The sequence below is a fragment of the Sebastes umbrosus genome, chromosome 18 (genome assembly GCF_015220745.1).
Source record: "Sebastes umbrosus isolate fSebUmb1 chromosome 18, fSebUmb1.pri, whole genome shotgun sequence".
In the NCBI taxonomy this organism is placed as follows: Eukaryota; Metazoa; Chordata; class Actinopteri; order Perciformes; family Sebastidae; genus Sebastes; species Sebastes umbrosus.
In genome coordinates this window covers 1,354,083-1,498,261 of record NC_051286.1, presented here as the reverse complement: position 1 = coordinate 1,498,261, position 144,179 = coordinate 1,354,083, and the positions used below count along the sequence as shown (strand labels likewise).

At 40.6% G+C, this 144,179-nt stretch overlaps 5 protein-coding genes and 1 long non-coding RNA gene across 7 annotated transcripts; 3 read left to right on the top strand and 3 right to left on the bottom strand.

Moving 5' to 3' along the window:
• Positions 1-25,977: 25,977 nt before the first annotated feature.
• On the bottom strand, positions 25,978-54,635 carry LOC119476683. Its single transcript, XR_005204080.1, has 3 exons — positions 54,279-54,635; positions 52,876-52,977; positions 25,978-26,367 (listed from the first exon to the last, which is right to left on the bottom strand). It is a non-coding gene; the product is annotated as an uncharacterized LOC119476683 (long non-coding RNA).
• Positions 54,636-56,680: 2,045 nt separating this feature from the next.
• On the bottom strand, positions 56,681-69,817 carry cd109 (CD109 molecule). Its single transcript, XM_037751461.1, has 14 exons — positions 69,758-69,817; positions 69,553-69,670; positions 68,696-68,813; positions 68,246-68,359; positions 65,778-65,996; positions 65,032-65,173; positions 62,745-62,921; positions 62,457-62,538; positions 61,199-61,427; positions 59,896-60,067; positions 59,464-59,654; positions 57,914-58,180; positions 57,026-57,088; positions 56,681-56,824 (listed from the first exon to the last, which is right to left on the bottom strand). The coding sequence occupies exons 1-14, from the start codon at positions 69,783-69,785 to the stop codon at positions 56,681-56,683; spliced, it is 2,064 nt and encodes a 687-aa protein (XP_037607389.1). The 5' UTR covers positions 69,786-69,817.
• Positions 69,818-73,022: 3,205 nt separating this feature from the next.
• On the top strand, positions 73,023-85,192 carry naa20 (N-alpha-acetyltransferase 20, NatB catalytic subunit). Its single transcript, XM_037750864.1, has 6 exons — positions 73,023-73,141; positions 73,739-73,763; positions 73,908-73,998; positions 82,904-83,039; positions 83,914-84,059; positions 84,832-85,192. Exons 1-6 carry the CDS (start codon positions 73,089-73,091, stop codon positions 84,915-84,917), a joined length of 537 nt encoding a protein of 178 aa, XP_037606792.1. The 5' UTR covers positions 73,023-73,088; the 3' UTR covers positions 84,918-85,192.
• crnkl1 (crooked neck pre-mRNA splicing factor 1) lies at positions 85,130-91,993 on the bottom strand. 2 transcript variants are annotated; one of them, XM_037750863.1, is made up of 15 exons: positions 91,760-91,993; positions 90,648-90,800; positions 90,267-90,358; positions 89,459-89,617; positions 89,176-89,342; positions 88,871-89,049; positions 88,528-88,698; positions 88,158-88,349; positions 87,968-88,027; positions 87,726-87,806; positions 86,721-86,960; positions 86,430-86,531; positions 86,086-86,334; positions 85,652-85,774; positions 85,130-85,618 (listed from the first exon to the last, which is right to left on the bottom strand). In XM_037750863.1, exons 1-15 carry the CDS (start codon positions 91,805-91,807, stop codon positions 85,250-85,252), a joined length of 2,385 nt encoding a protein of 794 aa, XP_037606791.1. In that variant the 5' UTR covers positions 91,808-91,993; the 3' UTR covers positions 85,130-85,249. The 2 variants fall into 2 exon arrangements, with proteins under 2 accessions (XP_037606791.1, XP_037606790.1); XM_037750862.1 differs by having other exon boundaries at positions 85,130-85,774.
• An 829-nt stretch (positions 91,994-92,822) lies between these two features.
• On the top strand, positions 92,823-132,856 carry cfap61 (cilia and flagella associated protein 61). Its single transcript, XM_037749877.1, has 25 exons — positions 92,823-93,169; positions 94,648-94,805; positions 95,502-95,652; positions 95,885-95,961; positions 96,204-96,271; positions 96,356-96,476; positions 97,494-97,626; positions 98,668-98,838; positions 98,995-99,083; positions 100,931-100,970; positions 101,909-102,045; positions 102,666-102,792; positions 104,406-104,483; positions 105,502-105,708; positions 107,400-107,528; positions 112,774-112,901; positions 117,681-117,773; positions 117,935-118,103; positions 118,480-118,648; positions 120,795-121,087; positions 122,815-123,142; positions 127,016-127,098; positions 127,249-127,460; positions 132,344-132,431; positions 132,580-132,856. The coding sequence occupies exons 2-25, from the start codon at positions 94,663-94,665 to the stop codon at positions 132,694-132,696; spliced, it is 3,351 nt and encodes a 1,116-aa protein (XP_037605805.1). The 5' UTR covers positions 92,823-93,169; positions 94,648-94,662; the 3' UTR covers positions 132,697-132,856.
• A 5,918-nt stretch (positions 132,857-138,774) lies between these two features.
• On the top strand, positions 138,775-141,531 carry insm1a (insulinoma-associated 1a). Its single transcript, XM_037750071.1, has one exon. The coding sequence runs from the start codon at positions 138,959-138,961 to the stop codon at positions 140,366-140,368; it is 1,410 nt and encodes a 469-aa protein (XP_037605999.1). The 5' UTR covers positions 138,775-138,958; the 3' UTR covers positions 140,369-141,531.
• The last annotated feature ends 2,648 nt before the right edge of the window (positions 141,532-144,179 follow it).

Below are 144,179 nucleotides of genomic sequence, written 5' to 3'. Positions count from 1 at the left end.
CACAAATCTGATTGCAATTTGTCTTTGGTTTTCCTGAACTACATGCATATCAGTTTGTTTATACACTCACCGGCCACTTTATTAGGCACACCTGTTCAATTGCTTGTTAACACAAATAGCTAATCAGCCAATCACATGGCAGCAACTCAATGCATTACGTCATCTAGACATGATGAAGACGACTTGCTGAAGTTCAAACCGAGCATCAGAATGGGGAAGAAAGGGGATTTAAGTGACTTTGAACGTGGCATGGTTGTTGGTGCCAGACGGGCTGGTCTGAGTATTAAACTGCTGATCTACTGGGATTTTCACGCACAACCATCTCTAGGGTTTACAGAGGATGGTCCCAACAAGAGAACAGATCCAGTGAGCGGCGTTGTGTGGACGGAAATGCCTTGTTGATGTCAGAGGTCAGAGGAGAATGGGCAGAGTGGTTGGAGATGATAGAAAGGCAACAGTAACTCAAATAACCACTCGTTACAACCAAGGTATGCAGAATACCATCTCTGAACGCACAACACGTCCAACCTTGAAGCAGATGGGCTACAGCAGCAGAAGACCACACAGTACTAGCACCGGCCACTTTATTAGGTACACTTTGTACCTAATAAAGTGGCCGGTGAGTGTATGTAACAAATCCCTGTTGACATGATCCCGACAGTATCCGTGTTTCTGATCATCTGTGTGCAGATGTTGTCTTGATTTCTCAACATTTCAACCAACAACGAATATTCAGAAACCTCGATGACGTCCTTCTCTGCATTTCTTTGATATCCGATAGTTATTCCATCCGTCCAAAAAGCGTGAAGTAAACATGTGAAAGGATAAAACATGTTTAAAGTGTTTAACAGCAGATCTATTGAGACACCAACTCACTGCTGGAAACAGTGTTCACTTGTTTGAACAGTATTTGATAAATGACGATATATTATTTTGTTTTTGGTAATTCTATGATGATATAATTGATGCTCCAGCAGAGAGTCCTCAACGGATGAAATTCTTTCATCAGCTGCTTCCTCTTCATTTCAAAGGAACTTCATCGATTTATTTGTTTTTCCCTTCAAATTAAGAACAGATTAAGAGTTCTTGATATTCAGTTTATAGCAAATAATTTGTTCTCGGTAGATTCATGTTGTAATTTAGCAACAGATGTCCAACACCATGTGGACATGTACTTTCACTCTGGGGGTTTTATTCCTGGTTTGGGTCCTTTAGTTCCAATGATGTATTAATACAAAGCATATACAATGATCCTGCAGCAGGTTCAACATCTGGAATAAAGCCTGAAACCAGCAGCCTAACTGTGTGTTAGAACTGCAGGTTAATGCTCAGGGTTCACAGATCACATGTTCATCTATCGATGTGTGGGTGTATTATTCATGTGTCCACATTTGGTCGTGTAATCTGAACAGTTTCACACTGACTTTGCAATAAATACTTTGTTTTCAGAGTAGATTAAAAGGTTAAAAATTTGTTCCAATCTTGCAAAGATACAAACGTCTGCATGTGTTAAATAAAAAGTAAGTAGATTTTTCCCTCAGTGTTATATTTAGACTTTTAAATGTCGTGGAATTTCACTTTTTTTGTTGTCAAAAGTAAAAAAGTGGAGGAAAACACAGACCCTAAACAGATGTTTATGATGTTTTAAAAACAAATAGAAGGTCATTTACGTATAATTACACGTATTAAAAGGAGCAATTTGTTGAGAGACGTTCTGAAATCGAGGTCATCCTGACTTTCTATTCAGGAATGTTCTGCAGAAGTTCAGTTTATCTATCTAATCTTTATCCTGAATCTAATCTAATAAAGTCAAATCCAAGTCACATCAGTCTTAAACAATCCCCAGAACCGGCTGAACATCTCTTCGGTGTAAGACCAGGAGAGGGACGGTGAGTTCATGAGTAATGGTGCTGACAGTGAAATAGTCAGTTGTGAGTGGTTAGAAATCTCCTTTAATCTGTGTTGTTGGGTTGTTTTATGTATTTTCCAGAAGACGACTTGCTGAGTCGGCATCCGATCTTTCCATGAACTCACATTCACATTCACGAACTCACAGGAACACGACGGAGCTGCACAGTTCAGCCAGAGCTGGAGGGGCAGCGTGCCCTGCTCAAAGGAGCTTGACCTTGTTAATCTCCGTGAACCTTAAAAGATTTGTTCATGATGTTTTAAACACAGAGTTTCATGTGAGTGTAGTTTTCCTTTCCGTTAAAACACACCATAAAAATCTCACCCTTTTTTTTTCATCCGAAAGACCTGGAAAAATACATTTCAGCCCAAAGAAGTCAAATTAAAAGCAATAATTATATTTATATTAGGGCTGTCAATCAATTTAAATAGTTAATCACGATTAATCACACATTTATTATCTGTTCAAAATGAACCTTAAAGGGAGATTAGTCAAGTATTTAATCCTTTTATCAACATGGAAGTGGACTAATATGCTGCTTTATGTAAATGTATGTATATATTTATTACTGGAAATCAATTAACAACACAAATCAATGACAGATATTGATCCAGAAACCCTCACAGGTACTGCATTTAGCATAAAACAATATGCTCAAATCATAACATGGCAAACTGCAGAACAACAACAGCTGTCAGTTAAATTAATGCTTGCCAAAAGGTTAATCTATCATAATATAATTTCCATTGTTTTTTTTTCCTCAGAATTGTTTGGTCCAACTGATGTCATGTGATATAATAAAAACTAATAAATAGTGTCTATATATATTTGTTTCTAAATAATAACCATGTGGTTTAAATATGTGCTTAATTTAGCTATAAAATAAGTCATAATCACAACCATCTGTTTACAGTTTTATATAACAATAACACATTTGGTTGAAAAATGTCCATCCAATAAAATCCATATTTGTCTAATTATCTAATAATTAATTAGTTTCGTATGAAACGTCAACAGAACCCAAAACAATAATCAACTCTTCCTGTCAACGTGCTGCAGAGAAACGCGGCTGAGTGAAGACGTGAACGTGGATCACCGACTCTACTGATGTGCCCTCGAGCAGAGCACATACACTATAGAGCACATACACATACTGTATAATAGTAGCTACGCTTCAGTTCATGGGTGTAACTGTACACATATGAAGCGGGGTGGTGCTGACAGAGAGCACACGCAGCCATCACACTCCAGACACCTGACCTTTGACCTCTGGTGCAGCGGTAACAAGGAGCTGTTGACCTCTGACCCCAGCCTGTCAATCATACCCGAGTCTGTGAGGATGATCCACAGACTCACCCGTCAGTATGAGAACGGAGAATAAATAAAGATCAAATGTTTCCTCACCAACAGAAAGATGACTCACCAACGCAGCTCGGCTTGTTAGAAACTACAGTAATATTTACTTTAACTTTAAAGGTGTTAATGTACGTTATTTTGCCACCAGATAATCACTACACTGTAAAAAGTAAAACATGTTTTTTACATTTTTTTTCAAGAAATTTTACATTTTTTGTCTGTTTTTCAAAATGACAGAAAATAAAATTAAAAATTACATGTTTCATTTGTGATTTATATGTAAATTGTCTTATTTTTTGTAATCACAATCGTAATTATCTGTATTTAAGCTTTTCTTGATCATTTTTAAAGATAATTATTCTGTTTTCTAGAGGTTTATGACTCTATTTTAAAAATTAATTTATATTAGAAGAAAAGGATTTCATGAAATTCTAAAAATATTTGTTGTAAAAATACAGATTTTTTTTGCAAAACCTCTGAGAGTTAATGTAAATTTGGGCTTTTGCAACGTAAAATGACATGTTTCATTTGTGATTTATATGTAAATGGTCTTAGATTTACGGTGTATTACTCTATTCTAACAATAAATATATTTTAAAAGTAAAATATTTCTTGTAAAATTACAGTAATAAAGGCTAATTATATAAAGATAATTACTGTTTTGGTTTTTTTTTACAGTTTATTTATGTTAATTAACGGACAGTATTTTTCTGTTTTTTAACAGACGTTTTCTGGTTTTTTTTTTTTTTTACAGTGTACCATTAAATTAGTTCTTTACAGTTTCACTCTTGCTTCCAGTAAAAACTACAAAGACAGACTGTTGCTGTAAGTCTTTAATGGACGTGTGTTTAGCTGGATTACTGTACACACACAAAAAAATACTTTATATTTATATAAAACATTTCTACAGATTGTGTTGTTCTGATATCTATTTTTGGCTTTTTCTCTAATATTGTTTTATTTATGAAATATTAGGTTTTTTTTATTGGAATGAAAACGTTGTGAGAAGTTCTGAGGGGAAATGTTTTTGTGTGTTTTTTTTTTTTTTTATCCCAATATGGAAAGTAGCTGCAGCTGTCAGATAAATGTAGTGAATAAAATGTGCAGTATTTTCCTCTGAAATGTAATAAAGTAGAGGTCGCATAAAATGGAAACAGTTGAGTAAATGTACTTATTACTTTCCACCACTGCTGACATGCATTAGTGGGACCATTCATGTGGAATCTGACTGTTTATATCACAACGTATTAACGTTTAATTATACAATATGATTAGAGTTACACAGAGGCTCAGTCACGGGGGGTCATCTGCTCTCTGTCTGTCGTAACTTAAACACTGAACAGTGAACAGAGTCAAAGGTTTTTAACAGCAGGACAGAAAAACCCAGACTCGGAGTGTTTTCCTGCTCCCGAACACTTTCAATAAAAACGAACTCTCCATGGAGACCGAAGCTCCAAAACAACCTCAGAAACACACAGAAACACACTACCTGTTCAGAAGCATGTGGTCTGACTCATGGTTCAGATTATTCCGTGTTTGACCACACTGTTACTGTTACTGTTACTGTTACTGGACGGGAGTTTCAGGTTAATGCTCAAATGTCAGTGTGGATAAATTCCTACTAAAAGCCAGGAAAAGATCCTCAGAACAGGAAAACATCTTAAAATGTGACTGATTTAATTTATGGTGCCTGTTCATGGTTCTGTGGATTTAAAAACATCCCCTCCACTAAAACAATAATACCAAAGTCTTACTTTGAGAGCTCATAAGAAGCAGCTAATTTGCATTTACTTCCCAAATTTATACTTTACTTAGATGTCAAAAAAAAATGTCCATAGAAAAAAATGTCAAAAAAAATGTCAAAAAAAGTAAAAAAAAAAGTCTGAAAGATGTTAAAAAAAAAAAAGTCCATAGAAAAAAAGTCTGAAAAAAAAGTCTGAAAAATGTCAAAAAAAATGTCGGAAGAAATAAAGTCGGAAAAAAGTCGGAAACAAAAATAACGTGTATATTTTCTTAACAACTTTCAGATGTGTGGGGACACAAAAACTGTGTGAAAATCAGTTTAAACTGATGTGTTTCTCTAAACACAATGAGCCTTAACTTTGACCAATACAACTTTAATGTAACTTTCACCATCACTGTCACTGTTTATTCTTTTATTATGATTTGTGGGTATTTTATGTCGTTATTGGTTAACCAAGTAGAGAAGTTCTAGCCCGTCTCTCAATAACTTGAGCCCATTTTGGTTCATACCGAAAATATGAATCTTTTCCAGGCTGCATAATTCGGGGTTCTTTAAACAAAACAAAAACAAAACAAAAGAAAAAAGAATAGAAAAGAAACAAAAATAAATTAAATTAAATTAAATAAAAAAGAAAAAGAAAAAGAAAAAGAAAAAGAAAAAGAAAAGAAAAGAAATTGAAAGAAACAAAAGAAAAGAAACAAAATTAAATTAAATTAAATTAAATAAAAAAGAAAAAGAAAATGAAAAAGAAAAGAAATGAAATTGAAAGAAACAAAAGAAAAGAAACAAAATTAAATTAAATTAAATTAAATAAAAAAGAAAAGAAAAGAAAAGAAAAGAAAAAGAAATGAGCATAGCTGCTGGTAGATTCTGTGTTATGAAGTGAAAACTGTCCTCGTGATTAAACTGTTATACAACAACACAATGACACATTTCACCAGTTCAGTCCAGGATGGATTCCTCACCATTAGACACCAGTTACTGAGATGAAATAAAGACACATGGAGAGAAACTATGAAATCTGACTCATTTCCAGACATTTAACTCGCTGCTGCATAGCTGAGTTTTTGTTGGCAGAAGTTTCAGTTTGTGGAGAATTCACTGGAAGATTTTTTCCAAATGGGATAAAATAAACAAATTGTCATCATACAGTAACTTCTCCTCACAAACAAACCAACATTTCTCCTCTGAAACCTGTCGTCGTCGTCGTCGTCATCGTCATCGTCGTCGTCGTCGTCGTCATCGTCGCTGGACGACTAAACCTCAGACTGTGACTTCTAAACTCTCTGATTTAATCAACATGTGACGCAGGTTGCTGCTGAGAGCAGGATCACACGTCGCTCATGATGAGTTTTCCCAGCTAAAGTGTGAAACGTTTGTTTTCATGTGTTTGAGATTAGATCATAGATCAGATAAGAGAGATCTGAGGGAAACACTGAAATTAAAAAATGAAGAAAAAGGAAATTGCAGCGACGTGTTTGTTGTGTTTTTTCCAACATGTGTGAAAGGAGGATGAAAGGAGGATGAAAGGAGGATAAAGATGCTTCAGTCATTGGTTTCATGTGTTCACTTAATGTGTTCATTAGTCTGTGTGCTGCCAGCCTGTCAGCATTAACAAACAGTTACCAGATGGCACAAAACAGTGTGGTCAACCTCTGAGCACTATGCTGTAGATACATGACCTGGTGAAATGGACTATTATATAAACAGAGATGTGAAGTGGAACAAGTTATTAAAGGTGTCCAGGATGTAAAAGTCTTGTTTATTTTCTCTGACTGAAAATGACTGGCAGCTCCTCAATATGTAGGATGAAACCTGCCAGATTCAAAAATAAATAATAAATAAATAAATAAATAAATAAATAAATAAATAAATAAATAAATAAATAAATAAATGTCATTCAATGTAACAAAATAATATAAAAAATAAATGTACCCATTAATTAATTGATATTTCTGTTTTAATTTGCTACTTTATTTATTTATCTTTGTATTAATTCCCTTATTTATTTACGCTTCTGTTTAATTTTCTCTTTTATTTATTTATTTATATTTTTTTTTTATTCATTTTTAAATGTATTTATAAATTACAGAAATAAATATGTTTTGAAGAAATTAATAAGGAGTGATATGCAAAGGGAAAATCATGCAGAAATAAACAAATAAATACAAAAATACATTTAAAAATAAATATAAAATAAATTAAAACTTAATGCAAAAAAACAGCCCTAAATATAACATATATTATTCTGCATAATGAGCACTTTTACTCTTGGAACTGCAAGTACATTTTGATGCTGAAACTTTTGTACTTTTACTTTTAGTATGATTTTGAATGCAGGACTTTTACTTGTGACTTTTACTTTTACTTGTTTACTTGGATTTTTGACCGTCCCAGTCTCTGTAAAACTTCTTCTCTGTAAAACTAAACAGTAGTTAGATTAAATGCTCCCTCTTCAAATGTTGCTTTACTAACATCTGCACAATCCAGTCGTGCTTCTGGTTACATGATACTCTAAAGTATTTCTACCTTCCAGAACAAGTGACTCAGCTTTTTCTGGGGGTTCATTCAAGGTTTCGTTTAATTTTCCCCCTTCTGAGGCTCCAGAAACCTCCAGACGGACTTTATCAGACACGGACTGTATCAGACACGGACTTTATCAGCTGCATCAGCAGAGAGGAGAGATAAGACCCTCAGACCGGCAGTCACCCGAAGCTTTGGCTCAAACTATTAAAGTCTAAATCATTCAGAGCCTGATCTGGGATCAGCGTCTCGACCGCGACGAGCAATAAAGATAAAGTTTAGTTTGACCTGTAGCTGAGCAGAGAACAGTCTGATGTTAACAAGTCTGGAGATATTCTATATTTGTCTTATTATCAACAAATCCCATAAAAAGACCAAAACCAGCAGTGAATGTGAAATCTCTTCTTCCATTAAAACACATCTTGGTCAGCGCTCCTCGGCATCTGAGACCGATTTAAAGTCTTAAAAAAATGTCCAAAAAAAGTTTGAAAATATTGGAAAAAAAAGTCGAAACAATGTCTGAAAAACGTAACAAATAAAATAAAAAAAGTCTGAAAAATGTCCGTAAAAAAAAAAAGTCTGAAAAATGTCTTAAAGAAATGTCTAACAAAAATGTTTGAAAAATGTTGGAAAAGAAAGTCTAAACAATGTCTGAAAAAGATTAAAAAAAAAAAAAAAAAAAAAAAAGTCTGAAAAATGTCTTAAAAAAATGTCCAAAATTTTTTTTGAAAAATGTTGGAAAATAAAGTCTAAACAATGTCTGAAAATGGTAAAAAAAAAAAAAAAAAATGTCCAAAAAAAAGTTTGAAAATATTGGAAAAATAAAGTCTAAACAATGTCTGAAAAATGTCCCAAGAAATGTCTGAAAAAAATGTTTGAAAAATGCTGGAAAAAAAGACTCTGAAAAATGCAAACATTTCCATGAGTCCCGTGACCAAAGACTGACGTGACAAAATAAGTCAACTTTACTTTTATGAGTAAGGGTTAAATCAGCAGCAACTGGACTTGGTTTAGATTCTTGAAGACGTTTCACTTCTCATCCAAGAAGCTTCTTCAGTGATTTAACCATTACTCATATACCGTGACCTGGATGACTGAGAACCTTCACAAACATACAACGTTACTTTTAGTTTCACACGGGACATGAACGGCGGTCTCCTGGTTGAAAGTCTTGTGTTTGTTTGACCCACCCTGAACGGACTATCACTCACGTCACCGCTCCGACTGTTGAGTAACGCTACAGGTGGGTTCACATTGGAGTTAGAAGAAAACCCGGTTCGTCAAATACTGTTGCCAAAGGGCGCCTCGGTGCGTCGGTCTCCGATGCCGAGGGGCGCTGACCAAATCTGAATGAGTTGAGAGTGAGAACAGGTTGTTTTTTAAAGATTTATGCCTTCAGTAGGAACCAATGGGCTTGGAGCTGAAAGCCACAGACAGGAAGTAAGAGTAAGTGGTTTTGGTCTTTTTAAAGGAATTTTTGAAAATAAGAAAAATATAGAATATTTCCAGCCTTATCCTTTAACACATCACATATCACTCCTCCGCAAGTCGTTGAAAACCAGAGTGAATAAAACCTAAAAATCAACCGAGGGGAGTACTGTATATGTTCTACCGCTCACAGCATGCGCTGGTTTTACTGTTCAGAGAAGGATCTTTACAAATTATACATTATTTTATGGGGTTTAAACTCACAAAGCCTGAAAACAAGTTGTAAAAGAAAATACAACTTTCTCATTGCAGAAAACATAAACAAGAACAAAACACCGGCTATAAACTGTCATCAAGCCCTCCATTCTCCAAGTGTTTGTTCATGCATCGTGTTGTTGAAGATGCAAAGCTGCAGAGATGTTACTGTACTTCTCTAAACCAACATACAGTCGGCATGAAATCTGGATTACATAAGAGTGAAGTGGTTCGCCACATATTAGCTCTGACCTTCAGGAACAAATAAGTCGAGTCAGTGAAACAGCAGCGCGGCGGTTTTATTTCCCTCAGTCTGAAAAGAAATCCTACTTTCAAAGGAAACTCTAATGAGGTTGTAAAAGCCGACATCTGGTATCGAATCGGCTCTATTGGTTTCTTTAAATCCGCAGAAACCTGGATCCCCCCCTGAGAGCAACGCTCAGCACAACATTAGTTTAACCTGACAGCGTTCAGCCTGTGAGTGTTTGCACGCTGACGGGACGTAATGGAAAACATTTTTTTAATCTACTTTCTCTCTTTTTTATCCTCGTGCCAACAGGCTTCGCTGTCTGTTTCCTGTCACGTTAGTTAGTCTGCTTTATGCATCTTATGACAGAAAAATGACAACAACAACGTGTGTTGACTGACGGCTGTGACCGAACACGAGACAAACCAGGTCACAGACATTATCTCGTTAAAGCATGGCAGCCATACTGAACCTCTGGGGAGGATGAAAAACACCACAGCTCTGCTGAGGTTCTGTACCGACGGGACACTGGATCAGAGCCGCTGATGCAGAATATGGAGGTTTTATATTCAAAGGGAACTGGATGGTAAAACATGCAGCTAACCTTAAAGACACGGAGATATAGCTGCTTCACTGTTAAAGCTTCCCAGTAGTTTGTAGTGTAAAGCTTTTAATGTGAAGCAGCAGCAGGAAGCGTTCAGCTCACATTAACAGGAGATTAAGCACTTCAGACTTCATTGTATAATAAATAAATATAAATAAATAATAAATAAATAAATAAATAAATAAATGTCATTCAATGTAACAAAATAATATAAAATATAAATGTACCCATTAATTAATTGATATTTCTGTTTTAATTTGCTAATTTATTTATTTATCTTTGTATTAATTCCCTTATTTACTTACGCTTCTGTTTAATTTTCCTTTTTATTTATTTATTTTTTATTCATTTTTAAATTCATTTATAAATTACAGAAATAAATACGTTTTGAAGAAATTAATAAAGAGTGAAATGCAAAGGGAAAACCGTGCAGAAATAAACAAATAGATACATAAATAAATGCACTAAATATAACATATATTAATCTGCATAATGAGCACTTTTACTTTTGGAACTGTACGTACATTTTGATGCTGTAACTTTTGTACTTTTGCTTTTAGTAAGATTTTGAATGCAGAACTTTTACCTTTAATAGAGTATTTATACTATATATGATATATTATATGTCACTGTTAAAGCTTTCCAGTAGTTTGTAGTGTAAAGCTTTTAATGTGAAGCAGCAGCAGGAAGCGTTCAGCTCACATTAACAGGAGATTAAGCACTTCAGACTTCATTGTATAATAACTAAATATCATCTTTACTGTGTGCTGTAGTTGTTAAAAAGGGGTTAATAAGTTGAGAACAGTAAATGAGGTAGCAAACAAACAAACAAACAAACAAACCAAAGTGTCTGTTTTGAGTTGAGCTGCTGGCATCAGAAGACAAAGCCGCTGGAGGCTGTTGAAAACAGAATATTTTCTTTTTATTAGACACAAACAATGAATTCAGTTTGTCAGATTCAAGATGTGTTAATCTCAACGTGGAAACAATCAGACTGAACACGATAACGATTGACAACAGATTGGAAAAAACACATGAAGGAAAAAGAGGCTTTAACATTCATACCAGTGCTCTTTGTTGACTGGTAAATATATATATATATATATATATATATATATAGTTATATAGATAACAGAGTTGATGCAACACTGACATGTGATAGAGTCAGATCCCATCACACAGGTGAGGAGCATCAGGTCATTATAGAACAACCAACCAATCACATCATCTTCTAAATCATCAACAACCAGGTGGAGACGAACATTTATTAACTCTGTTAACCAATCACATTATACTTTAAATCATCCTGCTTTAAACTGCCACTAATTCCTGCTCCAAACGCTCTTTAATAAGCTGTTTAAAGAACGTTAATGTTGTAAGACAGCTGTTCGCGTGTCACTTAAAAGGTGCTAAATGCGAGATAGGGAGCTTTTCTATTGCCTCCTTACGGCTCTCAACATACAGTAGCAATGGCGAGCCAGCCAAGAGCCCAGGAAGTGCGCCGGTCGTCGATCCCGACTTTTGTAGTGGCCAAACGGCAGTACTACAAAAATACTTTTTCCCATAGACTTACATTGGGAAAGAGACGTCTGTAACTCAGAGGATCATTTATATTTTGAGGTGAATCAGCTCCCCAGTACGAACACTCTAATAACCCTTATTTAAATCATTAGGTCCTAAAAGTTGTAAAACGCACTAACAGCTGAATCCAGAGTTATTTCCCTTCCTCCGTTCATGTGAATGAGACCCAGACCGAGGCTGGAGCGCCAAGCCGTGACGACGGCGTGACGTTGGGACCCTGTGACCGAGTCATGTGACGCTACTGCGCATGTTCCACGTGCCCCAAGATCCGGGTACTTTTCATGACGGAAGTCAAGCCATTTTGGCTTCATGCTCCACTGAGACACTTTCATAGGAATGACCGAGGCAACGCCTTCAACGCTGTATCCAGTTCTCTTAATACATCCATGGAGCCAGCGGATCACGGTGAAAATATTCTAAATATAGCGTACACTTAAACTGATATTGATTTATATATCGCTGTCTTCAAAGCCACCAGACTGCATTCACAAAAACAGTGATTTGACCTCACAGAACGCGGGAGTTTACATACAACCCCACTTTAAAAAATCCAAACTAACCCTTTCAGATATTTTCAAACTTAGCACAGCTAACGTTGACGCTAGTACTAGCCTTCAAATTATTCAGAACCTTATTGATTACCTTACTCTGTTAACCTACGTCACTGCTTTTTGCTGACGGCTGAGTGGACGTTTCCAATTTGAAAAACTGTGAAAAGAACGCAGACGGACCTAGAGCTTTAGAGCTGTATGAGGAGAAGCGTCTCTGCTCACCTCTCTGATGAGATCCTGAGAACGGAGATTCACCCGATCAGTAACAGAGAACATCTTCACGAGTTCACATCGGCAGCAGCTGATCGCCATCAGAACCAAATGAATTCAGCTGTGAGGACATCAATCGATAATGACTTCATGGGTAAAGATGTATGAACACGTAAACAATGCAAGGTGCATAACTCAGAATAAAGCACATTTCTTTTATTTGATCTCTTTTTGAAATTATATCAACCAAAACACATAAAACACAGTTAATGGTTCCCTCGTGTCTTTGTCGGAGGACTCGTCCTCCTGACTCTCGCCTTGTTTTCCATTACCTCTTCAGAACCACGAGGCAGTATACGGCAGCGGGCCGGTCCTACCAGCCGGATCTCTCTCTCCTCGGGCACGTCTGACCAAAGCCATGTGCACGATCAAAACCCTCAACAACAGGGTCCTGAAAAACCGGAGGGGTTTCTCTGAACAGTGAAGACTTTGTGGTGAATCAAAGAGGTTTCTGACCTCAACACAAACACAAACTGGCTGCAGCAGAAACATTTATCATTTCTCTTCTCTGTATTTTACTCTAAGGACTTCACTTATACTGCTACTTCTAATTAACTCATTTAACTCATAATTATGACTAAAACTATAGCTCCAAAACATAAAAATATCAACACATTCTCTTCACACTTGTTTAAGTAACTTGACATCACATGTATCGCACCAAAACGCCAACATTTAAAGTTTTATACTCAAATCTATGCAGGACTGAACCTGCCAAAATCAAAAGAAAATGTATATATGTAAATAAAAGACTCGATAAATAATTAAATATGTCATTAAATGTATCAAAAATAATATTAAAAATAAATGTAGCCATTTATTAATTGATAAAATGTGACATAAATTGATATTCCTGTTTTAATTTGCTTCTTTATTTTTTTTATCTTTGTATTAATTCCCTTATTTATTTACTCTTCTGTTTAATTTTCTCTTTTATTTATTCATGTTTTTATTTTGATACATTTTTACATTTATGTATTAATTTTGCATTTATTATTTATTTATTTTTACATTAATTTATTTATTTTTGCATTCATTTTCTTTTTAAATAAATAAGGGAATGAATACAAAGATAAATAAATAAAGAAGCAAATTAAAACAGAAAATTAAGGTCACATTTTATCAATTAATAAAAGGATACATTTATTTTTATTATTTTTGCTGCATTTAATGACATATTTATTTATTTATCGAGGCATTTATGTATTTATTTTTATTAATCTTTAAATTTAATTATTTTTGCATTTATTTTTCATTTATTTTTCCAAATAAATAAGGAAATTAATACAAAGATAAATAAATAAAGAAACAAATTGAAGCAGAAATATCAATTCATGTCACATTTTATCAATTAATGAAAGGATACATTTATTTTTAATATTATTTTTGCTGCATTTAATGACATATTTATTCATTTATTTAGGCATTTATGTATTTATTTTTATTAATCTTTAAATTTAATTATTTTTGCATTTATTTTTCATTTATTTTTCCAAATAAATAAGGAAATTAATACAAAGACAAATAAATAAAGAAACAAATTGAAGCAGAAATATCAATTTATGTCACATTTTATGAATTAATTAGTGGCTACATTTATTTTTAATATTATTTTTGCTACATTCCATGACAAATATTTATTAATCGAGTCATTTATTGATTTATTCTTTATTTTGGCAGGTTCCGTCTTCCATATAAATCAACCCCGAAGCTTTATGGTTGAAATCAATGTCTGTCCTTCATCATAGATTTATATCATGAAAGTAAAACAACATCATTGCAGTTAAAGTTATGCAACATTTTCAGACATCTGCTGATAAAACATCCACATGTTGAGAGCCCGTCGTCGTCTGTTGAGTCTGAACCGATCAATGTCGTCCAACACGTCTTATTTATCGTCTTCAAAGCAGATTTATTGTGTTTTGGAATAAAAGCAGTCGGCGAACACCTGCTGCTGAGCGTTAACAGACGATCATCAGACGGATCACGAGAGCTCTTCATCTTTTATCTCGTCTTTATGATTATTTGTTATTGACCCTGCAGGTGTTCCTCGGAGCCGATAACGTGATCTTCACACATCTGTGAGAGCAGCTCGACGTGCTGGCGAGCGCCATCGTTACTCCCTTCACCCTCATTTAGCCGTTTGTGTGCCCCATAACAGTATAAAGTGATGAAAGCTGACGTCCAAACAGCTCTTTCATGGTGATGCCCTCCGGGGAGCCGCTGCCTGGTGAACAGCTGCAGACGCCCAGAGAGGAGGGAGGACACGGAGGAGGCCGTCCAGCTCACACAAACATTTCTGCAACATCTTATGAGACACAGTAGAGCGTGGGAATGACCATCATATACTCCTATCATTATGTTCTAGAACAACTTGACACACAGTGCTGCGCTGCATCTCAAATTAACCTTCAGGTTCTCAGCTTTCAGATGATGTTCACCACTTCTATGTGACATCTACTGTTGACCTGCTATCTCCCCCTAAACACCCCCTGGACCCCCTAAAGAAGACTAAAACAGCTCTATTGTGGGTCTAAGAGGGTTAATGTAAAGTTCCTGGATGTGTTATGAATTCTTTCCATAAAGTATGAAAGGACATGATTTACACCGACACAGACTGTCTGCAGCAGCTTCCCTAATATTGAGTGACGTATCAGCTAATTAAAGGCCTTCATAAATCTCCATTATCTCTCTGCTGACGTGTTGTGTAACCTCCAGGAGAACATGTTGACAGCGGATGGTTAATAACGTTTAATAACGCCGGCATGCACCGGTGAAAACAGAACAGAATTAGTCACATTGTTACCTGCATAACTTCATATTATCTGTGTTTATTTCTGTTGAACTTCTCAACTCTCTGCACGTCACCATCCATCACCTGAGATTTCATCATTTATCCTTCCAACAAAAACACAACGTCTCCAAGCAGTTATTGAACCGAATACAAGATATTGTCTCGGCTCGATCCAGTCAGACTCATCAGGAAAGATAGTTATTAGAAGAGGACACAAGCCGCCGTGGAAACCCGACCCGATTGAGTGTTAAGTGAGCTGTCAGTCAAACAGACGGACCCGAACCAACACGGATTATAGATTCAAGCTCTTCAGACATTTTATCTGATCGATTGTCTGTCACGTGTCCACGCTGTCACTACGAGAGATTATCTCATCAGATCCCCGTCCTGACAGCCGCCACGCCGGCAGGAATGTTTCTTCTTCTGCTCCGGAGGCCACAAACCCTCTTAGAGATACAGAATAATACAAATACAGAACACGTACTGGTCCGTGTGTGGTCGTAAGAGATGAAATAAGGAATGCAGACAGAGCGCACACTTAAAACTTTGGATTTAGTTGCTCTCAGGTAAAGTCTGGAGCTCAGAAGACCTTGTTTCTAGAGCGATGATGACAGCAGAGTATCAGTAGTTTCAGTATTAACTAAGGCTGTCAATCAATTCAAATATTTTACCACAATTAATTGCATGATTGTCCATAGTTAATCGCAAATTAATTGCACATTTTGTATCTGTTCAAAATGTACCTTAAAGGGACTGTATGTACATTTTTACACGTATAAACATTCTTTAATCTTCATGCCAATGTGTGAACGTAAAAAATTAGACCTTCCGCAACTTTTGCTTTTAATGTGAAGAACGCGGGACGTTTTTTCCGGGAAAATCCAACAGATGTGACGTCATGTATGTTTGCGAGTGCCTTTATTTTCAGCTCCAGTTACAGGGCTAACAGCGTGCAACCATAGCTGACGTTCAGTTAGAAATAGAGTCCGCTGACGGCAACGAACGACCAGCCGCTGCCACAACCCAGACTCCAACATAAACTCCACAGGAGCACCAAAAAAAGTATTTTTCTGGTGAAGCCTGTCTTGCAAAACAGGAATGTGACCAACGTCGGGGAGAAAACTAGGATCAACATCGGCCTTTGATTCATGGAGGTCCTTGGTTTAGTTTTAGGTTTCAAAACGGACCCCGAGCTGGGAAACGTCCTATTACACAGGTGAGCTAACTTCACTGCCAAGCATGTGAAGTATATAATGATATTGTGCTTTTAGCTGTCAATCACGTTCAGTCTCGTGTGCGTCGCCTCACTGTTTTGACCAATGCTCGCTCTCGTCTACGTAGTGCGAGCACAAGCGTGAGCAACAGGAAGCTGACTGTCGTTGACTTAACAGCCACATGTGTCGCTGTTGATTCTTACATAGAATCCCTTTAAGGGGAGATTTGTCAAGTATTTAATACTCTTATCAACATGGACTACGATTGACTATGACTTGCCCCAAACTGCATGTGATTATCATAAAGTGGGCATGTCTGTAAAGGGGAGACTCGTGGGTACCCATAGAACCCATTTACATTCACATATCTGGAGATCAGAGGTCAAGGGACCCCTTTGAAGATGGACATGACAGGTTTTCCTCAGCAAAATTTAGCGCAAGTTTGGAGCGTTATTTAACCTCCTTAGCGACATGCTAGTCTGACATGGTTGGTACCGATGGATTCATCAGGTTCTCTAGTTTCATATGATACCAGTATCTGTAATGAACATATATTGACACGTCGTCCCCGTCCAACAGTAACGCTAGAGGGGAACCCCGTGTGTCTGTCTTAAGCAGCGGTATTTGACGGGTTGAGAGTGAGAAAGGGTTGTTGAGCAAGGTCAAGATCAGATTGGTGTTGTACTGGTGTTAATGTGAATATGGTTCCTTTTAAACTCAAACATTCCTTGAATAAAATAAATGACAAAATAAATGAGGAATGGCGTTAGATAATTCTCATGAAGGGATGCGTGACCGTCTGTGATTAATGAGATCTGGAGAGCAGGCCGGTTAGAAACAACAGAAACGAACACATCCCTAATTCAGAGAGCAGCTTCGTCTGTGCCCATCTGCCACTTTCCCTCTTTTGATGTCATTCTTTAAGAGGTTACCTCTCAAACAACGCCGAGCCGTGCCAACACTGAGCTGCACATGTACACAAATATGCAAATGTGCTCATTTGGTTTGACGTTGACATGAGAAAACTAGAACATGTGGCTGCCTGCTTTCTCTTTGAGGCTGAAGAGAAGAAGAAAAAGCTTCAAGATGGTCAAAGTTTCTCCCCTATCTCTGAAAAGACTTCACTTTAAAACAGTTGTGGTGAGCAATCAGCGAGCCTTTAATGGAACATGATGTACTGTACGCTCTCTGCAGGTGGAGGATGTTAACGAGGCTTCAGGTGTAATCGTTTCCTCGTCATGTCGGACTAAATGAAGAACGTCACACCAAACAGGTTAACGGGTTTAACGGTTACATCACGGCTCAGTAAACGTTTCCTGTAGTGTTGGTTTATCTGTGAGGAGCCTCTGACTGCATAATGACTGAATACATCTCAGTTTAGCTGCCATCTACCCAGCTAAGAAGGTTTTGTAGAAAAATAAAACACCTCAGAATATCACAATCAACCTCCCTGAGATGATTTTATGTTTTAAAAAAACGTACAAATGGCATCAACACTTAATGATGCCCTGTAGGAAAGGAGATGATGTGTATGCATGCAAATAATATTGAAAATGAAGTCCTGAAAACTCTTCTCTGTCAGGTGGAAGTAGCTCCAGTTACATGATGATCAACACAAGCCAGGTGCAAAACAAACATTACAAAAGTGAAGTCGAAATGTGAAATACCCAACGCAAATATTATATGTCTAGCTTTTATTGTGAAAGGTAAGAATAGAAGGAGTGATTCTGGGCTGCGGTCGTATCTAGACGGTAACCCCCAAAGTTCACAAGATGGTAAATGTTCGGATAGGTTGTCGAGCAGCGAGTCTCGCGAGAGCTTTCGCAGCTTGGGGATTACCTTCTAGACATGACCTTGGGCTGCCTTCGTCAAGGTTGAAAGGAGTAATAAAGTTTGCCGTCTTGGTTCAGACTACGGAGCCTCCGTGTTGTTCCTTCATAAATATAGACGCGACTCAACCTGTTCCTCACAACGTGATTGGTCGATGCCTTTATTCGCGGTGCCAAAGCTCAGAAAGAAATCGGCCTTGTTACGGAAAAAAAAAGACGCTTCTCGCAAAAACAGCTGTTTCAAGAGCTGTTGCAAATTAAAGGGATTGTTTTTAAGAATCAGAAATGTCTCGTTAACAGCGACACATCTGTGGCTGTGACGTCAACTAAAGTCAGCGTCCTGTTGCTGGCGCTTGTGCTCGCTCTACATAGACATGAAGGAGCATCGCTCAACACAGTGAGGAGACACACGTCAGCTAAAAGCACAATATCACTCTATATTTCAGCTGCTTGGCAGTAATGTTAGCTGACCAGACCAAGGTCTCTCCATGAATCACTGCTGATCCTAGTGTTGGCTTTTCCTGCCTCAGCCTCCCGACCGCGGCCGGAGGGAACGGGGGAGACGCCGGAGTTTTGGTCGGAGACGATAACGTTTCTCTCTGCGGAGCCCCGTCACTTCACAAGACACGGGAAACCTCTGTTGGTCTGGAGGAGCTGCAGCAGTTATTTCTGCACAAACGTCCACTGAACATTCACTAGATATTCTCAGAGCTAAACTAACTCTTCTGCAGTGTGGAGTGAGCAGCATGCACGTGAGAGGTGGAGCGAAAGAGCGAGAAGGAGCGCGGTGTGTGAGTGAAGGCAGGCAGAGGAGCAGAGGAGCAGAGACTCCGGTCCTGGAGACCAAAGCTACGGTCTCCCCCGCGTCCTCCGACCGCGGCCAACACTGTTTAACAGCTTCACTAGATACAACCAAGAGGTTTTGGTACATCACTGGAGTTTGTGTTGGAGTCTGAGTCTGAACAGCGAAGCCACACGGGAGCCTAATGGGGCACCGACCTGCAATGATTTATACGTGGAAAAAGTTACAAACAGTCCCTTTAACTGTCCCCGGTGTGTAAAGGCCATGACTCCCGAAAACTGAAGATATTTATCTCTTTGGAAGCAGATGTTGTGACTGTGTGACCTGTAGTAACCAAACTACAACAGTAAACAGAATATCTCAACAAACACATGTGAATGTGCTGACGTTGGATTAATGACCTGAATTATGGGTCCAGTTTTAAGCTTTAGTTTCCACATTCATTCTTTAGTGTGTCACGTTTCAAAACCAGACATGAATAAATTCTAGGTGGTTGTTTTTGTGGATTTTGTGACACTTGGCCTCTGCGTGTGTCGCAAACTTCCATCTATTCTCTCGGTACCTTTCTTCCTTCTAGTTTCTTCGTGTTGCCAGGTATACAATAATTATAATGCCTTTTGTTTGGATGTAAAATTAATAATTATAATAAACCCTAAACATACAATCATTTTATTAGAGTAAGTTAAGTGGATGATGACAGACAGATGATGCACGCACATTTCTGCTAGTCGTACTTTCCTTGCAGACCAGCAGCAGATGTTCTGAGTCCAGAGGTTGACTTTTACCTCCATGATGCTTCCAGCTGTGACTGTCACACAGTTTACTCTCTGTCATGTCTCTTTGCACTGAAATCCTGTTTGTATCACACGACAGTAAATAAACTGCCACAGAAACGTCCTCTTTTAACCGATCGTGTGCGATCCTCTACGTTCTGTGCCACATTGGATTTGCAGTAGACTTAATTTCATCCTCAACATCTTTCTCCACTTAGAGAAATCACTTCAAAGCTCTGCTCACATTAGGATGGAAACAGCTGGAAGTAAAGGTGGTAAATTAGGAATCAGCGTGAAGTAAACAGTGAGAGAGACCCCGGCGTGTCTTTAGCCTCAGCCGAGGAAAAACAACAAGAATGTCCTGATGAGAAATGGAGCGACAGCGTTGCTGCTCTTTGATCGTCGTGGCGGTAAAACTTATCCTTGAGGGCGTGGAAGACACATTAATCTAAATGTTGTGTTCATGTCATATTAGAGTCAATAATTACCAGTTTGAGACGTGTAAATATGTCAACTTACCTAAATAATAAATATAACTGTGAAACTGAAAGATCTCCAAACCAACATGGACGACTAACGTCGGCCAACGTGTGACGTTCAACGTACGTAAAACCCGACATTTAATGGTGTTATAATGTCGATGTACGCCATCTTTAATCCTCAACTCTGCAACTGACATGTTGCACAATGTATCTGTGTCTTTTCTAATTGTGTTTTGCATATTTGTAACTGTTTATTTTCACTTGTAATGTTTCTGTTTTTGTTACCTACCTGTAGGGACTATACGGATGTAAATTAGCATTTTACATGTTGACATCATGTATGTTATACTGATGTTCATTAGCGTGCTCTGTCCCCATCAAATAAACTAATAAATAAAATAGATAAATGAATGAATGAATAAATAAATAAACAAATAAATAAAAAAATTAAAAAATGAATAAATAAATAAATAAACAAATAAATAAAAAAATTAAAAAATGAATAAATAAATAAATAAACAAATAAATAAAATAGATAAATGAATAAATAAATAAATAAACAAAGAAATAAAATAGATAAATGAATAAATAAATAAATAAATAAATACATAAATAAATAAATAAATAGAATAGATAAATAAATAAATAAACAAATAAATAAATAAATATAAACATATTTCATTTCATTTCCAACCAGACAAACGGCTGCTTTGAAGGTGGGAAAATAATCTAAAAACTATTAGTAATCGGTGATTTAAATGATAGATGTTTGTCTGTATAACGGGCAGGGATGGAAGAAGTATTCAAATATTTTACTGAAGTAAAAGTAGTAATACCACAGTGTAGAAATACTCAAGTAAAAGTCCTGCATTCAAAAAGAAAAGTATTAGCATCAACATGTAAAAATAGTAAGTAGTCGTTATGCAGAATAATATATATATATTATATATTACTGGATTATAATTATTGATGCATTAATGTGTTCATCACTTTAATGTTCCAGCTGGTAAATGTGCAGCTACTTTTAATGACTGTATATAAAACAGTTTAACCTAAAATAATACATCATCATTTATGTGTTGATTTATATTTTTTCATTAAAGTTAAACTAAAGTTATCAAATATATGTAGTGGAGTAAAAAGAGAGATGTAGTCGAGTAGAAGTATAAAGTAGCATAAAATAGAAATACTCAAGTTTAGTACAAGTACCTCAAAATTGCACTTTAGTACAGTACTTGAGTAAATGTACTCAGTTACATCCACCACAGGTAACGAGCTTAATCACACAAAAACATGAGAATGCTGCAGAGAACAGCCGACTGACGGACTATTTATGGATAACAGAGGAGATTCCAGACGGTCGGTGACGTTCGTTTAATGACGTATAAATTCAAATATTTCTGGATAATCTAAAATAAATGAGATTTGAGCCTCTGTCTGAACCTTTAAGCTGCTGCTGCTGCAGGAAACGGACGAGCTGTCCAGGTGTGGAACACATGTTTCAACCTCAGACATCACACTGATGGTTTACCTGAGAGGTCACCTGACTCTGGATCTGGATCTGGGTCTGGATCTGGATCTGGATCTGGATCTTGGTCTGGATCTGGCCTCCTGCCACCAGGATCCAGTCAGCTGACTGTGTGTTCGTGTGTCTGAACGTCTGCCAACTAACCAATTGAATGTGGGCAGAGATTACCCGGAGGCAGGTAACGCTGTCGGGTTCCCGTTCAACTTGGCAGCAGATGAGTCGGACTGACTCTCGGTCCGACTCGTCTGCTGTTTAACCGCTCGGCACCTTTTACATCCTGGTACTTGTTGTGTCTGTTGAGCAGCGCAAGAGGTCCAGAGGCCAAATACTGTACATGTAGAAACACACACCGGGACAGAGAGAACATGTTTTTGTTTAAGATGACAACTTAATTATTGAATAATAGATGTTATCATAAATCTTTTAGTTTGGTAGATTAAGGCGTGTGTGTGAAGAGAGCCTGTTCTCATTCGATCTCACTCCCAGGGCATCAAATACCGAGGCTTTGTCGGCGTTCGGTACCGCCGCACAGGGCGTCCTTTCATCTCATCTCATCTCATCTTCAACCTCTTATCCGGGGCCAACAGCTCCAGCAGGGGACCCCAAACTTCCCTTTCCCGGGCCACATTAACAGCTCTGACTGTGGATCCTGAGGCGTCCACCTAGTCCTGGGTCAAACCCTCCTCCCCCCAACTACGCCTCGATATCCTGTACATGAATATCACCAACAGGACGAACAGGCGTCCTTTAGCGCCGGTATGAAGCACTTTCCATTAACTACAGTACAATGTCAACCCATCAGCAACAACATTAAACGCTCTGAGAAAGTGTCGTGGAGACCGCTGTTCATGTCCCGTGTGAAACCAGAAGTCAGCGTTGATTCATTTGTCACGTTTCTTCCGTACTTAAGTTACGCCACTTCCGGTGTTATTTTAACATAAACCACCATCTTTTCCTAAACCTAACTAAGTAGTTTTGTTGCATAAACAAAAGTTTATTTTGAAAAGACTGGAGCGTAAAATCGACACACGTCACATGATGCTGGACATTCGTAGGAAAGTGCAGGAAAAATGAGGAATGACTTTTCTGAAGATATCCTACAAACTGTTGTTTGAGGTTTCGTTGGTTTCGGGACGTTTCGGGACATTTCTGGGCGTCAGGTGCTAGATCGTAAAGACGCATTCACAGAAGCTACGAAAACGGCAGAAAAAGCGCCAAAAAAAAGCAAATATTTGAGTTTGCTTTCACCCCAAGTTTTGAAAACCTTTGTAATATTTAATTATTCTTAATTTTCTTAATTTGATTTCAGTCTTTTCATCTTTTTGTTTTCCAGGACGTCCATGAAGTGGTCTCAACGTCTACGATTTAAATTCTCATCAGACGTGAGGAGCTCCTCTGTTTCCTGTGTTTCAGTGTTTTTACGTCACATATTTGCTGTCAGGTTCCTTGACATCGTGACACTGAACAAACTAAACATCTAAAAACAATCCTCACTTCTGTAAACGGCTGCTTTTATTTTACCGCCGACGGCTATATCAACACCAATAAATCAAACCTGACGGGTCCAAACTTCTGACACACCCGGGATACATCTGAGATTTTTAGATTTTAGATGAGATAGTGTTTTGTTTTGCAGGATTGATCTCTCACAGTGAGATAAAACTCTTTCTGGTAAACCGAGGAGTCGACTGTTCTTACAGTGTAAAGTTAAAGAGATAACGGTTTGATTGATGAAGGAAACTTGTAACCCAATTTATTTTCTACTTCATGTCAAAAAAGGAGAGATAACATTACAAATTAAGTGATGAACTCTCCTGCCGATCATTAACCTTTAAAACCAATGTGTCCCTACAGATGAAGACAGAGATATTCAGTCTCGTCTGGGCAGAGAGCCACCGTACGGAGGCTTTTAGACTCAGAGATAAATGAGGTAGTCGTCAGGATAATTACCTTCATTAAGTTCTGACTCTATCTTCGTCTCCCTCTGGGGCCAAACTAAAAAACTCTATTAATCTGCTTGTGTTTTTTCCTGCCGTGATAATAAACGGTGACGTTAGACTCGCTTCTCTCCGTGCTTCTGTCTGAAGGGAGGAACCCACACCAGATAATTTATTAGCTGAGTGAACTCTTCCCCTCCGTCTGCTGTCAGGTGTTCCCTCACCAGACTGGTGGAATCTGCATTTTAATGTCTGCAGAGAAGTAGCTGGAACATCCAGAACATATTTATATCGGAGATTATTATGTCTTTATATAAACGTCTGGATTCTGTGTGTTTCAAAGCAGTTTTTTTTTTTACTCCAGTTTGGTGCAAAACATCCCAACATACATAACCGCTGTTAGTCTGTAAAAACATCATTTCAATCAACTACAGTATTTTGGGACAAACTTTGCATGAATGTCGTCTACCTGTTAATACCTCAAATTAAAGAAAAACAACTAAATAAAGAATATTATATCACATTATCACATCTGCACCTCTCATATGATTTACAAAGCAGCCACTCAATAAGCTCTGACCATATAGAGCATACTACTAACAGAGTACATAAATGTAAATAATCTAAATTAAGATTATAAATGCGACTTTTTGCCGGCAAACAACTTGAATGTTTTGTTATTAGGTCTGAAGTAGTCACATCCTACGACAGCGTATTCAGGCCACTGTAGTTAAAAATGTACCAGTTTTATCTCTTTTACATTTTTTTTGTAACAACAAGAAGTCTCAACAGGAAAAAAAATACTCTAGATGTTATATTTTGATCCATTGAATAATTGATTTGTGTTTCTGTGTTTCATTTGTTGCTTCTGAAGGACTCTTTGTTTCAAACCATGTTCCTCATGAATAATTCTGACTTGATCTGTCAGTTATTATTATAACAATTCACGCATGAAAAATAGCAAAAACAACATTTTGTAATTCAAATTTTTTGACAAAAGTCCCAAACTGAAGCTCATAAAATAGAAAACATCAGCAGGACGAGTTTCTTATTGTGAAGAAAAAGGAATGACACAGAAGAACAACATATAAAAGAGTGTTTTTATGTGAAAGTGCTCCTGCTGACTCTCAGTTAAATCATCTTTAAGGGACCTCCCTGTGGAGGTTTGGACCTTCAGCAGCACGAAGGAGCAATATTTTAACAAGTGGGTCCCTGTTTAGTTTGTTCTGTGCATCCATCACAGTCTGCTGATGGTTTCACACTGTTTCAAAAGAAAAGATAAAGTCAAGTCTCAACACATTTATTAAGATGCTCTCTCTCTCTCTCTCAGGGCGGTGGTATTTTTGTAGGTCAACCAGGAGGTGATCGTCGCCCTGGTTCCCTCCACTAACAGTCAATGAGATTGTTCCATTGGGTTTTGGATTAATGCAGAAAAATAATCTCTGTGGTAAACACACATTCATGATACTAACAGCAACTATCAGCAACTGATGTATAAAGAGAGAGAGAGAGTCCGCTTTGGGCAGGTGGACGGGTCAAACAAACACAGGACTTTCAACCAGGAGGCTGCTGTTCGTATCGCCACGTCAGTCGTTAAGTTAACGTCAATCACGACCGTTTCCTAACCATAACTAAGTGTTTGTGTTGCCTAAACGTCCTGTGAAAACGGAAGTTTATTTTGAAAGGACACTGGTGTGTCCAAAAGTAACACATGAGGGGTACCATCGTCAGTCTCCGATGTCGAGGGTCACTGACGAAGCGGCGGCATTTGATGGGTGAGGATGTGTTGGAAGAAGGATGAGAGCGTACCACCGGTGTTACACCGTATTCTGTGACCCGTCAGATTCTGGAGGCCGAGGCAGGAAAAGCCAACACTAGGATTAGCATTGATTCATGGAGAGACCTTCGTCTGGTCAGCTAACATTACTGCCAAGCAGCTGGAATATAGAGTGATATTGTGCTTTTAGCTGACGTGTGTCTCCTCACTGTGTTGAGAGATGCTCGTTCATGTCTATGTAGAGCGAGCACAAGCGCCAGCAACAGGACGCTGACTTTAGTTGACTACAGGTGTCGCTGTTAACAAGAAATTTCTGATTCTTACTAACAATCCCTTTAATATTTTCTGAAAGATAACGTAAACTCTCTGTGCTGTTTTTATTTTAACTTCTGCAGATTCTGCAGCACACTGGATTCAGTCTGATTCCACACATTCGATCAGGGATTCAAAAGGATTTGGAGCCCCATCCCTAATCGTACATCTATATATTGGCCGATCCATCACGGTTAGTATGAGCCCTGATCCATGATAGCAGCGCTGTAGATCAGGGTTCAGAAAAGGTACTTAACTGTAGAATAACAATGAGAAACACAGCTCAGATCTGAGGATCTAATATGATGCTTTTCTGGAGACAACACAGAGACCTGAAGAGAGTCCTGTTTGCTGGTGTTGGTTGGTTTAATACCCAGTGTTATTGGTGTAAATCCAGTCTTTATTGCAGCCCATTAGCTCTAACCCGACGTACTTCCTCTGCCACATAAAGCTGAGAAACAGGAAGAGACGATAAGAAGTTGTTGAGATAGTTTTGGATCGGAGTCAGAGGAGAGAACAAACAGCCTGCAGGAACACTTTGGATGATATAAAGCCGGGGATGTTAGAGAGCACCCTGGTGGTGGATTCACAGCGGAGGTCTCTCTGCACCAGACGCCCCGACCACAAAGCTGTGGTTATGAAGCCGACACCACAGGGTGCCGTCTCCCGGTGCCTTCTGGGTAACGACAGTCCTCCAATTCACCATGTGAGTAGAGCTTTATTCTGAAAGGACGTTGAACACAAAAGGACGGAGAGTGGCGATACTAAATGCACTATATGTGTTGAATCATTTTTCAGGTAATTTGGCCAGAAATTACCACCAGTAACATTTCCATGTGTCTCTTCTGGCTCAGACATAAATCAGTTTAATATCTGTCGTAACTTTAAGTGTAGCTGCACTTCCTGTTTTGCCTCCCAGACCTTTTCTAATCACTCATGAAGTCATAGAACAAAGGCAGATTAATGTGAAACCACAGAAGAAGACAGTTGTAAATATGTGTTTGCTGTTGATGCCACCACCAGTTTTAATGTGCTGCGGCTTCATCTTTACAAACTCCAGCTGTTTGGTTCAACGTTTTCAAACCCACAGATTCTACTGTATGTTTTAAATTCTAGTGGAGATCCAAAAGTTTCCAAAGTTACTGTCGATTTGCTAATTGATTTAATTGACTAACTGTTTCAGCTCTTTCTTTTTCTAATAAATAACACATAATATCCTACTGGAGACCTTTTAGTGACCCTCTGTACGCAATGTGGTTCTGAAAAGTTTGTTTCCTTCTTCATCATGGAGGACGACTGAACAAATACATCCAACAACTGTGAGTTGTTGCCGCGCTGAGCCCCACAGCAGCTCGCCAAAACCAACACTTAATGCACCTACTGACAAGTATTGTGTGTATCACAGCCAACAAACTAGAGACCTAGAGCATTCAGAGGATGGATGGATCAAACTAGAGACCTAGAGCATTCAGAGGATGGATGGATCAGACTAGAGACCTAGAGCATTCAGAGGATGGATGGATCAGACTAGAGACCTAGAGCATTCAGAGGATAGATGGATCAGACTAGAGACCTAGAGCATTCAGAGGATGGATGGATCAGACTAGAGACCTAGAGCATTCAGAGGATGGATAGATCAAACTAGAGACCTAGAGCATTCAGAGGATGGATGGATCAGACTAGAGACCTAGAGCATTCAGAGGATGGATGGATCAGACTAGAGACCTAGAGCATTCAGAGGATGGATGGATCAAACTAGAGACCTAGAGCATTCAGAGGATGGATGGATCAGACTAGAGACCTAGAGCATTCAGAGGATGGATGGATCAGACTAGAGACCTAGAGCATTCAGAGGATGGATGGATCAGACTAGAGACCTAGAGCATTCAGAGGATAGATGGATCAGACTAGAGACCTAGAGCATTCAGAGGATGGATGGATCAGACTAGAGACCTAGAGCATTCAGAGGATGGATAGATCAAACTAGAGACCTAGAGCATTCAGAGGATGGATAGATCAAACTAGAGACCTAGAGCATTCAGAGGATGGATGGATCAGACTAGAGACCTAGAGCATTCAGAGGATGGATGGATCAGACTAGAGACCTAGAGCATTCAGAGGATGGATAGATCAAACTAGAGACCTAGAGCATTCAGAGGATGGATGGATCAGACTAGAGACCTAGAGCATTCAGAGGATGGATGGATCAGACTAGAGACAGCATCTCAAATTAATCTTCAGGTTCTCAGCTTTCAGATGATGTACACCACTTCTATATGACATCTACTGTTGACCTGCTATCTCCCCCTAAAGACTCCCTAAAAGAGACTAGAACGGGTCTATTGTGGGTCTCAGAGGGTTAGGGGTTCATAAATATGTATAACTGTCTGTAGTTTCTTGTCTTTTATAAATATGTTTCTCATATATGAGACGGTAAATTGAACTGAAATGTTCCTGTAGAGTCTCATCACCTGTCAGTTACATAATGCTCGTGTTTGCTGTGTCTTGCTGTGATGGAAAGCTGCAGGTTCAGTTCCTGCAGCAGCTCGGTGACGTCGTGTCCGATCACGTGATGTGAACGTTTGGCAGCTTCGCTCTCGGAGCCACGAAACCGGTGACGCATTTTAAAACCTTCATCCTGACAACCAGGAGAAACATTTATCCTTTAAGGGAAACGGAGAGTTTTTTTTGGGGCGTCCCCGAACGGTTTGGTCACCGATCAACTATTTCTGCTGATGTAATAAGTCGCCCATCTGAGATACAGAGTTTAGATGAAGAGCTGCATGTTTTAATCCTCCTCCTCCTCCTCCTCCTCTCCTCTCCAGACAGGACTCACTGGCACTCCGTCGCTGTCGGGTTAAATGTTGTTCTCTCTGACTGATGACCTCTTTTCTGCAGATATTGTCTTTCCAGACGCGGTCGCCCGGAGGTGAGATGTGGTAGTGGAAAAACCTCCTCCTCCTCCTCCTCCTCCTCCTCACCTCATCTGTTCTGCTGCTGCCTGACGGAGCAGCGAGGAGGTAGAGAGGACCTGATGGAAAATGATATCACCGTGGACCACTACCCATCGGCCCCTCCTCCACCACCACCAGCGGCTCCTCTCTGCTCACAGCGAGGCCCAGTAGAGAGCTCTGCTGACCCCTAACGGCTGCTGGAGGAGTGAAAAGAGGAAATAACATTTAAAGTTCTTACCAATCCTTTTTGTTGTTTGACATATTGTCTCATTTCCTGAATAAAACAGTTAAGTATGCAGATTTCTTTTAAACAAACTGCACAAACAGTGTAACACTAGTCTGTATTGAGGAGCTTCTCTCTCTGTGAAAGCGAAAAAGAGATCAGTCATAAATCAGGAGAAATGTGGCCGAGAGGAAACCGTGAGAGGACGATGAAAAACAGGAGTCTCACAGGAAAATCGGGAGTGTTGGAAAGTATGCTTCTACCTGGACCAGAATCTTTATTTTATTAATATAATAATAAAAGGTGGATGGATTCACAGCAGGTTAGAGAGTTACACCAGGACTCAACAAACAAGCTAAGAAATGTTTTATAAAGGCCCAGCATGAAGGATCTGGTGGCATCTCGCAGTGAGGTGAGGAGAGGAGAGGAGATTACAACCAACTGAATCCTCTCCCGTGTGCCAAGCGTGTAGAACTATACGGTGGCCGACGTGAAAATATGAAAACGTGAATGTCTCCATCTAGAGCCAGTGTTTGGTTTGTCCGCTCTGGTTGATGGTTTTATTCGCGGCGCCAAAGCTCAGAAAAATCAAGCTTGTTCTCCATCCATCCATCCATCTTCAACCTCTTATCCGGGGCCAACAGCTCCATCAGGTGACCCAAGACTTCCCTTTCCCGGGCCACATTAACCAGCTCTGACTGGGGGATCCCGAGGCATTCCCAGGCCAGTGTGGAGATATAATCTCTCCACCTAGTCCTGGGTCTTCCCCGTGGTCTCCTCCCAGCTGGTCGTGCCTGGAACACCTCCCAAGGGAGGCGTCCAGGGGGCATCCGTACTAGATGCCCGAACCACCTCAACTGGCTCCTTTCGACGCAAAGGAGCAGCGGCTCTACTCCGAGTCCCTCACGGATGACTGAGCTTCTCACCCTATCTCTAAGGGAGACGCCAGCCACCCTCCTGAGGAAACACATTTCGGCCGCTTGTACCCGCGATCTCGTTCTTTCGGTCATGACCCAACCCTCATGACAGGAAAGAAGATTGTTCTGTAAAAAATTAAGGTGCTTTTTCGCTGCGTAAAGTTCGTGTTCGGTGTGAAAGTTTTCATGACAAAAACAACAGTTCGGAAAAATATATTGACGTGTGAATTAATCATCTTAGAGCGTTGTAGTTTGAAGCGTAGAGCCACTGACAAGCTGCCGTATTTGATGACTTGGAGTGAGAACGGGCTGCACTTTCACTACAATTAATATTTCATAATTTATTATTTATTAATTACATCAAACATGTTGTTGATGTCAGCGTTGAGGGACATATTTATTGAAGTTTGAACTGTAGAAACATGGCGACCCGCTCTCTACGTAGATATAAACGACTCATTCTAAGGTAACAAAAACACAATGATTCTTATTTTCAGGTGATTATACACTAAAGAAAACATACTTATTAATATAATATTCTATTTATGCCATAATATCCCCCGAAATGTTACTAAACTATGAGTCAAACTAAAAATTGTCAAAAGGCAAAATGTCCCTTTTGTTGATTTTGGTAATAAAAGAAGAGAACATCAGTCGTTGGAATGAGAAACCTCAGAAGTCACTTGTTTGTATATCAACGTCGTGGGAAAATGTTCACAAATCCAGCAAAACAAAAACCCCAAAAAGGAGCAGAGCTGTGCGTTACCTCCTCGCCTCCAGGTTTCCCTCCACCGGCTGCTCTCTGCTGCTCTGACGTCACCGGTTCAGTTAAAGGTTTCGTTTCCCAGCATTCCCTACATTCCTCAGGGTGTGTGTGTGTGTTCTCCTCCTCTTCCTCCTCCTCCTCCTCCTCCTCCTCCTCCTCCTCCGCCACGTTGCTGAATCAGACTCAGCTCAGTTCGGTTCCCATCAGCCTCCAGTGAAAACTCCCACAATCCTCCTTTCTTCTCTTCTACCAATCATCTTTTTGGGCTCTGACCTTTGACCTCTGCCCTACTGTAATATGAGGTTGATGATTTGTGTATTTCCCTCCATGAATCACCACCTTCAGTATCGGGGTCAGTGGGTTTGCGTGACCCCGTTGACCCCGTTGACCCCGAGAGAACAGCTACTGGAGGAGGCTGTGCTGAGCTCATCGGGTCCCCGCTGAGGGACTTACAGGGTTTTAATGTTTATTCTACATTTCTACCAGTTTTTTAAACTTCGTTTAAAAGATTTAGTGGCCGACTGGAAATGAAAAGATGAAGTCGGTACTCTGATACATGACTGAGACGACAAAACCATCCAGGTCTGCATCAAGACGTTAGATTCAGTGTGGCTGTTATTCAAAAAGAAGTTTATACAAATGTGCTTCTAGTACACTCAGTCAGTTTATGTACTTAAGAGATACATACAGTACTTATTAATGACAAAATTATACATAAGTATACTTATCTCATACTGTCAAGTATACACATAAAATCTAAGTATACTTGGGTTATACTTGTACTTAATCTTTTGATCGAGATAGATTTAAGAAAAGTATAATTAGGTATTTCTTGTCTTATCGTATCATTGGCTAAGTACTATCAGTTATAGGATAGAAAGTGCACTTTCATAAACTATAAAGTGGGCTACAAGCACAAGTATACCTGCAGTATAAAAACTATTAAACTAGTAGTATACTGAGACTTTAAAGTATACTTTCATAAACTAAAAAGTGGGCTACAAGTATTAAACTAGTAAAGTATCAGTATACCTATAGCATAGTCGCAGTACAAATTAAAACGTAGATGTAAACTAGTAGTGTCCTCAAAGTAGACTATTCTTATACTTAAAAGTACTTTTATAAACTAAAAAGTGGTCCAGTTTAGTTCAGAGAAGTATTGAATTAGTACACTTACAAGTATACTACTAGTACTTAATACATAAAGTATACTTGGGGGAATATACTTGGACTTTACTTAAGTATACTTTACTAAATAAACTTACTGCGTTTTTGAGTAGGTCGTCTTCTACCGACTGAACCAGTCAGGAGACGAGACGTTGGTGTCGTAGTTGTGACGTCTTAAGTTCAGTTCATGTTGTTGAGCTCTTCAGAAATATTTAACTTTAAAATGATTAAACAAACAGTGAGATTTATCGTCGTATCTTTCTGAGCATCACAACAACTGCTGCGGTTTTTCTCAATAAAAAAACATCTTTTATTATAGTGTTAATCTCTATGAGCTATGAATCAACTTTACTGGTTAGAAGACCACACATATTTCAACACGCAGCTCATAAATCCTCCACTTTATATAACGTGAACAGCTGGAGGGCAGAAATCCTTCAGTCTGAAGACTCAGCGACACAAACTCTCCTGAAAGACTTCAGACTTCAGACTTCAGCATGTGGACTTCCTCGTCTTTCACATCCTTGTTTCTACAATGCAAAAATGTCTTAACGCTGTCGTCGCAGTGTAGCCCGTTTTCACTCCCAAGCGCCGCTCTAACTAGCTTCGTTTGAGGCGTACCAAACTAGCCGCTAGGCAGGTATTATGCAAATGTGTTACTTGGTGACATCACCATGCTACAGAAGAAAAGGTGGGACTTCAATCAAGGTGTTTCAGTCAGTTCGGGAGCAGTGTTTCTGTGGGGGAGAGGAACTCCCTTTAGCCTGGACTTTGGGCTCTAGAACTTTGCAGACCTTTAACATGCACAACTGGAATGGCACTCGGAGAGCGTAGAGTGCCGCCAAGCTGCACGAGTACAATTGCCCCCCCCTCTCCGTGCAGCTTGCGCCATCATCCACGTGCATTTTTGTTTATGTTGAGATCAGCTGTACGTAGCGGAGCATCGTAAAACACTTCATTCAAACTGGACAGAAACAAAATAAAACTCACCTAAACCGTCGTCGTTACTCTTTCCAACAAACCAAGTGCGCTTTGGTCCAACTCAACTGGAATTTCACCGAGTTTAATGTGAAAAAATGCAGAATCTACAGGTATCCCCCCGCTCTCTCTCTGTCCCTCTCTCTGCAGGCAGAAGGAAAGAGGCAGGGTGACGTGTCATCAGTTACACTGCGCATGTCCTAAAGCCTGTTAATGCACAGGCTGAGCGGAGTTATTCAAATTCCTGAATCTGGATCATGATCCGGATCGCCACCAAAATCTAATGGATTGTTCATTGTGCCACACCCCACCCCTCCAAACAAATGAATTCAAATCCATCACGGACTTTTGGAGTAATCCTGCTAACAGACAAACAAACCAACGCCGGTGAAAACATAACCTCCTTCCTAGGCCTATAACGATATAACACACTAAAGGAAAGGGAAAAAGCATAAAGGCATAACAGGTCCTCTTTAAGTCTGTTGGAGCAGCTTGAATCTCTGAAGAATAAAAACACAACATGTAAATAAAACACAGGAAGAAGAAGAAGAAGAATCTGTGAGTCACGGCTGCGTATTTGACGGTAATTCAAGACTAAAGTACTTTAAGAAGACGGCAACACTTTACTTTACTGGGCTGTAATTTCCTCATAATTTCCTATTTAGAACGATGTAATAGAGGAACATAAAGAGAAACCTCTTCAGGTTGTTGTGTTGAGTTTATAAGGTGTTAGTTTCCTGCTTAATGATGGAAAAACTGATCATCAGTCTCCAAGTTCCCAAATGATTAAAACTAAGTTGCTCTTCACAGGAATCCTCCTCTACAGTTACAGCGACACATCGTTTCTCTCTAGGAAGAGTCGCTGACTTCATTTAGCAGCGTAGATTCAACAGCTGCGTCGATGTGAGAGATAATTAGTCTCAGACCGACCGATAAGACATTGAACACATCAGTCACTTCGTCTCGGCTCGGTTACGTCTCCCCGTTGTCATAAAGCAGAATAAACGCCTCCAGCTGCATTTTTTACCGTGGAGGTTGACATCGAAGCCCCGGAGTCACAAAATCCATAAAATCATAAAATCATGAGAAATATGTCGAAGCAGCGATTTGTTTTGTCCTCCCCAACGTCCTCGTGGCGTCTGTCCCAGACTCCAGCTGAAGTTCAACCAGACAAATCAAGACGGATGACTTCACTTGTTTGTGTTTTTTCTAGATTTAATCCCAGAGTGACATTAAAAGGTGAACATCCTGTTTAAAATATGACGTCAGCGTATGAGTCCAGAGCCTGAATGTGTTTGATTTACAGACGGGAGAGTCGTTACTGCAGCGTGGGACACTCTCGTTCAGAGCCGCGGATAAATCCAGCTGAACTTTAACCTGCTACCAGATATTTATGAGTCTTTTTCCTGAGCAGTAATCAGATAGTGGAGGAGGCCTCAGACCACCTGCAGGCTGAGAGAGGACTGTACAGTCCGTCTACGGCTGGACGCTGAGCGACGGCTTCCTGCTCAGATTAATCCGTATCACCGACAACGACAGCGACCGAATCAAACCTGTGAGCCAAGAAAGCAGATTTCTGCTTCTCCCCGTCACATATTTAATGCCGGTAATATTTATAAGGAGCACTAGAACATTACGTTACGTCCTGATAACAGTTTGAGGACAGTTTGTTTTACTTTTAACTACACGTTCAACCCGTTCTCACTCCCACCTCGCCAAATAATATGAAAAAATATGAAAGTGAAACGTAACGCACGAGACATGAACAGCCGTCTCCTGGATGAAAGCTTTGTGTTTGTTGGACCAATCCTCCCCGAGTGTCTCTTTCACTCTTTAATCTACGTCACCACCACGACACTTTCTCGGAGCGTTTACTGTTGTTGTTGGGTTTACGTTGGAGTTAATGGAACGCCCGGAACGTTTCATACCGCCACTAAAGGGGGCCTTGTGTGGCGGTATCGAGCGCCGACAGTAGGGCGACCAGGTGTCCCACTTCACGAGGGACTGCTCAGCATTTTTATCCCTTGTCCCACATATTGAGACGATGTACCACATTTTCATTGTCTCTAGTTTTCAGAAGTCAAACCGCTGCTAGATGTGTCTTTTATCCAACGGCTGTGAAGGAAATAGAGAATCATCCCGGCGCTGTGTTTGCTGTCAAACTGAGAACACATGGGTCAACGTGCACGTTGACGTTTCACCGTCTTTGCTACGCTACGCCCAACAAGGAAAATCGCGAGTCACCGTAAAGTCACATTCTCTGCAGATTTAGGCGGAATATGATGGAAACTAGCACAAAGGAAAGGAAGAGCAGCTACAACAAAGACTGTGAAACTATTTAGAAGTATTAATAAACCGGTGGAAGGACATTCTCAGAGTTGGAGGGAATACGACTTGAAGCGACACAGAAAGAGACGTGCAGATCTGTGGATGCATTCGGGCATTAAAGCACAGAGATGTTACAAGATAAGGGGCAGAATAGAAATGTTTATTATTTAAGTTAGATAGACATTAAATCTAAATTGTAGACTACCTCTCAGCCTTGGCAACGTGTCCCACATTGTCCCACACAAACATAGTCTTTGTCCCACATTTGGTTTGTGGGATCTGGTCACCCTAGCCGACGGTATTTGACGCCTTGGGAATGAGAACAGGCTGGTATATTATATATATACTGCATATATTATATTGCAAGTTGAGTTACACATTATGGTTCTCATTCGGTAAATGATTTAATCCCGATATAAGAACTATATTTCTTGATGTATTGATTATTTGAAACTCTCGTGCAGACGACAGCGGTCGGGTAAACTCTCCCCATGTGTGGATTCTTGATCAGGGTGGTGCTCTGAAATGTTTGGAAATCAACATTTTTCACGAGGTGTTTTGGGAAATGAGGATTTGCGGACACTCAGAGAATTCACCATATGATGCGTCACCAGTATAACTGTTGGTCATAAACGTATAATTCAATCATCATTCACACATTACCCGCGTCGCCCTGGCAGAGCCGGTTTAGCAACAACACGACAGTGAGAAATAAATCTAGTGATGAAACTCGACAGTCAGCGTCTGATCCCAGAGGACGAGAGTGTGTTTTAATGTCACGCAGCAAACTTTCTCTTTTGCTTAAGAATATAAAAACAACAGAAATGTATGATCACAGCAGAAATGTATTCCGGGAATTTGGCACTCAGGACAGCTGGTTTCTGGTTATGTTGGAAATGCAGAAAGAATGTACTGTAATTTAAAGACATTAAACTTCATGTGAAGTATGACTATAGTGGTTACTTACAAGCAGAGGAGTTCCCTGATTCCTGAACAGGTTTATCACGTTAAAGGATGAAGGATGTTGTAAATTTTAACAGCTGTATTAATCATTAATCCTTAAAGGAGTTGGAGAGAAGACCAGAGTTAACGTAGCTTGACTGTAATCCAACACCTCAGGCGTTAATAAAAGAGAGCTGGCATCAACCCGAAAGAAAAATGTTAGTTGTGTGTGAACACGTACGGTGATGATGATGATGATGATGATGATGATGATGATCACAGAGGAGTCTGACACGTTTCAACAGTTAATGAGATGTACAACATAACTTCAGAGTGATAACATGAATGTACCTGTGAGGAGAGTTAGAACACAAAAATGTGTCATAAAAATACTAGAAGAAATGTTAGAACAAGACGATCAGAATGAGAAAGGATATACAACTAAAAGAAATACTACAAGAACAGCCTGATCTCAGCTATTAGAGTATGAATAACACAACAGTTTCCTAAGTTATTTTGTGCATCATCGCTACGCATCTTTTCCTTTTCGTGTCATTTCACGCTGTGACAATAAGACGCTCCGAGTGAGGTCTCCGGAGGTCGGGTGACGTAGTATAAAGAGCCAGAAAGTCCACGTTAACATAACAAACTTCCTTATTTTAACCTTAAACCACAATCATTTCCTAAACCTAACCAAATAGTTTAGTTTGAATTCACAACGTTAACCACGTGTTTATAACAGCGACTGAGCGTCGGTATGTGACGAGTTGGGAATGAGGGCGTTAATGTCAGCTTAACATGCGCAGACATGACACACGAAATGTCCTTAAAAGTGGCGTGTTATTTATACGGCGAACCATGAAACTCTGTTTTTTACCATCCTATTCAGCCGTATGAATGCCACCATAATGCACAAGGCGTTTAGCGTGCAATAAGTACGTCTTTCTGGTTTTCCTCGTGTCATTTGTACGCCACGTATCCTGTACTGACTGCGCTGTAAACACATCTGCGTATAAATACTACGGTGAGAGTTAGGTCAGGTTAGTGACGTAGTGCATCAGACTTTTAATGAGGAGACTCGTGTTGGAGATCGTTGTTGACCGCTGTTTTATTTTGTAAGTTATGTTAGTGACGCCTGTCACGTGTTTTCTATAATTGTGTTACGTTGTTTTCTGTACGTATTTTACTTAGTTTGCTTATTTTAAGCCCAACCGTGACGTGTTCCCTTACCCTAACTACGTGGTTTTCTTGCCTGAACCTAACGACGCGTGGAATGTCCGTCTAATGTTGTAATAGTTATACGTCTTCCTGTGAGACCTGGTTGTAAATATAAAGATAGGATAACATACTATATATATTAGACAAGTGTGCAAATTTGTTGCAGTTTTATTTTTTAAATGCAATGAGGTAAAATGGGATTATACATATGTGAAAGGTTATATATGGTTCTGTATGGAGTATAGTTGAGACAGAAAACTGGTGTAAACAGCTGTTCCTACACGCCTCCTCCTGCTGATTCTGACTGATTATAGTGAACTCTCTGATATTAGTGTTGTTTGGTTTGAACTGAACAGGCGTTGTTCTGTTAGTTATGTTTCATTCTGCGTTTCAGTGGAGTAAACAGATTCCTGCCCTGACTGGTTAATACGACCGCGTTGATTATAAACTGTTGTTTTAATTTTTCTGTGAGTCTCCACAGAGCTCCACTGTGATCTAGATGTTGATCCATTGATCCTAATAACAGGGTCTGGAGGAGGAGGAGGAGGAGGAAGAAGAGGAGGATGAGGAGGAGGAGCTCCTAAAGCTTTGTCAATCAGCTCTCACACATTATTTCCGTGTCGACGCCCCGTAAAGATTTATGTGAAGAACTTTAGAGAACAATGACTCACATCTCTCACATCCGTTTATGAAATAAATGACCTCACATCGGTTCTGTGTTTACGGACCGTCGGTGTGCAATGAGTTTGATGTGAAGGGACGAAGATGATGATGATGATGATGATGATGATGATGATGATGTGTTTTACATGTGCAGCAGGTAGACTGTGTTCACTACATGACCACATTTAATCCCTTTAACAGGCGCACACGCATGAGGTCACCTGTGTTGCTTGGTTGGAAGAGGAGGATTATCTCATGAGTCTATCAACGTTCTGCAGGAATTTAAAAACCACATGACACACGTACACGTGTTTAACCCTTTAAACTCTCAGTCTGCAGAAGAAGCAGAAGAAGAAAACCACGGCGAGACATGCAGATTAAATGTGTGGGGTACGAGCGTGTGAAGACACAAAGAAGAAGAATTGAAGTAAATAAAATACAATAAATAGCACGAGTGTTACGTTATTAGTTTAACACAAACTATGATCTTTTTTCTAACCTTAACCAGGTAGTTTAGTTGCCTAACCCTAACCAATCGTTTCACAACGTTAACCACGTGTTATTGTGCATTTCTGTGAGTGTGATAGAGGCTGATATGATTTTTATCATAAAACGTGAACGTACAGTATAATACCACAACACTTTCTCCGGTGACTGGGTTGATGTCAGGCGAGTGTAATACAAAAACATTCATTTGCATTCCCTCCGCTGCCTCACTAAATGTGTTCCCACCTGCTCTGTTTCCAATTTGAGAGGAAACGCCGGAAATTAAAAAAGATTGAAAGGAAGATTTTACACTTGTCTGAAGTGGAAAAGTTGTTTTATCACTATAAACACAAACACAGAACTTTGTGTCTGGCGTGAAACCAAACGTGTTGTTGACTTTACATTTGTGACATTTTCTGTATTTCTGTTACGTTGCTCACGTACGTATTTTTCTTAGTTTACGTTCTTATTTTAAGCCCAACCATAACGTGTTTCCTCAGCCCGTTGGCACGAAAAGGCGTATGAATGCCACGATAATGAGCAAAGCGTTTAGCAATAAGTACGTCTTTCTTGATTTCCGTGTGTCATTCATACGACACGTGTCCTGTTTTGTTTTGTGACGTTAGGGACGTTTGTCACGTGACGATCGTCAAGCACCGTCTCACGGCGGTTCGTGGAATAGTCAGGATATTTAATATATTTGATTCGTGTACATAGACACGGATTTCCTTTTTTTTTGTGACGCGCAGCACGACTGTCCTACGCGATTTCTTACGAATGACGAGCAACACGTGACACACGTGTCAATTTCCGCTACAGTCTTTTCAAAATAAAACTACTTAGTTAGGTTAAGGAAAAGATCGACTTGGTTAGGTTTAGGCAACAAAATAACTTAGTTAGGTTTAGGAAAAGATGGTTTGGTTTAAAATAACACTGGAAGTGTCCTAACTTAAGTACCATTAGTCAAGCACCATTTGTCCCAAAGCTTGCTGCTGTATTTACACCCTCCATCTTAAAGAAGAGAGCTTCATTCAGCTGTGAATGTGACTACAGAACGGAGTTCACTCGGTGACGGAGTGGAAGTGGGGAGGGTCCGGTTTGATAATGTGACACTCTAGTCCTTATGAAAAATCTTTATACTTTACAGTTTTTGCTGTAAGTAGTAAGACAGTGTCCTCCCCGGGTCGTCCTCTGCAGCCTGCAGCTCCTCTCAGATGCTTGAAGTGAGCCATCAGATGTAAATTCCTCAGAGATCATAACTCTGATCTGACTCTCTGCTCCATGTGGCACCTTCAATAAGTGGGTCCAGTTTTCTGTCTTTGAGGATCTCTGATTAACTCGCCCCGAGTCAAAGTGAAACGAGCCAGCCAGACGTCACAAATCATCCTAAATAAATACAAGCTGAGTCTGACTGCTCGTCTCGCTCACATGTCTACACGTTGTACTGTAACCTCAGGACACATCTGATCTTCCTTCATGTTCGCAGTATGAACGTGTCTAAAAGTAAAAGTGGAAGTTGTTTTTTCGGAGTGACGGGATATTTTTATCCTGGTTTGCTGCATGTGCTGCCTGGACAAGCCCAGTCGCAGAGTTATTTAACCCAAACCGCGATCTTTTCCTAAACCTAACTAAGTAGTTTGTTACCTAAACCCAACCAAGTCGATCTTTTCCCAAACCTAACTAAGTAGTTTGTTACCTAAACCCAACCAAGTCGGTCTTTTCCCAAACCTAAGTAGTTTATTACCTAAACCCAACCAAGTTGATCTTTTCCCAAACCTAACTAAGTAGTTTGTTACCTAAACCCAACCAAGTTGATCTTTTCCCAAACCTAACTAAGTAGTTTGTTACCTAAACCCAACCAAGTCGATCTTTTCCTAAACCTTACTAAGTAGTTTTATTTTGAAAAGCCGGGAGCGGAAATTGACGTGTGTCACGTGTTGCTGGACATTTGTTAGGAAAACGCACTAAACGTACGTTGTTGAAGTCGTGCTGAGCGTCACGAAAAAAAGGGAAATTTGTGTCTTTGTACACGAATCAATACATTAAATTTATGCCTATTTCCTGTCCTGCTGTGAGACGGCGCTGCGTGGACGGGGGAAGAGGACATGAGTTTATCTTTATGGCCACAAATTACACGCACAAGATGAAAACACAAAGCTTTTTTCTGAATTCTCTCAGATCTCGTGTAGCTCCGACAGTAAATCTGCCTGATAAACGACTGAAAATTAATACGTGCTTTCCTTTGATGTCCATATGTGAGCTTTATTTGACCATGTGGGTTCAGCTAAGTCCTCCAGTGTGTCTCAGATCACTGCTGATGGACAAAAAACATGTTCAGTCAGAGAGGAAAATGATCCTTCCACACAACGTGCACGTGTTTTTTAAATTACAAAAGTAGAGTTTTTGTGGCTCCGGCGGTCGTGAAGCTCACTCAGCACATCCATGATCATTCTTCAGTTCGAGTAAAGAAAAGAAGAGAAAAGTGAGTTCTTTTAAAATAGAGAAGACGTGTTGAGCAGCTGGTTTGAGGTGATAATGAACAGACCTGGATGACGATGATGTTCTCTGAATATCAACATCACTACATTAGTTTCTCTCTCTTTTCACTGCCAGAGTAACTGTACTACATTTCCTCCTCCGCTGCTCTTCAGCTCAGTTTTACTGTTTCCATGTTCCTCTTATTGGTCAGTCAGTTGATCCAGACAGAAATATCTCAACAACTATTGGACAGATTGACGTGAGATTTCGTTCAGATATTCATGTTCCCCTCAGGATGATGCGCTTTACTTTGGTTTATGACCAAATATCTGCTAAACTAAATTATTGGTGCTAATCAACATGACAAACTTTTATTAACAAGCTAAGAACATGGCGAACATGGTAACCGTCAAACTGCTTGTTGAACCGCCGAATAGTTTTAGAAACCCTCTCCCTCCACTTTAACTTTCCGACGTCTGATTAGCCGTCAATTCCACATTCATGTCGACTTCACGCCGGGATGGTTCGGCTGTGTGGAGGTGAGAAAGGAGCCAGGCGTTTGAACTTCTCTCTCAGCTCTCTTTTCCTTGCTTCACAAAACTATCTTAACATTTCATGTGAACATCAACCGAGTGCAAGACTACGACTGTCTTTCAGGAGGGAAAATGTTCGCTGTTATGCCCAAATTCAAACTGTTATTGTCTCTCCCTCTTCTCTATGTCGACTGACTTTGAGTTTGGCCATTTAGAACAACAACAAACACTTTTGATTTCCAACGTGATCTTTTCTAGCATAATCTGAAGCTTAAGGTCCTGACACACCAAACCGACGGTCGGCCGTCGGACAGTTTGAGGCCGTCGGCTCTAGTCTTCCCGTGTCGGAGGTTTTTCATCCGATTCAGCATGTTGAATCGGAGGCGGAGCTCGTCAGTGAGAGAAATCACTCTGATTGGCTGTTCAGCTTAAACGAATCAGCGCATGAGAAGAGAAACGGAAGTGAGGAAAGCGGACGAGTAAAGTCAGGAGGAAAAAGTCAGAAGGCTCTTCTCATTTTTCATCTTCATCTCATCTGATCATTCCAACACGACATGAACATCTGGAATGAAGCTAAGTGGTGAGTGAGAGCAGCTCGTATATCCGCCGTCCTCGCTCTTCCCGTTTCTCTTTTTGAATGATGAATACAGACTACCGCCGCCTGCTGGTGTGGAGAGTTATTTCCTCTCACACAGGAGCAGAACGTTCGTACTAACCGGCCGTCGGCTGTCGTCTTTGTGGTGCGTTCAAGTGCAACTTATCAAACAAGACAAAGGAGATGTGAGGCGACGCAACAGTCGGCCTTCATCGCCGCTAGTTCTTTAATGTTGGGTTGGTGTTTCTAGGCCTTTAAAAGACAAAAAGACGAGGAAAAATCCCCAAACCAGCCTCCTGCTCCTCAGAGTGCTTCTTATTTTACTTTAAAGATAAATACTGCCGGTCTTGTACTTGTTGTGGAGTATTGCTGCTCTGCATGATGCTAATACTTTAAGAGTTTTGAGTTCTTCCTCCTCGTCCGTTTGGCCTTTTAAAAATCAACAACAGCTCAACATGTGTCTGCTTATTGATTCCATTTGTTCCTGTTACAGTTTTTAAAAGGTCACACAGACCCGCTGAAGGGTAATTGCTTGTTCGAACGAGGAGCTCGTTCCCACGATCACCGCCAGAGGTTCATCATTCACTATCCACATTTATTATATCACCTTTAACAGAGAGAGAAGTCAATAAATACGACTACGTTTCTGTTTCTGGCAGCGAGCAGCAGTCAGGAGGTCATGAAGGTCCAGTTACCTGGAAGAATAAAATTAAAACTGACATAACTAATCATTTAATGTGAAGTTTACATTTTGTTAAATTCCTCCTGATTGGCTGTTACTGTCTGACCGGCCTCTATGATCACATGACCTGTAATCTGTGCTGATGATTTACCTTTATTTCACATTTCTTTCCATCGTTATATGAAACAAACTGATCCCTCAACCCGGTCTCACAGAGAGCGTATAAATACCACGATAGTCATTTGTACGCCACGCAAATGTCCGCAGTTAGCTTCAGGCAAGAAAACCCCTTAGATAGGGTTAGGGAAAACTTCATGGTTGGGCTTAAAATAAGTACGTAAACTAAGTAAAACACGTATGGAAAAAACTACGGAAAATAAACATCTAGAATAAACAAACATCACTAACAAAACAAAACAGTCTGTTATTTCTTTATAACAGACCGTTGCTACGTATAACAGACCGTTGCTATGTATAACAGACCATTGCTACGTATAACAGACCATTGCTATGTATAACAGACCATTGCTTTGTATAACAGACCGTTGCTATGTATAACAGACCGTTGCTATGGGCGCAGCTCTGATGTCGGACTCTGGAGGATGTTTTTGTGTTAAATGATTGATTTCTTCAGTAAGTAGCCGTGTAATAACCGGGATAATGTACAGCTAGCGGGTCATTGTTGTGAAATAAACCCCGACAGGGCGATGCCAGACTACGTCACTAACTCTTACCGTAGTATTTCTACGCGTATGTGCAGTACAGGATACACGGCATACAAATGACTCGGAAATCCAGAAAGACGTACTTATTGCACGCTTAACGCCTTACGCATTATCGTGGCATTTAAATACGTCTTTTCGTGTGAGCGGGCTGGACCTCTCTGAGTTCAGACATTTTTCCGCCATGATGTGAAACAACCAAACATGACGTAGCTCTTCATGTCTGAGTGGTTATCACCATCTGGAGAACCAACGCAGCCGTTTTAAAGACTGATGGAAGCGTTTATCTTTTAGTGCTGGTTCTGGGAGACCAGAAGCTGATATTGGGTCACATATTTATTGGTTCTGGTTATTAATGTTCAGTTTGGGTCTGAATCCCCCGACAACAACTTTAATCTAGGTGTTCTTCTGGACGAGATGAGCTCGATTCATTAACGTGAAGGTAAACATGGCTGCCTGCTCCTCGTTACTCTAATTGGTGATTTAGTGAGTCTGCGGCGGCTGCCTACCCATAAACCCCGGCTGGTGTTCCGTCCTCAGGATGGGTTTGAAACTCTGCAGACAACGTTTGAAAAGGCCAAGAACGCAGTCATGCTCTAAAACAGCAGAATCATATCCAGTTAAGACGCAGCGACGTTTTCCAATCCTTGTAAACGGACTTTATTTCACCAGAGTAATAACAGTTTAGATTTTTAATTCTTTTGCAGGAAAAATAAACAAAAGTTAATTATCGCAGATCACCAAGTTTTAAAGATTCAAACAAAACTAAAAATGTCATAAATACTCTCGTATACCCCCCCCCCCCCACCCTCGTGTTGTTGTTGTTGTTGTTCAAATATCTGATCAACAAAACTGATCACTCCAACAGCAGAAACACAATCACAACGTTCCTCAGCATCACCTTCGAAATGCTCCATGAACATATGAAGACATGAAGATATGAACACATGAACACATGAAGATATGAAGACATGAAGATATGAAGACATGAAGACATGAACACATGAAGACATGGACATATGAAGACATGAACACATGAACACATGAAGATATGAAGACATGAAGACATGAAAACATGAAGACATGGACATATGAAGACATGAACACATGAACACATGAAGATATGAAGACATGAAGACATGAAAACATGAAGACATGGACATATGAAGACATGAACACATGAACACATGAAGATATGAAGACATGAAGATATGAAGACATGAAGACATGAAAACATGAAGACATGAAGATATGAAGACATGAAGACATGAAAACATGAAGACATGGACATATGAAGACATGAACACATGAACACATGAAGATATGAAGACATGAAGACATGAAAACATGAAGACATGGACATATGAAGACATGAACACATGAACACATGAAGATATGAAGACATGAAGATATGAAGACATGAAGACATGAAAACATGAAGACATGAAGATATGAAGACATGAAGACATGAATATATGAAGACATGAAAACATGAAGATATGAAGACATGAAGATATGAAGACATGAAGACATGAAAACATGAACACATGAACACATGAAGACATGAACACATGAAAACATGAAGATATGAACACATGAACACATGAAGACATGAAGACATGAACACATGAAGACATGAAGACATGAAGACATGAACACATGAACATATGAAGCCATGAAGACATAGACTATATAACCATAGATATGTCCTATCAGCCGTCTGCTGCCTGCGGGACATTCGGGACCATTCGGTGTTAAGTCTGAAGCTTTTCTTTTCTCCTTCACTGGACTGTAAAATTGTAAATTTGTAAACTGCGAACACGTGTGACTCATTAAATGTGTCTTAACAGTGAACATGTGTGTGAACTCCGTCCAGCAGAAAGTCTGAGTTGATTAAGATGCTGATATGATTTACTGTAACGCTGAGTCATGTTTTCTGTTTGACAGCCGGGTTCATATGACGAGTCATGTCTGACAAAATACAACTATAATAATTCATTCATATTCAGAGATGATATTCATGTTAACACTTTAGTCCTGTCTAATTGATCAGGATCGTTGTTCTGTTTGGACTGTATTGATTTATTTCTTACTAGAAACATAAACATAGAAATTAAGTTTGGAGTGCTTCTAATCTTCTCATCAGCGTCTCAGAGCTGTGCCAGTAGTCATAACCATGTTTCATTGTTCTGCATCTTAATCATCTCAATAAACTAAGTAAATGATGCTAAATAAATAGTTTGATGCAAGAGTACTTTACAGTTCTCAAAGTTTAATTCTACAAAAAATATGTTGTTTTTGTATGTTTTGTTTTTGTTTTATTTTCAATAAAGTCATAAATAGTATCAAAATAAAAGCACAACAAGACACATTGCTAACAATAAATGTGTTCATGTTTCTTTTTTTTAATTATCATAACATTTTTATTTTATTTTTTTAATTTTTTGTTTCATTATGTTATGATGATATGTATGTAGGTATGCAAGTATATATATATGTACAGTTTATGCGTATTAATTTATTTACTTTATTTTCATTTTATTTATTTATTTACTTTATTTTTATTTATTTATTTACTCTATTTATTCATTCTTAATTTACTGTGTTTTATTTGTTTATTTACTTTGTATTTATTTATTTACTTTATTTTCATTTAATTTATTTATTTACTTTATTTGTATTTATTTATTTACTCTATATTTATTCATTCATTCATTTAATTTGTTTTATTTGTTTATTTACTTTGTATTTATTTATTTTATTTTGATTTAATTTATTTACTTCATTTTTATTAATTTAGTCACTTTATTTATTATTTGATTTATGTATTTACATTTATTTATTTACTTTTTTATTGTATTTATTTATTTACTAGGAGGAAGAGGAGAAGGACTTATAGCCGGTCGCCTCTCTCTCTGACAGTCATCATTCATCTGGCCGACGCTAACAGGAACCCTCAGTCTGACCTCTGACCTCTGACCTCTGACCTCCACCCTTCTCTGAGTCTCTGAGTTCTGATAATTTCGTATAGACTCTCTTCTCGTCTCCTCTCTGGATTTTATGGCTCCGTTCATAAATCACCGCTCTGCTTTCTGACATCATTCTTCTCGTATGTACAGTAGACGGAGACCAGCCTCGGCCCTCAGACCGCTGCGACGCCAGCTTCCCCGCAGCTCAGCCAGCAACTTCTCCTCTAAACTGGTTCCATACTGGGAGAGGCTTTAATAAAGTTACAGGGAGGCTTTGTTCCAGAAACATATTAAAGTCAGATTTTACATTCAGCATGATATAAACTCATAAAATGTTTCTGCGTAAAATGTTTCCTTATTTACAGTCTGCAGTAACTTTATTAATATAATTACTACGCCTCCATCAAAGAGGTCAACATTCATCCTACATGTGTGTGAATGTCATGGGAACGCTTCTAAGCAAGTCAAATGGCCAACAGTGAGTCGATCCCCACAGACCTCCACGTTGTCCAACTTTACAGCAGAAATAAATGTTATAAATAATATAAATGTTTACAGCCTGATCTCTGGAGCTAATTCCTCCGTTCATGACAGCTGTACGGGAGGTGAATCTTTATATAAGTCATCCGTTTAAATTATAATAAGGCTTAAAGTTCAGCATCATTTAGGGCGTGGTCTCTTTGATTGACAGGTGGGTGCCGTATCAGGTCGCTAGCTGCTAGCTGTCTGCTCTGCTGCGTCAACCGGCCGCGTCAGCTTCACCCACAATCCACCTCTTTGTGGATTAACCATCAGTGTGTTCCAATCCACGTACTTCCAGAAGTACACTTCAATATAGTGTACTTTGTGCACTCTGTACTCACTTGAGTAGTGCGTAAATTTCAGCGGGGTAGGGTCGTCTCAAATCGAATACTCTGCGGCGCTCTTACCAGAAATGGCGATCGCAACATTTGACCGCGGCTCGCTACCCGCCAAAATATCTTCTGAAATAAATGAAAGCAGAGTGGAAATTAGGTTTCCAACGTCGTCGCCTACGATGTGTCCTCCTGTTGGCTGAAAATGCACCGGTATGTTTACGTATTGTTTTATTCTGTTATCTACGTATGTTTGAATAGTGGTCGTGGCTCCGCCCCTTCCGCTACGTAGCCAAGATGGCGACAGTTGAGTGTGGAAAGTGTCCAGCGTTCCACACTCAACGATCTGACCGTTAGAGTACAACATCCGGGTACTTTGAGTGCACTGCATTTTGCCGTACTTCACAGTGTGAACGCACTTATGCACTCAAAGTAGTAAGTGTAAGTACAGAAGTACGCGGATTGGAACACACTGTTGGAGTTAAGGCTGTGACGTCACTGCCAAGACGGCGACGGACAGAGCTACCAAGGATGTATAAAGAGAACTGGATCCAGCGTTGGAGGCGGGGCTTCGTTCATTCCTATGAATACAGTCTAATACAACAGTATCCATTTATATCAATAAGAGTAGGATCAATAACAGAAACACCTCTCTGTATAATACAACACAGTTCAACAGCAGCACAAACTACAACCACCAAAATGATCACTGATCACACCTCTATAAAGCATTATAACCTCCCTGAAGGGAGCACTTATTACAGGAATGCTGCACTCATTTTAGCTAGGTGTTCCTAATAAACTGGTAGCAGAGTATTTACTATATAAATACTATTATGTATATATTTTCCCACAATTGTAGGTATTTTCATGCTTTTTTCGTACGTCAAGTTTCTTTACCATTCACTAAAATGCACCAATATTTCAATAACTGAAACAAATCAAATGATATTACCTTATAATAGATTAAAAATACTAGACACATCATGAATGCATCAGTATCAGTTGACTTTCCTACTGTGATATTAGTGCTCTAACATAGTATCTGAGTACTTCTTCCAGCAGACTGGGGGGGGGGTTATAGTGGAAACAACGAGTGTTGGGTCTCCTTCATCATGAACCCCAGACTGTTATTATGAGTAAGATGCTTTACCGGCAGAGAGAGAGAGAGAGAGCAGACTTTCCATGACTCGTCGTGATGAGACGAGGACTTCCTGCCAGGTCCCAGCAGCAGCAGCGGCATCCAGACTGATGACATCGAGCTTGGTCTCGGGCCAACGCAGAGATCTTTCCGTGTGAGGTTTACTGCAGCTTTAGAGGATGTTATCACTTCATGATCTCCTCACACAACAACAGAAACTCTGTTGTTCTGAAGTGAAACGTGTTAATGTGACGGATTATAGCACAGATTGGAAAGATTGAGATCTAAGTAACTAAATACATTTATTGTAGCCTACAGTTTGTACAATTTGGAGGTATTTTTTTTACTTTGAGTATTTCAATTTTAACTTTATACGTTGACTTCACGACCTTTCAGAGAGAAATATTATACTTTTTACTACATTTATACGACAGCTGGAGTTACTTTACAGATTCAGATTTTACAAATAAAATGTGATGAAATTATAAAAGATGAATCTGATCAAATGATCCAGCTTAAGTAGTTAAAAATGAGTCGTTTATATCTACATAGGTCCTCTTCACGGAGTCCTCCATGTTTCTACAGTAGCCCAGAACGGACAAACCAAACTTAACTTTTCCTGTTTGGGTCGGAGTCGATAACGTTACTCGCTCCCGTCGCCGCTGCTCTCTCTCTCTCGCTTCACCACTCACGTCCCACGTAAACACACACTCTACTCTTACAACTACTGGCTCCAGAGAGGGACATTCGCGTTTTCGCAGTCAGCCACCATAGCTCTCCAACACACACCGGAGAGGCTTCAGTTGGTAGCAGTCTGCAACCTCACCTCTAGATACGATCTGATCCTAAACACTGGAGCTTTAAGCTTACGTAATGTTACGTTAGATAGTCTACTCAGGGTGGTTGTCATTTATTTACGCTAGTTACATTGCTTCGTGATCTTTTTTCTAACCTTAACCACGTAGTTTTGTTGCCTAAAACCTCTACTGCAAGCGTGATACGAGGCTGATATGAAACGTATTTATGAAACTCATTTTTGGTTCAGAAACGTCGACGTTCAACGTATCCTGTAGTAGCGGAAATGTACAATGCCAACATTTTTCCCGACAACCGGGTTGTTCCTACTACTGTGTGTTCCAGAGAAGTATTTATTTAAAGAAATATGTGGGTTTGATTTCACAAAAATCTGAATTATAACTTTAAAAGCCAACTCGTTGTCTTATTGGAAGTGTGTTTAGCTTTAATGTAGAAATTGTCTCCAGGAATTTCATTGGACCCAAATGTACACAGCAATATTCAGTCAATGTCAGAGCAATACCAACTAAAATTAATGTTTTTAAAACTAGATTTTGCAACCCGGTCTCACAGGAAGACGTACTGTATCCGCGTGTTATGAGCATTTTAGCCTTCTCACGTGTCATCTGTACACCATGCAAATAAACCACTGTAACGTCCGTAGTTAGGTTAGGACACGCATGTTCTTATTGCACACTAAACACCTTGCGCATTATCGTGGCATTCGTACGCCTTTTCGTGCAAACTAGCTGAGATTTTGACACACGGGATGTGAAAATTTCATACCAGTGACAAACCGAGCTAATATCTTTGTTCCTGTGCTCCTGCGGCTGCAGCCTGCAGACAAAAATCCTCCCCTGCAGCATCACTTTAAATGCAATCTAATCATTTACAGTAACTTCACTATATAAATCATCAGTGCCTCTCATGAACTGCGTTGAACCACTTCCCTGATTTTTACATCTTCTCCATCTTAAATCCTAAATCTCTTCTTCTTTGGAGGAGATCTGGACGAACACGTCACATCGACAGCGTCCACGTGTCACATTCATCGTACTCTTTGGTTAAACGTTCTCAGGAAACATTAAACTGGTTTTATATTTAAGGGGTCGTTCCAGAATCATAAATGTTTCATTCAGTCCGAATGAACCGTAGCGTGCTTTACATCACTGTGACATAAATAGTATAAAGGAATAAGAGTCTTTGCTGCGGTTCCAGTGATGTCATACGTTTAAAGGTCGGCCAAGTTCTCACTTTGACTCAAACATCTATTTTTATAATTCGTCCAGACTGAATCACACAGTTAATACACGCTGATAACTGTCTGTTTAGTTTAGTCAGTGGAGAGCTGCCAGAACACCCAATAAATCCTGACTCATCGCGTTTTATTATCACCACGACTCAAACACATCTCCAGCCAATCAGGTTGCTTTATATTCTGCATTACATCATGTAGAGACGACAGTCAGAACCTGAAGAGTCGGTACTCAAACCAGAACCTCAAACTATCCTCAGACACCTTCACTGGTTTGGTTTTGTCTCCTCAGACGTCAGACGAGTGGAGCTTCACTCAGTTTGACACAGTGACTGAAAGTCAGTTTAGTTCATAAAACGCTGCAGCTTTCTGTTCTGAATTTTATAGTCTTTATTTTTTGAAGAAGCATCTTTCAATAGCGGTTAGTTTTCAAGTTTTATGAACAAGTTATGTAGAAACTAGTGAACAAAACCTGCCACAAAGTCAACAGATCCTCATACAACGGTTCGTTCATCCTGAAACAGAAGTGCTATTTCTCAGTTGTATTCCAGATGTAATCTATCATCAAGTCACCTTGATAGCAATTTATTCTTACCACCTACAGTTACAGTAAACGTCCTGAGTCGTCACTGAGAAGTTCCCTTCAATCAGTTCTCCAACAGAGACCCTCCAGTGAGCATTAAATGACAGAAATAAGTGTTATACTCATCCAGCCATCCAGATCCTCCAAAATAAAAGCCTTACAGGTCTCACAGTAGACCAGTTCTTCATGAGCTCCACCGGAGACAGTCCGGCTGATCATCCTGAGTTTAACTGACAGGACACAAACTGGTTCTGTCTCCATGAAACCATCAGAAACTGGTACCAGTCAGGATGATTTATGACCTGAACTCTGTCCAATGAATGAAGTAGAACTGTGGTTTAGAGGCTGTGGTCCAGGGCCACCTCTAACTGAGACCAAAGATGAGGTCCTCCTCTAACTGGTCTCCACCTCTAACTGAGACCAAAGAAAACAAGCAATCACATCCTGAGGGTGGCGGTCAGATCCAGGTCCTGTTCAGACCACCGATCTGCTGGCCGTCCCTCAAAGATGACATCACAGCCGCCCTGCTGAGTGTCTGTCGGCGGCTGGAGTTAAAGACTGAGAATAAAGAGCCACTCGGGGCGGGGCGGCGGGGGGGATCTGAGGTTACTGATTTACCTCCAATCATAAAGCCAACACATACAAACACGTAACTGTCGGCCGGACTGATGCTCAATGTCAAAACTTACAAGTTAGTTTGGCTTTACAGAGCTTTAGTTTATTAGTTATTGCATGAGAAAGGACTCACGCTACACGTCCACCATGCAGGTCCGGCCGTTATGGTTTGTGTCCACAGGAGCCTTTTTTGGGACGCGAGGGGTCGCACTGTTTCCCAGCGTTGGACGCTTGATGGGCTGCCGCTAGGTACCTACAAACGCTTCCCCTCCGAGGACTGCTGCTCCTGGCTTTCAAACCGGAACCAACATGGTGGCTCATTTGGAAACTTTCTTCTCTTATATCACGAAAATAGTTCACCGAAATGTGTTTCCGAAGACATTTTATGCAAAAAATGAGCCATGCAGCTGAATCTGTCTTCATTTTAGATCGACAACAGTTAGTTTTTGGAGGCGGTGAGTCACGTTAGACGCCCCTGATTTGCATTAAGTAGCCTAGAATTTAACTTTATGCAAATGAGGAGCAGGCGACGTGGCGGTCCATCTCTTGAAACGCAACGCTGCACTAACAGAATGCATTGCACGGCTGCTTACATAGATAATAACTGGGAGAGCGTGGAAATGAGGGATCCTGTGGACACGTACCATCACATATCGCCGTGTCATTCGTGCACCATTTGCATGACGTTTTTGTTGTTGGAAATGCACGTATTAAAACATTTGTAGCTGGTTGTGATGCTCAAAAATCAGATTATCACCTTTTAATCTGCTGGAATATTTCTTGAGATGTAAATATAGATTACTAATATTTTAAAGTGTTATAATCCAACTTTCTTTCTCTCTACATGTCGAGCTGCATTACTCTGAGCAGAATAAGACGATGATCCCTCCTCGGTGTTTGACAGCGACAGAGTAAAATATACAATCAGCGTCCCGTCTGCCTGCTTGTGTGAAACCTCCACTGATTCCATATTTGCCTCATTAGTGAGCAGCATGCGGGCCAGGTCCATCTGCCTCCCATTAACGGTGGCAGCCAGAGAGGCTCGACGCTCTCAGACTCATGTGAACGCCTCTATAAAAAGTTTCCCGTTGTTACCTTGGTGTCATGGAAAGTTGTCGTTGGGAGACGTTCTTTCTTTTCCTGAACAGGACTGCCACCCTCTGGTAGAGCTGCAGACAGCAGAGAGATCTGGTAGAGCTGCAGACAGCAGAGAGATCTGAGTTTAATGAGAATTATCAGTCAGGTTTTAGAGAAAGATGATGAAGATGTTGTTAGTGATTAGACAGTGAAGTTATGGTGAAACACTACAGGTAAAAACATTTCATACACTTCCATAATACGTCTTCTTTCAGACTGGTGGAAAGAAAACAACCATAATACACTTTTATGTATGGAGGAAAATAAAAAAAATAAAAAAATAAATGAATAAATTAATTTTGAGTGACAGCCCTTACATTTAGATAATGAGGCAGAAATGCATAAAGAAATATATAAAGAAAAGAAGTCAGAAATAAATTAGTTAGGGGAAATAAATAAGAGGAGGAAATGCAAAGGGGAATCATGCAGAAATAAATAAATAAATGCATAAATACAAAAATACTGTAGAAATAAAATAAAAATAAATAAAAAATAAATACTTAAGTAAAAATGCAAAAATAAATAAACAAATTGATCATTTTATAAAAATAAATCAATTAAAAAATTAAAGGGAAAATTAAACAGAATAGTAAATAAAGAAGGGAATTTATACAAAAGAAGCAAATTAAAACAGAAATATCAATTTATTGACATAAATTGATATTTCTGTTTTAATTAATAAATTAATGAATAAATGTTGAGTGACAGCACCCTCATTTGCATAATGAGGCAGAAATGCATAAAGAAATATAGAGAAAAGAATACAGAAATAGTTTGGGGAAATAAATAAGGGGTGAAATGCAAAGGGGAATCATGCAGAAATAAATAAATACATTTAAAAAAAATAAAATATAGATGCACAAATAAATATATAAATAATGAATAAAAATAAATGCAATATATATATGTATATGTATATATTAATTCAATAATTAATCAAATTAAATATATAAATAATTAAAAGGGGAAATTAAATAAAAGAGTAAATAAGGGAATTATTACAAAGATAAATAAATAAAGAAGCAAATTAAAACAGAAATATTAATTTATGTCACATTTTATCAATTAATTAATGGCTACATTTATTTTGAATATTATTTTTGCTACATTTATTTATTTATCAAGTCATTTATTGATGTAATCTTTTTATTTTGGCAGGTTCCGCCCTCCATCTTTAGGGGTTTATTTTACTACTTTGTTTCTGTAGATTTCTCCTAAATTCACATAAAGTCAGCATTAGATAACGCCTCATTTGCATTTTTAAACATTTCAGAAAACTTGTAATACAAAAAATAATTGTCTTAATATCAGTAATTAACTGTGGGAGTTTCATGGTGATAACTATTAGTTATAATATTCACCTGTAGTGTGCTCCAGTTGAGTGAGGTCATCTCGGTAGAGTCACGTTTTCAGAAGCTTAACGTCTCATTTCAGATATTTAAAAATATACAACTAAACTAAACTACAACCAGTAGGAATCCATTTAAAGAATTACTGTTTCCACCTTATTGGCATTAAGACAGTGAGCCTCCTGAGAGCCGCTCACACTCACTCAGGTGTGTTCAGTTATTGTGATTAGATGCTCAGGTTGAAGGTGATCATCATCATCATCATCCTCATCATCATCATCATCATCGTCTCTAACAGGTGAACCAGAGAGGAAAACACTTGTGTAGGTAAATTAGAAGGTAACTCCTCTACTGAGAGAGTGGCTTTACAGACTCTCTACATGTTGTATTATATTAAAAAGTAAACAATTAAGTGGTATATTAAAGACCCCATATTGTAAAAAATGAGATTTTCATGTCTTTTATATTATAAAGCAGAATGTCTGTCCTGTCCTGTCTATAAAGTACTATATAAATACTGCTAAATGCAGTACCTGTGAGGGTTTCTGGACAATATCTGTCATTGTTTTGTGTTGTTAATTGATTTATAAATAATAAATATATACATACATTTGCATAAAGCAGCATATTTGTCCACTCCCATGTTGATAAGAGGATTAAATACTGGACTAATCTCCCTTTAAGGTTCATTTAATTTGTGATTAATCACAATTACATATTTTAATAGACTGACGGCCCTATTTTTTAAAGTAAACATTCTAAATGTGTCGCAGTTTATTTCCTGTTCATCAGCTGACAGGAAGTAAACATGGACCCGAGCTGTTGCCTAGCAACGCAGTTCCGTAGAAATGCACTAAAACGGAGCGTTTCAGACGGAGATACAGTAGATACAGATACAGGTATATTCAGACAGACAGGATGAGGAAAATATTGTTGTTTTTTCAACATTACAGCATGTAAACATGTTCTAGAAACATAAAATACAAGTATGAACCTGGAAATGAGCACGATATGGGACCTTTAATGTGGACTGAGGAAATAATATGAAATGAATGTGTTTCTTTGAAGGGGGTTGGACATGAATTGAGGAGAGATTGATGTGAATTTGAGCGTTTAATGAGTAAAACCTCCTGGTGTACGCCCTCAGTCCTTCCTATCATGCAATCATAAAGAAATAAAAGCTCTGATTGGGGACTAAAAGTCCTCAGAGGAGGATGTGAGTTTCTTTCTCAGATTTTTGTCCAATAGAAACAACCTCTCTGCTCCACAGTCGGCCGGCTGATTGAGCCCAGATGTGTGCAGCTGCACGTTCTGGTGACTCATCTCTCTCTCTTGAAATATGGTAGCGCCGGCGTTGTTTAATCGTGACATTCTCGTATTGTTTGATGTCCATGAGAATGAGTGTGTAGTGCATGTGTTGATGGAGATGTGGTGCAGCGCTGCCTGCTGACAGATGATGCTCCGTGTTTGGAGTCAGAGGAGGAAATATTTTGCCTCTGCGGTGGTGTTTATACTCTGACAGGATCTGATACACTCTCAGGGCTGAGTGATGAGCACGCCGCTCCAACGAGGTGGTGTTCATCCAAAACTATCCAAACTCTGTCTTACAGGGAAAGTGAGAGTTTCACACTTTAGTTTTTGCAGCTTGACATGAAGTACGAAGTACAAGTGTTTCTCCAAAGTGTGTTTCTGTGGATGGTGAAGTTGGCCTGTCGGTCGTCCAAATATCTCAACAAATATTGGACGGATTCACATGAAATGTTGTGCAGACGTTCGTGTTCCAGAGAAGATGACGTCTACTGACTGTGGTGACTTTTCCTCTAGCGCCACCAGCAGCACCACAATATATCCGTAACATCCAGCATGTTAGCATTAGAACATATCGCATATCGCGATGTTATGTTTTGTGATACCGTATCGATTCTCAGGGACTGTTTGTAACTTCTTACACGTATAAATCATTGCTGGTCGGTGTCTCATGGTCGCTCGCATGTGTCTACGCTGTTCAGACTCAGACTCCAACACAAACTCCAGTGAAGCACCAAAACCTCTTGGTTGTATCTAGTGAAGCTGTTAAACAGTGTTGGCCGCAGTCAAACTAAATAAATTATTAAATAATATTAATAAATAATTATAAAATAAATACACATTTTTAAAAATCTGATTATAAATTCAAAACATGTTAAGAGTAAATACATTATAAAACACAACTTATTTAAAGTGAATTCTTTCAAAAAGGTTTTCAAAAAAGTAATGTTTTGAATATTTCAGCTTTGCTTTTATTTAATCTTGTTCTCAGATTCACATGTGGTGTTTTTATTGTTTATCTTTTTGACTTTATTGTGTTTTATTGTCTGTAAACAGACGTGATGAAGGTTTGACAGATATCATACGGACATAATGCAGATGTTACGTTACCTGCTGCAGATGTACAGATGTGCTGAGTTCATTTCTGTGTCCATCAGCTCGACGTACAGATAAAACGCCTCGTGTTCGCCGGCGTGTCGCCTCGTCCTCGTCCTCGTCCCGTCATTCCTGATGTTGTAGAACACGTTCAGCTGTTCAGAAGAGGTGCATTTACAGGAAGGAAAAACAGAGTTTCAGCCACATGCTTATGAACTACAAGAGTTTCTGTGCGGCTCACACCACAAGTTGTCATGTTGACGAGAAGGAGCACAAACAGACCAGACGTACTGATTATAAGATTATTATATTATATTATTACTATATTAATAGTTTGAACCTTTCTGTCGCGGTACCTGAAACAGGGCGAATCCCCGACCTTCTGCAGTCACCTGCAGGTTCAGCTCATCTGGGTCGATCTGAAACAGAACAACAGATTACAGATTACTGGGTTCTACCTGCAGATCAGATTCTGCTCCTACATCGGCAGAGCTACGACGGAGTATCAGGGCCACGTCGAGGAAAAAAAAAATCGGAGATTTCGAGAATACAGTTATAATATTACGGGAAAAAAGTCGTAATATTCTGAGAATAAAGTCATAACTTTACGAGAAAAAAAAAGTAATTTCCTCCTCCACAAAAGAGTCAGATGTGGTTCTTTCTTCGGAATTTACTTGCACAATCTTTTCATGGTCCTGATACTGATGATAATGTGGTGCAGATGTGCCAAAAGATGAAGTATGGTACTAAAGTATAACTTCACAAGATTCCCATACGTTCCTCATTTTCACACTATTTCCCCTCTAAAATAACACTTCAAATTACTAATTTATAATTTTATGACTTTGTTCTCATAATATTACGACTTTTTTCCTCTTAAACTTCTGACTTTATTCTCGTAATATAACAACTTAATTCTTGAAATCTCAGATATATATTTTTCCCTCAACGTGGCCCTAATACTCCGACGTACACAGAGCTGTGGTGGAAAGTTTGACTGATTTTAATGACCTCATTATGTTTCTTTTAGTGCCAAAAAACAGCTGTTGATCAGGCTCGTAGAACAGCTGATTCCTCACAATGTTCTTTGATAAAGGTTTCATCTCGTTAACACATCTGCCTCCTCCACCTCTCTGTGACCTGAGCTCTCATTGGTTATCGACAGGTTTTTTTTTATCATCAACAGATGTTGAATCACATCTGCACATAATAATCTGATAAACGTGTGTGGTGTCTCAGTATACCTGCCGGCTCTGGTGGAGCAGGTAGTTGTCCTGGCGGATGTGGAAGGAGGCGACGGTGGTCGAGGCGAAGGTAGTCGAGGAGTCGGTGGTCGAGGAGTCGGTGGTCGAGGTGTCAGTGGTCATGGCGTCGGTGGTCATGGCGTCGCTGGTCGAGGCGACGGTGGTCATGGCGTCGCTGGTCGAGGCCTTCACTCTGACCTCGAGGTTAAAGTTGTGAGACGTGAGAGCTGCGAACACGGACAAGGCCTGCAGAGCCACGACGGTGTCCTGAGAGAGGAAACAAGACTCATACATCTGCTCCACAATATCCTGTTACAGTTCAGTCGCTGATGGACTTTTGCTTTGATAGTCACAGCTGACTTCCTGTTTACAGCTGTGTTGTTTTATCAGTGAGTTCATCTGTTTCTGGAGAAAAATTTTTGGCTGAAAAAGCCTGAGAAAATCTTTATTAAACGTACTGTATTTGAAGCCTCTGACACGGTATTTATTTCCTTGTAGCATCTGTCATGCATGTGTTTATGTGTGTGTGTGTGTCCATGCGTGCTGAGGGGTTAATGGTCTTTTTAGTCACCAAATGCTCAGACGGCCACAGTCTCCTTCTGATGTGACACAAACCACAGTTTTCCTCTTGGAGGGACACAGAAGGCGCTTCAGTCTGAGCTTTGAATCCTTTAAAGGGACTGTTTGTAACTTTTTAAGCGTATAAATGTACCTGGTCGGGATCACATGCACGCTCGCGTGTGGCTGGAGTCACTGCTCCTCTGCCTGCTTGCCTTCACTCACACACCGCGCGCGTTCTCGCTCCACCTCTAGACGTGCATGAGCGCTCACTTCACACTGCAGAAGAGTTAGTTTAGCGCTGAGAATATCTAGTGAATGTACAGTGGACGTTTGTGCAGAAACGTTATTGCCTCTGACCAAAACTCCGGTGTCTCCCTGTGGGCGCAGTCGGGAGACGATAACGTTTCTCTTCCTGCTTCAGCTCCGGCACGACCCACTTTTCCTGTTTCAGCCTCCGGGGCTAGTTTAGCTCTGAGAATATCTAGTGAATGTTCAGTGGACGTTTGTGCAGAAATAACTGCTGCAGCTCCTCCAGACCAACAGAGGTTTCCCGTGTCTTGTGAAGTGACGGGGCTCCGCAGAGAGAAACGTAATCGTCTCCGACCAAAACTCCGGCGTCTCCCCCGTTCCCTCCGGCCGCGGTCGGGAGGCTGAGGCGGGAAAAGCCAACACTAGGATCAGCATTGATTCATGGAGAGACCTTGGTCTGGTCAGCTAACATTACTGCCAAGCAGCTGAAATATAGAGTGATATTGTGCTTTTAGCTGACGTGTGTCTCCTCACTGTGTTGAGTGATGCTCCTTCATGTCTATGTAGAGCGAGCACAAGCGTGAGCAACAGGACGCTGACTTTCGTTGACTTAAGGGACACAGTTGTCGCTGTTAACAAGCATTTCTGAAAGTTACAAACAGTCCCTTTAAGGGAGGTAGTTTTTAGTTTTTAGATATCAGTCTTTCACTATTGCTGTTCTCTGAGGTGCAGCGTCTCACCTGAGTGCTCCCGAATCCCCCCAGGTGGTTCCGCTGTTGGCTGAGCCACTTCATGAGGATGAGCCCCTCGGTGACGTGACCTAGTCTTTGCTGAGTCAGCAGCACGTAGGACGCCATCTCAATGTCTGCAGAGCGAGGCTGCCACGACGACGACAGACCGCCGTCTGGGGACGACCACATCGGCACGCCATCTACTCACAGAGGACAGTCACAGGACACGCAGGTGTCATCAGTAATAAATAGCATTTATTTGACATATTTTTACAAAATCATACTTTTTACTTCACTACATTAATTTGATTGTTACGAGCAGATTCAGACTAATGATACAAGATATAAACATAAGAAATAAATTGTGAGGTAGTATTAAAGATTAGAATAATATTTATTATGTAGTGGAGTAGAGGTATGACATGTGAGTGGTCACCTCACCTGTCATCTCAGCTCGTCCAAGCAGCTCGCTGAGAGCCGGGTCAGCGTTGGAGCTGTCGGACAGAGCCAGAGCGTAGGCGAGCAGGCTGAGGCTGTAGTTACTGGAGACGCCCAGAGACAGACGGGTCTCCAGGTAGATCAGGGCTGCAGACACCTGGCTGCCATACTGAGCCTGACAGACAGAGAGACAGCGTGATGATGAAGCATGAAACATATCTCAGCATGAAAATGTTTTTTTAATTTAAATCCCATCTGAGGAGAAAAATAAATGAATATTCTTTATTCTTTATTCAGATCCCCATTCCTCTTCATACTCTTCCTGGGGTCCACACACAACAAAAGCACAATATATAACACATTTAAAAAAATCACAATAAAAACATGTTCAAGACAAATAAAATTAAAAAAAAATTAAAAGAAGAAAAACAAACAAACAAAAACTGCAGAAAATATTTTTTTTATTTAATTTAATTTCGTTTAACTTATTTATTTTATGTAAATTAATTTTCATTAATAATAATATTAATACAAAATTTGACAGTGCATCAAACTGTAATCCCTCGTGGTTGTTCAGGTCGGCCACCGCGGTTATTTTTAATATGATTTTTGGTATTTTTTTTAAAACTTACCTTGCTAGGTGCTTCAGTGATCATATTTGGCAACTTGCTCCACATTATGATAGCCCTATATATATATATATATAACAGATCTGCACATCGCATCCATTCTGGGTTTAAATAAAAACAATAAAATAATACATAAATATAAATAATAAAATAAAAAAAAGATCAATAAAACATTTTTTGGGATGGAAAAAAAAGAAATGAAGAAAAAAAAAACTTTTTTCTACTCAAATTTCACTTCGTCTTTTAATGGATGTTCTTCTAATCTTTGCTTTTTATTCCATGTGGATAACAAGTCACAAGTGCAGCCCCATCCTGAAGCACTTGCCAAACTTCAGATCTCAAAAATACACTTTAAGTTGCTACAATATACCACTAAAGTTTGATTGATGCGTAAATTCAGTCAGGAAGACTAGGGGTGCAATCTCATTCATTCTCATTTATTCTGACCAATCAGATCTTGCCATATCTCCCTAAACCAATCACATCGTTGCTGTCAAAAGTTTAAAACTGTTCTCCTCTATGCTGCTTTCAGTGTCAGTATCAGCACAAACTGATGCGACCCTCCACCACCCCATCACCTCCAGATTCATCCCATCAGAGTAATCCTGCTCCACTTCATTCATCGGATCTGCATCAATCTCTTCACTACCACCATCACCAGTGTCTAGACCTCTCACCTTGATGTCGCTGTCTTCCAGCAGGGCGATGACGATGTAGGCTGTGAGGGAGACGACGCCGTCCAGTCCTCCTTGGAGCTCGGTGTGGATGACCCGGCCGGGCTCCTCGGATCCCCCGTCGGCCCCCTGCTGGGCTGCTAACCAGGCCGCCGCTGTCTGCAGCACGTGGGCGTCCATGCTGATGAACGGCCGCGCCTGCAGGAAACACCTCAGCACGAACGCAGTGAGCCTGCAGAGACAAAGATTCTGTCATCAGTGTTCCTGCTGCATCTATGAACAACTTTATTACTACGGCTGGGACGATCCACCTACGTATCTCCTGATTCAATACTATAACCATACTCGTATTCCATATTAAGATCTATTGTGATTGTTGTTAACTTTTTTACCTCTAGACCATGAAGGGAAAAAGTTGAATCATACACTTCTAGGGACTTTTACTTTGGAAAATATCTAAATTGATCCAGTAAAAATGTTGATTATCAGCATGTATGTAGTCAGAGTTGTCCTGAAGTCGACCGGCACGTTACCGCCATACCATAACGCTTCCTGTCCGTGACAGAGTTAGCATGCAGCTTTAGCTCTGCTCTGCCTAGCTCTGCTTTTCCTGTCAATGTGTGAAACCCAAAGTGTTTCCATCCTTTACTGGATGTGTAGTGTTTACCACGCTGGATTTAACATGGGAGGGTGCAGGTCGTATCCACGATGACCCTCCAACGTTGACTACTTTGTTCTTTTTTGGCAGAAGAAAAGTCTGACAAAAAAATGTCCAGAAAATGTCTGAAAAAGGCTGAAGAAAGGCCGACATATATCAAAAAAAGATTCTGAAAAATTACCAAATAAATTCTGAAAAATGACCAAAGAATTTACAAAAGTAGGGCGAAAAAAGTCAGAAAATAAGTCTGACATATGTCTGAAAAAAATCCGATAAAATGTCTGAAAAATGTCCGAACATAAGTCAGAAAAAAAAGTCAGAAAAATGTAAAAAAAAAAACAACAACAACATAAAGGTCAATTGTCTGAAAAAAGGCTGAAGAAAGGCGGACATACATCTGAAAAAAATTCTGTTTCGGCTCGCTGCAGTTTGTTTTGGTTGACGGATACGGAACAGATATGACGTCACGTTACTCAGACTACCACAATAAAAGCGGTAACTTCCTTCTACCTCTGCAGTACTAAACACTAACGTAAACAAAAAAATCGTGATAAATACTGTAGGTGAATCATTTTTTCTTCCCCACCCCTATTTATTACACACCAGGTGCTTCCAGATGAGTCCTGGTCTCCGAAGGCACTGAAGGAGCCGTCTGCTCTCTGATAGGTCAGCTCTCGCTCATAACCTGGCGGGAAGGACACCAGAGATCATATCAGGTCATCTTCTGGCTTCTTCTGGACACAAATGTTTTTAACATGGAGGTCAAATCAAAACGACAAACCCCAAAAATATATCTCATAAAATCCTGATTATTCTACGCAGCAGAAGCAAAAACTGCTAAATAAAGCAAATCCCGCTGTTACAGTAATGATGTCATTGTTTTATATTTACCCGTCATCATGTGGTTCGTGGCTCTGTCCGTGGTCTCCTGGTCCGTCTGTCCCACGGCGCTCAGGTACTGCAGGACGTAGATGTTCGGGGCAAAGTTGATCATGTTCTGCTCCCCGCAGCCGTACGGCATCTGGATCAGAGAGTCCAGGCCGCTGATGGACGGCCCGAGGATGTCGCCTTCGTCACCGTGGAAACCACACAGATCAGACATGAGGATGAAAACTTACAAGTATACTTGCAGTAAAAACTATTAAACTAGTAGTTTACTGAGAATATATACTGTATATATAATATAAAAATGGGCTAGAAGTATATAACCAGTAAACTAACAGTATGCCTATAAGTTCACTTGTAGTATTGTTCATAGTATAGTTGCAGTACAAAATACAACTTGGATGTAAACGAGTTGTGTACTCAAAGTTCACTAATCTTACATTTATAGTTAAAAGTATACTTTTATAAACTAAAAAAGTGGGCCAATTTAGTCCCAAGAGGTATTGAAGTAGTACACTTACAAGTATACTACTAGTCCATTGATATTATTACATAAAGTATACTTGTGAATATACGTATACTTCTTTATGTGAGGGTAATATCACCTGCACACTCTGCAGCAGGAGGCCAGATTTAGCTCCGAGCTGACGTCACCGTGTTGTGTGAAGTTTCCACCGATCACACGGCGAACTACAACCAGCTGCTTCATCACAGGTTTCCTCCTCGCCGCGGCGCTGACACTTAACCTTTAACATCACTACAACAACGCCGACTATCTCTGTTGTAAATATGGTCTGTGTTCAACACCTGAGCGTTGAGGAAACTATGATCTCAGCATGCCGCAGCTTGTGTTTTCACGATGAACGTCTGCACCTCGTTACACGGAGGAGCGACACTTTAACTTCCTGCACGGCTCTCTGTTTGAACATCTGTGCTCCGCAAGACACCACTCTGCTTATTATAATCCGTGTTGTTTAGCACACACGTGTCCAATGTTTGAAAGTCCATGCTGGAGTGTGTGTGTGTGTGTGTGAGACAAACTACAGGATTATAAGGTCTGTATTCATTAAATCTAAAGCCTCTATTAACTGCAGCTGGTTTCACTTTATTTAAAGGTTCCATATCGTGCTCATTTTCAGGTTAAAAAAAACCCTTTCTGCCTGAATATACCTGTATTCACCCTCTGTCTGAAACGCTTCGTTTTAGGGCATTTCAACAGAATTGCGTAAATATATGTCTCATGCGCGCTCGTGTGTCTCCGCTGTTCAGACTCAGACTCCAACACAAACTCCAGTGAAGCACCAAAACCTCTTGGTTGTATCTAATGAAGCCCGTCTGTTAAACAGTGTTGGCCGCGGTCGGAGGACGCGGGGGAGACCGTAGCTTTGGTCTCCAGGATCGGAGTCCTCACACACCGCGCTCGTTCTCGCTCTTTCGCTCCACCTCTCACGTGCATGCTGCTCACTCCACACTGCAGAAGAGTTAGTTTAGCTCTGAGAATATCTAGTGAATGTTCAGTGGACGTTTGTGCAGAAATAACTGCTGCAGCTCCTCCAGACCAACAGAGGTTTCCCGTGTCTTGTGAAGTGACGGGGCTCCGCAGAGAGAAACGTTATCGTCTCCGACCAAAACTCCGGCGTCTCCCCTGTTCCCTCCGGCCGCGGTCGGGAGGCTGAAGCAGGAAAAGCCAACACTAGGATCAGCATTGATTCATGGAGAGACCTTGGTCTGGTCAGCTAACATTACGGCCAAGCAGCTGAAATATAGAGTGATATTGTGCTTTTAGCTGACGTGTGTCTCCTCACTGTGTTGAGCGATGCTCCTTCATGTCTATGTAGAGCGAGCACAAGCGCCAGCAACAGGACGCTGACTTTAGTTGACTTAACGGACACAGGTGTAGCTGTTAACAAGACATTTCTGATTCTTACAAACAGTCCCTTTAAAGGTAAAATCAAAAGTTTAACATAAAAAGCATGCAGTGTACCTATTATTTTGCTATTTTCACTCTCTTAAAGTCACCAGAATGCAAGAAACAAAGTCTCTGAAACCACCAAACACCCCGCTTTGGTTGTGATATCCTCCCTTTTTTTAAGGTCTCAGGGTTCGGTCATACTGTTCGAAACGTATTATTGATTATGTTTTGTGTTTACTTAACATACAGTAAATCTTTTCATTAGTTAGGAATCGACTCTGTTGTTGTTTTACAGGAATCAGACCTCGGGTGACGTGAGGCCTGAATCTGTTTGTTTCCCGTGCTGGTGGTGACTCGGGGTTATTCAGTGTGTTTACATACCGACGGCCGTCACCGAAGCTCTCTCGCTGCCCTCCACAACATCTGGCGGGAAGCTGAACATGACGTCTCTGACTATTCTCGGCTGCGACGGAGAAAGCTCCAACAGCAGCGAGGTGGAGTGAGACTGCTCAAGTCCTTCGGCCTGCAGAATCAACAAGCCGTGAAAAATGAACACACAAACAAACGTGGTGAGTAATATTTCTGGGAAACGGCTGAGCTGTGAAACCAGATCAAGATTTGTAGGGTTACAGTGGAGCAGCAGATGAGGGGAGGTCTCATTAGAGGAGCTGCAGCAGGTTGACAGACAGAATGAAGAAATACATAAATGACTCAAGACTTAAGAAATGTGAGGAAGGGAAAATCATGCATAAATAAATAAATAAATAAATATACACACATTTAAAAATAAATATAAAATAAATGAATAAAAAATAAATGCTAATGAATAAATTTAAAAATTGATCAAAATAAATACATAAATAAATAAAAGGTCAAATTAAACAGAAGAGTGAATAAATAAGAGAATTAACAAAGATAAATTAATTAATTAATTCAAATAAATTGTTGCTACATTTAATGACATATTTATTTATTTATTTATTGAGTCATTTATTTATTTATTTATTATTTTGGCAGGTTCCGTCCTCCAAATATTAGAGGTTATAACACCAAATGTACCTGGATGTAATCTGGAACTCCTCCATTACCACCACATTATTTGAACCCCCTGTTTCTGTGATTTTCACCTTGACGAGCACCGTCCTGAGGACCCGGTCAGACGCATCAATCGACAGGGCTGTCACAGAGATGGGTATCTCTCCGAGGACCAGCGGCTTGATGGGAACAAGGATGGACGCGCTGCTCTGCAATCCCACAGTCACCTCACGAACATTGGGCACGGAGAGCTCGTCATCATCCACGTACACAAACTCAAAAATCTCACTCTCTGCAACAATCACCACAACCTGAGAACAAAGAGCAGAAGAAGAACCCGCCCAGATCACATTAAACGGAGATCAGACGGTACGAAGGGCGTTGTTGTAACCAAATAACAAATTAAAACACAAATCACAGCTCTCTCTCTCTCGGGAGTCGTGAGCTCTTGTTTACGATGTGCTGAAGGATTCAAAGATTAAAGAGAACCTGGGTCATGTCCTCATCGTGTCCTCAGAGATGACAGCAGTCTTATTAAGATGTTAAAACCTCATTAGATTATAGCAACCTGACGCCTGAATCAACCCCCACTAACCCTGTGAACCACATTCACTCCACAAACTCGTAATCCAACACCTGCTCTGTTTTACTGTTGGTACACACTGAAATATACATCCCACTATCACACTCAACAGAATTAAAGGGACTATTTGTAACTTTCAGAAATGCTTGTTAACAGCAACACCTGTGGCCGTGAAATCAACTAAAGTCAGCGTCGGGCTCGTGCTTGCTCGCTCTAAATAGACATGAAGAAGCATCGCTCAACACAGTGAGGCGACACACGTCAGCTAAAACCACGATATCACTCTATATTTCAGCTGCTTGGCAGTAATGTTAGCTGACCAGACCAAGGTCTCTCCATGAACATGATTTAGATCTGATCCTAGTGTTGGCTTTTCCTGCCTAAGTGCAGGCTGATGCAGCGGGGCTCCGCAGCGAGTCTCCCTGCTCTCTCCGCCCGCAGCCGGAGAGAGCAGGGAGACACCGGCACCCGGTCGGTAACGAGACGATAACGTTTCTCTCTGCGGAGCCCCGTCACTTCACAAGACACGGGAAACCTCTGTTGGTCTGGAGGAGCTGCAGCAGTTATTTCTGCACAAACGTCCACTGAACATTCACTAGATATTCTCAGAGCTAAACTAACTCTTCTGCAGTGTGGAGTGAGCGAGCGTTCACGTCTAGAGGTGGAGCGAGAACGCGCGCTCTGTCTGAGTGAAGGCGAGCAGGCAGAGGAGGAGAGGCAGCGGCCACACGCGAACGCGCATATGCGAGCGTGCATGTGTCCCGACCCGGTACATTTATACGCTTAAAAAGTTACAAACAGTCCCTTTAAAGCAGATGTATCTTGTAGTCATCTGATTCCAGCATCACTTGAATGACCTATGACATGACTTTTTACACAATGTGCGTGGCGTTCAAGTGGTTAAGTCATGAAGATCACCGCTGCTAAGCAACGGCAATATTAACGTTACTAGAAGCCACAAAAGATAACAGTTTAGGTAACATTATGCAGTAAATGTAAAGGTATAATGACAGAGGAAAAGGATGAGGCCGTTAGGAATATCAACATTTTCCTCAGACATATTGTAAAATTACAAAGAAAAACAATATACTGTTAAAATTATAATATATTAACTTATTATGCACCAAAAAATTAACTTCCATAACTTCCGCCATTTCTGTCAACTTGAAGAAACACGCCACAAGTCGTGAACTCAGACTTGTGGCGTGTTTCATATGGGTCCAACACGGTAAACACGGTAAACACGACCCCATTTGAAGGCACCAATAGACGCCGCATTGACTCCTGGATTGTGCGTCAACGTGGGCGCCATCTCGGACCAGGCAAGACTGTAGTGAACGGGGGAGCTGCCGTTTTTCTGGATAAAAAGCACTATAACTTCTAAATTTCTCAACCGATTTCAATGAGTCGTTTTATATTCAAACATTTATGATCTACGAGGAGTAACGTTAAGTTATCGTTACGTTTTTTTGTTTTTTTTTCAAAGATTTTGGTGAAAAAACGTTAAATACGTTAATGTCACTAACGTGCCGGTTCATGGATCAGCTGTCTGTCCTTTGATATTCAATCAATTATTAGGTCATTATTAAAAACTAGTACAATCATATCACATTTTCCTAAAAGCATCTTTCACATTATCAACTGTTCAAGTCAACGTTACGTCTTTACAAAAAGATGTGATGCTTATTATATAGTGTTACTGAGAAGTTTTATGGGCATTTTGATGCTTCTTTCCAGCATGAGAACTTGTCACTACACAGTTGCAAAGTGGAAGTTGTTCCTGGAAGTAAAAGTCCTGTTAATTTTCTACATAGACGATGTTAGATGACTGACAGCTGGATGGACTTGAAACCCTCCTGAATGATTAGTACAGAAGATGAACATTAGAAAGTATCTGTTTTTTGATTGAGCAGCTGAGGCTCATGGGTATCAGAGTATTTAGATCCACCAAACCAAACTGATGGAAGACGGACTGACCTCCAGGTCTATAGAGTAGGAGTTGAACAGAACGACCTCCAGCAGCAGCTCCTCTCCTCGGATGATGTAGGCCGGCAGGTTAAGGGAGATGAAGAAAAACTGGGACACTCTGAGCTGCAGGGAGATCACGTGCAAACTTTACACTATTACCAATATAATTCCTCTGTCTATAAAAGTCAGCTCTACCAGAACACATACTATAAATACCCATATTATAACTGCTGCTACTCCAAATAATACTACACAACATTCAAAGGGTTAAAAGTTCTTTGAACTGAAACAGTAAAATAACAATACAGACTCTAAATAGACATCAGAAAATGATTGAAATGTCAAAGAAACAGGTTAAAAAGAAGAGACAAACATTTGGTCTCGGGATGTTTCTCCATGTGTTTTCAGGAGTATTATTTAGTCTTTATTTCTGGGTGGTTATTGACGTGATGTGAATACCTCTACAGGCTCCTCTACGATGCCCAGGCCCAGGTTCTCAGACATGACGAAGGCGGTGGCTGTCCAGGTTGTGATGCTGTCTGGTACAGTCAGAGTCATCTCTGCTGTGTCTGAATTACTGCGGGAAAAAAACCCAGATAAGAAACATGATTATTTTTAACCTTCCTGTTGTCCTCGGGTAAAATTTACCCGTTTTCAAACTTCATTCTATCATAAATATGGTTTTCTTTCATCTAACTGCCCCAAAATAACATGAATGAAAGTAATTCATTTTTTCTGGGGGGTTTTCTCAATCAAAAATGAGTTATAATTTCATGTAAATGAGGTTTATTGACCATAAATTACAAAGAAAAAAGTTTAAAACTTGTCGGAAGAAATAAATTCGGAAAAAAGTCTGAAAAAAAAGTCCATCGAAAAAAAGTCTGAAAAAAAGTCTGAAAGATGTCAAAAAAAATGTCCATAGAAAAAAAAGTCTGAAAAAAGACTTTTAAAAAAAGCCTTTAGAAAAAAAGTCTGAAAAATGTCAAAAAAAAAATGTCGGTAAAAAAAAAGTCTGAAAGATGTCAAAAAAAATGTCGGAAGAAATAAAGTCGAAAAAAAGTCTGAAAAATATCTGACAAAAAAGTCTGAAAAATGTCAAAAAAAAATGTCGGCAGAAATAAAGTCGAAAAAAAGTCTGAAAAAAAAGTCGAAAAAAAAGTCTGAAAGATGTCAAAAAAATTTCGGAAGAAAAAAAGTCTGAAAAAAATGTCCATATAAAAAAAGTCTGAAAAAAAGTCTGAAATATAGTCCAGAAACCCTCACCGGTACTGCATTTAGCATAAAACAATATGCTGAAATCATAACATGAACCTCACTTTGTGTTGATGTCCATCCATATCCAGGTCTCTGGAAAGTTCCTGCGCTCTCGTGGCTCCTGATGTTGCTCCACATGTGAACCGTCTTCCTGGGTCATGAAAAACATTTCCTCCCCTGCTGTTTAGAAGACGAGAAGTCAGTTACATTTGCATCGCATAGTCATAAAAAGTGACTGTGAAACGTTTGAGAATTTTTAAAACTTACGAAATTCAGGCTTCGGCGGCGGTCTCATCTCGTGTAAACTGGCGTCGGTCAACGCTACAAGATCACACGTCTGCACAAAGACATGGAGGACTTGAAAAATACACATTTCACTCCACATTTGTCTGGAAAGCTTATTAAAGCATATTAAAAGCTTCAGCAGCTTCAACAGCCGCCGACTACATTTAAATGTAAAGAGAATTACAAGTTATTCCAGTAAGGTCAAAGCTGAACATAAGGAACATAAGCCTCGTTTCCACCGCAGGAACTTTCCCTCGGAACTAAAAACATTTTGAGGAACTCATTGCGTTTCGACCGCAGGGACCAAAGGTCTAAATTAAGTTCCGGGGACATTTTACGAGGCCTTTTTAGCCCAAAGAAGGCGCTGTTTGTGGGGTAGTACTTTCTGAAAGTACAGGAACTTTCAGGGTGGAGTTTGCAGGGATGACAGTCGCTGATTGGTGAAACACACACACACAGCGCCGCTGCTTCAACTGTACGACTTCATTCTGCTGTCAGCTTCCCAACGCATTTAAAATAAAAGAGAAAAAGAGAGAGAGATCGCGAGCGGAAACGTTAGAAGAGAGAGACGTAGCGCGGCGGTGCTGTGATTGAGAGAAAGAAAAGTTATTTTCTAATTGTTTCATGGCGTTAATGTTCTAAAGCACCAAGCAGCATCTCTTAGTTTTATTTTATTCATCACATCCAACGTGCATCACGTACAAACGTGCAATACTGATTTAACAGTACAATAGTTTAGTGCTCTAATTCAGCTGTGCAATAATCTGGTTTACTCCGGCATTAACACAGCATTTATTAAACTAATATTCTTATTTATTTATACTATTCTTGTGTGGCGGTACTGAGTTCCCCAGACTTTAGTTGTTCAGTCAGAAGACTGAAAAACAGTTCCCATCCACATAATAATATAAAATAAAATGCCTTCTTAATAATAATAATGAACAAAAGCCTCTTCAATAATGAACAAATGCCTCTATATTAACAAACAATTAAGGAAACTGAAATATTGGTTTGTGTTTTTCCTTTTACCCTCCTTTAAAGTTTTCCCAAATAAAATACACTAAAAGAAATGGGTATAAAGGGTTTCATTGAAAATCAACAAATGAATAGAATACAAAAATACAGCCTGCAGGCGTTAGGCTATTGTAAGGCAAGCCAGCTGTTGCACAAATAGCACCTAATCGTCCCAGTGCAGGTAACCTAATTGGTTGGCACTTAACTTGTTTCCCCAACTAGGAGTCAACACTCTCAACAAACAAAACACAAAGATCACAGAATCCCAAAAGGGCCCAAAACAGACCAGAGTTTCTGGTAAAGCTGATAACACATGTTGCATTGAGTGAAGGAGAGATCAGAATGACACTGGGTGTGCAGTTTCCCTCCTCTTTTAAGCCCTACAGAAAGGGCGTCGTTACACCCTGATTGGCCAAGAGGGGAATGCACCAAGCTGCTCTCAACTATCATTTAAGAGCCAGTCCCCACACCCTGCCCAACAGGTGAACTGAATAACCCTCTAATCACTCAGCAACTCAACCAAAAAAAACACCAGGGAAAAGGGAAACAACAGCAAGCACCAGAGAATTGGCAGCTGCCACAAATATTTATATATAGGTAATTAAAGTACTACTACTACTACTACTAATAATAATAAAAATAATAATAATAATAATAATAATCCAAACAGAAACTCTCAAGAATTAAAAATAGATAAAACTACTACTACTACTACTACTACTTTTAATAATAATAATAATAATTATAATAATTATAATAATAATAATAATAATAATAATCCAAACAAAAACTCTCAAGAATTAAAAAATAAATAAATAAAACTACTACTACTATTAATAATATCAATAATAATAATAGTAATAATCCAAACAGAAACTCTCAAGAATAAAATAAATACAGCAAATAAAACTACTACTACTAATAATAATAATAATAACAATAATAATAATAATAATAATAATAATAATAATAATCCAAACAGCAACTGTCAAGAATAAAAAATAAATAAATAAAACTACTACTACTACTACTAATGATAACAATAATTCTGTTCACCTCCATTGTCTTGATGGCTCTCAAAACCTGGACAAATAAAAGCAAATATATCTGTGTGGGTACATAGTTAGTAAGAAAATATGTTTTTTGCAACTTTGGTAAACTTGTCCTTTATAATATCTGGCCTTACATGATCATATTCATGTTTTTTTATTGTTATGAATTGTGAATTAATCATTTAAAAATTGTTGGCGGGTCCAAAATGAATGTTTTGTTAATCTCTGTGGAAGATATGTGACGTTTGGTTTCTAATAAGGCTTGAGAGCTAACAGTAAAACAACGTCTCGGGGTCATCAGTGATCAAGTTGTCAGTTAGTGCTGAAAAAAATGTCTGTATTTGACGGTAAGTTTCTGACAACCACTTGTTTTTAAGAATGCCAGGCTGAATGTTATCAATGTAATCAATAACACCTTTAATAAATGGTTTTCAGCAGTTTCATAAAAGTTAGGTGCTGTTCATTATTTCAACAGCAGATGGTGGTAACTAACAGTAAATTATCAGTGAAGTCAAACTGGAATAAAAATGCAGAATATTTAATAACTAGGTGTTTCTTTATTTTTTCTTTATATTTATATTGCACTATCTCTATTTTTATCTGTTTTTATGTTTTTGATTTTTTTCCCACTCACAATGTTGTTTGGTTATGATTGCCCAGAAATCTTTATAGATATTTAAATCAATATCCTCCTCACAAACATTAACCATACACTTCCACGCAACACACACACACACGCACACACTTGTCTTTTTTTTATATTTTTACTGTATTGTTATTGTTGTTATTATATATATCTTGTCCTACTTGTTTGTTATCACTATTATGTAGTCATATTATTTCTTTATATTAATCTGGTCTCTAGGTGGAGGCTTCAGATAAGCCAGGTGGGTTTCTTGCCTCTCCCTGCACTTTATATTATTCATTTATTTTTTTGTTATGTTGTATAGTCTTAAATTGTGCAAAAAACAATTAACAAATGAACAAATAAACAAATAAGATAACTATTACTATACTATACTAACGTTTATTTAACTATTAATTTACCATTAATTAATGATAATTATTATAAAGTGTTACCAAACTGCTAACTGAGTGCTTTTGTGCCTAATATGTGTATTATTATTATTATATTCCAGTTGTAGTACCTCCAGGTCGCCAGGGGGCGCTGCTCTTCTTCTTCTTCTTTCCTTTTAAAGTCTCTCTTCTCCTCTGTGAGGTCAAAGGTCACAGAGCAGCCAGCCAGGATGACAACATTAAGACCTTTTACCTGCGATGATCTATTTAAATTCAACAATATGTGAGTGAAATATTGGTAATTTATTTGTTCTATTTATTAATAAGTTGTCTTGTGTTTTATGTGTCATCTGCACTTCCTGTTGTTGCTATGCAGCATGGCTAACCAGGCTGTACCAAACTCCATTCAAATAAATCCATATTGTAGTTGTCGCATTGCTACCAGCAATAACTATACTCTTTAATGCCCAACTAAAACACATTGTGAATTGTTATTATCTTCTGACCTGTTCGGCTTACATTTAATCAGTCAGATAACTGTCTTTTTATTAAAAAGTGGAATATGTTTGCCTGCTGACGCTAGCTATTTAGCTAACCTGGCTAGGACGTTAGTGAATAATGTCATATAAAAATCATGGGGTTTGGTTGGAACAGATATTCCCTATTTGGCATGAAATTCATAACATTTAGTCTTTTGCAACATTTAAATTAATAGATAAGATGTTAAATGAGAAATGTGAAATTATTCAATTGAGTTTGGTTTGTGTTTTCATAAAAAAATATTAGTAGTCTTGTAGAATAATTATTATTGACTTTATGCATAAAACAGATGAACAATTAATGATTTTATTAACTGATGTTTGTGTGTTTTATTCAACAGTAACCTGGACCCTCTGACAGAAACTGTATCCTTCATTTTAACATGAATATCTGTTGTAATATATGTTATAATCTGTCATTTCACACTTAGCTTTATTGTCATGTCATAAATTAAAACTTCCTTATATGTAACAGAAAGTGTGTATTTTTCTTTGACCTTTGACCTCCAGTATGGGATCCCTTTTTACCTCCAATACCTGGCTCACTGGCCAGAGTACTTCATCGTTGCTGAGGCTCCTGGTGGTGAACTGATGGGATACAGTAAGTTTTTAAACACATATCTTTATTATTTAGGATTCATTAGATTGTCCTTTACTTGATTATTTTATTTTTTAGCTATACTTTGTTTTATTTTTATTTTACAATAAAGAAATTGTGCTCCAGAGGAGGTTTCCATCACAGTGAAGCTGCTGCTTCAATAGATTTTATTTATTTATTTTATTTTAATTTAATTTAATTTAATTTAATTTAATTTAATTTGACACATTAATGTGAAAAGTCCTCAGGTGTGTTTACCTGTTGGTAGGAAGCTCAGATGTTGGTTGTGTATGACGCAATGTCTGCTGATTTTCCATTTATCAGGTCCTGGTATCATGCATGCTGCTCAAACTGTCTCTGTCTTACTGGACTCTTGAATTAACTGGAGCCATCGTTACTGTTATTAGTAATACCTGTTGTAAGGGATTTACAAATGGAACAGGTTTGGTTATTAGCTAATTTAATAAATAATATTCATAGAATTATTATTATTAATAAGAATTATTAATCAACATTAATAATGAACGGGGCACCACCCTGGAATCAGGGACCAATAACCAAACGTTAATCCAGTCTCATAAGGGGATATATTCCCTCCAAAGGCCAGTATTTTAACACTACTTTACACTTAGGAGGTGAATAGCGAAGGGTGAATCCGAGCACTAACTCTCATAACCAGCCGTTATTACAATATGAATGCACAATAAACACAGACAACTGCTATTTAAAATAAGACCATTTATTTACATACAGTGATCTTAATCAATAATAAACACTCTAACAACATTAATCTAAATCAATATTTTATCACAGCAGTAATTACTAATTAACAACACTTTTAATAAACAAATGGATATTCTACAATGCAGCTCTAAGCACTAAACTAGAATTAAACAAAACACAAAAGCAAAAGAAAATGTGTGTGCGGGAGAGAGAGAGATGTGTGTGTAAGAGAGAGAGATGTGTGTGTGAATGCAAATGTGTATGTGTTGAGGTGTGAAGGAAGAGTGTCTATGTGTGTGTGTGGTGTGGGAGGAGCAAAGGACGCCCTAAGTGGACGTCACCACGTAAGTGGCTACGTCACGTGAGGGAGGAGTTGCTCGAACGTTACAGATCACGCACGAACGGGGGTGTGACCCCCACGTGTCCTGTAAGGTAATGGCGTGAGCCTATGTGAGGAGGCGTGTCTATGTGTGTGTGAGTGTAGGAGGAGCAAGGGAAACCCGAGGCGGCGTCACCACGGAAGTGGTTACGTCACGAGGGAGGAGGTGCTCTGGTGGCGGAAGCGCCACGGAAATTACCGACTGCGTACGAACGGGACGGGGATCCCGCGTGTCGGCAAAGTGTTTGTTTGTGTGTGGTAGAAGTGGAGGAAAGAAAGGCGGGGAGCGCCTGAAAACAGTATCACAGTCAAAACAGTAAACACCGCAGCAGCAGGAATCCTAACTGCCGCGCGAGAGATGTACTAGCTGGGTTATTATTACTCAGATGCTCGTTAGTCAGCCGTGCACTGGTCTTTTAATAATAAACTACAGCTACAGATCTTCACGTTTGGCAGGAGCTAACACAAGGAGCACACAGTAATCAGACAGTCAGCAACAGTAAACAAAGCAACATAAACAAGCAAAGCAGAGCAAAGCAAGTTAAATAAACAAAACCAACAGACGGACTCGGCGGTCCGTACGTTCAGGATAAATCAACAATAGTTATTAACTTATTGGAATATACAGTCTCACTAGTCTCTGCCCAGACACAAGCCTCTTACTTGAATCGCTTCTTCGGAGCGATAGTGGAGTAGATCGTCGTTAGTTGGTCCGGCGGCGTCGCGCTGGCTCGGACAATAACGGGCCGTTATGATGCTCGTCAGCGGGGGAAGAACGGCAGGGCTGGCTCTCCGTGTGGCAGCGGATGGAAGCAGCTGATGTGAAGACGGCGGGGCGATCGTCTCTTCCTTGGTGAAGGACGCGGATCCGGGTCTTCCTTCTATAGGTATGGTGGTCTGGACGTCTGATGAACGGCGGGCTGGACCTCCGTGTGGCAGCGGAGGGGAAAGCAGCCAGAAATGAAGGAAAAGGCGGTGCGCTCGTTTCCTTTGATGAAGAACGGTTGTCCTCGGCTTCCTTGGTGAAGCCGGGCTGTAGTCTTCCTTCTGCAGGGATGTGGATCAAAGTCTGATGGACACAACATTATCTTAACTCGTCCAGCGAGGTCAGAAAATGTGGCTCGGTCTTTAGGTGAACGCCGCAGCGTTGGGTACCTCCTGGAGCAACGTGAGTCGCAGTGGAAAGGGCTGAGATTCAGGTGAGCGTGCCTACATCTCCTGTGAGAATAGTGGGCGTTTCACCGGAAAGACCCCACATTTCCTGTTAGCCTCATCCAATGGGGGTCCTTGTTTGGGTTCAAAATGAAATTTCACATGTAGATGCGACATTTTAAAAACTGGGCCGTTAGGTCTCCTGCTGTGATCAGGTCTCTGGTTTCCCATGTAGGCCAAGGCTCTTTGTCTCGTGAGGTCCCTACAGTCCCCCTTTGTTCTGAAGAGTGGGACGCAGGTCCCGGTCTTTAGAGCATGAATGGGCCGAACAGTCCATGTAGGTGATGGTAACCTGAGGGTTACAGTCCATATTCCTGAGTGGGAAAGGGTTGGAGTAGTCCATGCCGTTCAGCGCATGACGTTTTACAGAGGCTCTAGTATCTGGGCAGATGACTTATCTATTTCTTGTTGCATTGTTTTACATTTATACATCATTCAACCTGAGGGAAACACCAATCTTATCACATTCTTTGCTGCTCAGAGAGGGAGGAAAGAATTAGGGTTAGGGTTAACCAACTTACTCCTTGAGAGGGGTGGAGCCAGTTAGAGGTGTGGTTGATGGCTGATGTATGACGCTTGGTGACACAAACAGAAGTTAATCTAGTTTGGCCTGTAGTGTCTGGATGTACTTGTACATGCTGTGTGCAGCGATGGCCGTGATGATCCAACCACCAAGCAAAAGCACCAGGGCTATCCAATTCATCGGATGATCTTGATAGGACGATAACCCATTCATATGTGACGAAAATGTGGTGGTAAGTCCAGTCGGTTTGAGACTGAACTGAACCAATTTAGTCCCTTCAGCCAGAAGCTGCTGTTGAAGGGTGTCGCCTATTGTGAGATCGTGACCTCTGAACGCGTCCATGATCTCAATCTCCACGTCATGTCTGTCGGGGTTGAGATGATGGAGGACAATGTCATCGATGTATATTGTAGCTCTCAATGGAATTGTTAAAAACACTGTCTGGTTAGGTAGTGTTAGTTTAGTGGCTGTATCATGGCGGTCATGACACAATAGGGCTTCGGTGGCCGATGTACTCACAAGCCAGCGATTGCCAGCCCGTTCCACCCGTGTCTCCGTGGTCTCATCCCTGATGGTCATACTACCTTGACACTTCTGTTCAGGAGTGTCAACTCTCAGGCCGCAGAGGTAGTTTGTTACATCTTGAACAAAGGGGTTGCTCGGGCAAACCCAGTGTATGCCCTTTGTTTGGCACACATGTTCAGGTTGGGAATGAGGTAGAGAGACGGGTCGTCATCGTGGTAGGCAATGGTTGGTGGTGTTCTAAGGTGTACATGGGTGTGTTCTCTTCCTCTGAGAGTGGGGACTGCCCCCCCCCCCTTTCGGGTGTGGAGGCTGCCCTCTCTCCTGGAAGTGCAAAAGGCTTAAGGTTATCTGGTCCGTGTGGATCCAGAAGGAAAGATCAGAACCTGGATCAGGTTCTGGAAAAGGCATGAGCATCGGTGGGGGTCCTCTGGACTCCTGGATGACGGCGGCTTGTCCGTCTGACCGATGAGCATGGGCTCTGCATCATGAGTGCAGATGCAAATGGGATGCACGAGAGTCATCCCCGGAAGAGTGATGGAACCCAAGTGTTGGAACACATAAGGTTTAGTTCAAAACCGGAGTCAAGCGGATCAAGGGTGCTGATACAGCTCCTTATGAATACTGAGGTGTATATGTGTGTGGCATTATCCTTGCGGACGAGGTTGCCAAGGAGGTCAAGAATGGAGGTTGCGGTACCTTCGGTGTGGCGGTCCCAGGGAGCAACGTGGGCTCCTTTGGTTCCCTTCTCCAGCTTACGACGTAAACTTTGGTGGTAGAAGAGAATGGGATCCGGCCATGTCATACTGGTGGGGGGCTGTCGTCGGACTTCTTTGGAGTGTCCGGCAGCGCTGGTTGTTGACTGGCTGTCCCAAACTGTCTCATCGCTTCCTTGAAACACTTTCGAATCATGTTTTCCATTTCTTGCCAACCCTCCCTTCTGGGGGGGTTTGGGACTGCATCATTATACTTACCTCTTTGCTTGGGGTTTTGGTCGTACTGAAACCTCTTCGGTTGGAAGGTATCAGGTTGCCATGGCCTGGCCTGATTGTGGAAGTAGCCTTGGTTACCACCCCCTTGGTTCTGTTGGTTACCATGCTGGAGAGGTGGTTGGCTACCATACTGGCGAGGTGGTTGGCGTCCCTGGTAAGTCACCCTGGCATTTTCCCAAGCACGAGGCATTTCGTTGCCTTCGAGTGCCAGGTCATTGCTCTCAGAGGACTGAATCCCCAGGACACGGGCGGCGTCGTCTTCTTGCCACTTAACAGGGCGTGTCTGTGTCTCCCAGGCCATCTGCGCATACCTCCTGATCTCATGCATGCTGAGGTTGTTTGACCTGCTGGACATCGTGACATCATAACGCACACTTTCGTGGAGGTTGTGCAGGAACAGGGACTTGAAAGTTTGTTCTTCCTCCAGACCCGGGGCGCTACGTCCCTGAAAGTAAGCGGCTCTCAGGCGTCTGTAATAGTCTCTCGGGGACTCATGCTTTTTATGCATTACTGCGAAAGCGCCGAGAGTGGCAGAAGCTGGATCCGTATATGGAGAATACTCCTCTCGTAGGGCATTACAGAGGGCTGAATAGCGGTCTCTGATTTGTGGTGCCAAGGATTCCATGAAGACATGAACGCTTCTAGCCGTAGTCTTCCACACAAGCTTTAGCTCCTCACGTGACGAAGCGTGAGGTAGATCAAGAAGGCAGCGCTCGATCTCCCTGAGGTAGTCGTCGATGTTGGACTCTCGACTACTGGGATCAAAGCGCTCAATGTCCTTTGCCAGGGACTCAAGCTGATGGGTACGCAGGCCATGACTTCGGGGCGGGTAACCACGGTCCGAGTCATCTGAAGACCCGTAGTCGCTTGGGTCACCAAAGCGGGAAGGACGATTGCTCCTCCTTCGTGTAGGGGGCGGAGTCCGGTTGGGGTTAGGTCGCGAGCTACGTGACGTTGAGCGATCGTCCGCGTATGAGGATCTAAAACCACTCGCTTCTCGTGAGTAACTTACCCCTGTCCGGAATAGAGGTGGAGATAGGTCAAACCGCAAAGTAGCACGGCTCTGGATGGATTGGGGTACACTTCTGGAGGGCAGTGAAACCTGTGTCCATCGGGCGGGCCGCTACTTGGGCACGGTGACCATCACGAGTGATGGGGTTAGATGGGGTCCAGCCAAGGGTTTGGCTGGATGGATTAACAGCAGAAACGTTCTCCGTATCTGAGTCAGGTGATTCTAAGGAGAACAGGTTAGCAGCGGTACTTACCTGTCTGGCTTGTGCCTCCTTCACTCTGGCCTCTGCTTCCTGCGTGGCCGCCTGAAGTTGCGCATACGCGGCGTCAGTCTCCTCCAGCAGCCGAGCACGATCTTCCTGTGTTCGGGAGACCTCGAAACGGTAATCCCGAACCTCCCTTTGTAGGTTGGAATTACCGCGCTCTGCAGCCTGGAGCTGCGCCTGGTGCTCGGCAGCTTGCAGCTGCGCTTTGCGGTCATACAACAAGACTAATTGACCAAGCACCTCCGGGACTGTGCGCTGTGGCTTCCCGGTCGGCTGGTTGATAAACTCAACCAGCTCTATTATCTTACTTTCTACAGTGCTAGCACTGTAGCTATTAAGATAATCTTTCTCCTCGAGGGAGAGCTTGAGGAGGCCAGCGACCGCATCCTGCAGGCATGGATCGCTGGACTCATGGGGAGTCTCGGCTCCTGACTCACGGGTGTCGTCACTACTCATTTGGCTGAGCTAGTAAACTATAACCCTGAGATATAAAGTTGATACTATGTTGCTGAAAGAAAAAATGCACAGGTAAGAGGATTCGACCTGTGGATTACAAAACTGTGTTAGATTTGTTAAAGCTATCAGGCTCAAGTGTTACTCAAATCCTTTGGATGTTAATGAGTCACTTTAGCACCTCTAGTCAGTAACAGCTTATGTTAATGGCTTAGGGATTCCACAAAAAAACAAATAAGACAAAACGAACCACTAATACACACTTAATCAGTCCACACTGATTATATGCTTGACAAATCCTGAAAAGAAAATTAATTTTCAAAAATCAAATTTTTTTGAAAAATTCAAAAAATTTTGAAAAATTAATAAATCAAAAGTGACTATTCTGGATTATTGTACATGAATATTGCAATAACTGGTATCAGAGAGCCTCACACGGGGCACCATTTGTAAGGGATTTACAAATGGAACAGGTTTGGTTATTAGCTAATTTAATAAATAATATTCATAGAATTATTATTATTAATAAGAATTATTAATCAACATTAATAATGAACGGGGCACCACCCTGGAATCAGGGACCAATAACCAAACGTTAATCCAGTCTCATAAGGGGATATATTCCCTCCAAAGGCCAGTATTTTAACACTACTTTACACTTAGGAGGTGAATAGCGAAGGGTGAATCCGAGCACTAACTCTCATAACCAGCCGTTATTACAATATGAATGCACAATAAACACAGACAACTGCTATTTAAAATAAGACCATTTATTTACATACAGTGATCTTAATCAATAATAAACACTCTAACAACATTAATCTAAATCAATATTTTATCACAGCAGTAATTACTAATTAACAACACTTTTAATAAACAAATGGATATTCTACAATGCAGCTCTAAGCACTAAACTAGAATTAAACAAAACACAAAAGCAAAAGAAAATGTGTGTGCGGGAGAGAGAGAGATGTGTGTGTAAGAGAGAGAGATGTGTGTGTGAATGCAAATGTGTATGTGTTGAGGTGTGAAGGAAGAGTGTCTATGTGTGTGTGTGGTGTGGGAGGAGCAAAGGACGCCCTAAGTGGACGTCACCACGTAAGTGGCTACGTCACGTGAGGGAGGAGTTGCTCGAACGTTACAGATCACGCACGAACGGGGGTGTGACCCCCACGTGTCCTGTAAGGTAATGGCGTGAGCCTATGTGAGGAGGCGTGTCTATGTGTGTGTGAGTGTAGGAGGAGCAAGGGAAACCCGAGGCGGCGTCACCACGGAAGTGGTTACGTCACGAGGGAGGAGGTGCTCTGGTGGCGGAAGCGCCACGGAAATTACCGACTGCGCACGAACGGGACGGGGATCCCGCGTGTCGGCAAAGTGTTTGTTTGTGTGTGGTAGAAGTGGAGGAAAGAAAGGCGGGGAGCGCCTGAAAACAGTATCACAGTCAAAACAGTAAACACCGCAGCAGCAGGAATCCTAACTGCCGCGCGAGAGATGTACTAGCTGGGTTATTATTACTCAGATGCTCGTTAGTCAGCCGTGCACTGGTCTTTTAATAATAAACTACAGCTACAGATCTTCACGTTTGGCAGGAGCTAACACAAGGAGCACACAGTAATCAGACAGTCAGCAACAGTAAACAAAGCAACATAAACAAGCAAAGCAGAGCAAAGCAAGTTAAATAAACAAAGCAACAGACGGACTCGGCGGTCCGTACGTTCAGGATAAATCAACAATAGTTATTAACTTATTGGAATATACATCTCACTAGTCTCTGCCCAGACACAAGCCTCTTACTTGAATCGCTTCTTCGGAGCGATAGTGGAGTAGATCGTCGTTAGTTGGTCCGGCGGCGTCGCGCTGGCTCGGACAATAACGGGCCGTTATGATGCTCGTCAGCGGGGGAAGAACGGCAGGGCTGGCTCTCCGTGTGGCAGCGGATGGAAGCAGCTGATGTGAAGACGGCGGGGCGATCGTCTCTTCCTTGGTGAAGGACGCGGATCCGGGTCTTCCTTCTATAGGTATGGTGGTCTGGACGTCTGATGAACGGCGGGCTGGACCTCCGTGTGGCAGCGGAGGGGAAAGCAGCCAGAAATGAAGGAAAAGGCGGTGCGCTCGTTTCCTTTGATGAAGAACGGTTGTCCTCGGCTTCCTTGGTGAAGCCGGGCTGTAGTCTTCCTTCTGCAGGGATGTGGATCAAAGTCTGATGGACACAACATTATCTTAACTCGTCCAGCGAGGTCAGAAAATGTGGCTCGGTCTTTAGGTGAACGCCGCAGCGTTGGGTACCTCCTGGAGCAACGTGAGTCGCAGTGGAAAGGGCTGAGATTCAGGTGAGCGTGCCTACATCTCCTGTGAGAATAGTGGGCGTTTCACCGGAAAGACCCCACATTTCCTGTTAGCCTCATCCAATGGGGGTCCTTGTTTGGGTTCAAAATGAAATTTCACATGTAGATGCGACATTTTAAAAACTGGGCCGTTAGGTCTCCTGCTGTGATCAGGTCTCTGGTTTCCCATGTAGGCCAAGGCTCTTTGTCTCGTGAGGTCCCTACACTGTGGTTCTCCTACTATGACAAGCTGTGAAATACACCTGTTGTTCATTACATTCAATAATCTGGCCCTTAAAATGTTTTTTTTCGGATCAAATCACTCATTAAAAGCTGTGTAATTGTTGCATATGAAATGCTCCGTAACACTTGAGAAATATTTTAATATATTAATCTTACACAACAGCAACACGTCTCACTTTATCACCCCACTGTTCTGTGTTTTGGTTTAGTAAAATAACCCCTCAGTACAGCTGAGTTGACTCTCTGACTCTCTCTTCTAGTCATGGGGAAGGCGGAGGGATCCGTGGCTCGGGAGGAGTGGCACGGTCACGTCACCGCTCTGTCAGTGGCGCCCGAGTTCAGAAGACTTGGCCTCGCCGCCAAACTGATGGAGATGCTGGAGGAGATCTCAGAGAGGTTCGTACACGTCATCACACCCTGAACAATACTCACTTCACTGTCCAATAATTCAACTGCAATCAATACTGTACATTTCAATAAATATTCTTATTAAATTCTTATATTATTCTTTTATTCATAAATTTATTTAACACATCTAATAGATCCCACTTCTCAGCATTATTTTACTTATTTACACTGTGGTTATATATTGTATGTGTTTGATGCACATATTTGTATATTTATTATTTTATCATTTATTTATAATTCTCTAAATATATTATGTTATATGTTGTAGCATTATACACATAATTTATATTTTACATACACCTATTTTTGTCATATTTCTTTATGCTTATATAGCACGAAGAACAAACTGATAACTGAGGAAATGTCCCATTTTCGAAATATAAAATTAAAATCACTGTATCATGAATATATTTAAATTAAGCAGAAGCTGCATGTGGACTAAAGGGAATATTTGTATTTCATCTGTACACAGGAGGACGTAGTTCGTGTTGAGATATGGGTAATAAATATTTATAAGATCCCTAAAATCTGTTGCAGTTTTATTAAAAAAAAAAAAATCAAATTTTCTCCTTCAATTCTTTTTCTAAATTTAGATTTTCTGTATTTTGTATATCAGGACAAATATATCAGACTTATATTGTCTCAGCTGTGTGAATGTTTCACGATCGATGCCCAGGAAATATTCACATTTTTATATATTAATACCTATTTTCCCCATGAGATCTGAACACATGTTGTTTTTAAAGTTTAAAATTCACTCAACACAAAAGGTACCCTGTGTTAAGATGCTTTTATTTTGAAAATCAGATCGTTATCTCCTCACTACAGAGGTGTCACTGTGACCTTTAATGTTGTGTTGTAGGAAGGGCGGGTTCTTCGTGGATCTGTTCGTTCGAGTCTCCAACCAGGTGGCGGTGAACATGTACAAGCGTCTGGGCTACAGCGTCTACAGGACGGTGATCGAGTATTACTCCGCCAGCAACGGCGAACCCGACGAAGACGCTTACGGTGAGACGAGTTAGAGAAACAGATCATTACAGGAGCTTTATGAATATAGACCCAATCCCAGTGTCCCCCCCGAGGCCTTAAACCCTGAACCCTCAGAGACTTGACTGACATCCCCTGGTAAATGGTGAGAGTGAGAGACTGCGAGGGCTCGTAATGGTAGAAATATGAATGGGACAGCACTTTGCGGCGACATATCATGTTACCGTTTTTATTTTAGGTATTTTACTGTCTATTTGAACCCAGGCCTTACGAGAATAGAAAAAATCTATTTACTTGTTTTTGTCAAACTTCATTAAGCAATATTAAAAGAAGTGGTTGATGAATAAACCAGGTGTGTAACATAGCGAGTGAGAGTGAGTGATGTTCCATCTTAAATCCTTAATGTTAATGTTTCTTTACGCCCCCGGGCGTCCCCTGGTAATCGTGGTAACCCTGTATTTAAGTCACAACACTATGGATTGTGGGTAATTCGCTCAGACAAAGTCTGCAGAAATGGGGTCTTACGGGAATTGTTCATAAAGGGTTCAAAATGCCTGCGAGAGAGCCCTCAAGGACTCCATGATTAGACAGCAGGACGGCCCGAAACCCTCACGCACTTTGCGGGAACGTGCCTCAAAGTCTGAGTGTGGACGCTGGGACTGGGTCACGTAAAGGTTCCTCACTATACAGTCGGACAGCTCTACAGAATGGTGAACTCGCCACTATATGGTGAGTGATTTTGGACACAGCCGGGGTTTATAAAAACTGACGATGTTCTATTTGCTTGTTACAGACATGAGGAAAGCTCTGTCCAGAGACACGGAGAAGAAGTCAATCATCCCGCTGCCACATCCTGTCAGACCGGAGGACATCGAATAACAGTAGACCGGCTCTCTGACGCTCTGCAGCCTCATCATCACATGTGAATTATTAATATTATTCCATTGTACATAGTTAAACTGTCACACAGGCTAATTACCATCTCAGTCAGAGAGCCACGCTGTACACATTTTACTCCCCAAAGGATCAAATATTCACTTCCTGTAAATTCTAAATGAACATTTTCTAAAGAAATAAAAACGACAGGCGAGTTTGAGTTGATGTTTGTATAAAGCAGAAAAACATGGTCGTACAATAAAGACTGCTGCTGCTGAGCTGGTCGTTGTTTAAGTAGAAAAATGAATCCAGGATGAACGTCTGAGCGGGGAAATCTACTCTTTATCTTTCTCTTCATCTCCGCTCTTTTTCTCCTTCTTCTTTCCATCATCATCATCACTGTCACTCTCGCTGCTGCTGCTGCTGCTGCCGCTGCTGCTGCTGCTGCTGCTGCCGTCGTCGTCTCGATCATCGTGCGTCTTCTCCCGCTCCGTTTCAGCTTCAGTGTTTCTGTCCGACTCGGTTTCCGGCAGCTTCTCAGGAGGAGGAGCTGCCGGCTCGTCAGACGACGTCGGCGATGGTGACGGCGGCGTCGTCGCCATCTCTTCAGCCGCTTCGGGAGACTTTTCTGGACTTTTCTCTCTCTCGTCCTCATCCTCGCCCTCACTTTCGTCCTCGCCATCACCCTCCTCCTCGTCCTCGCCCTCACCCTCCTCCTCCTCCTCCTCTTCCTCCTCCTCCTCGTACACGATCTGCTGCCTCTTCCACATCTTCGCCATGGCGAGCAGTTTGAGGTTGGGTTGGTTGGCGGCGTCCTCGGGGAAGATGTAGTCGTAGTACTCTTCCCAACCTGCGTCCGACTGAAAGAACCACGACAACAGATTGAGATTAACACCTGCGACTGGCTGCTGCTAATTATTTATCATCCATTCATCAACATTTGAACGTGTCAGCGAAAAACTGAAACGTCTTGTTCAGTCCAAACCTCAAAGATATAAGATTTAAAAAAGAGAAAAGCAGCAAATCCTCATATGTGAGCTTTATATATTTATATATCTATAATAGATGATCAAGCCTGTGCTCAGTCTGATAGTTTAACTCACTCTAATATTGAACTTTCTTTATTGGCGTGGCCATAATTCTAAAACATTATAAGACGTTCGGTTCTTACCCCGTCCTCGGCCGTCAGCTTTCTCCTCTTCTTCACCTTCTCCGGCAGCAGCTTCCTCACTCTCTCCACGGTGCTGTCGGAGCCAAACTCCTTCTCAAAGTCCCTCCAGGACTCCAGCAGCATCAGCCGCTCCTCCTTCTCCTCGCAGCTCCTCATGCCCTTGTTGGCCTCCTCGAAGATCTGCCGGCACTTCTGCAGCCTGTCGGGGCCGTCGATGGACAGCTCGAACTTGGCACAGCTGATCCAAACCTGAACGGGAGGAGGAGGATGATGAAGATAAGAAGGTTTGGAAAGGTTTTTTCCAGATATTCAGTGAGCACAGAAAGCTAGAGTGCAGTCCTGACCTTGACGTGCTGCGTGCGCTGCAGCAGCCTTTTGTAAAGGTTCCTGGTGTTTCCAAATTCCTCCTGCTCGATCTCAAAGTCGATGTAGGACTTCCACAGCACCTGAAGACACATCAGATACAGACGCTTTCAAATGATCATGTTCCCCGTCAGAAAGGGCTGTCTGACAGCGAGGTAAAGCGGTGAAAACATTCTAAATATAGCGTACACTTTGCTCCAGTGCTGTTTCTCCAAACTCTATCTACTATACAGGTAGGTAATACAGGCTGGATGAATAAAGCTAATCAGTACCTCTGGCATGTCCAGTCGCGGCTGTCCGATGGCGAGTTCGAAGATGGCGCGGGCTCTCTCCACGTCTCCCAGGATGGTCTCCAGCTCGGAGAACTTGATCCAGGTGGTGCAGTTCTCGGGACTGAACTCCAGGTATTTCTCGTACAGCTTCCTGCAGCGGTCGAACTCACGCAGCTGCAGCTCCAGCTCGATGTAGCCCTTCAGCAGCTTGTTCTTCGGACATTTACCGATCGCTGTGCCCTGAAGAAGAGGGGGGAAGAGATCACAGATAGAGTCAGACTGAGTTCATCTGCAGGAATCAGGCATCTGTGTTTATTAAGTTTCCTGTTTCTGCATTTTAGTGTTTAAAAAGTAAAGTGATCATCTTCACCAGATATTTTATTAACTCTATTATGCTGTTCAATATTGTGGGACAGTTGTCTTAAATTGTGGTATCTCTTAAAAATAGATTTGAATCTGAATGAAACATGAACCTGGTTAAATAAAGGAAAATGTAAATGTAACACAGCTAATATCTGAACATGTTCACCTCTAATAAACCTTTAGATTTACTAAATATTATTGTTCTGCTGACAATCCATGAAGATGTTATTTCCAACATTTATTTGTGAACTCTTTAAATGTAACCACCAATTTAACCACCTACAAATTCACTTATTTTATTGTATTTAAGTTGTATAATTTTACTTTATTAATCACTTATTTTATTCTATTTTATTAATCACTTATTTTATTATATTTTATTAATCATTTATTTTATTGTATTTAAGTTGTATCATTTTATTCTATTTTCTTAATTACTTACATTATTATATTGAAGTTGTCTATTTTATTAATCATTTATTTTATTGTTAAATTGTTTTTGTCTTTTCCGTTGTTTTCACGGTCCACTCTTATTTCCTGCTTGTCAGTCATCCGAGAAGCACTTTGAACTGCACTAACCTGTCTGACAGGTGCTATACAGATTGATTGATTGATTGATTGATCCGTTGCGGTGAATCTTACCATGACCTTTCTGGCTCCCTGCAGGTTCTTCTGCCGGATCTCAAACTGAGCGTAGAGCAGCCAAATCTTAGCGAACGTGAACTGGAATGAAAACATAAGATGATCACAATCTAATAACGGTACCGAGATGTTTACGGTTCTATATCACCTCCACCGGCTTCCTGTTTTTACTGCAGTAATAAAACCATTCTCTTTATTATCAGAGAAACAACAGAGAATCAGACACTCTGAAGCTGAATTACCTTTTTATGTGGGATGAGGTCCAGACTGGCCTGGTACACCTGCCTCGTTCTCTCAGGATCCTGACAAAGGAAACAAAAAGAATACAAATGTTTCCATCATAATTAACACACCTGACATATTTACATCTTCATTCATTAGAAATGATAATTCATTGGTCTGTTGAAGAGAAATGAAGGTTTGTAAACGGACCTTGACCTCCAGCTCTTCGTACAGAGCGTAGTTGATCCACAGGTAGATGTATCTCTTCCAGTGTCTCTTCTCCTGGATGGGGGGGATGTTGGCGATGGCTCTCTCGTAAACCTCTCTCACCGTGTCGGGGTCGGCGTCGTTCTCCACCAGGCGGAGGTAATCAAACCACGCGTCGTAGTTGTGTGGGTTCGCCTGGTAGAAACAGTTAGTGATGAGGACAGGAAGGAACTTTATTTTAGAAAACAGAATCGGGCCATACTTAATTTAGACCTGGATCTAGACTAAAATCAAATTCCATACTTTTCCCATACTGCGTAGGAACCCTGTAAAAACCTGATTGTGACCACATTGATTGATCCACGGTAAATACCTTGACTTCCTCCTCGTACTGGAACCTTCGTTTGCTGACGATGACGTCCTCGATTCCCCTCCGGTCTCCGAACTTCTTCTCGAACATGGTGTAGAACTTGAAGAGCTCCTGTGCCTGGTGTTTAGGGATTCTGTCCAAAGCGTACTTATAGATGACCCGGACACGTTCAAACTGTAGAGGAAAGGGACGTTTCACACATTCAGCACGTTGAGGTGAGAAGCAATGACCACAGTATAAAGACCAGGATATCTACATTATTAATAACTCTCCAGCAAAACAAGAAAGCAAGGGACTACGGCTCTGAATTTATTCAATCTGCTGGTTGGTTTTGTTGTGCACAAACCTCTTTCTGCGTCTCCTCAAACTTGGCGAAGGCCACGAAGAGGTGTTCGTCCACATGATCCTCTCCGAAGAAGTCCACGGACCTCTCGTACACCTTCCTGCTGTGAGCGATGTAGCCGTGCTTTTCCTCAAAACGAGCGTACTTGATCCAGTTCTTCACTTCGGGGTGAACGATGACGAGTGCAGCGGAGTTAAAGAGCTTTTAACACCTCAAACAAATATCATTCTATAATCATTTTTCAAGCCAAAACACAAAACATTCTCTGGTTCCAGTTTCTACATGTGAAAACAGCAACAAAAGGATATATCGCTCATAAATGGTACGGCCTTTGTCCACTTCCTTGTAGCGCAGCTCAAAGTTGATGTATGAGTGCCATGCCTGCTCATCAGGCTCCCACTCCATCCAGCGCTCAAACGCCTGCCTGCAGCCGGCCACGTTCCCCAGCATCTCCTCCATGTACGTGTACTTGTACCTTTCACAGCACAAAAAATGTAAATAAAGCAGTTCATCTGATCGATTCCTCCGACTGGGTCTGTCTGTAAATGTGAAATGAAGCACAAACTACAAGGCTACAAACTCCATTCGTACCAGAACTGGTTGACTCGTGGGAGGATGGTGATGGCTCTGTCCCAGATGTTGCGAGCGTGGTTCACCTGCCGGCTCTTCATCTCCATCTCGGCATACTTCAGCCACAGAGTGATGTTGCGGTGGTCGACGTCCAGCGCTCGCTCGTAAATGGAACGAGCCCTGAAACCAGAGGAAGCAGCGATGAGGGAAAACATATACAGCAAAGACACGCATGGCAATCCTAAAAATGTCGGTCCTGGTTGATTTAGAATTTCTATTTGAGTGAAAACAATGTGTTTAGAGTTTAGCAGTCTGGAGTCTTTTAGTTGATATATGAGCTTCAAGTTTTCAGAATTGTGTGTATAGTTAAATTTTTTGTGTGTATACAATTCAGAAAAACTGAATTTTTCCCCCCAGAAATGTCACCACAGACACCCAGTTCATAATACTGCAAATATATCATTCATCTTTCATCAGTGGGCCATCGGCTCAATCACCACAGTGTTACCTCCTTCAGCGATAACGGCGATATCAGCTAACAGTGTGCAACCATAGCTAATGTTTGGTTAGAAATGGAGTCCGCTGACGCCAACAAACAACCAGCTGCCACCACAACTCAGACTCCAAAACAAACTCCACAAAACACACAAAAAAACAAAGTTATATCTAGTCAACGTAGTGTGAGGACAAGCGTGAGCAACAGGACTCTGACTGTCGTTGACTTAACAGCCACAGGTGTCACTGTTAACAAGCTATTTGTGATTCTTACAGAGAGCCCCTTTAAGGGAAAAATGGTAGAAATATAATTTCCTGGCTATAAGCACAATACCTCTGGATCTCCTTCAGGCTTTCCTCCCATTGTGCGTATTTGATCCAGTTACTGATGACAGTTCGATTCTTTCTGATGTTGTCTTCAAACCCCTGAAAGAAAAGACGGACGATGGTTTGAATAAAAAGTCCCAAAACAACAACGTTGTCTGATCGTCTTTCTGATGTGTATTTGAGCAAACATGAGTCTTAGAATGGAAGTATAATCACATGATCTCACACTTTTAAATTAATCACATGTTGAATTGGACAAGTAATGATGTTATTATGTCAAATATGAGCTGGAGAATCTCAACTGTTTTGGTCAGATTTCACCCTTGAATGCTGCACATTTAAATCAAAACACTGCCGTCAGTGAAGAAGATGAGAGGAAAGCAGTTACCTTTCTCTTCCTGAGTTTGTAATCGTTGAGCTCCTCCTCATCGGTGATCTTCTGTTTCGGCGGCGGCGGCAGAAGTTCGAGCTCCCTCTCTTTGGCTTCCCTCAGCAGCTGCTCAGCAGTGATCTGAACCTCTGCGGGAGCTTTATTCTTCACCTGAAAAACAAGAACAAGTCCTTTAACAGGATGCTGATGCAGTCGTGAGCGTAACGTCTCAATGTTCTTAATGCTGACTATTCTTAACCTGTGAAACTGTCGAAGTTTCTTCGCCCATAACATAATGATTTTGCTTATAAAGTTATAAGTTTCAGTCAACACAAAACAGGAATTTAACAGAAAATGTTTCACTAAGTAAACTTGGAATATTTTAGAGGTAACTGGGAACAAATCATGGCTGTTAGTGTTTTAGCAGTATTATACAAATATGAAAATCAGGAAGGTGTACCTAACATGACTGCAAACAACTGATTCTATGAGTATATGAATGTTTATATAGGAGGGGATGACATTATACTTAAAAACCTACATAAAACCACTTTAATGTATAATCTATACTACTACCACTACTCCTACTATACTCTCAAGAATAAAAATAAATAAATAAAACTACTACTACTACTACTAATAATAATAATAACAATAATCCAAACAGTACTAGTAGTACCACTACTAGTAGTAATACTCCTACTACTACTACCAGTACTACTACCAGTACTCCTCCTCCTACTATGCAGCCAAATCAGCTGACCATGTTTTAAATATTAATAACATATTATAAATATGTTTGTCTTTAGAAAGAGTGAAACCAAGCCTTTCAGATCAGTTAACAGGATCAACAGGATCAGTTCAGTATATTAATAATGAGACAGAGCTCAGCCTGATGGAGGAATAGAACCTTCAGTTAGCTCAGACAGGAAACACTGTGTAACAGTTAATGCTGTTTCCTTCAGGCTAACGTTACCACTCTACAACTATAGTTAAATGTATATTATCATCAGAGATTACAGATAAATGCGAGCTGAACGTAGTTAAATCAACTCTGAGCTCCATTCACCTGTAGAGCTATCTCTCTGTTAGCATTAGCTTAGCTCAGCTCATGGCTCTCTGTTTCTCACCTTCGCCACTTTGGGGATCCGCTGCTTACCCGCCGCGGTGGACGCCATGCTGCCAGCAGGTTAACACACACAAACTAAGTTTACCAAACTAACTGAAACCGTTTCAACAAGAAACACCAGAACACTAAACCAGAACCAGCAGAACCCAGAACCAGAACCACGACGAGACGTTCATCAAGCGGGATCCGCCATGACCGTTCCCACAATGCCTTGCGAGTAGTGATGTTACGGTCGCGAACGAGCCGACTCAAAGAGCTGGCTCTTTTAAAGGGACTGTTTGTAAGATTCAGAAATGTCTTGTTAACAGCAACACCTGTGGTAAAAGTACACATCTAAATGTACTTAAAGTAAAAGACTAATGGGCCTTGATTAACTGACTTATTATTCATGATAATTAATAGTGAAGAATCAATGTTTATATACAGTTAGATAGTTTAGTCCAGTGGTTCCCAACCTTGGGGACGGGCCCCTCCAAAGGGTCACCGGATAAAGGCCGTATGTTTTTATGGTGCAATTCATTTGCAAGTCAATATATTTTGTCGAACTATTGTTTTTGTCATGAGTACTTTCACACAGAACGCCAATATTTCGCGGCAAAAAACCAACATACTTTTTTTTCTCAATGAGGTTGATTTTTCTGAGTTTTCTCATCACAATTAAGAGCATCAACCGATCACGTTGGATGGAACGGGTTGAGTTTCTCCTATATTTATGATTTATTTAAATAACAACACAGAGGCTCCGTAGTCTGAACCAAGACGGCAAACTTTATTATTCCTTTCAACCTTAAAGGGCCTGTTTGTAAGAATCAGAAATTGCTTGTTAACAGCGACACCTGTGGCCGTTAGGTCAAGGAAAGTCAGCGTCCTGTTGCTCGCGCTTGTGCTCGCTCTAAATAGACATGAAGGAGCATCGCTCAACACAGTGAGGTGACACACGTCAGCTAAAGCGGTCGAGCGGAGCGGTCTGCACAGCGTAGCCACACGCAAGCGCACATGGGAAACCGACCCGCAATGATTTATACGTGTAAAAAGTTACAAACTCAAAACTGCGCTAAATTTGGCTGAATTATAAAAGGCAGAAGTGGTAAAACGAAGAGCCGTTTGGAAGCCGAAAGAGCCGGCTCTTCTTGGTGAGCTGAGCCAAAAGATCTGGCTCACTAAAAAGAGCCCAAATTCCCATCACTAACTTGCGACTTCCGTTCCGTTGCTATGGTTACGGAGTTTGTGACTGCAGAGAGCATCTTTGCTAACAGCTAACAGCTAACAGCTAACAAATAGTTACCTTCAATCATTTACTGTTTTATAAAGCTAACAGCTAAATATCATTTAGTTTATAATCTCACCCTCATCTAACAGAAAGTTCACCAATAATACTGAAGTTGTAGTTTATAAAGGAGGACTGTGAAAGGTGAGTAACACTGGTTCTGGTTCTGGTTCTGGTTCTGGTTCACATTTAGACTTTAACTGTAGTGGGTATATATATTATTATTCATTATTTAATAACTGTAGTTGTTGGTGTATGTATATATTATTATTTATTATTTATTATAGTTACTGTAGTGGGTATATATATATTATTATTTATTATAGTTACTGTAGTGGGTATATATATATTATTATTTATTATAGTTACTGTAGTGGGTGTATATATATATATTTTTATTTATTATTTAATAACTAGTTGTTGGTGTATATATATATTATGATTTATTATTTATTATAGTTACTGTAGTGGAGTAGTACTTTATATTACTCCACTACATCTCAGAGGCAAATATTGTAGTTTTTACAACACTAGCTAACTGTTACATCTGACAGCTTTAGTCACTTTACAAATCAAGATTTCTTCATACGAAACATACGAAGAGCTTACAGTATAAAATATGATGTTTGATTAATTAGTCTTTAAAGGTGCTATTGATAATATAACGTTCAGCCACTAGATGTCACACTTTGTTAGAAACCTTGTTAGAAGTGGGAACCAAACGTCAGATATCTTTTTTATTTTTAATCATTTCTAATGCTGATGTCGTTTTCTTTTATGTACGTCTTGTTTTGTCTCTTTGTTCGTTTCTATGCTCATTACTTAGAAGTTTGTTGATAAACTTTTGTAAGTATGAGCAGTAAATTGCATATATGAAAACAATCTCGAAAAAATTAAGTATAAAAAAAAGATATCAGATATCTTCCTCAGAGATAAACAAAACATTAATTTTGGACACACAAAAACTTTAAAAGAATTAATTCACAATCATAATAATATTTTTTAGGAAAAGCGATACTTTTATTTGGAACCTTTCTAAAAGCTCTGTGGATGTATTATTATTATTATTATTATTATTATTATTATTTTAAAGAAAATATTTGTTTACAAAAAATCATTTTCAATCAATCATTTTTTTTATTATTATTTTTTACTATTGGTTGGACAAAACAAACATTGTGAAGGTGTCACATTGGGCTTTGGGTCATTGTGGCGGCATTTCTCACTATTTTTTTTTTCAAACCAAACAATTAATCGATTAATGGAGCAAATAATCATAATCCATACAGATAATCATTAGTTAATACTTCAAAACCAACAACAGTAAAATCATGCTTTTACATTAATGCATCAGTAATAATAATCTAATGATAGAATATATAATTTATTAATTATATTAATTAATTAATTAATATTAATTTTATACTTTTAATACTTTAAGTACATTTTCCTGATTATACTTACATACATTTACGTAAGTAACATTTTCAATGCAGAATTTTTGTAACAGAATATTTTTACAGTGTGGTATTAGTACTTTCACTTGACTAAATGGGATCTGAATACTTCTTCCAACTCTGGTTTTGTTGTGGCTGATTTGATTCTGTGCTGTTCTCTTAAAGTCAGTCCAGGTGAAGATGAGGACCATAACATCAGCCAGGGGCCAACAGGAAACTGTGACCGTCAGAAGGAGTGAATCAGCGGATGCTCAGGGGATCGACAGCCTCATCAGCCGCTCGGCTATGGCAGTTTTTGGAAGGATCAACGTAATTCATCTTCTGTAAGACAAAACATTTCTTTGTTTAGTGTCTTAACCCTCCTGTTGTGTTCGTTTCATGTTTATTAACTGTTGTGTTCCCGGTCCAAAATGATACATATCATCACCTAATGTAGAGTTAGATCTTTTTATCAACTCAAGTTCTTGTGAGTATTACAAGTTCTGAACTTCTATTTGCTATTTATGGCCTGTAGGCCTCGTTGACCTGAGCTCATACAACTAGTTGTTGAGTAAATAAAAGCAAAATGTATGGATTATTTTGACTATAACAAATATGTTTCCAGTCAGAACTGACTGGTATGATTTTATTAGTAAAGAAAGGACATAAAGGCATCAGTCTCTTTCTGGATCTGTGTTGTCTTCTTCATGACTTCATGACTTCCTCCTCTAATGTATCTTCACTGTCAGTTTCCTGGCCTCTCTCTGTTCACATGTCGTGTGTGGACAAAGTTATGGAGATTAAATTAACTATATTTTTCAGAGAGAAAACTTGTAAATCGGTCAAATTCAACAGGAGGGTTCAGTATAGAGTGTAGACAGTAATTAATAGGCCTTCTGTATAGAGGTATACAGAATAAATACCTGTCAGACACCAGGGCTTTGACCACCTCCACTCCTCCTGTAGTGTTAGTTTCTCTTTTTGTAAAAGGTCACAGAGTAAATGTGATGTCATCTCAACATGGTTCTTGTTTCGTCCAGAGAGAAAGCCAATCTGGCCGTGACTCTGGCCAATGAAAAGGACGACATCGTGGCTCACGCTTCCTTCTTCGATCACCCGGTCGGCGACCTGGTGGATCAGACTCAGTGGGAACCGTTCCTCCAGAAACACTTCGGCGCTGGACAATGCACAGTGTGTATCGTTCATGAATTCAGATAATACAGCAAAGAGCTGCTGATGTGGAGTTGTTTTTAAGATTAATACTTTGTGTGCTATTAGTTTTTAATTGTACAAGATCACATGGATCTTTAGCACCAACAGATCTAATCTGATATGCTCATTCTAAGACTGTTTCACTATTTAAAGTTTGAAGTAAAACTACTTCTTAGATGAGAAAACTTGCTGAATCTTCTTCCCTCTGCAGCCTTTGAACACACTCTTCCTCCACCTCTTCGTGGCACAGCCGGATTTCGCCACAGCAAGTGTAAAAGAAATAATGAGGTATGAAAAAATAAGGGTATAAGCCCTTTTTTAAAGGAATAAAACGCGTTGACGTTTTGTATGGTGTAGTGATTACAGACAGCTGAACTGTAAAGTTATGAACATAACTGTCAGGGTTCAACTCCCAAATCTCATGCATATTAAAAACAGTAGTTACTGTAAGGTGCTTTGGTTAGACGCAACCACAGAATGTAGATTCATAGAGGTTAATGTTATAATTCCTGCTCTGCTTCTTTTAACAGGGCTGTCTTTAACGCCGTCGCAGAGCTTGAACACGTCTGCCTGGTCAGCCCGAACGTTGGTGCTTTAGGTGAAGAGCTCCTTCAAATTCATTGTTAGGTTTTTCATTAATTCAGAAAGTAACTTGCGAGTCTTGTGATTTCTGTTTGTCCAGAGCCGGCGCTGGATGAGGTGTTTGAGCCGCTGCAGCGCCTGACTCACACCGCGCCTCAGTGCTTAGCGTTGATCTGCCACAGACAAGAACACTATCCAAAGCGCCACATCCGTCCAGCCAGGTGATTCCAGCTGACTCCTCCTCACTAACATAGTATCTGCAGTGAAATGTATATACAGTATAGCTCAAATACATATAGTGCATATTCATGTTTAGTGCAGTGAAAACAGTGTGGAGATCAAGGTGATGAACTTTTGCCTTCATCTTAAGCATGTCATGAGCTGGCTGGAACGCCCTCCTAACTTAGTTAGGTTTAGGAAAAACATCATCGTTGGCCTTAAAACAAGTAGGTAGACTAAATGCAATATGTATGGAAACAACGTAACATCAGTACGGAAAAAACGTCATAAGCGTCACTAAAAAACCCGTGAGACCAGCAGTCTCTCTCTCTTTTTATTCTACGTCACTAACTCTGAACGTAGTATATTCACGTGCATGCACAGACTACTCTGTAGTCAGTACAGACTACATGGCGTGCACATGAACGGTGTTGTTATTGCCTTGCTCGTTATCGTGTAATTCGTGTCATTTTCGTGCAGCCGGGCTGACTTTAACGGTCATGTATCGTGCCCACATTTCATTAGAAGCACACAGTGTGACGAGAGTGGCTGTGGGTCTTTTGTGCTGGAACTGGGTGAAGTTAAAGCTGCATTAATTGCTTTTTTCTGGCCACATGGGGGCAGAAGAAAAACAAGCTGACAAACTGAAACCGTAAACTCTGATCTAAAAGAGGCTAAAAGGTTTTGAGGAGCTGCTGATTTTGTTATAATTATTAGTGGGTTAAGCACTATCAGTCAGCCTTTTCATGTTACAGAGAGTGATATGATTGATTGTAATATAAATCACAGCTAAAGGGGAGAATATTTTCCAAGGACTCCTTGATAATCATAACACCGATGAAGCATAATGCATTACGAAATTACATTTTTACTCAACTTGACAGCATTTATAACCTACATTTAAAGAAATTTTACCCCTGACAGAGTGACACGGACCCCACTTTGAGAATCACTGATATACATTATATTGACTGGTGGTTCTTTAAGCTGAAGGCTTCTCCTCTATTTGTACATTCCAGGGTTGAAGATCATGATGACATCGTGCGAGTGATTTCAGAGCAGACCAAACTTCTGTCAGCCCTCGACCAGCCGTACCTCCTGGCAGAGCTCATCGAGACACAGAACGAGGAAAATCACATCGCTGTTTGTGAGGTTTGTTCCAACTTTTAACCTTTTCCTCACTTAAAACACACATAATTCCATGTTTCTTTAAATTTCAGGTTAATTTTTGATCCGCAGAAGCTAAATTAAATACTGTAGCTGCACCCTCCTGCTTGTCTGATCGTATGAGAGTTATGTGATTTGTTCCCAGTCCTTTCTGATCCATAATGTCATAGCAGCTCGCTGACGATGCTTTGACTGAAACCCCGCTGGGGTGCGTTCCCTCGGGGAACCGGGGAGGCGACAGATCTCCTCTCCCCTCCCCGCCAGTCGGGCCGACATGTGTTCACGACAGCATATGGCAGATACGAGCTGATACTTGGCCAAGACATGCTCTCACTGAACATATTGTGTCCAGACATCTGAAGCATTTTGGGCTTTTTGTCTGAATATGTTCAGCAGTCGGAGAACAAACAGTCCAACATTGCCCCAGAGGGTTGGGCTGTTCACTCTGCTCAACACAATAACCTATTTGAGAAGTTACAGAATATATATTTAATATTTAAATAGTTCTTATCCTGGTATATGATCTGTTACAGACACATTTCAGTCCAAAACTGAAGCCCAGTTTAAAATAATAATACAAAGGCTAAGGAGATTAGTCCAGTATTTAATACTCTTATCAACATGGGAGTGGACAAATATGCTGCTTTATACAAATGTATGTATATATATTTTTTGGAAATCAATTAACAACACAAATCAATGACAGATATTGTCCAGAAACCCTCACAGGTACTGCATTTAGCATAAAACAATATGCTCCAATCATAACATGGCAAACTGCTGTTTACATTCACACATCTGGAGGTCAGAGGTCAAGGGACCCCTTTGAAAATGGACACAGCAGTTTTTCCTGATGTGAAAATGATCATTCCCTCTAATATTGTCATCATATTGCAATGTCAGTCAAAATAATCATAATTAGATATTTTTTTCAAAATCGTGCAGCCTTAGTTATAGATATGTATTATAGTAAGAGGGAAATGTGATGTAAAGATGTCTGTGTCTGTGTGTGTGTTTTCTCTGCAGAGTCACGGAGCCGCCGTCGGCCTCATTAGCGTCACTCGTGATGTCAATTTGAGACGTCTGCACGACGGCTTTGACCTGAGTGAGTTCGATGGTTTGTCCAAACTGCAGCAACACGACGAAGCTGCTGCTCAGTCCGACTCAGGAGAAACCCAGACCCACGACTCACAGCAGGTAAATCACTGTAACTGTAACTTACAGGTAGTAGTAAAGACATGATGAAGTATGAAAACAACAGTGTCTAACAGTACAGCAGTCTTACAGTAGTACAGTCTTCAGTCTTTATCTTCTACTTTGTGGTGTGTTTGTGTTTATTGTCACTTTCATCAGGAGGAGAAACAGTCGACTGGACGTGTTTCAGAGAAACCCAACGCTTTCTGTATTGACTTCTTTGTTGTTAACAAGAACTATGAAACAAGGTAAAGTCAAGCTGAGGTCTGGGTGAGGGTGTTAATTAAATACATATCTTCTAAAATTAAAGGATACAGCTGGCAATAATCTATGTTTTTTATTATTGTCAACAAATCCCATGAAAAGTGTCACTGAGTTACATGTTCCTTCATCACCATCAACACACACACGGTAGTTTATTCTGACTCAACCCCACACACACTGTCCAGCTGCCACTAATACTCACTAGAGCACCACATGCGGATTCATCCGCCACTGAAAATAGTCCCCAACAAATGCTCTATTTCCTCCTGTTTGTTTAATAAAAACTACAGAGACCAGCTGGTTTAGGAAACTACTGAGACTTTTAAAAAAAAAAAGAGATGTTTTTTCTAGGGCTGTCAAAGTTAACGTTAATAACGCATTAACACAAATTTGTTTTAACGCCAATAATTTCTTCAACGCATTAATACAACTGGCGATTTTTAGGTCATGTCATACTAGCCTCCCGCGAAGGAGGTTAAATAACGCTCCAACTTGCACTAAATTTTGGCGATGAAAAACTGTTATGTTCATTTTCAAAGGGGTCCCTTGACCTCTGACCTCCAGATGTGTGAATGTAAATGAGTTCTATGGGTACCCACGAGTCTCCCCTTTACAGACATGCCCACTTTATGATAATCACATGCAGTTTGGGGCAAGTCATAGTCAAGTCAGCACACTGAAACACTGACAGCTGTTGTTGCCTGTTGGGCTGCAGTTTGCCATGTTATGATTGGAGCGTATTGTTTTATGCTAAATGCAGTACCTGTGAGGGTTTCTGGACAATATCTGTCATTGATTTGTGTTGTTCATTGATTTATAATAATAAATATATACATACATTTGCATAAAGAAAGCATATTTGTCCACTCCCATGTTGATAAGAGGATTAAATACTTGACAAATCTCCCTTTAAGGTTCATTTTGAACACATAAAAAATGTGTAATTAATTTGCGTAGAGCCACAGACAGGAAGTCAGAAAGTTTTGAGAGACTGACTGAACACATTGTTGGTTTTGGTCTTTTCTTGGGATTCGTTGACCATAATAAATATATAGACTAACGGCTACCTTCTCCTTTAATTAAATGCAAAAAAAAACTTGAATAGTCTTGAGCTCAAGAAAATGTTTTCTGCAGGTTTCTCCTGATCCTACTTGTTGTGATGAACTTCAAGAATGTTTTATTTATATCAAAGTAGACCCTAAAATTCTTATATAATCAAAAATGTTTTAATGTTTTGACATGTAACATGTTGTATAACCCGAGGAAAGTACACAGTAAATACTGCAATATGTTGGACAGAATTGATTTATTGTATTTATAAATATGAGATATTCAACATTAAAGTGAAAGAAGATGAAGAAACAGTTAGTTAAAGGGCAACATGCAACTTATGCAACAATATTTTAAAAAGTATTCCATATTTGAAACCTGCATATTTGCTGAATGTGTGAGGCGGTGCTGCTGGCAGCCGTCCAGCGTTACATCAGTCATATGTTGTGTTAAAGCAGAGAGAGTGACTGTTAGTTGGCTCCTGCTGAGCTCCTCTCACCGCCGCCGTACCTCCCAGCTGTTACTGAATATGGTGGTGAGCCGCTTCCCGCCGAGAGTGAGCATGTTATTAATGAGAGCTGTGCTGACAGTGACAGCGTGACAGGGTTGAAGGCGAGAAGTTGAGCTGGAAGCAGCGGGCAGGCCGCTCGGCCAGTTGTTGCACCACAGTGAAAGCTTGGCTCTGATTCTCAAGTTGGCATTCACACATATTATCACTTAAATTCCCCTTCTTCTTGTTCTTGTTCTTCTTCTTCTTCTTCTTCTTCTTCTTCTCTTTCAGATCAGTGGACTTTATTCCATATATATTCAAACTTTTCCCTGTAAGTATCATCTTGTTTTTTACTAGAAAATAAGTCTTTGTTTACGAGCGTCCCAAACAGACAACGGAACATAAGTCAGTGTATCTGTGCAGGAGATAACAGAACAATACTCACACGTCCCTGGAATCATAATGTGTGCAAGAAGTGTGACAGTTAGAGAAATAAGTCCCAGTATGTAAAAGTAAGAAGCTGGATTCCTTCACACATTCGGGGGGATTTTTAAAGTAATCTACATTGATTTCCAGGGAAGTTTATAAAGTTTAAGATCCCTGAGAATTATTTAGAAAATTACCTTTTTTAATATGGAGGATGGAACCTGCCAAAATAAAAAATAAATGCATAAATAAATAAATGACTCGACATTAAAAGTAGCAAAACCAATATTAATAATAAATGTATAATAAATTAATTAATTGATAAAATGTGAGTTAATATTGCTTTTTTTTTAATTTATTTACCTTTGCATTAATTCCCTTATTTATTTACGCTTCTGTTTGATTTCCACTTTTATTTATTTATGTATTTAATTTTATGATTTTTCAAAATATATATATATTTTTTTTTTTTTTTTATTTTTTTGTAAATGTATATATTTATTTTAGTGTTTAAGCATTTGTTTATTTAAGTTATTTATGCTAAGACTGAAAGCATGACACAACATGAAAGCAACGCCCCCTCATTTGCATAACGAAACAGAAATGTAAAAACAAATGTAAATAAATAAAAAAGCAAATTAAATATTAAATACTAATTTATGTCACATTTTATCAATTGCTACTTTTAATGGCATATTTATTTATTTATTTATTGAGTCATTTATTTATTTATTTTTATTTTGCCAGATTCCGTCTTCTATATTTTAATGATATATTGAACATATCTGCTCAGTGAAGTGTGTGTGTTGGTATTAGTTGTCATCTTGTCCGTCTGTCCATCAGGACCTGGACTTCTGCATCATCACCGTCCCGACGCTGTCCCCTGAGTTCCTGTTGCTGCAGAGTTTCGTCAGGGTGCCGCCCCGCACCACCAGCTCGCTGCCCCGTGAACTCTACGTCTTCCAACGCGCCAGCCTCAGGTGGGTTCTTTTCCTGCTTCTTACAGGCAGCATCAGTGTGTCAGGTTGCTGTCTTGGTACGGCTGCCAGGATAACAAGTTTACAGCTTTAATATTGTTAGTGCTCAGAGAGGAGGTCTCTACATACCTGTGGCTCCAACTGTGAATGAAAATTGCATTCATAAACACTCAATCAATCAATCAGACTTTATTTTTACAGCACTTTTCATACAAATGAAATGTAAGAAAAGTAAAAAACTAAATAGAAAGAGGAACTGATGAAAAACCATCATAAACCTCGTCAATTGTTAATGAGAGAAAACACCAGAGGCAGGATAAAGACTCAACATATTACACTAAGGAAAACAGTGTTTCTATGTATTCAAAACTCGTCCATGGACCCCCTACAGTACCATCACAGACCACTAGGGGTCCACGGACCTCTGGTTGAGAAACAGCATCTTATACTGCAGGATGCAGAAACTGTTGTGGGTCACAGAAAGAATAAAATCCAGAGTAGAAACAGACTGTCTGTGTGGTGATGATCCTCTATATGTATTGTAACTAATACTTATTATTCCTGTTAATATTCTCCACATAGTTACAGACCAGTGAGTGATGATGGTGTGATTGTTCCTGCAGGAGTGTGGAGGTGAGGCCGGCCGTGGCTGCAGACCGGCCGGCTGTCTGTGATCTGGTGAAAGGTCTGAGACTGAGTGAGTCTCTGCTGCAGGACCTGGACCGCTTCTACGAGACCCGCAGAGACCCGGTCAGTCAACACACACTGATATCACCTTCAGCTGCTCTACACTCTGTTTGTGTTCACTTCAGACTGCAGATATGATGCTGATACAACCCTGATTTACCACTCAGATCAATAATCATCATGTTATTTAGTCTCCCTCCTGCTTAAGGGAGTCAGCTACCAAAATGAGGCTGCAGACACTAAAACAACCCACTCCTACGTCCTCTGCCTTTCCTTCGAACTACCAAAACATACTTATATTTCTATTCTTATATTCTCCTAAAAAGACACTAAAGTTGAACATCATTCAAATAGGACGGAGCTCGTTTAAGTGAAGATGTAAATACAACATTATTCTAAAGTATCAGGTGTCCATTAATGAACTATGTGTGATTTTAAGAAGAATAATGCATTAATAAAACCACTGGTTCCCAACCTGGGGGTCCCGACCCCCACTAGGGTTCGCCAGAGATTCACGGGGGGTCGTGAGGTCCAACTTATTTAAAAAGAGTAAACAGTTGGCCTTTATCTCAGCATTTAATTAATTTCTGTGAAAAAAAAACTGAACAAAATTGTCATTTTTAAAGTTTGACACTGAACTAAGTATCTATGATTATTAAGCATTAAAAATAAAACATAATAAAGACAGAGAATTGTGTTAAAAGTTCCTAAAAATAACAGAAGAAAATCATCTTTTACACAATATTCACAGGAAATAATCTGCAAGAAATTCATCCAAATCTCTCATTTTACACAAACTTCCTGCAGTTATTGCGTTCACTATTTGTACAGTTTATTAGTTTGTCTGTACTGTTATTGTTATACATTGAATATAATATGAAATATCCATAATATATGTCACTTAGTCAGTTTCCTCAATGATAAACAAGGTTGGGAACCACTAAATAAAACAATAATAGTGATTATTTTTTTGTTGGATTACTGTTATTTAAGCACAATAACCATTTTCACCATAATGTGTAATTTGTTAGATTGATCTAAATGTGTCTAAATGCAGGAAATATCATTCACAAAGTTTCTTTCTTTGTTCCCTCCACCTCTGAAATCAAACCTCCACCCTCATTGCCCTGTCTTCTCTTTGAATATATCTACTATTTACTTTTTATGGTTTTTACTTGTTTCTCCGTGTTTATTCTTTATTTAAGGCGCAGCAGACCGTCTGCCACTACAGATAAAACTCTAAAACTAATTCACCCACCACTGCTGAATTATGCAGAAAACATAATATTAAGCTGGCCTGTAATATGGTCAGTGTTTGTAAATCATAAACAGTAAATAGAGAAAATATGAACGTTCAAATTGTAACTGGTTCCCCTTTAACTTTTCAAATGACATGATGATTGTTTTGGACGATGGAGTGTGACTGGAGCTGGGAATGATTGTGTTGGAATAACGAGGAATATGGCGGCGCGTATGCCAGCGAACAGATTGGTGAGAATTCAGCTGAACGGATTCTCCTCTCTGACTGACACCCCAGCTGTCGCCGCCGCAGCTCCAAAACCGATAATTACTTCTGCAGCCACTTCATGTGTATTCATGGCTCCGGACTGATACTAGAAGGTGTCAACACACACACACATGTAAATTTACATGTATTGTTTTTTGTTCTCACACAGGACGGCGTGGCGCTGCAGGCCTTCGTGGCCCAGGTGCACGGTCAGGTTGTGGGGGTACTGATCATCAGAGACGAGCAGGTGGGTGAAGTCAGTGGGTGAGGTCATTGTCCTCAGATGAACCTGAGAGTGATGGGGTGGTGGGTGGTGGCTGTTTTTGGTACAATTCTGCAGCTGTCAGGATCAATAAGTGATGAACTCCATTTAAAACTGTTTACTTTTAAACCTTAATGTTCACAATGTTGCTCCTTAAAGGGGCACATAAAGGTCACTTTACTTCTCACGGTTTGGTGTGTCTGGGCCTTAATGCTGCATTCATGTGGTGTTGGAATAATTGTAAAAAATGAGTTCCCTAAAATTCACGTGAACGCCTCGTCAAGTCCGAACAACAATGGGGAAAAATGGCAAAACTTTCAGCACAGGATTGACGTCATATTATGCAGAAACATAGCGGACAAAATAAATGTTGGTTTGATTAACTTTTTATTTATTTACGGCTTTTCTCTGTTTTATATTATTGTAAATTAAATATATTTGTTTTTGGACTGTAGAGCAGACAAAACAAGGCATGTGAAGATGCCACCTTGGGGTCTGGGAAATTTAGATTTTATAGATTTATAGACACTTAATCTGATCAAAAATGATTAGAAGATAAATTGATAATGAAAATAATTGTTCGTTTCAGCCCTATTTTCTCCAGGGCTTTATCGAGGTTACATCAGACATACTTTATATACTGAAGTATAGAAAATAGAAATAGAAAACTCTTGTGGATCATTCTGTACACATTTTCCTTTAATTCTGCCTGACATATTTAGGATCTTTAAAAACTTTAATATCTTGACTAAGATTGTTAATAAACTGAAAGAACTAAAGTCTGCTGGTGAGATGGCAATCAAGATAAATGTTTGGTCTGATATGATAAGGAAGTTCAATCAACAATCATCAGCAGCTTTTGTTTCTTATCATTTGAATGGAACAAAAACAGGAGAACTGTATTAAACAAAAGAAAATGAACATATCAAATACAATTATTTGTTGTGTAAATGAAGTTTATCTGCAGAAAACTGACTTCATTATTTCCACTTGTCTTTGTTAGGACATCAGGTACATTTGTGCCCACTACAACATCGAGAACTTCATCTATTTCAGCCACCACCGCTACGAGGAGCACGCTCAGATACGCCACTTTGTCCTCAAACCCTCCTTTCAGCACTTCAGCAAACACTTGTTTAAGGAGGTCCTCCGGCTGGCTCGGCGGTCCTGCCTGTTCCTCAGAGTCTACCCCTCATCCCGCAGCCAGGAGGTGGGTGCACGGGGACCCTCGGGCCCTTACTGGCCCCTCATCACTGGGCCCCTTCCAGCCTCTGTGCATGTCTGCTCAGATACACACTGTCATTAGTGTAATGACCCTCAGTGCATAACACTGCAAGAAATATCCTTCATCACGAGTCATTCAGTCTCACATGATGTGATGATGAGTTGATTTCACAGACTAAACACAGATTGCATGAAAATGAAATAACGCAGGTGGTTCAAATATAATAGAATTTAATTCACATTTAATTCACATTTTTAATGTGTCGTACAAAAACAAAGACATTTAATTTGTGATCATTTTATGTCGAGATGCTAATCTAATACATCTTCTACTTTAAATCTATGCTTGACAAGTACGTAGCTCCAAATAGTAGCTGGATGCAACAGTTTAAAAACCCTCAATCCCTCAAAGTGAAGTAAAGATGAGCACATTAATTTGTGAGGTGATTTCACCAGTGATTGATGTGAAGCTTTTAAGATGTATGTTCCTTTTCACGTGATACACCGAAATTACATTTGGATTTATTGTTTATTTAAGGATCCACATTAGAAGCACAAGGATGTGCATATAGACATGTGAACATTAAAATATAATACAGACATACAAGAAAAAGTACAGACACAAGATGAACAGATAGAGAATGCAGAAAATCTATAAAAGTACAAACAACTAAGCTAAACAGATAGACAGTACATAATATATAAAAGTAAAAGACAGCTTAAGATAACTAGATTAGAGCTGCAAATATTTATCGTTTTGTTTTCAACTAATAAATTAATTGCCAACTATTTTGATAATCGAATAATCAGTATTTTTTTAAGAAATAAAAGTACAAAGTTCTCTGATTGCAGCTTCTTAAATGTGAATATTTTCTGGTTCCGTTCCTCCTCTATGACAGTAAACTGAATATCTTTGAGTTGTGGACAAAACAAGACATGAGGACGTCATCTTGGGCTTTTAAAGTCCAAACAACTAATCGATTAATCGAGAAAATAATCAACAGGTTAATCAACAATGAAAATAATCGCTGCAGCCTTAAACCAGATATACAAATAAGATAAATTGAGGATGAAGTAGTATCAGACATAGCAGCGCAATTAAACATAAAAACAGTGAAAGAAAGACACTTCACCTACATAAAGTCAAACTAAAGACAGCAGACTAGACATATAAATGAATAAAAGAGATATAGACAACAAATCTACAGCATCTCAGATATTGTAAACAGTCTTCTGTGGCTGTTTAGGCTGATCAGATTGGTTTATTCATGTCTAAATGTTTGAAGCGGATCATTTCTTGCAGAGTGCGTCCCCCAGCAGGCTGCCGTCCCCGGGGTCGGGGCAGCAGGTGCCGACGGTGCTGCCAGCTCCACCTCTCCACACCATAATAAGACATTTCCTCGACATGTAGAGGCCTCCACTTCCTCTGCTAATTACCTTCCACAAACAAGCACCAGATTGGGAGATGATGATGTGCAAATAGAATAATGGCAGAGCATTAGCTGTGTTCAGGCACTGGGTGACGTTTTCCATATCAGCGGTGTAAACCCTGCATCATCTAACCTCTTCACCTGAGCTCATTATCACTTTGTCGCCTCCACACTGTTTAACCTCTGAGGGGACTCTCTCTCTTTCTGAGCTCACTGACATCGTGCCCTCTTCTTCTTCTGCACCCAGAATTCCTGCGTCCACCATCTGGATTTTGTCCTGGGTTGCTCGGTCCCTGTCCGCCCGCGACGCCAGATCATCTACCCGCTGGAGGAGCTTGGCATCAACTCCCCTTCCAGGCAGATCACCGAGGACCAGGTGGGCACAGCAGCAGCTGGCTGACAGCAGAGCAGCCTGCCAGGGAATGTAGATTAGCTGAAGGCTGCTGACAGAGGAAACACAAACACAGCAGGGAGTTCATGTGACCGCTAGACGGGGCTGTTTCAACAGGGAAGAGAGGGACACACAGTGGAAGGGATGGAGCTGAAACTCCAGTACAGACGGGTACAAAACACAGTATGATGGAATGAATTACATCTCGTCATGACGTTTATCCACAAACAGCTTTTCCACTAGTTTTTTAGTTGCCTCTGAACAGCAACATTATTCATTTTAGTCCTGTGTTAAATTAAAATACTGCAAACAAACAAAACAAATATTATGTGTAGAAACTAGGGCTGTCAATCGATTCAAATATTTAATCAGGATTAATAGCATTATTGTCCATAGTTATTCGTCATTTTTATATCTGTTCAAAATCAACCTTAAAGGGAGATTAGTCCAGTATTTAATCCTCTTATCAACATGGGAGTCGGCAAATATGCTGCTTTATGCAAATGTATGTATATATTTATTATTGTAAATCAATTAACAACACAAGACAATGACAGATATTGATCCAGAAACCCTCACAGGTACTGCATTTAACATAAAACAATATGCTCCAATCATAACATGGCAAACTGCAGCACAACAGGCAACAACAGCTGTCAGTGTGTCAGTGTGCTGACTTGACTATGACTTGCCCCCAAACTGCATATGATTATCATAAAGTGGGCATGTCTGTAAAGGGGAGACTCGTGGGTACCCATAGAACCCATTTACATTCACTGATCTGGAGGTCAGAGGTCAAGGGACCCCTTTGGAGATGGACATGACAGTTTTTCATCGCCAACATTTAGTGCAAGTTTGGAGCGTTATTTAGGCTCCTTCACGACAAGCTAGTATGACATAGTTGGTACCGATGGATTCATCAGGTTTTATAGTTTCATATGATACCAGTATCGTCATTCTAGCTTTAAAACTGAGCCCTCTACAATCTTAGAAATTGAAAGTTGTGTTAATGCGTTAAAGAAATTAGTGGTGTTAAAACAAATTTGTCTTCAACGTGTTATTATCACGTTAACGTTGATAGATCTACCTAAAATTCTGCCTTTTTGGGTCAAAAACAAGAATAAAACATTGCAGTAACCTTTAAACATTCAGATGTTTAAGATTCTAGGACAATTTTGGATGAATTCAGCAACATGGCATCGTGTTTTGTTCCCAAATCCAACGATGAAACATTACAGCAGTAAGTGGAAGCACTGTTTGGTACCAACCGGTTCCTTGGGTTTTGTAGTTTCATATATATACATCTACCTTCACTCTTGCTCTAAAACTGAACCTGCTGCAGCCTCTGCTAGCTGATCATTCTTTACATATTCACTGTGAAATTTAATGAGATAATTGAGAGATTTTTGTCATCATGAAACAACAAGTTCTTGGAAGATTATAGAGCTGTGTAGTAGCCCTTAAGATTTCAGTATCCTTCAACTGAAGTACTTGAACTAGTGTGTTTCAAGCTCACCTCGGCCGGCCTTTAAGCTGTTTTTACTGAATCTCAGTGAATTTTTAGTACCTTAGTACGTCTCTTTCTCTCTCTCAGGGTCTATTTCAATTTCTGAAGCAGATAGTTGAAAGCAACTTCTTTCTTTTTCTAAATGAAAGTGACGGGTGAATAATGATAACCCCAGCTGCTCTCCTTCCATGAGTTTTGTGTTCTGCTCTTAAATCTCATCCTAATGTGGCTGTGATTTATTTTAATGTCCTGTACTTCAAATATTTACCACATGTCCAGCAGTGCGCTCTCACCGTGTACACTCGTATGTTCATTTCACTCCATCACCCCCCCTCCCTCCTTCACCTCGGTAACACAGCAGTCATGATCTCCAGGCTACCGTGCAGATAAGAGCCTCGCCTCCGAGCGCTGCCTCTGCCTCCCGATGGCGGCCTCGGGATGATTAATCAAATCTAAAGCACCTGTTCCCTCTCTGTCAATACGGGATCGTATTACACAGCGCCGCGGCCATTGTGTTTAGGGAAGGTGAGGCATCTCCAGCGTGATAAGAGCTGCTGCACCTGCTCCACCGCACATGCAGATGAGACAGCAGCTTTGTTCCTCTGGTTACCTCATCTGGTTAATTCCTGCAGTATTCAGATGGATGCATGTAGGCACATAACACATACAGGCTTTTTACATATAAAGTGGTACTCCTTTTCAATAAACGTCAGCGGCTACATGACACACGGCTGAAAAATGATTGTTTATCTGATAGTGTTTTAATGGATGACTTCTATAGGAGGTAATAACCTATGAATGTATCTCCATCTTGGCGGTTCTCTGACTGCTGTTACCCCGTCCAGCGCTTCCACTTACTGCTGTAATGTTTCATTGTTGGATTTGGGAACAAAACACGACTTAGAATCTTAAACAACGAAATGTTTAAAGGTTACTACAATGTTTTAGTTTAAGTAGATCTATCAACGTTAACGCGATAATAACACGTTGACGCAAATTTGTTTTAACGCCACTAATTTCTTTAACGCATTAACACAACTTTCAATTTCTAAGATTGTAGAGGGCTCAGTTTTAAAGCTAGAATGAAGATACTGGTATCATATGAAACTATAAAACCATGTCAACCATGTCATCCTAGCTGGTCATGAAGGAGGTTAAATAACGCTCCAGACTTACGCTAAATTTTGGCGAGGAAAAACTGTCATGTCCATGTTCAAAGGGGTCTCTTGACCTCTGACCTCCAGATCAGTGAATGAAAATGGGTTCTATGGGTACCCACGAGTCTCCCCTTTACAGACATGCCCACTTTATGATAATCACATGCAGTTTGGGGGATGTGATTATCATAAAGTGGTACCCGCTACAACCTAAAAATCACAAGTTGCATTAAAGAAATTAGTGGCGTTAAAATTAATTTGCGTCACCGCGTTAACTTTGGAAGCCCTAGAAAAATTTTTAAATTTAAAACTGGGTGATAATGATCTGAAGTATAAACAGGCATAAAAGTATTATCTGCTTTTGTTTAATTGCTACAATTAAACATATTCATAAGATTATTATTTGTCTGATGCGTGCACACAAACTAACTAACAGGCTCTTTTATGTTGCTGCTAATCAAACCCACCAACATCCCTCCGTGTGTGACAGATGTCGGGCACACATGCCCTCGTGGAAATTATTTGAATATTACACAAAGGTTAATTTCACCCTCGGGTTTCCCCCCCTTTTTGCTGGATGCTGTTTTCATCCAACAAGGTGCATTGTGGGGCCAATCTGCCTAATTACAGATGATGAAGGAGCCATTAGCTGCGAGGACCAGAGACACTCGGCGGCGGAGGAATTGGTAAATTAGAACGCGGTGTTCTACTAATTCCTGCGGGACTCTTTTGTAATGATTGTGCAGAAGTGTTCCTTAACTGTCAGGTCACACGTTTGATCCCCGTGTTTCCATCTCATTACAGTCTGAAGCTGCACGCGCTGCTATTCTCACACTTTACTAACTGTGTTTATCTGAATAAAGAGCAAACACCGACCTGATTATAGACAGCAGGAGGAAAGTACACGAAGTACAAAATATGAATAAATACATTTTTAAAAATTAATAATTACACCCAGTGTGATGGGTCTACATATGACAATGATATAAGTCACAATTGCTGTGTTTATTTCATTGGACAAAGTTTGGAGCCGCGTTTTATCAGCTCATATATTTATGAAACAACAGTCATATGAAACACAGAAATAAGCCGATAAATAACCTGCAGCATCCCCGGTTTGCGTCCGGCCGGGGACATTTGTTGCATTTCATCTCTCGCTCCTCATTTACTGTCATCTCTCAGCTCTAAATCTCACAAAGGCAACATTAAAAAAGGAAAACAAACACATTTTGGTGGTATATAAATGCCAAATTCATCCATCCATCCATCCATTATCTGTAACCGCTTATCTTGCTCAGAGTTGTGTGGGGACAGGAGCCGATTCAATGAAGCCAAATTCAATGTAGAACAAAAAAAAAATGTTTAAAAGACATTTTTTGGTCTTTCTTTGGTCTTTCTTCAGCCTTTTTTTTGGACATTTTTCAGAATTTCTATGGCCTTTTTTCAGCCTTTCATCTGACATTTTCAGACTTTTCTTCTGCCTTTTTTTCGGACATTTTTCAGCCTTTTTTCGGATATATGTCAGACATTTCTTCTGCCTCTCTTTGGCTTTTCTTCTGACATTTTTCTTTAATTTTTGGACATTTTTAGCACTTTTTTCTGACATTTTTTTTTATGTTTTTTGGCCTTTTTTCAGCCATTCATCTGACATTTTTCAGACTTTTTTCGAACATATGTCAGACATTTCTTTGGCTTTTCTTCTGACATTTTTCTTTAATTTTTTGGACATTTTTATCATTTTTTTCGGACAATTTTTTGGATGTTTTTTGGAAGTTTTAAGTCACTTTTAGTCACTTCAATTTATTTTTATAGAGTCAAATCATAACAGAAGTCTGAAGACACTCTTCATATAGAGCAGGTCTAGACAGGACTCTATAATGAAGCACTCGGTGCGACAGTGGCAAGAAAAAACTAGAAAACTTGGTCAGAACCCGGCTCTGGGTGGACGGCCATCTGCCTCGTCCGGTTGGGTTGAGAGAGAGAGAGAGGCAACAACAATAACAACACAGCTGCTATAATAATAATAGAAAAAGGACTAATAATACCAATAATGGTAGCCGGAATAATGATAGCAGCAGTGGATATAATAGAATAATAATAATAATAACATTGATAGTGAAGTTCAGTCAGCTGAATTCTGTTGTGAAACATCTCGACATCAAGGCGTATATGTATTTTAGCTTCTCTAATGTCCAGTGGTCTTTAGTGAAATGTGAATTTGTCGACCACTTATAAAAGGACGGTTGTTGATATTCAGTAAGTTTCACTCGGCACACATTTCAGAAGTGTCAGATTTAGCAGAAACCTGTTAAACGTCTCTAACACTGTGAAGGTTTCTGTCTCTTCAGCGGACAGATTAAGTGCCCTGATACAAAGATGACTCCCACTTCATCCTGTGATAGTCAAATGGGGAATAATTGGACGTTTTATTATGTCGTGCTTTTAGTGGGTTAATAATTAAGGGTAGAAGCATGTGATGGAATATTTCACTTTCAGTAAATGGCACCAGTTATGTGTGAGATTTAGTGAATGTGACGGCCTCGTCGTCTCTCTCTGTTTGTCTCAGGCTCCGTTTGCTCTCAGCCTCATCAGCAGGAAATTAACCCTGGAGCCAAAGGTCACCGTTAACGCCAGGATCGTGGTGGTGGGGGCGTCAGAAACCGGTTTATCCTTCCTCGAGGTGCTTTGCTTCTGGTGAGTCAAGATGCTCAGTGTCAGTTTTCTCCCAGATGTAGACTGTATATGTTTATATACTGTAGACTGGCCTCTTCTGAGTGAGGAGCAGTTCCTCTTCTGTAACCAGACCGGATTAACCTTTTAAGAGGCCCTGGGGCAAAAAGTTGCTGTCAGGCCCCCTATTAACCCCCCCGAACCCTCCCACCATCTGTGCATTGTGTATGTTCCCATCAACAACAGTCTTCACATGGCAGCTTCATTATCTACACCAAAACTCAGACACCAACCAGTCGCTGCTCCTGTCTTAAAACTAGATTAGAGACAAAGACCCCCACTATAAGACATGGAATTATTAAAAAACATTAAATAAACTTCAGTTTATCTGAATACTGTACTCATAATATTCATAAAAGAAGTGCTTTCATCATAGTAGAATGACACTGCTAGGACTCGATGGGCTCGTCGCTTTGAAAGTGGCGAGATCAGGCGGCGGCAGCAGCAGCAGCAGGGGGCGGAGACAGCAACATGTTCTGGACAGACACTTTACAAACACGTACAACAGGAACGTTTGCATTTTGGAACATAAAACAGCAAACTGAAAATACTCAGTCCAGCACTCGGGACTAGGTAGGCATGATGGGAAATGTGGGCCGTCCCCGTCGCTACGATACTCAGGGCATTTTACACTGCATGACTTTAGTTAGTTAGTTTGTTTCATTACTCATAGCTCTTCTTCTCTTACTTGGTTTAACATTAAGTTACTGCATCTCCTGACAGAACAACACCACAGTTGAACGCACACAGACCGTCCAAAGCTTCGCCTCCACCCTCGGTAACAAACAGCGATCAGAGGAGAGAAACAAGCGCGACAGTAAATGACAACAAACCTGTGTTTTTGTAGATTATAGCTCATTTGTAATGCACTGCAGAAGGATTGTACTGAGATGGGTCACACAGATACTGGTATCGAAAAGTAAAAGATGCAGCTTTTTATATTGTAGACTGTTGTAGTCTCATTTTTGAAACCTTTTCTAAATAAAACATGGAGTTCAGTTCTCTTTTGAAAGTATAAATGACAGTTGTCAGGTCATAAAACCAATGATCTGTTGATCTTTACCAATCAAGACTCCATCGAATTGTGGATTTGGAGAATCGTGACACCCCTAACCTTCATTGAACAACATGAGACTAAAAGCCTACAATCTTTAGGGTTAGTTATTACAGTCACACAGAAAATTAGGATTTTCTACAAAACCTGGTTGTTGTCAAAACTAAGAGCCAATCAGCTCTTTGATCAGGCGACAGCCAGGCGTTTCTTGCAGTCCGTGGAGAGCAGCTGTCTTGTGAGGTTATCATCGACTACGACGTCACAGTTGGACACAAATCTAACCAGTATGCATTGTGCGGCGAACGCCGGTGATCGGTTTCTGTGCAGGCCTGACTCATCTTGCACTACTGTATGATGCAACCTGCAGGAGAATCAAATCAGGGCCAGGAACCAAATCTAAATCTAAACTTGTACCCAACCAGAACTTCTCTAAGCAGAGGAAACGCTGTCTGAGCCTGAATCTGTCAGTTAGTGTCACAACACTGTCATCTCTACGTTCCAGTAAACAGACGAGTAGTAAATGCAGGAGGTCATTTAATAATAAAGTATTCACATCATGTTTATCACAGGTTCTGATGTGTCTGTAGAGAAACCCTGAACCAGAGGAGAGCCACCACCCACCCCCCCCCCCCCACCGAAGCTTCTCTTTCATTTCTTTATCGTCTTTTATTCCAGGAATCCAATCTCTGGAAATGTCACTTGACTCCGGGTCGGACGTCTCACATGTTTGCCTCCGTCCTCGCTTTGTGAGATTAACTGCTCCGGCAGATAATAAGACGCGCGGGGCTGCTGATTCAGAACCGGGCGATAGCTGCCAGGCAACCGCGCTCGTTGTTTTGTGCGAGCGAGATCTCGCAGCTCTCAGAGCTGGCGAGGCTGGCACGCCGGTGACGGTGGGGCGGGCGCTCGCAGCTGTCTGTGGCCTGGCATTCAGCGGGGCCGGCGCTGGCCCCCTTTAATTAGCCACTCCACTGTTCCCCCTGTCAGGGATCTGCTGCAGCGATCTGTGTTTGCTGTCACTAATGAGTTGACTAATGAGGCAGTTAGTGTCCGCTCAGCTAATGGTGAGGCGGCGACGCATTGAGAGGGTGAATGATGGGTCAGTTTCGGCCTGCTGGGGCCCCCCTTATCAGCCCTGCCTAAACCTCCGTCCCCCCTCATCCCCCCCAGCTTTCCATGTGCTCATTGAATGCAGCCCAGCAGCACCGCCCCCCCCCCCCAACTTCATTACAGGCTGGGACGGGGTCAGACAGATAAAGAGCTCTGCGGCGGCTCGGCCCTCTGCTCGCCGCGGTCAGGCTGCAGGGTTACCGCGGCCGTCTGTCAGCGCCTGATAACGGAGCAAATCCAGCTCTGATTCTCTCCCGTCCAGACACCAATAATGGGCCTTAATGCCTCACTGCTGCGCCATAAATCCACCTTCTGGCACAGATTAACAAGGAAAGTTTGACTGCTCTCATTGTCTGACGGCTGATTATTATTATTATTATTTGCATGTTCACGTCCAGATCGAAGGTCAAACCACTGATGACACAAAGCTTTGAAATGATAGTCAAGGATTCTTTACTTGATCCATCTGTGAACCCATTTTACTGCTCTCTACCGGGAAGGAATAGAACTTAATATAAACCTTTTAATCATTTAAGTTATTTATCAAGCAAAATAACCCCAAAAAATAGCTTCTCAAATATGAGCATTTGCTGCTTTTCTCTGTTTCTATGTCACTGTAAATCTAATATCTTTGGATTTTAGACTGTTAGTCGGACAAAACAAGTAGTTTGAGGACATCAGCTTAGGCTCTTTGAGGACATTTTTAACTATTTTCTGGCATTTTATAGACTGAACAAAGAGTTTCGCTGTGTTTCTCTGTTGATGCAAAAGATCCTGTAAATCTAATATTACCATGAAGAAGTCATTGATTTGCAAAATTGTCCAAGGTGGTCTAAAGGCTCGGTTCTACTTTCGATAAGGACGGTCGAACGGACATGAGCTGATGTGGAATCGTGTAATCTCGCATTAAAGGGGCTGTTTTCAATGGCGTGTTTTTTTGTGCCTTCAAATCCATTGTTGTCAATGTAGTCATACGGAAGGCTGCATTCACACCAGATCAAAGTTTTCCCATTCATTGAAGGGGGGTAGTGCGTTCGGGCTGCAGCGGCCACAGGGGGCGCTGCAAAGAAACACAGTGGCCTGCGGCGGAAACCCGAAGTCGTGCTGAAGTGGTCAATCAGTTAACTGACGATACACCGCTGTACAACAAAAGACGTTAATCGTTGCAGTTAATGGACCATTAAAGTGACTCGCCCAGACCTCCGCACAACCCTGCAGCGAATCGCCGCAAAGCGTGATCGGGTGTGAATGCATTCCCAAGTGCCTATTTTTAAGGGTAACATCCAGTTCAAAGTAAAGCTACTGAAGGGTGCTGGAAATCCATTAATCTTTGTTTTTACTGAGTTTAGTTTAGTCAGTGAGGCTTCCTGCTAAATTACCACAACTTCATCATCATCAGCGCACAGGTTTTGGTTGCTTAGTAACGGCAGGTGCAACAGGAGCGCAACCTCCGAGGCACCTTGGATAAAAGGATGAAAGCGGCACGACTGGCGTTTTCCTTGTGTATTTAGACGCAACATGTGAACGGCGCCTAATACAACCAGAGATGTTAAGTTTACCAACTCACTGCTGTTTGACACATATCTACCATCTCACTCCCAGTGTAGATCCACAGTCGTACTACTGGTGAGTAATGTAACACTACAGCCATCCAGCCGATATCCAGTCAGTTTAGCAGCGTTGTGGTGTCTGGTGTTGTAGATCTGAGCCGCCGGGCGTTAATTTAGCAGGAAGCTGTCTGAGATAAGAGCAGAGCAGGAGGTGGTCAGAGGCGTCGGTGTGATAAGGCCGAACACGAAGGAGCTGGAGCTGCTCTTATCTGCTCTGTAATGTCCTGTAGGCACCACAAAAGAAGTCATTTGCATCACAAGAGATGTTGGATAGCTGTGGACAGTAAACTCACAGGAGGGAGGAGGGCAGTTCAGGATTGTTCAGGATGCTCAGGAACCACAAATGCATCGGCAGGCTGGACAACTTCCACCAGAGAACCGTTGATTCAACATCGGAGATTTTTCCGCAAGACAGAAATGTTCCTGAATGTAGTGCATGTGTGAACAGTGAAACTCACCGGTAATTTACGAGGAACTGTGTGTGAAAGAGGCTGTAGAATCATCCCAGACAACAAACACTGATGTGCTGACAAATAGCTGACTGTCAAGGGTAATAACTAATAACTAATCCTTTAAGGTTTTGATCCAAAGGAAATACATTCTGTTGAGATATCTTCTTACGATCCAATCCTTGATCTTTACCTCCTCAGTTATTCACCTGAGCTCCTTTATTTTCAGCATCAATAGTGTTAGCAGCAGCAGCTAATATTTAAAGAATGCAAGGACCAAACATCTTCGCAGACGTGTCTCTGTGTTCAGACCTTCTGGTGCATAAAGCAAAGTTATATTTCATATTCTTAATTTTCCTCCTGACATGGCTGACATCAGCCTGGCTTGCACATCGCTGGATGAAGCAGATAGTTGTTTCTGACATTAACGCCGTCCTTCCCCAGAGAGAGCATTCCTGTATGTATTCACTGTGTTCTGTGGAAAAAGCACTCATGCTTTTCACTGTTTGTTCTCTCGTAGCCCTCACCTGAGGTTCAACAACCTGACCCTCGTCTCAACCCACGGTTTCCCCAGCGACTACGACCACGAGGACGCCGGCTTTCTGTCCACAAGGTGAGCGAATGTAACAACAGACATGAAAATGGAAACTCGTGTTGTGACATCTAACATGGAATAACTTATTATCTCAACATTCCAAAGCACATTAAAGCTTTATTTTATGTTTAATTAAATTCATTCACCACTACATTAAGAGGTTTCTTCACGTTCTGCAGCCATGCGTACAGCAGCAGAGACTTGGCCCAGCTCCCTCTGCATTCATGCATCCATATGGTGACTGGGAAGATGGTGGGCATCAAGAGGAAGTCCAAACACGTCCTCGTGTCCGGTGGTGGGAAGGTGCCCTACGATCACCTCGTCCTCTGTACGGGCCTGCAGTACCAGGTGAGACAGTGACTACATTTACATTAGTGCTGTCTGATAATAACGTGTTAACTCAGAGCAGAGACTTTCACGCATGTAATCGTGAACCAGTGAACCGTGAACCCAGGCATAGTAACAGTCACAATGTTACTGACACTGGGGATGAATTCTCTGAGGTCTTACCTATCCATAGAGACCAAGATCATGCAGATAGACCTGCTAGTTGTGGAGCTATTCTTCATTTATTTTGGGTTTGTCTGTCTAGGAGAACCTTCCAGCACCCTATAGGGCTTCAGAGGTTAAACACGTTGTAAGCCTCTTTGGGTGTCTGAAATGTACATTATGAATCTGATGAATCATTTGATGTAATTCTTCTGTGTGTCATGTGACGGTGTAGGTGCCGTGTCCTACTGGTGTGGATCTGAACCAGCACGGCACAATCAGCCAGCTGCAGGCCCGGTCCAGATACACCGGACCCGTCCCCTCCAACCTCTTCACCCTCAACGACCTCGACGACTGCACGGCTGCTCGCCGCTGGCTGTGTGCCAACTTTGTGGAGCTGGAGGGTGAGTGAAAACACACACACACACACACACACACAGAGCCTAAAATGAATCTGTAGTAGTATGTCATTACTCAGCCAGTCAGCGCTGAAGTGCCCCGGTATAATTAGCAGCTAATTAGCTGCAGAGAAATCTTTCATCTCTGTGAATCAGGTCGGCCTCTTCCATCCATTTTCCATTATCATATCACTCTCTGAGAGCCAGGCTGTTCAGAGCAGCAGAAAATACACAGTGTCATTAAGCAAAATTAATCTGCTCTCTGAAGGAATTGTGCAGCGATCTAGAGTGAGGCTTTTATACCTACTAATTAGTTGATCCCAGTCATCAAGGAAAACCATTAATAAATGCAAATTACCACGGCGGACTCCAGCAGATACCATGTTTATTTCCATATTTTAATGATAATAACAGAGAGTGAATGTATGTTTTAGACTAAAGTAGATGTAGCTTTAAAGGATATTTTTCTTATTGACAACAAATCCTAAAACACCAGTCTACCTCAGGACCCTGATTACGTGTTATTTTATGTCGGCACACTTCTTTGTTAAGGCTCAGAAGTTTCCTTAACACAGCCGTGTGCTGAGACATTTTGGGGAATTCATTCCTGTTTTTTTTTGTAGACATAAAGAGCATGTTTCCTTGGGTAGTTGTAGTGGTAGAAGGATATAGATTTATTGATGAGAAGCTTTGTGTTGTGCCGGCCTTGATGGTTCCTGTGGTTCAGCACCACGGACAGAGACTCTGAACAGCTGCGTTCATCAGTTACTCTGCTCTCCTCTGTTACTACTAAAAGTACCAATACATCACAACAATGTAAATAATACTCTTTTACAAATAAAAGTTATTTTCCTTTTTGGAGAAATAGAAATGAATGCTTCATGGTCACCTTTCAGTTCCCCTAAAGTGAAGAGCTTCTTTTGTATCTGGAATATTATAATTTAGTGAGATAAACATGTATTGTGCCAACAACCAGAAGTAACCACAAGCAAAAAATCAAAAGTGCTATTACTGTAGTGGGTAGTATTCCTCTATATTATACTTCTATATTATTTTAGTCATGATGTTTCACATCTGTTACTTGTGAACAGAAATAACAGCTGATCCTCTGTCAGTTGAAGTTATTGTCTGGAACCTAGGAGACTTTTTAGTGACAGTAGGGATGAATGATTTGGAAAATACCTGAAATAACTAGAGGTGTAACGATACGTTTTTACAACGACACGATACGTATCACTTTCCATGGTTCCGATACGATTCCAGGACGATATTTGGCTCATCTAGAGCGATACGATACGATACAATACGATGCGATGCGATGCGATGCGATGCGATGCAATACGATAGGATACGTTACGGTACGGTACGGTACGGTACGATACGATACGATACGATAGAATACGATAGAATACGATACGATACGATACGATACGATACGATACAACATTTAACCTGCTGCTTCTGTACTCATGTTCAAAACAAAAGGTAGAGCAATAATATTTAACAAAAAATACATGGCGTCTCAGTAGGTGCGTGGAAAGAGTGCTCGTGTTGCCGTTGTATTTTATCTGGCCTTTGCATATTCTGCAAACATCGAGCGATTTATCGAGGACATCTCCCTTTTTTGCAAAAGCCAAAATGTTTCCACACGATGGACCTCAAACGCGGCTTGAAAATCTCTCGCTCGTCTGGCTCTTCCTCGCCATCAGCCTGCTTCGTTTTGTTGTCGTCTTTCTGAGATTGCTGCTGCTGGCGCATGTCGATGACGTTATACACGGGGAGAGTGAATCGGAGTAACGTTTAACATTTCTTTACTATTAAAAGTGCTAAAAAATACATGGTGCATCGTGCTTAAATACAAGGTGCAAATTCTTAGTATGGATACTATCAATTATATACCTTGCAAATCAATTTTAGTTCGCTATACGTCCCCTGTGAAGGACAACTTGCCGAGTACCTATCGATGTAGTTGGATCGTAGGAATATAAATCGATACATTGATGTAGTAGATGAATCGTTACCCCCCTAGAATGAACTCTCGGATGGCCTTTTCCTTAACGATAGTGTCTCTGACTAAACTGTCATATTGGAAAAAACATAGAAGACACTCTGAAAACATGCTGCTAATTGTTTGTTCCTCGTGTCTCTCCAGATAACGCCGTCGTCTACGGAAACAGCATCGACGTCTTCACCACCTTGGAGACTTTGCTCAGCCTCGGCGTCCGGGGATGTCGTATCCATCTAGTCCTCCCGCCTCCCGAGCCCGGCGTCTCCTGCTTCAGCGACCCTGTCGTGGAGAAGGCCGTGACGACGGCCGTGGAGAAGGCCAAGGTCCAGGTTCACCATAACTGCCTGCTGGCTCAGATGAACCACGGAGAACACCCCGATCCTCTCAAATCGGTGTCCTTCATCACCGACGCAGAGCTCCTCCATCTGCAGTGTGGAGTAAGTCCATTTATGATTTCACTGCTTATCCAGTAGGGGTCCGGAAAAAAAATTATTCATCTATGGATGTGTTTTGAAATAGATTTTTTAAGGCCAGAATCAATATATCTGCTTCATCTGAGTCTATGTGGAGGTAGAAGGAAGTTACCGCTTTTATTGTTGTAGTCTGAGTAACGTGACGTCATATCCGTTCCGTATCCGTCAACCAAAACAAACCTCAAAAAGTCTAAAACGTTGGAGGGTCGTCGTGGATACGACCTGCACCCTCCCATGTTAAATCCAGCGTGGTAAACACTACACATCCAGTAAAGGATGGAAACACTTTGGGTTTCACACATTGACAGGAAAAGCAGAGCTAGACATCACGGCTAAAGCTGCATGCTAACTCTGTCACGGACAGGAAACGCTATCGTATGGCGGTAACGTGGTCAAACGGGCCGACGCTACGACTGTAGAGCACCCATATACTGACATTTGTGTTCTCTGCATTGAAACGGCCCCGATGGAGCTGACCATGGATGGATAAAGAGAACGGAGCTGACGGGAGAGCTAGAGACCACCTTGGAGAAGTTAGAGGAAGTAGACACGTGGGACTACGTCCGCTTTTCAAAATAAGGTGTTAACAAAGGGAACTGTAGATACTAAATACATCTATGGAAATCAGATTGATGGATTATATTCACCAGAAGTATAAAACATTACATGTCCCTTATAAATTAAAAAGAAAATACCACTAATGTGTGAGGGAAATGTCTTTATTCTTTGATTTTTGTGTTGCTGGATAATAAATAATTCCTGACAAAGACTGATATAGTTGACTTCAGGACATCTCTGACTACATACATGCTGAAAATCTAACATTTTTACTGGATTCATTTAGAGATTTTCCGAAGTAAAAGTCCCTAGAAGTGTCTGATTCAACTTGTTCCCTTGGTGGTCTAGTGGTAAGAAAGTTAACAAAAATCGCAATATCGAATCGCAGTACTTAAAAATTGCATTGAATCGGCACCCAAGTATGGTGACAGTATCGAATCAGGAGATAGGTGAATCATCCCAGCCATAATATCAGGTCAGTTATTAGTTTTAACAAAAGGAAATGTTCGCCAAACAATGGTGGGTCGGTGGCCAGCGTGTCTGGTGGAGCTGAAAAGCTCCGACCGGCTGAATTCACCGGCTTGTGGCTGCTGGTTGGATGTTAATTTCCCTCCTGGAAGCAGACTGTGTTTGTCAAGCACAAAATGATGTTGGTGTGTTTCCCATTTTCATTGTCTCAGACAGTCGAGGATTCTACTGTCATTTTAGGCTAAAACAGAGGCGCCCCGCAGACCTTGTTGTCTTTATATTCTACAAGTACCGTATGTGCTGTTAAACCATTCAGCTTCCAAAACATTTAACAATGTGGCGTAGCATTGTGTTTTGAAGAAGGAAATATATTCAACACATTTGTTAGGCCTCAAGGATACACAGTGTTTTTGTGAGAAACACTGAACTATTGTTTTACAGGAAAACTCTACAGGGTACTTTTAATAATTTACAACTTTAATCTAATCACAGTTTCAAGTTGCTCAAAGAGCATAATATCTGTCTTCAAGGTTTCATCTTTCTTCTGGCTTTTCAAAGAAAACAGCAGCGATCCAGTCGACAAAACAATCTCAAGAAGGTCAACAATTAACTGTCATCACAAGAAAATCACATAAAACACTGATTCCTTCATTTGCTCCTCTCAGGTGTTCATCAACCTCTCCAATAAAGGAGTCGACCAAGACGCCTTCAAGGGCATCAACAACTCCTTCCTGGTCTTCGACGGCAGACTCGTCATAAACGCCACTTTCCACACCAGCGATTCGGCCATTTCTGGTGCCGGACCTCTCACCAAATTCTCCCGCTTCTACTACGCAGACGAGTGGTCGCACGCCAACTTCAACTCCAAGGAAGTGGGCCGGGACCTGGCGGCCAAGTTGCTGCCCCTCTTCGACCCGACTCTGGAGCCTGCGGTGGAGCCTTCACCTGAAGTGGATCTCCTCGTACCACTGTACAAACAGGCCAAGATTCAAGGTCAGATTTCAAGTCTGAAATCTGGAGAAAAATTTTTTTTTCTGAAAAATGTAAAAAAAAAAAAATTCAAAAAAACATTGTCTGAAAAAAGTAAAAAAAATAAATTGTCTGAAAAAAGTAAATGAAAAAAAAGTCTGAAAAACGTCAAAAAAAAAGTAAAAAATAAAATGCCTGAAGAATGTCTCAAAATGTAAAAAAAAAAAAAAATGTCTGAAAAATGTCCAAAAAAAGTAAAAAAAAAAAAAAAATGTCTGAAAAAAGTAAAGAAAAAAAAAATGTTCAAAATAAAAGTTAAAAAAAAAATTGTCTGAAAAAAGTTCAAAAAAAAAAAAATGTCTGAAAAAAGTTAAAAAACAAATTATTTGAAAAAAGTTTTAAAAAAAAATGTCTGATAGAAGTAAAACATTTTTTTTTTTTTAAATGTCCGGAAAAAAGTTAAAAAAAAACAAGGTGTCTGGGGAAAGACATTTAAAAGAAATGTCCGAAAAAAAAAGTAAAATCAGAAAAATGTGTCTGAAAAGATTTCAGGAAAAAGTCTGGAAAATGCCTGAAAAAATGACCAAAAAAAGTCTGAAAAATGTCCAAAAAAGTCTGGAAAAAATCCGGAAAAAAAACCTGAAAGAAATGCCTGAAAATGTCTCAAAAAGTAAAAAAAAAAAAGTCTGAAAAATGTCCAAAAAAAGTAAAAAAAAAAAAGTCTGAAAAATGTCTGAAAAAAGTATACAATAAAGAAAAGTCTGAAAAATGTCCAAAAAAAGTAAAAAAAATAAAATGTCTAAAAAATGTCTGAAAAAAGTAAAGAAAAAAAAGTCTGAAAAATTTCCAAAAAAAGTAAAAAATAAAATGTCTGAAAAAAGTAAAAAAAAAAAAAAATTGTCTGAAAAAAGTACAAATTTTTTTTTTTCTGAAAAATGTCTGAAAAAAAGTAAAAAAAATAATTGTCTGAATAAAGTAAAACAAAAAAATGTCTGAAGAATTGTCTGAAGAAAGTAAAAAAAAAAGAAGAATTGTCTGAAAAAAGTAAAAAAAAAAATCTCTGAAAAATCTCTGAAAAAAGTAAAGAAAAAAGAAATTGTCTGAAAAAAGTAAAAAAAAGAATTTTTCAAAAAATGTCAGAAAAAAAGTTTTTAAAAAAGTGTCTGGGGAATAAAATCTATGAAAAATGTCCAAAAAAGTCTTAAAAATGTCCGGAAAATGTCTGAAAAAAAAACCTGAAAAAAAAGAGTGAAAAATGTCTGAAAAAGTAAAAAATAAAATGTCTGAAAAATGTCTGAAAAAAGTAAAAAAAAAAAAAAAAACTCAGAAAAAAGTAAAAAGTTAAAATATGTCTGGAAAAATAGTTGAAAAAATGTCCGAAAAATGTCTTCATCCCCGAAATCCTTCCTTCATGTGAAACCAAAAAATACTGTTTGAAAATACTTCTGATAAAGCAGAAATCTCACCTTTGTACAAGTCCACCAAGTTCAAAATGGCAGAAAAACACCCACCAAGTACTTGAGGTTTGGTGAGAAGAGCAGTTGTAGTTTCCCCCCACAAGCATCATCAATGTGAGATTGATGCTTTATCAGAAGTGTTTTTAACAGTATTTTTGAGTTTTACAAAAGAAACGTAAAAACTCTCTCTGTTTGATTTGTCCGTTAACACGGCGGAGCAACATTCATATCTCCCTATGTAGATATGAATAACTCATTCTAAGCTGACGAATGGAGTTTTTCTGGACACCCTAAAAACACTCGTCCCACTTCATTATTGTATCAGCTTTCCTGCTGTTTTATTAAACTTTCAACAGGCACGTTAATAATCGTTTTTAGATATTTAGTAGGTTTATCATAAACACTAAATTCCTTCACATTGATGAGCAGCTGTCTGGTTTCCATACAGTATATCTTCAGGGTCTGTCGGTTTACCTCGATCCTCTGCTCCGCGTCCTTCCTCCCGTCTCACCGTGTTTTTGTCTGCTTTTATCTGACAGAATTCACACTGCCAATATTTTTTCATTATGCTTTTGTGGAACATTTTCCAATCTTTCACCCACCCACCCACCGCCGATGTTATTGTGGCGGACACTCAAACCGTAGCGGGGCGTAACAATGGCGCATTGTGCTGCCGCGTATTCACGGAGTAACCAAGGCCACTCCGCAGGTTACATAAACACAACAGCCACTCTGCTTCACCCTTCTCTCACAGATGAAACACACATGAACTTTTCAGAGGGATTTCAGAGCAGAGATGTCGTATCATCGCCCGCTGTCTGAGGTCGTTGCCTCGGCTCTGTGTTCCTCCGTGGGTGGATGTTAGCAGTGAAACGCATGTTATGACGGAGCTGCTGTTGTACTGAATAATTCCTTCTGATAAAAGCACCTTCTCTTAACACTGACACCATGATTGCTCTTTTTCACTCTGATTTTCAGTGGCAGTGTGCTTCCCTTTTATTATTGTCATGTAGAACTGCAACTACTAATTCAAATTCTTGTTTCGTCCGACTTACAGTTCAAATACAAAGATATTCCACTTATTTTTATTTTTTATTTTATTTAACCTTTATTTAACCAGGTTAGTCCCACTGAGATTAAGAACCTCTTTTCCAAGGGAGATCTGGCCGAGACGGTCAGCAGCAAGAACACAAAGTTACACAGAGACACAAATAGAGATAAAACACAATTCACAAACACTAAAAGCACTAAAACTTGCATTAAAAGAGAACTATCTAAGGACAAATGGAGGACAAAAAGGAACTTTTCTGGGAGTCAGCTGTACAACAAGGGGGCTAAAAACATTGGCATGCCATAGAGTCTGCTTCTAAAGCCTTCATCTTAGATTTAAACATGCTTAATGATACCAGCGTTTTGATTTTTAGGTCATTTTGGAGCAAATTATATAAAACTGACCCCAACATCACATGAATTATATGAAGCGCACACCTTATTCTGTGTTCACACTACGAGACAACAAAACGTCATTGTCGTTGAGTCACCGTTGAAGTGTATCTGAAGCGTTCGTTGACGTATTGTGTCGTTAAATAGCGCTGGGAATCAGAATCAGAAGTATTGAATTGATCCCCGGGGGGGTGTTACAGTTGCTCTTATATAAACATAAAGAAATGTAAATAGAAATAAAGGAGTATGTAACATGTAAATTATGTACATAATGCTACAATATAAACACAATATATACAAAGAAATATAAGTAAGTTCTAAAATTAAATAAGAAGATATAAGAATATAAGAAATATATACAAATATTTCCATTAAAATGTGCAATTAATGACAAATAACCACAGTGCAAATAAGTAAATACAAATGCTGAGAAGTGGGATCTATTAAGTGTGTTAAATTATAAATGACAGAATGGTATAAATATATATAAATGAATAACAATATATTTTGTAATGTACAGTATAAATGCAGTATTAATGACAGCTGAATTATTATATAAATTATTATACATGAACTGGCTAACGGCATATTCTTTGATGGAACGGAACAGGGTGAAACAAAAACATGTGATTGGTCATTGGAGCGCTGAATACATTTTTAATAAACATAGTCGAGGGTCTATGGCGCTCCGCGTGTCCGTCCGTCCGTTCGCGTGTCACACTTTCGTTTCCGGAGCAGAACTCGGAAACTATTTAGCTTAGGAACTTTAAATGTGGTGTGATGGCTGACAGTGTGTTCTAGTAGAAGTCCAGGGAGCACTACATTTTGAAATCTTTCCAAAAGGGCATAACCTTTGGCCCTACTTCAGCAGGGGTCAGGGGTTATGTTTGCTTCATGTCACCAGCTTCCATTGAAGATGACTCGTAGCCTGTTGCTGTGTCGCTCGTAGTGTGAACGCATCATTAACCTTCATCATGTGGTGTTCCTCTCTCCTCAGGTGGGAAGCTGCCTTTAGGATTTAACTACCTGCACATTACCAAACCGTCTGCCACCAACCTGACAGGTCCTCATGTTAAACAGGTAAGGACATTAACACACTAATGAATCGTTGTTTTTTCTTATTTGTAGACAAAAACACTTGAATCCATCTTTAATAAGGCTTAGACACTGACATGTTACTCTGAAACCAGGCACCCCTTCTTCTGCTCACTTCTGTTCAAACACGTACAGCTCCAGGACAGCGGCATCGTGACGGGACGGGCGGAGAAGGGGAACTACTTCTGTCTACATGTGGACTGCTACGAGCTGGTGGAGACGCTCACCTGTCTGTCCCTGAAGCCCCTCCCCGTCTCCAATTACCTGAATCTGTACGGGAAACACCAGCAGCTGCTGGGCCAGCTGTCCACCCTGTACCACCAGGGCCTGATCCACGACCTGTACAAGTGAGAGAGAGACACAGGGACCGTTACTATCTGTTCAGACATGTCCACACACACTCTGAGGGAAGAAGCTCTACACTCATGTTTCAGGATTTCTAGAATATAAAGTATCCAGCCTGTGCTTTCATTTTCTCAACAAAAACCCACCTGGTAAATTCTGGGTCTTAATTTAATCAGTTATTATAACACTCTTCTGTTTGGCAGAAATGATCTATTGGCAGAAATGTAATATGATATTAATAACTGTGTTTAGTGTATAATCAGCTAAAACTAAGAATCATTGTGTTTTCGTTAGCTTAGAATGAGCCGTTTATATCTCCATAGGGAGCGGGTCCTCTTCACGGAGTCCTCTTCATGTTGCTCCTCCATGTTTCTACAGTAGCCCAGAACGAACAAACCAAACTCTGGCTCTAGAGAGAGACTTCCATGTTTTTGCGTTACCTGAAGGCCACCGTAGTTCTCCGACACGCTTGTGTAACTGCGGTAACGTGAGCCGCCGTCTGACTTCCTGTTGCTCCTAAAGTTGTGTAACACTCGGCGTTACCGCAGTCTTGGAAAGGAGGAGGAGGAGAGGGTACTCAGTTGGTTGCAATCTGCAACCACACCGCTAGATACCGCCGAATCCTACACACGGGACGTTTAAGGCCCAGACACACCAAACCAACATCAGAGAACTAGCGGCGATGAAGGCCGACTGTTGCGTCGCCTCACGTCGCCTTTGTCTCGGACAAAATGTTGCATTCGAACACACCGTAGTAAATACATACACACATTTGCATAAAGCAGCATATTTGTCCACTCCCATGTTGATAAGAGGATTAAATACTAATCTGCAATTTAATTTCTGATTAACTATTTGAATGGATTGACAGCCCTGGTTGAAATACATCTTAAAGGGACTGTATGTAAGTTTTTACACGTATAAACGTGTTTTAATCCTTTTTATTGCCAATGTGTGAACAGGTTGTAACTTAACAGCCTGTAGATTGCTTTTAATGTGAAGAATAGGGGATATTTTTCTTTTTTTTTCTCTGTAAAACTCAACGGATGTGACGCCATGCACGCTCGCAACAGCCTTTCATTTCAGCTCCTCTTACAGGGCCAACAGTGTGCAACCATAGCTAACGTTTGGGTAGAAATGAAGTCCGCTAACGCCAACAAACAACCAGCCTCCACCACAACTCAGACTCCAACACAAACTCCACGGATACACGTCCCTTTAATTTACCCAGAATTCATAACAAACTAGTCTCCCGTCCTTAAGATAGTTAAGAACTAGTCAGCTTTGTGCAACAGAGGGATTTAGAAGTCTATGTCAAGTTAGTTTGATCTAAGCCGTAGTCGAAGTCTCAATATCACATGGTGACTGTGGGGCAGCTGCCAATTCTCTGGTGCTTGCTGTTGTTTCCCTTTTCCCTGGTGTTTTTTTGGTTGAGTTGCTGAGTGATTAGAGGGTTATTCAGTTCACCTGTTGCGCAGGGTGTGGGGACTGGCTCTTAAATGATAGTTGAGAGCAGCTTGGTGCATTCCCCTCTTGGCCAATCAGGGTGTAACGACGCCCTTTCTGTAGGGCTTAAAAGAGGAGGGAAACTGCACACCCAGTGTCATTCTGATCTCTCCTTCACTCAATGCAACATGTGTTATCAGCTTTATCAGAAACTCTGGTCTGTTTTGGGCCCTTTTGGGATTCTGTGATCTTTGTGTTTTGTTTGTTGAGAGTGTTGACTCTCCTAGTTGGGGAAACAAGTTAAGTGCCAACCAATTGGGTTACCTGCACTGGGACGTTTAGGTACTATTTGTGCAACGATCTGGCTTGCCTTACAATAGCCTAACGCCTGCAGGCTGTATTTTTGTATTCTATTCATTTGTTGATTTTCAATGAAACCCTTTATACCCATTTCTTTTAGTGTATTTTATTTGGGAAAACTTTAAAGGAGGGTAAAAGGAAAAACACAAACCAATATTTCAGTTTCCTTAATTGTTTGTTATTATAGAGGCATTTGTTCATTATTGAAGAGGCTTTTGTTCATTATTATTATTAAGAAGGCATTTTATTTTATATTATTATGTGGATGGGAACTGTTTTTCAGTCTTCTGACTGAACAACTAAAGTCTGGGGAACTCAGTACCGCCACAACTGTGCTACAAAGAACATAAAGCACAGGTTTTAAACTCACCAAAGATTGTCTTTATGTGGAGGAATAAATGAAAGAGAAAGTTGGCCCAGTGTGTCGTAATCCCACGTTACACGGGAAAGTGTGAAAACTGTGATGATGTTTACATCAGACCGCTCGCCGCTTTCTCAGCCAGATCCGTCTCACTACCCTCGGGGGGTTTGTTTACAACCTGTTACCAAAAGGACTGATGGAGCAAACTGTGAACATAATATCATGTTTTTACTGAAGTCTTTTATTAGCTTCAAGAACTTAGGAGGTAAACAAACTATTTATACAGTAGTACAACAGACCGCCAGGAAGGATCCGTATGTTTGGTTGTCAACAAACAGCTTCACCAAACGGATAGTTTCCTCTCTGTTGTTGTGTTTATATTTCATATTTATTCACTTGGCTCAACACATGATGCTGTTTTCAGTTCATATCTGAATCTGTTTGTGAAGCCGCCGTGAGTCTGAGAGAGGAAATGTTTCCAGGTAGTGAAACCTCCCATAATGCATCTGCTGACTGCTGACCTCACGCGTCAACATAACACATCTGAACAGACGAGAGGGATTCAGTCCTTCAGTGTCTTTTGTCCTCTTGCTGTCTGTCTGTGTGTTTGCTGCTGTGACTTTGCTGTGTGTGTGTGTGTGTGTGTGTGTTTGTCAAACAGCGGGTGACCTGCTTCTGAGGTTTCAACACAAATGACCCCCAGATATGGACGTCTATTGTCCCCCCCCCCCCCTAATCTGTTTATGTAGCTCCCCAATCTGTCTTTGTGGCCGGTCGGGGGGGGGGGTTAGAGACAAAGCCGCGGCCTCCCCGCCGCACAGAGGCCGATTCCTCGTCACGCCGCCGCTCGCTCAGCTGACTCGTAAAGTCATTGTGGAGGCTGGCGGAGCATCGGGAGCCGTTACAATCATTGATTGACTGTGTGGCGGAGAGGGGGGGGGCATTCAGCCAATACTGTTAGTGTGTTTGGTTCCTTCAAGGGTTTGCTGATATTTAAAGGGTCAGTTCACCCAAATTACAAAGAGAGTTTCTCTCATACTTCTTCTTCTGGTGTGTGCAGAGAGACGGCTGGAAGATGTAAAAACACTACATTCAAAGTCCTACTTCAGTAAAAGTACAAAACTAAATGTACTTAAAGTAAAATACTAATGGGCCTTGATTAACTGACTTATTATTCATGATAATTAATAGTGAAGAATCAATGTTTATATACAGTTAGATAGTTTAGTCCGGTGGTTCCCAACCTAGGGGTCGGGCCCCTCCAAAGGGTCAGCAGATAAAGGCCGTTACACACCAGGTACGTTTTTATGGTGCCATTCATTTGCAAGTCAATATATTTTTTCAAACTGTTGTTTTTGTCATGAGTACTTTCACACAGAACACCAATATTTTGCGGCAAAAAAACAACATACTTTTTTTTCACACCACAATTAAAAGCATCAAACGATCACGTTGGATTGAATGGGTTGCGTTGCTCTTATATTTATGATTTATTTAAATAACAACAACTGTTGCTGGCGCTTGTGCTCGCTCTACATAGACATGAAGGAGCATCACTCAACACAGTGAGGAGACACACGTCAGCTAAAAGCACAATATCACTCTATATTTCAGCTGCTTGGCAGTAATGTTAGCTGACCAGACCAAGGTCTCTCCATGAATCAATGCTGATCCTAGTGTTGGCTTTTCCTGCCTCGGCCTCCCGACCGCGGCCGGAGGGAATGGGGGAGATGCCGGAGTTTTGGTCGGAGACGATAACGTTTCTCTCTGCGGAGCCTCGTCACTTCACAAGACACGGGAAACCTCTGTTGGTCTGGAGGAGCTGCAGCAGTTATTTCTGCACAAACGTCCACTGAACATTCACTAGATATTCTCAGAGCTAAACTAACTCTTCTGCAGTGTGGAGTGAGCAGCATGCACGTGAGAGGTGGAGAGAGAGAGAGAGAACGCGCGCAGTGTCTGAGTGAAGGCAAGCAGAGGAGCAGAGTCTGAACAGCGTAGCCACACGCGAACGTGCATGGGATCCCGACCCGGTAGATTTATACGTGTAAAAAGTTACAAACAGTCCCTTTAACCTCGCCGATAGCTGGATTCACGCAATGTCACAAGATCACGCAAGAATCTAGGGATCACATATCACTCGAAAAATCCATCTTTTCAGGCTCCAAGTGAGGCGTTTGTGTCCAATCAGTGAGGAGCTACTGCAGCTAGGGGCGGGGCTTAGGTGTGTGATGACACACACGGCGTAGACGCTGTAATAGCATCAGTTCTATCACAACTGACGAGTATTTCTTCATTGAAAGAAAAGCAAAGAACGACACTGAAGGCTTTTCATGATGGAAACAGTGTTTTCTCTCTTCTCCCGAATGGCTTCAGCAAGAGTTTGATTGACAGGTGGTTCATCCAATCACCTGCCAGGTATTTTTTTTCCAGTGACGGCTTCTCAGATGGTTCTGTGTAACGATTAGTTAGTAACAGGTTAGTAACGATAGCGGTAAACTAAATGTAGAGACGTTGCCTTATTATATTAAGAGGTCACAAAGTGTGTTTCAGGTTGTTTTTGTTTCTATAAGACGGTAAAAACTGAACTGTTGTTTTATCGTAAAAACATATTGACATGTTGTGTGTTAGTATCATCACCAGAATAAGAAACAAAACAGTGGTGGTATAAATAAAAGAAAATGTGTATCAATGAATGTGTGTGTGTGTCTCCTGCAGTTTCTTCATGCAGAGATGGTGTTTGGCCGTTTATCACGACAGATTCTCCGACTTTGAGCAGGAGCTTCAGCAGATCTCCTCAAACACAGTTAGTGATTTTATTATTATCCAAAAGTCTGACCTCTTTCTTTCTTATAAAAACGTAACGTGTGTGTCTGTGGAGCTAAAACACAGCGGCTCAATAATTACTATAGTTACTGTAATACAGTTTAACGTCCACCTCTGTGTCTCTGCAGGACGACGAGTCGAGGCAACAGGACCGATTCAGAAACGGCGTGAGGAGCGGCGCTGTGAAGTATCTGACCTACAACCGAAACCTGCTGCCCATGTTCGCCTACCCGGGTCAGCTGTGACATCACACGTGACATCGCCACGTTAACGAAGCTTTGGGTAACACTTCATTTCACAGGTCCGCAAATTTCATGGTAATGAGGTGATAATTAGCGAGTAACCTGTTTGAAATTTCTATGGAATTACTGCCAAATTACCCCCCAATATTTACCTCAAAATCTATCTAATATTACTTTATTATAAATATTATTTAATAATTATATTCTGCTGTTTCCAAATTTATTTAATACATTTAATAATATAATAATACATTTAATTTATTAGCAAATAACTTCTTTGAAATGTTTTCATAAACTCCCTGAATCATTACATCAGCTACCAGATTACATTTCTACAATAAGTCACATAAAGGTGATCAGAAGTGTCTTCTATTAGTTTTACACCTCCGTTGAAGAGCAGCATACGGCCGCTTCTCAGGCCTGAAGGCCCTATTTGAACCATTATATGCTATTTAATTATATATAATAATATATCATTGTTAAATAATGTTTATAATAAAGTAGAGGTAAATATTGGGGTAATAGGTTACTTGCTAATTATCACCTAATTACCATGAAATTTGAAGACCTGTAACATGAGGTGTTACTCAAAGCTCTTAAACCCCGTTACATGTATTTAAATGTTTCTTTTTAATCCTGTTGTCACTGAAGCGGTTCCTGTGTAGCTTGTTCTTGTTCACTGTTTCTCACCACTGTGTATCCTTGAGGTCTAACAAACATGTTGAATGCATCTCATTCCTTCATAAAACTTTTGCAAACCCAATTATTATTGTTGTGATTGTTTTCAGTGTTGTGTTGTTTACTAGCTCACAGTCTTCCTCTTCCCGCCTCTAGAAGGTCGACCACCAGCTGCCGTGACCTCGTGGTTGTTGTGTGGAAATACAAACAAAACGGGGACTGGCTCCTAAAAACATTCCTCCTAAAAGCATTCCTCCACGGTGACACTAGTGGTCAAAAACTTCACTCCATCAGTTTCACACATCAGCAGGTTTCTCCAGGTGTTGAGTAGTCCTACTAATGAGTAGCCATATAGTTGTCTCCAGAGGGAGCTGTGTGAAGTCTGATAAATGTCCTCAAGTCTGAAGACTACAAGTTTGAGAATGAGATGTAATAAATGTGGAGGTGTGGAGTTCTAAAGAAGTGAGACGTCTGTAGCTGCTGCTCATCTCTGCTGCAGGTTCAAAGCTGCAGGATACATTAGCCGCTAACTAGTATAATGGTACGTGTCCACAGGCTCCGTGCTTTCCACGCTCCCCATTCATTGTCTATGTAAGCAGCCGTGCAATGCATTCTGGTAGCGTGGCGTCGCAATTTGAGAAACGTGTCTATTGGCACTTTAAAGGTCCCATATTATAAAAAAGCGAGATTTTCATGTCTTTTTTATTATAAAGCAGGCTTAAGTCCTATATAAATACTGTGAAAGTATCGAAACGCTAAATCCACAGAGAAATACACACAGCCCGTATTCAGAAACTCTGCATTTGAAACAAGCTGTCAAGGATTTCTGTCCATTTGTGATGTCACAAATCTACAATATTTAGACACTTTACACAGATTTAAACGTAAACAACCTAAATGTGCCAGTTTATTCCTGGTTGCAGTGTGGATGTGAATGTCATCAGCTGACAGGTAGTACACATGAACCCAAGCTGTTGCCTAGCAACGCAATTCTGTTGCAATTTCGTCGCAATTCCGTCGAAATGCACTAAAACGGAGCGTTTCAGTCAGAGGGTAAATACAGGCATATTCAGGCAGAAAGTATGAGGAAAAAGAAGGTTTTTTTGAACATAACAGCATGTAAACATGTTCTAGTAGAAACACAAAATACAAGTATGAACCTGAAAATTAGCATATTATGGGACCTTTAAAGAATGATAAATCAGCAGGTTGCTTTAAGATTGATATCTGTCTTCTTCTCAAACTCTTGTTCTCAAAGCAAATAAGCACACTTTCCATGGATGTTGAATGTTTCCTTGAAGAAAATAGACTTTTCAATAATTGAAAAGATGTTAATGTTGAGTTCATTAAACATTGCAAACGAATATTGGAACCTAAAATTCGGACTGTGTGATGTCATCTTTCCTGATAGCTGGAAACACTTCATGTTACAATAAATTTGTATTCCTTGATATGTGAAGTCATTTTGATTTGGTCCTTAATTTGATGAAATTAAGAGACTTTTCTAGGACGTTTTTCTCGTGTAAACATCAAATGAATTGTCTGTTTTTATCTCCCTGATTTGATGTGGAAACTCTTCACTCACTCTGATTTAAATATGAAGCTCAGTAAAGTTTAAAATGAGATGATGTTTTTGTGTTTCCACAGAAGACAGACAGAAGACAGACAGACGTCTCCTCCTCCATCATGAGCCAACTGTAACTGTGAGTATGACTCTGCAGCAGCGTGACCAATCACAGGCTAGGGGGGGGGGGGTTCACTCTACAGCTGTATGCTAATGAGGCTGAACTGAAGCCTGTCGAGGAAATAACCACACACACACACACACACACACACACACACAACAACATATGTCCAAACACCTCCGAACAACCCGCAGGCTCACACACACACACTGCTGGTGTTTACACACACACACACACACACACACTCACACACACTGCTGGTGTTCACACACACACAGAAAGTCACATACTATAGCACTCAGTCACCTTTAAAATATTAGAATTACATCACATAAATAACCAGATTAGTATCTCTTTCAATATAAATCTAAGGTAATATATATATATAAAGATATAAAATACAAATATCCCTCCTATAATATGTTAAGAAACTTACCATTAGTGTACTCAGAAGTACATATAGTGACGTTAATGGTCATTTTACAGCATTTAATGCTTTTCTAATCTTCAATAATGCTGCTATAATGTTCTTTTATTCTAATAAGTGTGTGTCTTTGGTTATAAATAAACAGTTTATAGTGTTTTATGGTATTTAATGGTTGTTTTTAATCTCCTGTGAGTTTCTACAAAGGGTACTGGTATCATTAGTTTTGAGTTATTAGTCACATTATGAGACCTGATTTAAGATAATATAATCCTTTATTAGTCCCACAGCACGCAGCAGGATTACAGCAGCAAAGTGGGACGAACAACAACAAACAAGAGGCAGAAGTGAAAAACACAAAACAAGATCTAATAAATAAGCAGGTAAACAATAAAGATATAGTCCGTAAGTAAGCAGTAAAAGTGGTGTTAGTTTTCTATATGTTATCTGTTCAAGCTGCGTTATATGTGGTTAGAAAGCAGCTGTCATATATTGAGCATTGTTCATCATGTTATATATTTTGTTCTAAACAGTTATCACAAACTAAATTAAATGACTCCATTGCAAAATTATTATTTTAAAGTAGTTTTTTAGTCCTAAAAGTTGCAAGAAGTTGCTGCTCCACTGAGATTATTTTAAGATATCAACTTGATTCAGGAAATTTATGTAAAATTGTATATTAATCTTGGAAAACAAGACACAGGTTTCTGCACTAGGATCAAGAAGAGACTGTTCCTTTAATAATATTTTTAATTTTTAAATTAACTATTTATTGTATTCTATTTTAAGCGTATTTTTAGTTTATTTATTAGTGCTCTTAATTATTAGTTAATTATTTTATAGTTTTCACCAATTGTTTTGCACTGAATTTCTGAGTGGTGGATGTAAGAAACACAATTTCGTTTTTATGTGGCGCATATATTGTAAACAGGTTGAACTGGCTAATTATTGACTTTAAGGACTCAAAATGGACAATAAAGGTACCTGGTAAGATAAAGTAAACTGTTTTTTACTGAAGATGAAATCAATTTTAAAAGCACAAACAAATGAAAAATGAAGGAAAATAATAATTTTAGGTAATTAAAATGAGATAATAAAAGCATTTTGGTGGTAATTGGTGGTATTTTGTGTTTTGTGTTTGTTTTGCAGCAATCAGAAATGTGAGCTGATCTTGAGCTCAACAATGAGACATCAACTGAAACCTGCTGCTTTCCAAACATCCAGATTTCTGTGTGCTCCTTTATTTTAAACATGTCATGCTGGTGACATCCCATCATCCCTCACGGTGGAGGACAGACTCCTCTCCGGCTGACCCGGGTCAGATCTGACCTGCAGGAATTAGAGTTTGCTGCCTTTAAACTCTGCAGATAATCTCCGTTTGCCCCATTTGGTGACACAGAAAGAGCGCACTGATTACGCACAGCACGCGCCGACGGTATCTGGGGGCCAGATTGCTTTTTTGGGGGCCCCTCCCCCCCGCCCCCCCTCCACTTCTTCTTCTTCTTCTTCTTCTCCTTTTTTTTCAACTGTGCAATTTCCTTTTCAATCACGGCGGGTCTACAGCTTGCACAAGCGCAGCCATTGTGATGCAAAGCAGGAACCCCTCCTCTCGCTATTAATTATGTATGCGTAAAATGACGGATTCATATGTCCGGAGTTAACTGTCACGCCAGCGCACATGCTGCAGCGCCGCAGCGCTCTGACATGTTGGTTTGGTTATTTGTTTCATGTAGTTGGACGAATTGATCTCCATATTTCAGTGCGTAAAAGCGCGTTTCAGATAGATCTGCTCTTTGGGGTCTTTAATCCTGGAAAATCTCTGAATGTCTTGAATTTTAAAATCTGAACTCAAGGTTTGGAGCTGCTGTTGCGCTTCTTTAACCAAGAAAATCTGTCTTAAACCTCAATTTCACTTTTATTTAATTTCTAAAATGTTTCTTAAATGTCCATCCTAAAGTTCTGCTGAATTTCCAGCTCGCAATTCTACATTTTGACGTCGTTATGTGTCTCCTTTTTGGACACATCAGAGCCCCCCGCCCCCCCCCACCACCCAAAGGAGACACATAAAGCCGAGGCACGTGTAGATTTCTATACAAACTCATCAGACCGTAAAAGCAGGAGGCTCCTGGCGTGTGCCCGGGTCGAGACGAGGAGGAGGAGGAGGAGGAGGAGAGAGAGTGTGTAGGAAGGGAGGGGGTGAAATACAATAAACCCTTCAGGTACATCTGCTTTGCAATCTGCAAATCCTCCTCCATCTCCACCGGCTCCGTCTCTCAGAGAACTGATTTCTAAATACTGCTGCTGGTTTACAAAACACTAAAAGCTCGTCTGGATCAGGTCTCCATCCTCCATCACCCCCTCCATCACCTCCTCCATCACCCCCTCCATCCTCCATCACCCCTCCATCCTCCATCACCCCCCTACATCACCTCCCTCCATCACATCCTCCATCACCCCCCTACATCACCCCCTCCATCCTCCATCACCCCCTCCATCCTCCATCACCCCTCCATCCTCCATCACCCCCTCCATCCTCCATCACCCCTCCATCCTCCATCACCCCCCTACATCACCTCCCTCCATCACATCCTCCATCACCCCCTCCATCACCCCCTCCATCCTCCATCACCCCCCTACATCACCTCCCTCCATCACATCCTCCATCACCCCCTCCATCACCCCCTCCATCCTCCATCACCCCCATTACATCACCTCCCTCCATCACATCCTCCATCACCCCCTCCATCACCCCCTCCATCCTCCATCACCCCCCTCCATCACTCCCTCCATCCTCCATCACCCCCCTCCATCACCCCTCCATCACCCTCTCCATCCCCCCCCCATCACCCCCTCCATCCTCCATCACCTTCTCCATCACCCCCTCCATCACCTCCCTCCAGCACCCCCTCCATCACCCCTCCATCACCCTCTCCATCCCCCCCTCCATCATCCCCTCCATCCTCATCACCTTCTCCATCCCCCCCTCCATCATCCCCTCCATCCTCATCACCTTCTCCATCACCCCCTCCATCACCTCTCTCCATCCCTCCTCCATCAACCCCCCCATCCTCCATCCTCCCCTCCATCACCCTCTCCATCCTCCATCACCCCTCCATCACCTCCCTCCATCACCCTCTCCATCCTCCATCACCCCTCCATCACCTCCCTCCATCCTCCATCAGTCTCTCCATCCTCCCACACCCACTCCCCAAAGCCCTGGGCTGCTCCTGATTGGTCGAGGATGAGTCAATAGGGAACAATGTCATCATGTCGCTTTAAAAAGCAGCAGCTATGTTTCTGTGTTGTTAGTGAAGCAGCTCGGAGGAGAACAGAGAACAGAGAACAGAGAACAGAGAACAGAGAACAGAGGACCAGCAGCAGCAGCAGGAGAGGAAACAACAGAAAGAAGCATCAGATGAAGTGAACGAGGATCTGTTCTCGTCCAAAGTGCCTTCAGCTCTCCGTCCAGCAGCGAAACATGCCGAGAGGATTCCTGGTGAAGCGGAACAAGAAGAGCAACCCGGTGTCCTACCGGGTCCGCTCGGAGAAGGAGGAACCGGAGCGATCCGCCGCTGACGCGCCGCCGCCTCCGGTACCGCTGCCGCTGCCGCTGCGCTGCGCGCCGCTCGTCTCCGTCCCGGTGCGCGTACAGACGCCGACGCCCACCTGCGGAGCTGCGGCCACGGCTCCGGAGCGGGTCTGCAGACCGGTGCAGTTCGGGAACCCGGAGGTGGTTTACCAGACTCTCTACAGCCCGACCCGCCCGGTCAGCCAGGACCATGACCGCTCCTACCTGGAGAGACGCGTCAATCTCGGATCACCTGTCTCCGCTGCGTCTTACCCGACTTCAGCAGCCCTCCCAGCTCTGGACCACCTCTACAACCCGGTGGACCTGAAAACCGGCTCCAGCAGCCGCAGCGAAGCCCGGGCCACACACACCGCGTCGCTCAAGCGACTGTCCAGCGACACATCCAGCGCGTCGCTCCCCACCGCGGCGACCAAGCGGCCGCACAGCGACACCGAGCGCAAAAGCAAACCAGCCTCCAAGAAAACCAAAGCGATCCGGAAACTGCACTTTGAGGATGATGTCACCACGTCTCCGGTTCTGGGGCTCAAGATTAAAGAGCCTCCGGTGGACCCGAGACCTCAGCAGCCCGGCGGAGACAACAACGTCCCGATGGGGGAGTTCGTGTGCCAGCTGTGCCGCGAGGCGTACGCGGACCCGTTCTCTCTGGCGCAGCACAAGTGCTCCCGGATCGTCCGGGTCGAGTACCGGTGTCCTGAGTGTGACAAGGTGTTCAGCTGCCCGGCGAACCTCGCCTCGCACCGGCGCTGGCACAAACCGAAGCCGCAGAGCGCAGCCGCTGCCAGTGCGCAACATTTGGAGACGGCGTCCGGTAAGACGGCACCGGATGAAGCAAAGGATTCTAGTGATAGGGACACGCCCAGTCCCGGACCGTCCGAGTCCGGCTCAGAGGAAGGGCTGTATGATTGTAATCACTGTGGGAAAAAGTTTAAGCGCCAAGCGTACCTGAGGAAGCACCTGGCGTCTCAGCACGGCTCCCCGAAACCGGCGGTGGCGGTGGTAGTGGCAGTGGCGGAGGACTTGGACGCGCCGCCTGCGGCGGCCTGCGAGCAGAATGCGGCGCCGCTCAACCTGAGCGCCTCCAGCTGCCACCTGTGTCCCGTCTGCGGGGAGAACTTCACCAACAGAGGCAGCCAGGAGCGCCACATCCGCCTGCTGCACTCCTCGCAGGTTTACCCGTGTAAGTACTGCCCCGCCGTGTTCTACAGCTCGCCGGGACTCACCAGACACATCAACAAGTGCCACCCATCTGAGAACCGGCAGGTGATCCTGCTGCAGATGCCGCTGCGCCCCGCCTGCTGATCCGGGACTTTAAAGGCTGCTTTCACACCGAAACACGGAGAACAAGAATCCAGCTCTGATTGTGAGACTTTAAGGTTACACTGCAAAAACATCCGGAAGGCTCCTGAAGTCTGAAATCAAGTGAAACATAGATGAGTGATTTATTTCCTCTTGTTTCAGGTATTTGGTTAAAAAAAATCACCAAATTTTAATCAGTTCTCCTCTTTTAAGACCTTTAACACCCTGAACTCTGAATTCATTCAACACTTCTAGAAGAATGTCCCTGTGTTTGTCTCGTTCTGGGATGTTAATTCAAGCTCATCGACGGATGTTTTTGCAGTGTAACTCTGTAGAGGTCAAAGGTCACCGCTCACCTGCAGCTGGCAGGGATTCAGTGCCTTGCCCGAGGACACTTCAGCAGGTTGTGTGTGTTTGAACCCTGGCCTATAATCCCCCCCACTACCCACCACCCCATCTCTGACGTCACTCTCCAAACACTTAAAGCGTTAGACTGTTAATTTATTTTTCTAGCATCTCTGCACAAGTGCTATTAGCTTCTAGACCTAAGAGAGAGGAGACGACCTGTAGCCGACGAAGAGCCGAACTCACCTTATCTCATCACTCGGACTAGCTTTAACGTATATAGCTTGTGGATCTGTGGATCAGTAGCTGTCGCCTGAAAACAAGAAGAGTCGAAGTAGTGTAGCCGGTTAATGCCTTCTGGATTAGAGCTGTAAAACTGCCTTAAACTGATCTGATTGTCTTTTTATTTATTGATCTCTGGCTGGGTACGATATGATTATTATTTTTTACAAAGCCTCCTGTATTATTACTATACAGTATATCTAACTCCTTTGTGTTTTTTCTATTTATTTATGTATTTATTAAATTATTTGTGTAACTTATTGTGCGGTCTGTTGCTGTGTTTTCATGATGTAGCCAAATTCTTTAATTTATATGGAGACGATGTGAAGAGGAGGACGGACGGCGTGTTCATTATAGCAATCAATGACTTTTATCAGCCGCTCCTCGATAAATAATAATAATAATAACTGAATGCAATCATTGATTTTATTTTGTTTCTGTTGTTTTTTTGTAACCCTTAGCTCTTATACTGCTTCGGATGTTTCTGCAGTATTTTGCTAAATGTCCAAAAATAATAAAAACCAAACTGAGAAACAGTTTTTATTCTGTCTTGTGTGTCTTTTGGAGCTTTTTAACATACAAAAATATATATTTGCAGATGTGGTTTAACAGCTGGATTAAAACCCTAAGTCAACTTAAATGCTGTTTAAAAAGATCTCACTATAACATTACTTAATTTCATCTTTATTAATGTATTTTTTTGTCAAATATTTAAGATTCTTAGTCTATAAATATCAGAATAAACCTTTAAAAACCAATATGTGATTCAAGTGCTGGAATGTAACTCAAGTACTGTACTTAAATATTTGAGGTACGTGTGCTTTGAGTATTTCTATTTATACTTCACTACAGTTCAGAGGGTGAATATTCTACTTTTACACCACTACATTGGTAGTTATAGTATTTACATATAGGACATGCTTTTTGCGAAATATCCCAAAACAATAAAAACCAAACTGAAAAACACTTTTGGAGGTTTTTTAACTTATATATAAATATATATGCAGAGGTGGATTTGAACCCTTAATCATCTTAAATGCTGTTTAAAAAGATCTCCATACATGGTGATATAAAACTTCTTCATTTGATCTGTATTAATGTATTTTTTGGGGCTAAAAACAATCAAATATTTTATGATTCTTAGTCTAAAAATACCAGAATAAGCCTTTAAAAACCAATATGTGATTCAAGTGCTGGAATGTAACTCAAGTACTGTACTTAAATACAACTTTGAGGTACTTGTGCTCTACTTGAGTATTTCTATTTCATGCCTCTTTATACTTCACTCCAGTTCAGAGGGTGAGTATTGTACTTTTACACCACTGCACTGGTAGTTATAGTTGGTATTTACTTGTATCAGAGTATCTTTACAGTGTGTTAGTATTACTTGTACTTCAGTAAAAGACCTGAGTACTTCCTCCACCGCTACGTGTTGCATGGTAAAGACCTCAGGGTCATTAAATTCCCAGAGAAATGTGACCTTGTGGTCCCTGAAAGCAGCACATGTGAAGGTATTTCAACAGATGACGTCACATCCAGACGCTTCTGATGTCAGAGTCTCGTGTGATGTGATGTATCGGTGGCATCAGAGGCAAACGTGGCTTTGTTATCCCAAACAAATATTAATAAATTTATGCAAATGTATGTATATATTTATTATTGTAAATCAATGAACAACACAAAACAATGACAGATATTGATCCAGAAACCCTCACAGGTTCTGCATTTAGAATAAAACAATATGCTCCAATCATAACATGGCAAACTGCAGCCCAACAGGCAACAACAGCTGTCAGTGTGTCAGTGTGCTGACTTGACTATAACTTGCCCCAAACTGCATGTGATTATCATAAAGTGGGCATGTCTGTAAAGGGGAGACTCGTGGGTACCCATAGAACCCATTTACATTCACTGATCTGGAGGTCAGAGGTCAAGGGACCCCTTTGAAAATGGACATGACAGTTGGAGCATTATTTAACCTCCTTCATGACCAGCTAGTCTGACATGGTTGGCACCGATGGATTATTTAGGTTTTCTAGTTTCATATGATACCAGTATTGGACTTTTCTTCTGTCTTTGTTTCTGACTTTTTTTAGGACATTTTTCAGACTTTTTTGGACATTTCTTTTGACATTTTTCTGAATTTGTTTTGGCAATTTTCTGATTTTTTGGGAATTTTTTTTTACATTTTTCAGACATTTCTTCGGACAAAAACCCTCACATATCTGGAGGTCAGAGGTCAAGGGACCCTTTTGAAAATGGATATGACAGTTTTTCCTCGCCAGAATTTAGAGTAAGTGTGGAGCATTATTTAACGTCCTTCACTACAAGCTAGTATGACATGGAGATTTTTTTGGGACATTTTCTTTTTCTTTTTTTTTCACATTTTTCTTTCTTCTGAACATTTTTGGACAAAAACGCTCACACATTTATATATCCGGAGGTCAGAGGTCAAGGGACCCCTTTGAAAATGGACATGACAGTTTTTCCTCTCCAAAATTTAGAGTTTATTTAACCTCCTTCCTGACCAGCTGGTCTGACATCGGTTGGTACCGATGGACTCATTACTGGTTTTCTATGATATCTGTTGCTTCTCTCGCTCTAAACCTGAACCTGAACCTGCTGCAGCCTCTGAAAGACGGTAAAGTCGGTCAGGATTGCTTGAAGCTTGGCTGTGTTTTAAACAGTGATGAAAATAATGAATTCATTTATCAGAACTTATAAAACAGAACAAATGTTGATAAAAACAAACTTCTGTTGCCGACTTCTTTTGAGAGAATCTTTCACAACATCTGGATGGAAACCTTTAACCTCGCCTCCACCTTAACCTCTCCATCACACCATCACACACTCTCTGACACACTCTCCCCGTCTCCAGCTTTACCACACACACACACACACACACACACAGGCAGGCCATCAGTGTGTGTCTCTGACAGGTGTAAGCCAGCTGGGGAGCAGACTGCAGATAAGAGCTCCAGATAACACACACAGTCTGTATAATGGAGCGGAGCAGAAATAAAGAGTGTGATCAGGAAGCAGCAGCTGTCGGAGCTGCAGGACTCAAACTGAACATCTCAACATGTTTCATCACAGACGAGCTTCAACACTACATATTCTTTATTTATTTAACTTTCTTTATTGTCATCTTATGCACAAAAAAATACAACTAAATTAGTCGTTATAA

What these genes read in the sequence shown, in the direction of transcription:
- cd109 (XM_037751461.1), bottom strand. Translation starts at nt 69,785, where the DNA reads ATGAGACCGCCGCCGAAGCCTGAATTTC. An exon ending in CACGAACCACATGATGACGG is followed by an intron (nt 62,539 to 62,744) that starts GTAAATATAAAA and finishes CCTTCCCGCCAG; the next exon opens with GTTATGAGCGAGAGCTGACC. An exon ending in GGGGATTCGCCCTGTTTCAG is followed by an intron (nt 56,825 to 57,025) that starts GTACCGCGACAG and finishes TCTTCTGAACAG; the next exon opens with CTGAACGTGTTCTACAACAT.
- naa20 (XM_037750864.1), top strand. Translation starts at nt 73,089, where the DNA reads ATGACAACATTAAGACCTTTTACCTGCGATGATCTATTTAAATTCAAC. An exon ending in CTATTTAAATTCAACAATAT is followed by an intron (nt 73,142 to 73,738) that starts GTGAGTGAAATA and finishes TTTATTCAACAG; the next exon opens with TAACCTGGACCCTCTGACAG. An exon ending in ACCCGACGAAGACGCTTACG is followed by an intron (nt 84,060 to 84,831) that starts GTGAGACGAGTT and finishes TGCTTGTTACAG; the next exon opens with ACATGAGGAAAGCTCTGTCC.
- crnkl1 (XM_037750862.1), bottom strand. Translation starts at nt 91,807, where the DNA reads ATGGCGTCCACCGCGGCGGGTAAGCAGCGGATCCCCAAAGTGGCGAAG. An exon ending in AGCCTGAAGGAGATCCAGAG is followed by an intron (nt 89,618 to 90,266) that starts GTATTGTGCTTA and finishes CTCTGGTTTCAG; the next exon opens with GGCTCGTTCCATTTACGAGC. An exon ending in CGCGACTGGACATGCCAGAG is followed by an intron (nt 86,532 to 86,720) that starts GTACTGATTAGC and finishes ATGTGTCTTCAG; the next exon opens with GTGCTGTGGAAGTCCTACAT.
- cfap61 (XM_037749877.1), top strand. Translation starts at nt 94,663, where the DNA reads ATGAGGACCATAACATCAGCCAGGGGCCAACAGGAAACTGTGACCGTC. An exon ending in ATCAACGTAATTCATCTTCT is followed by an intron (nt 94,806 to 95,501) that starts GTAAGACAAAAC and finishes TGTTTCGTCCAG; the next exon opens with AGAGAAAGCCAATCTGGCCG. An exon ending in ACGAGACCCGCAGAGACCCG is followed by an intron (nt 102,793 to 104,405) that starts GTCAGTCAACAC and finishes GTTCTCACACAG; the next exon opens with GACGGCGTGGCGCTGCAGGC.
- insm1a (XM_037750071.1), top strand. Translation starts at nt 138,959, where the DNA reads ATGCCGAGAGGATTCCTGGTGAAGCGGAACAAGAAGAGCAACCCGGTG.